This window comes from Rhinoderma darwinii, chromosome 8, assembly GCF_050947455.1.
Source record: "Rhinoderma darwinii isolate aRhiDar2 chromosome 8, aRhiDar2.hap1, whole genome shotgun sequence".
In the NCBI taxonomy this organism is placed as follows: Eukaryota; Metazoa; Chordata; class Amphibia; order Anura; family Rhinodermatidae; genus Rhinoderma; species Rhinoderma darwinii.
Window position 1 is genome coordinate 19,053,515 of NC_134694.1, and position 108,564 is coordinate 19,162,078.

At 42.7% G+C, this 108,564-nt stretch overlaps 2 protein-coding genes and 2 long non-coding RNA genes across 4 annotated transcripts; 2 read left to right on the top strand and 2 right to left on the bottom strand.

Annotated features, from left to right (window-relative positions):
• Window positions 1-6,665: 6,665 nt before the first annotated feature.
• Window positions 6,666-17,696, bottom strand: LOC142659361 (uncharacterized). The gene is made up of 2 exons (XR_012850315.1): window positions 17,126-17,696; window positions 6,666-15,102 (listed from the first exon to the last, which is right to left on the bottom strand). It is a non-coding gene; the product is annotated as an uncharacterized LOC142659361 (long non-coding RNA).
• A 1,482-nt stretch (window positions 17,697-19,178) lies between these two features.
• MECP2 (methyl-CpG binding protein 2) lies at window positions 19,179-63,317 on the bottom strand. Its single transcript, XM_075835432.1, has 3 exons — window positions 63,087-63,317; window positions 25,313-25,633; window positions 19,179-20,350 (listed from the first exon to the last, which is right to left on the bottom strand). The coding sequence occupies exons 1-3, from the start codon at window positions 63,116-63,118 to the stop codon at window positions 19,309-19,311; spliced, it is 1,395 nt and encodes a 464-aa protein (XP_075691547.1). The 5' UTR covers window positions 63,119-63,317; the 3' UTR covers window positions 19,179-19,308.
• Window positions 63,304-79,646, top strand: LOC142659360 (uncharacterized). Its single transcript, XR_012850314.1, has 4 exons — window positions 63,304-63,398; window positions 64,537-64,748; window positions 67,313-67,394; window positions 79,058-79,646. It is a non-coding gene; the product is annotated as an uncharacterized LOC142659360 (long non-coding RNA).
• Window positions 79,647-85,123: 5,477 nt separating this feature from the next.
• On the top strand, window positions 85,124-99,460 carry LOC142659359 (blue-sensitive opsin-like). The gene is made up of 5 exons (XM_075835433.1): window positions 85,124-86,095; window positions 90,077-90,245; window positions 91,917-92,082; window positions 94,901-95,140; window positions 97,575-99,460. Exons 1-5 carry the CDS (start codon window positions 85,708-85,710, stop codon window positions 97,698-97,700), a joined length of 1,089 nt encoding a protein of 362 aa, XP_075691548.1. The 5' UTR covers window positions 85,124-85,707; the 3' UTR covers window positions 97,701-99,460.
• Window positions 99,461-108,564: the final 9,104 nt, after the last annotated feature.

A 108,564-nucleotide genomic window follows, 5' to 3' on the forward strand; every position in this document is an offset into this window, starting at 1 on the left:
ACCTCCTCCAGTCCCTCTCCCCAGCTGTCACTGGTCACCTGACTAAAATATTTAACCTCTCTCTTTCCTCTGGTATCTTTCCCTCCTCTTTTAAACATGCCATTATAAACCCATTACTGAAAAAAAACAACTCTTGACCCATCCAGCGCTGCTAAATACCGACCAGTCTCTAATCTGCCCTTCATCTCCAAAGTCCTGGAACGCTTGGTCTACTCTCGCCTTATCCACTCTCTCTCTGCTAACTCCATTCTAGACCCCTTACAATCTGGTTTCCGCACTCTACACTCCACAGAAACTGCCCTTACTAAAGTCTCAAATGATCTCTTGGCGGCTAAATCTAACGGCAAATACTCTCTACTGATTCTTCTGGATCTCTCTGCAGCCTTTGACACTGTAGACCACAAACTCCTACTTAACATGCTCCACTCTATTGGCCTCAAGGACGCTGCTCTCTCTTGGTTTTCCTCCTATCTCTCTGACCACTCGTTCAGTGTGCCATTTGCTGGTTCCACTTCTCCTCTTCCCCTTGCTATCGGGGTTCCTCAGTGATCAGTCCTAGGTCCGCTTCTCTTTTCTCTACACAGCTCCTATTGGACAAACCATCAGCAGATTTGGCTTCCAGTACCATCTCTACGCTGATGACACCCAATTATATGCCTCTTCCCGTGACATCACCCCTGCTCTAATACAAAACACCAGTGATTGTCTGTCCGCTGTCTCGAACATCATGTCCTCTCTCTATCTGAAACTGAATCTTTCTAAAACTGAACTCCTTGTGTTCCCACCATCTACTAACCTACCTAAACCTGATGTCTCCATCCGTGTGTGTGGCACTATCATAACTCCTAAGCAGCACGCCCGCTGTCTCGGGGTTATATTTGACTCAGATCTTTCCTTTACTCCTCACATACAATCACTTTCACGCTCCTGTCATTTTCACCTCAAAAACATCTCCAGAATCCGCTCTTTTCTTACGGAGGAAACCGCCAAAACTCTCATTGTTGCTCTGATTCACTCTCGTCTTGACTACTATAACTCATTACTAGTCGGTCTTCCCCTCACCAATCTATCCTCAATGCAGCAGCCAGGCTCATATTTATGACCAACCGCTACACCAACGCCTCTAATCTGTGCCAGTCACTGCACTGGTTGCCCATCCCCTGCAGAATAAAATTCAAACTTATTACTCTCACCCACAAAGCTCTCCACAGTGCTGCACCTCCTTACATCTCCTCCCTCACCTCTGTCTACCACCCTACTCGGGCTCTACGTTCTGCCAACGACCTTAGATTAAAATCCTCCATAATCCGAACCTCCCACTCCCGTCTCCAACATTTTTCTCGTGCTGCACCAGTCCTCTGGAAAGCGCTACCTCAGACAATCAGATTAATTCCCAATAGCCAGTTTTAAACGTGCCCTGAAAACACATCTATTTAGACAGGCCTATAACATTCCCTAATCTGACTCCTTTCCATTGCCCTCCTTTTAGATTAGTCATCAGAATAAGATTCCCTCACACTCCTTCTCTTCATGTCCTTCATACACGGATACTGGCTGGTGACCGGGTCATGCAATTTTATGTTACCACGCCATGTGTATAAAAATAGCTGGACTATTGTACAGAACAAACACTGTTACACTTTGTGTCTTCTTTATTTCCTCATAGATTGTAAGCTCTTGCGAGCAGGGTCCTCACTTCTCAGGTTTGAATTGCAAATTAACTTTGTCACTATGTAATGTCTGATATTGTTTGTTTCATGTTCTCTCTAAAATGTAAAGTGCTGCGTAATATGTTGGCGCTATATAAAGATTATTATTATTATTATTATTAAAAATCTAGTTTTGTCTATACAGCTCATATGCAGACCTATGTGTCCACATGGTTACAGACTACAAACAAACCCTGTTTAGTCTGATCCTGCAGTCATGCTCCCTTCCATCTAATAGTTCTTGCCATCTTACACTCAGTAGGTATTTGCTGTGACATCTTCCTATTTCACCAAAGACTTAGATGTTACCTATACCTCATTTGCTTTTATATTCACAATTGATACGTTTTTATGTTATTACTGTTTACGTCTGACTTTTATTTAAGTACATACCAAGATCCTATTCCTGGAAGGAACCAGTTTGTTACAAGTTGTAGAAAAGTTTGTGATGCCACTATTTATCTCATCAACATGGTCATTGGTGAGCTGTTCAAACCACAATATGGCAGCCAACGTTTGACAGTCCTACATGTCATGGGATCAAATGTGCATCATGCGAGATGATAGTCCTCCTGAAATCAAGTAGGCCACACAAAACATTCATATTAATTATTAGTGTTGTTATTCAAAATTTTGGCATGAACTAAATGAATTCATCTTGTTACTGGGTTCTGACTCGATGTAGTCAAGCATTGTGATTAAGATCCTTTATCATCAAAGATACAGGAGCTGATGTCTATAGTCTGCAATGTTCTGTGGTTTCAAACGGAATCGTTTTTCTGACTTGATAAAATATATAATTCTGGATGCATGCAGCCACCACTAGAGGGAGCTAATTGCATTCAGCTCAAAGGTTGCTATATAAATTTGCATCACGGTAAGGGAAAGTTGAGTGCAAACCTTCTCCCACCACATTGCAGTGGCATGTCTGCCTCTTTGGAAGGTATATCATGGTCCATTTTAAACACTTTTTTACTTTGTAGTTAGTGAGGATTCTTCCAATATATGTGTATATAAATTTTTTCATGCATTTTCCACAAATCCTACAATACTATTGAAGTGCAATGTCTTCTTTTAGACATGTCTATAAAATGTCTGGTGCAGAAGGAAGATCAAAACACATTCTTTAATGTTGCAGCTTCGACAAGGGAAGGAATTTCAATTTCTGTAGTTCTCGAGAAAGGAAGAATTTAAAACCTGTCACTCAGTACTGTCTGCCGAACTGGATATAATTTGTGGACTAAGGTTAAAAAAGGTTAGTTCCCCTTTAAAAAGAAAAATCATTAAAAAAAGTTATGTGCAAGATTAGTAAATAACAGGAGATATTAGTCATATGGTTTTGACAGATGTAGAAGTGGTAATTGATAAGCTTAAAAGGGCTTATCCAAACCCATAACTTTTTCCCAAATAGCTTATATGGGTACAAAATAACATAAAAAATGTAATAGTCTCTTTACCAATTCCCTACTGCTCACGTGCCAATGCTTCCCTGGTCCCATGCCGGTCTCTATTCTTTTGGCTTCAGCTATTACATATCGATACAACATGTGACCCTGGTTGCAGTAGTAATTTGTCAACATCACTGAGGTCATTGCTGTGGCCAGTGTTTGTCTGCAGCGGTTACGTGTTGTGTCAATACATCATCACTGAAAGAAATTAAGGACTGGCAGAGTACCGAGGAAGCATAGGCATGGGAGCGGAAGGGGATTGGTAAGGTGAGTATTACTTCTTTTGCCATTTTATATCCATATAAGCTATTTGAAACAAATTTTACTAATTCATCCCCTTCAATCAATGAATGACCTCTGAACTAGGTCTGTTGTACAGACTCTATTGGGTAGTCTGTACAGAGATCTTCTTGGCGGCGGGGAAAATACCTCCATGCATATGGATTTGTACAGAGATCGACAGAAGACAACTGCATGCTACCGGACACAAAGGTACAGTAGAGGCTTCATGTACTTTTATGGAAGCCCTATTAGGTCTCCGTACAAGAGGGACTGCAATACGGACGTGAGCATGAACCCTAAAGCTCATCTGGTTTGGCCCTCATGCACACTTCCATCACCGTTTTATCGGCCGTTTTTGACGGATCCGTGTGTCCGTTTTTGTTTCCGTGTGCACTCCGTTTCCGTTCTGTGTTTCCGTTTTACACTGACATTTTGCTTCCGTTTTTCCGTTAAAAACGGATATGAACTTCATTTGAACTTGTCACATGTCCCAGGAAACACCCATAGAAAGTTTACAAGAAGTTTTTGGTGCTGTTTTCTGAGCATAGAGAACAGTTTGAGATTACTCTGCTTGGCTTGCTTTGGTTTTTTGGAGTGAAAATATGAGCCTATCTTCAGGAATGAATGTTTACTGTAGTCTGTGAACTTTGGCCTACCCAGCCGTTGCTATGGCAACGGATCCGTCAAAAACGGAAAGCCTTCCGTGAGCCATCCGTGTTTTTGACGGACCCATTGACTTCTATGGGCCACACGGTCACTGAATCACTGAGCAAAGTAGGACATGCTCTACTTTGCACGGAACGGAACGGATCCATTTAAATAACCGAAGTGTTCATGGGGCCATTCAAATGAATGGGTTCAGGGTGCTATCAGTGACAAAAACGGATAGCACCCTGAAGGAAAAAACTGAAGTGGGCATGGGGCCTTAAGGCTATGTTCACACGGAGTATTTTGGGGGAGGAATATCTGCCTCAAAATTCCGTTTGGAACTTTGAGGCAGATATTCCTCTCCCTGCACGCAGATTTTCGCGGCAATTATCGCGCCGTTTTTCGCCCGCGGCCATTGAACGCCACGGGCATAAAACAGCGAGATATACGCTTTCTCCTGCCTCCCATTGAAGTCAATGGGAGGTCGGAGGCGGAAGCGCCCGAAGATAGGGCATGTCGCTTCTTTTTCCCGCGAGGCAGTTTTACTGCTCGCGGGAAAAAGACGCCGACGCCTCCCATTGAAATCAATGGGAGGCATTCTCGGGCCGTTTCTGCCGAGTTTTGCGACGCGGTTTCCGCGTCAAAAAACTCTGCAAAATACCCCGTGTGAACATAGCCTAATAATACAGGGAAAATACTATTATTATGACTTATAAGTAATTAAAAAACGAGTTAAAGGGGTTGTCCCATAAAACACAGGATAGGGGATACATGTGTGATCACTGGAGGTCCGACCGCTGGGAGCCCCAGCAATAAGAACGGGGAACCAAAAGTACCCCAAAATGCTCCATGAGAAGCATGCACACAAGTGCGACCGGTGCTCCATTCATTTCTATGGAGCTGCCAGACACACAAGCTAGACACAGACCCCGGAAGTCCCATGCTTCTCATGCAGCACTTCAGGGGACTTACGGTCCCCCGTTCTCCTCATCGCTGGGGGTCCCAGCGGTCGGAGCCCCCATCGATCACACATGTATCCCCTATCCTGTGGATAGGGGATACATGTGTTTTGTGGGACAACCCCTTTAACAGGATACTAAACCAAATATGCAAAGTGATACAATGCGATCAATCTCAAATGTACATGTACTAGTGTCACGATTCGGGGTGTGGACCCACTGGGCCGTACCGCGTAGCAGGAAGGCAGCTGGCCAACCAGGTATAATACAATGTCTATGGTCCAGAAAGGGTACCTGTGGCAATATAGACAGTAGCAGTGATTCAGGCTTACGATGAGGATCCGGCAGCAGGCACACACCTGGTGGGTGTAACGCAGTAGATGCAGCGGAAGACACAACTCGACTTCAACTGTAGACGGCACAGAGGTACGGTAGCCCAGGATACAGGCAGCAGGAACAGGTAACACTGGAAACTGGAAAACACTAGGAGACCATTTGCAAGACAAACTAAGGTAACACAACAACGCTCAGGCAACGATCAAGAGGACAGAGCCCTTTTTATAGTCCAGCAGCATTCTGGGCTGATTGCAGATTCACGGCAACTGGATGCGTACTGGCCCTTTGAGGCCGTGCACGCTCCCTGCGGGAGACAGTCACTGAACCAGGAAGTGAGTACCGGCGTCTCTCTGGAGGGAGATACCGCCGAGAACTCACACGAGGGTAAGTCAGAAAGACGGGTACGCGGCCATAGACGTTACAACTAGTAATGGTGCAGCAGAAACCACATCACTATGACATGCGAAAAACCAGGTTTTTTATTTTACGTGATAGTTCTCCTATGACAAAACTACAATGGCCTGAGCATGCTGCGGTTTTAAAATCTCATTCACACATCCAATTTTCTGCCACAGAACGGGACTTTAATGTAAAATTTATTTTCACAATTACTACTGGGTGTTATGGTGGAACCGGCACATGTAAATGTGCCTGAAAAGTTCAGCTTCTCCGCCAGCAGCCAAACTTTCCAATTACATTTGTCAGTGGTTTGAGCTTCTGTTCACACTCCTACTAAAACTAATGTTATTTTAATCTGCTAGAACATAACTTCTCAAACTTCTTTCTTGCAGGGCCTCACCAGTGTTAGCCATTCATGCCAATGGAAGGACATGCAAATATGGTGTGACTAATGTGCTGCAGCAAAGTCCCATAGTGCCACCATTACAGTGCCAACGTTGGCCACAGTCTCCTAATACCAACCATAGTGCACGTAACAGTCACTGTGCCTACACTGAGAACCACTTACCTTTTCACGCTCCTGCACATAAGAAGAGCGCCTTTCCTGTGACGGACGCATCATGTCCTAGTAAGCGAGAAATGTAAGTGGGACTGATTGCGATTTTACTGGTAGTGTACAGATATAATTGACGATAATTCGCTCTTTCATTGGCAGTGTGAACAGGGCCTTAGGCAGATTTAACCCTTGAACTAGTGTCCTGTTAGCAAACACTGCATTTTTGGCTTATTTTCTTTATAACAATAATTCAACAAAATAAAAAACCCACAAGAAGGCTGGTACAGAAGGGTAGGATTAGGTGTAACAATGGTGCCATGACTAGGAAGAGCGTTCAGCATATTTATTAATGTGTTACAAAGCAGTTGTGTTTGGAACAGTTACTTCAGTTTTGTTTAACAATACTAACTTCAGATAAAACATTTATCGACGTTGTCTTTACCCATCAAAATCTACACACAAATATAAAATTTTTAACACCACAGTTTTAACGGACTAGCAAGGAATTCAATGTCTTAAAATAAAATCAAAATAGGTTCTTGTTTTTTTTTTCTCATTTTTTTTTCTTTTAAGGGGAGTTATAACCTTGAGGGGAAATTAGGGAAAGAAAAAACAGGCACTAGTTTGATACACGTGGTGACAGAGCGGAACTGTACAGAGAAAGCACTCGGCATACATTTAATTAACAGTCCTTGTATATTTGGTCATATGATGTTCACTACGGATTCTTGAAGCAAAGTCTGTTTGTACGGCTGTTAACGGAAGCAGTGAAGAACGAATCCCTGTGTCAACGGGGTGGAAGCCACCGAAAGGAACAAATCCATTTTGCACTTCTCAGTTGGCTTTCTAACACTGTTAAATCGCCCATCACTTAGGTCAATGCCAATATATATCCACTTGAAAGATACAAAAATGAACAAGTAGCCCATGATAGGTCAAAATTATAATTAACCAGGTTACCTGATCCTTCAGGAAGACATAAAATAATCTAATAAAGACAAGGTCAAAACTTTTACCACAAAGTAGGTGGGTGAATAAACAATTGTATATTGGAAAATTGCCTGTCCAGCAGTTCCCTAATACACTGATAATGCATACTATATGTGCCATTCCCTCACATGAAAGAGTAGGTTACCCAAGACAACCCCTTTCAATAAGCTTGAATAGGGCATATGAACATCATAGAAGCAGGGTCCCCTGCTCGGGTGACCCCAACATGAGTCAGAGTGGAGAGCTGCTAACAAAAAACAGCTCTCACTCTGGCAGTCATGGCCCATCCATGTACTACATGGACAGCCATTCATCTGAAAGGCCACCATGTAGTATTACATTTACTCTGCAGTGAAATGTCTGGCTGACCACAGCTTCCCTGGCGAGAGCAGTTGATCGCCGGTGGTTTCTGCAGACGGATCTGCAGCGATCAGTTAATCTCCATCTTCACTTGGAGTTGCCGTGATGAGACAACTGAAACCAAGCCATCCACATTAGTAAGTGTAATACGTAAGAAATAACATGGACATTTTAGTCACGTAACAAATTATCATAATGTTACATTCAAGTCTTAAAATAGGAACGTTCCAGCAGTGGGCTTGGAAGCGCAACTCTATCCACAGTTGGTGGAAGCACAGATACATTTCCATTGTCATATAGTTAATAAGATAATTTTTTTCTGTATTCCCAATGTCATGTTATTTTCAACTGAGAAGTGTTAAATGTATATCGAAACGCGTGTTCCTTTCATGTTCTGCTTCTAATTAACACAGCAAAACGTTTTTCTAAATATATATATATAGCTATAGATTGATCATATTAAACCAGAAAGATTGTGAAGTTGATGGATTTGCTTTTACATACAGGCAGACTGGCGGGCAGTTGTAGTTATATTTCCCTTCATCTATCCTAGAGATATCAGACATATCACAAGCAGTTTGTATTATTTCAAGAAACTCAGAAAAAAGCTGAAGTGTCAAAAGTTTACAAAATGGAAAGAGGGAGAAAAAAACATACAAATGATGAAAAGCGCACAAAAGATTTTCAGGTTAATGGTGCAATTTCTAATAACAAAACACACAAATATATATATATATATATAAATTCATATACACAGGGGGAAGTTGTCAGAAGGCAGATTTTATGACCTGTACAATACCATAGGAGGGCATTGCCATGGATAGAAGATATGGTAGTTGTGCTCCAAAGTCAGTAGCTTTCATTCAGTATTACCAGTATTGATGGGATAACAATTCTTAAAGGAGTTGTCTGAGATTAAAAAAATGGGTGTGATTTTTTTTTTCTCCATGAAACAGCGCCACTCTTGTCCGTTGGTTGTGTTTGGTATTGCTGTATTTAAGTGAATAGGGCTGAGCAGCAGAACCAGCTAATGGACAGGAGTGGCATTCTCAGACAATCCCTTTCACCTCTCTGTTAACTTGTGAATTCTTATCAGAGGGTACGGACTTAAACTAATCTAAAGTGCATCTAAATAGTGAAAGCACATAAAGAGCCCACACTTTATAATGTTAGGGTATGTTCACACGCTTAACAAAAAATGTCCGAAAATACCGAGCTGTTTTCAAGGGAAAACAGCTCCTGATTTTCAGACGGTTTTTTGAGCAACTCGCGTTTTTCGCGGCCATTTTTGGAGCTGTTTTCAATAGAGTCTATGAAAAACGACTCCAAAAACGTCCCAAGAAGTGTCCTGCACTTCTTTTGACGAGCCGTCATTTTACAGCGACGTGTAAAATAAAGGCTCGTGGGAACAGAACACCGTAATTCCCACTGCAGGCAATGGGCAGATGTTTGTAGGCGTATTAGGGGCGTTTTTTCAGGCGTAAAACACCCGAATTACGTCTGAAAATAGGCCGTGTGAACATACCCTAACATTACAGTATTGTTGCTAAGAACAAAGGAGGCAGTGATGAAGGATCTGAGGCTCCATGCATACGTCCGTAGATTTCATCCATCCGTAAATACGGATCTGTAGTCATTCATATTCATCCGCATATACGGGACAGTGTCAGAAAATACGGTACGTAGTGCATCCGTAATGCATCCATATTTACAGATCCACAAAAAAAGCAGGGAGGAATATTGGGTAATCCCCTGGCATCGCATAGCAACGCTTTAGTAATTAAGGACGGTTATGGATGCAAATGGGACACCGTGCTTATGGGGAGTCTGTGCAGTAATTACGGACAAAAAAAAGGACATGTTCTATAATTTCTACTGCACTGACTGGCAATGAATTTTACCTGGTGAATTTGTTCCCATCAGGGCAAAGTGCATTTGTATGTAAAATACCGGATCAGCTGATCTTCTCCTAATTGAATAGTCCCTTTGGGGCACATGGCAGTCAGAGTGTTAAGGCTTCATTCACATTGGTGTCATGCGTCCTGTTTTGTAACAGATTATTACATATTGCAGTGATTTGTAGTTGGTCAGTTAGGGTTAAAAAATATTTGTCTGTGCCGAATAATGCATCACATTATGCTATTCTCCCTGTTAGGGGCAACGGAAACCTGATGGAACCGAACCATGACGCCAGTGTGAACACAGGCTTACCCTTTCTTTACAACTCAACAGGCAGTTCGGGAGAATGCATATATATATATACACACACATATATATATATATATATATATATATATATATATATATATATATATATATATAGTTAGTAACAGTTTATGAGTTATGTCCATCCAGTTCAGCCTATTTTCCTGCAACGTTGATCCAAAAAGTAATCTTCTTATGTTTAATAATCAGCCCCTGCAGTAAGGGCTCCAATTGTGGGCAGATGTCATACTGATGGCCAGCTTCAGTTTGGGTTCTTAACTTTAAATGTGGCAACTGATTTATTCAGTAAGAGTCTCAGAGCGATCAAATGTATGGTTAATATGCTTCCAAGCCTCCATTAATTCGGCTCCAGAGGGCTCGCCTAATGAATTCGCCTAAGGACATAATATTTGGTGGAAATAATGCATAAGGCTGTATTACGGCTCTGTATACTCCCGAGTCGTAATACAACGGTAATGTTACCCTATGGATGTTTCTGTACCGTATGCATGCTGCCGTATGTTTGCAGGTTTTTTTGTGATACTGCATTGCCTCATCATTTGTCATATAGCTGCCGATTTTACCTATAGAAGTCAATGGATACTGAAAATCTGCATCTGTGTATACAGAGCCATTTTAAAACCGCCACAAACTATACGAGTAACAGATTTCCTTACCTAAACTACTGGCTAGGATGATGGTTTTGAAGCAGAAAATACATCAGAACTTGCAAGGGACTGTTACAAGTACCATGCTGTCAGAAATCTGGTACTATTCGGAAATTCTCAAGTGCAGTTTTCCATCCGTACGGCGAGTGCTGTATGGTGCTGACTTTTCATACAGTCAGGTGTATGAGGCCTAAACCTGAAGGGAAAACCATCTACTTTGCAGCTCCCCAAAGAATACTACATTTTTTCTTTATGGAGAATTTCACATTTATCTTGTGATAGTCTAAGAACCTATTCTCAAAATGTAGAGGTCATGCCAGTCTGCTGGACACTCATCCCTTATTACGCTGCTCAGAGATTTTCCACAGATAGAAATAAGTTGTGCTAAACCCACAACCCTTTCAGTTGGGGGAATTGGTGGACATGCCAGAAGAAAAGGCAATGAAAATTCTCTGTGGATACTGGCTGTGTTGTTATAGCTATGAGGAGTTTATCTCCTGCAAAAAAAAAAACAACCGGAAATCTTTTAGCTAGGATGGATACATTCGAAGAATAAGGGCTTGTCCACACGTAGCGGAATTGCTGCGTATTTTCCATCCGGAATTGCGGACGGAAAATACGCAGCAGAATATAGTAATATAGTAGCAGCAAAGTGGGTGAAATTTAACAAATCTCATCCACACGCTGCGTAAAATTTCCGACCAGAAGTTCACCTGCGGTGCGTATTATTCGTATCGCAGAATGTCAATTTCTGCTGCGGAAGGTGGACTGAATTGCTGCGTTTTTCAGAGGAAATGTCACCATCTCCCAGCATTGAAAAAAACACATCAAAATCCACACCATTTTTTTGCAGTAAAAGACGTAGGAAATGGTGCATTTTCCCCGCAGCGGAAATCCTGCTAGTTTCTGCAGAAATTCTGCGACGTGTGGACAAGCCCATAGTATACTGGTGGAAAAATCATGCCAGTGTATATAGTGTCCGTTTAGACTTTTGTAAAGCTGACCATACATAACGTGTCGGCCATATGAGTGTTCAGCCAACAGCTATCTCCCCCGACCGCTCTATAAACATGCATGCTCGGATCGGCCAAGTATACACATTTATTCTATATGGAAAAAGGAATAGAGAACAGGGCATGCTGAAATACAACAAATCCAATCCTGGTTTCCCCCGACAACTGTCGTCATCGGGAAGCCCCCAAACACATAAGATTATCAGTGTTATCTGAACATTAATCTAATGTATTTGTGAAGTTTAAAGTGAATGTTCACCATTGATTACTATTTAGTAAATTCTAGTCTGATTAATTTCCTAGTATATTTTTATATCTGTCAGAGCTCTATTTTTCTTGTACAGAGGTCCACTACCCCAGTGTTAAGATAGATTTAAAAAATAACATTCAGCCTGCCTGCAGCTGCCACTAGAGGGAGCGAACTGCATATTGTCTTATACTGTCTTCAATGTATATACAGTAAGCTCCCTCTAGTGGTGACTGCAGGCTGCCAACATGTTCCAACCAGTAGGGTAAGTTCATACATAGCATAAATACTTATTTTGTAGCATAAAATCCGCACCATAATACAGTAGCAGCAGAGGGGATCAGATTTGAACAAATCTTATTCACACACTGCTAAAACGATGAGCGGAAAAAACACAAAGAAATTAACCTGCGGTGCCATTTTTTTTAATCCGCAGCATGTCAATTGTATTAGCGTAATTGCTGCTATTGTGTTGCAGGTTTTCCCCATTGAATTCAATAAGGGAGGTAAAACCTGCAACAAATATCAGATGTTGAGTTTTTTTGCGGTGGAAAAGCTGCCATTCTGCGGCAAAAAACGAAATTCAGAAAAACAAAATAATCTTATACTTACCCAGAATTCTGTGCTTCTGCATCCAGGCTGGCCTCCTGGGATGACGTTTCATTCCATGTGACTAAAGCAGCCAATCACAGACAAATGACGGATAAAATGTCATCCCAGGAGGCCGGTCTGCAGGGTATGTGTGTGTTTTTTTGGCGGGTTTTTATGTACTTTTTTCTGCAGCGGACATTCCCGACAAAAAACTGCACCACAATTTGGTGCGTTTTTTTTCGTCCAGAAATCCCTTCGGCAACCAGGGCAGATACTCTGTGTATTTTTATGCAGCGTATCCGCCCTGTGTGAACGTAGCCTTGTAAAGATCGATTAAAAAATTAATCAGCACAGAATTTTGGACCTAAAACGGTCATGATGGAAGTGGAGATTCCCTTTAAGGCAAACTTTGCAAGATGTGTTTAGATATCATGATCGTAGAATCAGAAATGACAAACTCTTTCTGCGACTATTCAAATGTTTCAGGGCCTCCTTTAACTGTGAAGTGGCAACAAAGGCAAATTTCTAGTACAATCTAGCCTTATCCATGATCAAAAGAATAATAAACATTGCAAAATATTCTAGATTTTGGAAAGTAGACGGCAAAACTGAAACTACAAGGTCCTATATGTGCGGTTTAGGCAGGTGTGCAAACCACAAACCACATCACTGTAAATCCAAGCTGTGTTACCTGCTTCTTCCTGTTATACAGATTTCAGATTAAGTCTTTATCTCGCTTTTCTTAGAAATTAATTTGTATTATTTTGTAAAAACAAAAACAGAAAAACAACGGAAATATCTATAAATTTTTTTTAGAATAATAATAGTAACGGCTACAACATGATGAAACACATTTTAAAATTAAAAATGTGACCAGCATCGTAAAATGGCTGATTTCTTAATACCAGCCATGAACTAAGTAACGCGTTAAGATCCCGCTGTGTGGAGATTTCAGGGATTGTAACTGCCCGTTCCCTCTGTAAAATGACACCCTCAGTGCCTGTATGCAGAGGGGTCATGTCATCTCTAGTCATGGATCCAGTACTATCTAGAAGAGGGTGATATCACACACAGATCTCCAGATTTTTATGCTTTGCATACTTTCTGAGATTTTATAGGGATGAGCAGACAATGCAATAATCTATGTATTAAATTGTGCGTAATATTTTGTATGCTAATGGTGCACTGCTACCAATGCATAGGCAGGTCCTGCCACATGGCGGCAAGGTAAAAGACCCCCAACACAGCACACAGAGGATACATGCTGTCCACAATCGCATGCAGTCATTGTATGGGGCCGCACTGGATCAGGTCACCCGGGGGTATGTAAATATATACAGTATATTACAGGGGCTGACAAATCGGGTTATAATTAAACATTAAATAAGGAAGGAAAGGACTAGGGAAAACTCATTGGGCACATTAAGGTATAGTGGTCTAGCAATGGACCTTAGTGGCCAGCATATATAATGCAGCCCTATATGACAATCTGCAAGATGCATGATACTGGAGAGAAATAATTGTTCCTAGATGCACTATAAATGGCACAGTCACTTTCTGACCTCATGGAAAATTTCTACGAAGGATGGTGTGTCCACATACCATAAATGCGGAGACGCTCTGCTCATCTATAGTACATCTGGTAGAAGAAATGTAGGATATAATCTATATATATATATATACACACACACACACTCTCACACACACACACACACACACACACACACACACACACACACACACACACACACTATAATGATGTTACACATGGAAGTTATTAGACTTTTATATTCACGGAACAAGCCGCTTATAAAACAGAATAACTAAAACAACTTTAAGACAACAACCCTTGTTACTGTGGTACTATAAACAGTTACAAAAGTCAGGAATTATGATAGATGTATCACAAATGTAATATTTTCTAGCCAAACCAAAATACTGAAGTGGATAAAGATAATAATAAAGAAATATTGCCTCCCTTCTGCTCTGTATGAATGTGTTTAGAGCCTTAGGACTTACTGCGGCTCCGTACTAGAAACTTGTAGGCACTCCGTGTACCGCAGTATGATGCCTCTGTATTACAGAGCCGTAATATGGCATCCATTCTGAGGGATTCCTATGAACGACAGAAAAAACATCCGCATGTCTCTATAAGTCAGAGACAAACAGAGGTAGAGTAGGGCCTCATAGACTCCTATGGGTGCTGTCTTAATGCTCCGTAGAGCTCAGAGCCGTAATACAGTAAAGTTCACAAGCCCTTAAGCTGGCCATATACATGAGGTAGCTGTCAGCCGACAGTTATTCCTCCCGATTCCACCATAACTATGCACTGAGAGGAATAGGCCGCTACCAGACACCTCTGGCCGCAGCTTATCTTCCGCCTTTGCAGAGGATGGAACATGTCAAAATCCAGCACACCCGAAACTTTCATTCCCCTGACATCTGCCATTGAGAGAGACTCGGAGGACCCCATACACATTAGATAGTGAACCAATTACAGCAAAATCAGCGGGTTCAGTCAACTTTTGTCTCATCTAATAATATGTATGGCTTTACCTGCAGCAGAGATCCATAGAGTTGTTGAGGAATCCAACTCCTTCGCGTTGGTGTGCTCTTTTGTCCCCCAAGGTTATGCCAGACTCTTGATCCAGATAAGATTACATACACTCTCCTGCAGAAAACTGGGATACTCTGAAGGGACCAATATTAGTTCTATATAAAATGCTCGGTTACGTGGAGCTTTCTGAGACATTAAATTGCTGTATGTTTTCACTATGTTTTACGAGTTGTAAAATTCTAACAAAATACGACAAGCATGATAAAACAAAATAGAGCGCCGAGTTCAATGTAAAAAGAGATGCTATGGGACAATGTAAAATGACGTTTATTGAAGAGAGCGCAAGGTGTCACGTCATTTACTATAAGCAATGAATTATGGTTCAGCAGTCATTGTCTAAGCTGTACTGGAAAAATAATATCTGCATTGCTGCACATTACAAAATGTGCATCAGTTTTGTGCTCTCTTCAATAAGATATACTTCATCTGCACCGTCCTGGAGGACTCCTTTAGGTGGTCTCTGCAAAATAATTCCGCAAAAATTATCTGTGGAATTATAAAAGGGGAAAGACCACCAGTACAATTGTGTTGTCTTTGCTCCAAATTAAATGGCTTCTCTGGTTTCAATAAAATACTCTCATTTAGCTCATGAACAAAGGCGGTGGCACTTTGTAACAAATGTGAAAAAATATAAAAAAAAGGCCAGACAAACCCCCCCCCCCCTCCCCCTTCCCCAAACCTTCCTTGGTACTGGTATACTTCAGCTATATGGGTATTGTGGATATTTTCACACACCTACATCCATACAGCAACCCCTACAGATGAGCAGACCACATAGATTCCAATGGGCGCTTGACAACAATTTAACCTTCCCGCAGTAAAGCACTGATTTTACTGTACCATGACTAACAATGTAATGGCTCAGCCCTAAAGAGTAAAAAAGTATCAGGTTTCCTGTTCCTTAGAACCACTAGGCATACAGTTGCGGTATATGCATGTTCAACTTTATGCAGAAACACGTATGCAACTGTATACTAATACACTTGCCAACATCTGCCATTGACTATATAAAAAAAACATATAACTTAATGTTTTTTGCGATATTGAAAAGCGTGGTAGACTTCACTTCAATACCGTCAAGACACAGTAACCAGCTGTAAACCTGCTAAACATATGCCAAAAGGACACTATTATCATATGTTTGGTCCATAGAAACCTATGTGTACATCACAGGATACATCTGGATACCTTTTTTTTACACCTAACAAACGCAGTGTGTATAGAGCCTTAGAGGGAGCTGAGAATTTGGGATAAATTCAGATGTAGTGAAAACGGCATTCAGCAAATCCACTGTAAAATGTGCATGGTTACATACGGATTTGCCTTATAAGTATCAGCACCTTTGATAACTAGTTGAATGAGAGTAATTTACACGGTAGAGTTCCCCTTTAAGGAAAAAAGGAGTAAAACAAACCTTCAACTGCATTTCTTTTGACAACCATTCATTCAAGTCATGTGGCCATAATTCACAAAATGCTTTGTATTTACAAGGTGGGCTAAACATTAATTCTGGGCGCTATGTGACTTTTACCAGGCTGAAACCAGAGCTGCAAATAAACAGGTCACCAAGGCCTAAAAGTGATATGACCTCTAACATCAAACCACCTCCAATGTGAATTTGGTAGCAGAAGCATGAAAGAATGGTCACAGCTAGAGTTGGTTTGTGTATTTCAGTAAGCAGACGCACATGATATCCAAGAGTATAGATGCAAAGTCTTTCCTATGATGACAGTATTCTCAAACACTTGATTAACACAAAACGAAAGCGCTCTCTATCAAAAGGCATCTGAGAGGGGCACTTGATTTTTTACAACAAAAAAAAAAGTGCACATCTCCCGTTACAAAAACAAGTAAGAACGTCCTGAAACAGGGCAGTCGTCTGTGTTGTTTCAAACCAGGCAGCCTATGGAAGCAAAAAACATGACGCTGCCGGAACTCATTCCAGAGCTAGAAAAATAGTCTGTGACTGTCGCTCTGAACCGTCAGATACGTGGTGTTAACCAGAAAATACAGAAGCGGCTTTTCCAGTTCACGGATTTCCCGCATGTCGAAAATACATTTTGATGAAATGAAAGAAGACAACGTGAAAAGTCTCACCTGACAACAATCCTATGTAAATTCATTCCTAAGGTTTGTACAAGGTGGAGCGTGAGCCATGATTCCTTATAGTAACTGCAGAAGAGAAGATTGTGGGCACAACTGACAATCACACTGCCTCCCTATAACACATTTCATGCTGAGAGTCTGTAACAATCCTCAAACAATTGGAGTATACAACAAAGGTGCTTATCATGTAACACATGTATACAATGGATTTCTCTGTAAACAATGGTATTCTTCATTTCTGAACAGACGTAAGGTGCAGGTTTATAAGGACTTCCAAAGTTTGCCATGCCATCGTCATGATTATGTAATGAAATGACCGCATTATCCGATTTTCAATTATATTATATACATACTTTTTTTTTTTCTTTATATAGTATCCTGAAAAATGCTTTGGAATGAGCATGAAGAAAGACATGATCAACACGGTCTGCCCATTGACACATAGTTGTTTGCCTATACATAAAATTCCTGTAAATGAAAATGCTGATACAATTATATGCAATATATATATATATATATATATATATATATATATATATATATATATATATATATATATAAAAATAAAAGTGTCTGCATATAATTATATGTATACATAGAAATGTAGCGGTTCCTAGGAGTTATGTACGTTTCTAATTGTAAAATCCATGCAAACTCACAGAGTCCTTACAAATATATATCCAATAAAAATCCTGACAAAGGCCTTCACGTTACATTTTCAAAAACAAGAAAATAAATCTAGCACAAAAAAGTCACATTCGCTCAGTTAACAGGGTCTGAGGCTCTTCCATATATTGCTGAAGAACGTCATCCACAAACTTCTAGGTGTCACTTAAGCCAGAGCTACTGTTTGGAGTTTTTTTTCAATTTTTCTCATGGTGGAGTGGGGGATATGGAGCTGCAGTTCAGAATCCTATACTAGACAAACAAAAATAAATTTCTAACAGGAAGTCCTCTTGAAACTGCAAAATAAAAAATTTAAAAAAAACACCCGAAAAGTCACAAAACTAGAACACTTAGAGTTTCGCAGCTTCATGTGACTGACTGGATAAAAAAAATAAAAAAAATAAAACAAAATGTATTTGTATCTACATACAAAATGAAAAAAAAAATGAAATACGGTAAATAAAAATCCCTAGCTTCATGCCTTCATCCTTGTCTACTCTGGTTTTGATTGTGTGGGTGAGAAGAGCAGTGAAATATTGATTATTACTAGAGAAAAGAAGCTACTTCTGTTACATTAACTGGAAGAACATTTCATATAGTTTTCCCATCGTATCTGAACATACAGATGTATGTATGTCTACAGATAAAGCTGCACGGTCAGTAAAGGTTGTAGACTCAGCGTATACCGTATACCAAGCTCCCTTCAAATTTGCATCGCCAATAGAACAACTTATTGCAGAGCTGCATCTGTAGTACAGATTATTCAGAGATTTCCTATGTGAAAAATTAGAGTTTTCAGGAAATAAACATTTAAAGTAATTATCGGAGAATTCACACCAGTCCCCCAATTAGTTCAACATGACTAGTTATGTAACAACATATATACAAACACCTTTATAGGATAAAACCAGATGTCACAGTGAACTAAAAAAGGGAAGTGATTACTTCATAAATTACTAGGTAAAATAACTTTTTTAAAAGGCATGGGAAATGATCATTTGGCAATACTGTGGTCTGGATTAAATCACCTGCCTATATGTTGATCACAGATAGAGTAACCATGTAAGATATTGAGACGCTGATCTGCAACAAAGTGAGCCCCACTAGAGATGGCACAGGAGTTTAAATGTGCTAAACAGGAGCAAAGCTTAAGTTGGCATACCTAAAAATTAAGGAGACAGCCCACCTTGGTCAGTAGTATGATGCAGAGTAAGCCATGATCAAAAGGAGCCTATTTAGTATAAAAAAGTGCAAAGCTGCTTCTGGCTCTGTTAAAAGTCTTCACCCCTGACTGACTGTGCTCGTCGATATTAAAAAGATCCACATTCGACATTTACTCCCACCCCGAAGCTACGAAACTCCAAGCTACAGGAGGAAAAAAATAGAGACTTTTCTTTACTTCATATATAGGGAAGCTTTGTCAGAGCCCTACCCACAAGGAGAAAAGACAACAGCTGCCTTTATATATATATATATTTTTTGAACTGTTTTTGTTAATTTTTGTAAAGTCAGCTAACTCTCTCCGTCACTGGTGTTCTTGTATCCACTGGTTCCTCCCTGGTCGGCCTTTGTACAGATGAAGAAACAATGTCTTTTCGTTCACTTTCCCCTCGGTTTCTGCACTTATCTGCAGGCTGAGTCTTAGGTGGCTCCTGAGCACATCCGTCATTTTCTGGTATTTTCTCATCTTTGAAAATTTTGACACTTAAGTCCTGCGGCTCCTGGGCACATATGCTGTCCTGTGAAGTCTCTGGCTCTGGGTTGGTAGTGGATGCTTTTGATTCGGAGTGGTGGTGGTGATGGTGGTGATGATGGTGATGGTGCGGTTGTTCCTTTTTCGGTAAGATGCTTCTGCCTTTAGGACTACTTTCTTTGCTTTTACTTTCTGGGCTTTTTGCAGGCTTCGGTACTTTAACACTTTTATCTATTATGGTGGAAGGATACTCCTTGGTCTCTGTGTCCATAACATCTACACTTACAGTTTCCCGTGCCTTGCGTTTCTTTATCGGTAGTACGGTCTCTAAGAGCGGCTTGATGGAAGACTCTTTGATTGCTTTTTTCTTCGCAGCCTCTGCAGCAGCAGCTGCAGCAGCAATAGCAGCAGCAGCAGCAGCATTGCCGATGCCTGGCTTACGCCCCCTTTTTTTGGGGGCTACCGGTAAATCAATTTCTAATTTTCTTTTACGGCCTGGACGTTTGATAATAAGGACCTGCTCTGATGTTGTTGCATCCGATTCTTCCTTATTTCCTGAAAAAGGCATTTTTACCAAAAGCTTTCCCGGCGTCTTTTCTACGACTCGTTTAACCTGCACGCCCTCTAACTTCACAGCTGGCTTTGCTTTCACACTTCCTTTAGGTCTTCCTCTCCCTCTGCCTGTACCAACAAGTTTAGGAATTTTGGGTTTTTTCGGCGGTTTTTGCTCTCTCCGAGATGGACTTCCTCTCCCAGTTACCGTGAAGTCAAAATCATTTGGATCAAGGGTTGTGTCTCCTACTTTTTGGAAGTATGCTACAAGCTCAACTTTGGACCGAAAAGCTTTACCAGTTGGGCTATTAAACGGAAAGAAAAAGGAAAAAACAACATAAATTTATATGCTTTATATAATTGTTTAAACTAGCCTTGCATTGAGAACAATGAAAATTAAAACATGGCCCTTTAACCTGTGCGGAAGAGTTTTGAAAGAATCTGTTTCATTGAACAAAAGTTGTTCCTAAGAAGCTGCATATGTTTGTTCCCTGGCTTGTATGAAATATTTTGGATTGTGGCCACCTTATGTCGTCAGTCTGAAAACGGAGACCACCTCAGCTGGACAGTAGTGCTTATTGTAGTCTTTACTATGCGTACTGCTTTGGATACAGCTTTCATGAGACCAGATATATATAAGGGGGATATAGAGATATACAGAAAGTAGTACATTTGGATAGAATGGGTCATGGATCGGAGCTCAACCAGAGAAACCTTTTCATGGTATTTGTCCATTGTTAAGAAAATTAGATTTAAAAGGGGTTGTCCAGGACTTTAACATTTAACATTGATTGCCTATCCTAAGGCAAGGCCATCAATGTTTGATCAGTGTGGGGGGGGGGTCCAACCTCTCAGCGAGTGCTGTGCTCCCTTTATTTTTTACACAGAGTGGCTTGTCCGTACGAGCAGCTCTGCCTTGTACTGCAGCTTGTACAGACAATTGGATGTGCCTATGTAAACAATGAGGAGGATGCGGCACTCAGAGAGTTCGGACCCCCACGGATTAAACATTGATGGTTTTTCCCCCAGTGCTGTGGAGCCAAACTTCCGACTCCAGCTTCAACTCCTCCTTAAATGAGCCATGTACAATAATTTGTAATAACAAATTTACTATTTATAAAATAAAATGTAATGACATCAGCACCATGTAAATAATCAAGCTACTTAGATCGAACATAAAATATATTTATTGGAATAGAATTCCTAAACAAAAAAACCTTTCTAAATTCCTGTGGGTAAATATGCCATACACTCCAAATTTCAGAAATGAATACAATACTAATAATATATTTATTTTGAAGCCGGGTTTGTAGTCAGTACATTTCTACAGACGCTGACTCCACCCAAAACTGACTCCAAAACACTACTATACCCAGTCACGGAGAACCCTTTTGAGATTTACCGTAGCACAATAATTAATTTTGAAAGCTTTTTATGTTAAACCAGAAGTTTATCTTTTAATGCTAAGGCCATTTAACCTGGTAATGTTGGTAAAAGTAATGGTAAGACCTCTGAATGTGGCAGTGTTTAAAGCTCTGTTTGTTATTAACGGAAGTGTGACAGCTATGACGGATCTGTTATTAAGCGGATCCTTACAGATCTCACTAGCTAACATAAGGGCCTCCTAGTTTCCATCTTTTCAACTACTGCTTATGGCAAAGCAGGCTGTGCTATTCTTGGCGTCAAAAAACATCAGAAACCCAAAAGGATCGGAAACAAGTGGTACTGAGAGAACAGAGTCTTACTTATTTAACCAAGTTTGTTTATGCAGCTCTCAGAATGAATATACACACACTTTAGTATAGGCAAATGTCAAACTTTCATTCAATTGTTGCAATATCTGAAACTTTTTTTTTTTTACGATCAAGCCATATGTAAGATAGGCAGACGCTTTTTTCACAGAAATTATAAATGCCCATATAGAATTTTGATATATGAATTTGATGATTTTATGAGGGTATGTACACCTATCTGATTCATATATCTCCTATACAATGTATTTAGTGAAGTACATGTCCCAAATTTTGCCAGCAAACTGACAAGTCAGACGGATTCCATCTCTAGGTCGGCTAAGGCTGGGTTCACACGACCTATTTTCAGACGTAATGGAGGCGTTTTACGCCTCTAATTACGTCTGAAAAAACGCCTCCAATACGTCGGCAAACATCTGCCCATTACTTTTAATGGGCTTTATGATGTACTGTGCCGACGACCTGTCATTTTACGCGTCGCTGCCAAAAGACGGTGCGTAAAATAACAGCCTCGTCAAAGAAGTGCAGGACACTTCTTGGGACGTAATTGGAGCCGTTTTTCATTGACTTCAATGAAGAACAGCTCCAAATTACGTTCGTTAAAGACGCGGCGAAAAACGCCAGTACATGCATTTACGTCTGAAATTCAGGAGCTGTTTTCTCCTGAAAACAGCTCTGTAATTTCAGATGTAAATGCAGTTATCGTGTGCACATACCCTAAGGCTCGCCTCTTCTATCACAGTGTTAGGTCCCATGCACACGACCGTAAAAATTCACCGTAATTGCGGTCCGTAATACCGTCCGCAATTGCGGACCAATTAGCTTCTATTGGCCACGGACATCGCTACAGATAGGTGTCCGTGCTGTAGAAGTGTACGCAAAAGATAGGACTTGTTCTATCTTTTGCTTTTTACGGGCCGTGCTGCCATACTTTGTATGGGAGAACAGCCCGAAAATGCGGGCTATGGTCGTGTCCGCAATCGCGGGCCTTGATTACGGGCACGGCCGTGTGCATGAGGCCTTACTGTGTAGGCAAATGTATAGAAGCGTAGTAAAACTGGAAGGGAAATAGAAAGTCCCTTAAAGAAGTTGTCCCCTTTGGAAAACCTCTTTCAGTTAGAAGGATCCTCAATCAATAAGCTGATAACAGTGTCCCACTGATGAGACCCCCCCAGAAATCAGCTCTATTTTGTGAGGAACTGTGCAGCACCACTGCAGCAGAAGGCATTCTGGCACATTTTTTTTTCTTCTAGCCCCCATCGTTTTTTAGATATCGCTGACGCTGTCTGATCTGATTGGACGGCGTCAGAGCAGCAAGGTTCACACCCCGTTGCCAAGTGGGCGGTATAGACTGTCCACTGAACAGTCAAAGGCGTCATTTGCATATCGGATGCCAAAATTAACCGCATTCATTTCTCAGGAACGGTGGGGGCTAGAAGAAAAAAGAAAAAGTGACAGAATCTGTGAGGCATCGGCAATCAAACTGAGATGTCACGTGCAAATTTTTGGGCAGAAGACATGCCATTTTTCAAGGAACTTGTCACTAGGTTTAAAGCTACTAAACCACCAGCGTGTAGTTATGCAGCTGGGATTTAGTGTTCCAAACTTGCCCAAGTCAATAACGGACGTTTACGGGAGATGAGTTCAGCAGCTTCGGGAGCACGCGCATTGCATAGGTGAAGCCGAGGACAGTACACTATACATGCTGTGACTTATCTCCCAGACTCATCTCGGTAAGTTGTAAGTTCTTTAACTATTGAGGAAGCGTCCGTAAAATATTTATCTCGTTGTATTCATTGGGGGACACAACACCATGGGTATAGGCCCTTGCCACTAGGTGGCTAACACTAGGTAGGAAAAGTCTTGGCCTAGCAGGCTGTTCTCTTCGCACAGAGGCTTGCTTAATTCAGCTTGTACAGAAGCAGTAGAAGACAAAAAACAAACATGTCCACAGTCCCGGAAGAAAAACCAAACAAACCGTAGGAACAACAAGTCCTGGGCCTTGAATAAACCAAACAAGTAGGGCGGGACCTGTCCCCGACACTGAATACAATGAGAAAAAAGATTTTACGCTAAGTACAAATCTCTTATTTTCACATTTATATCTTTGGGGGATATAGAACCATGGTTCGTCCCTAAATCAGTTCCAGAGTGTGGGAAGAAAATAAAAACGGAAAAAGCACCGCCATGCGCACAGCTGCCTGCAAGCACCTTGTGACCCATGCTAGCATCAGAGGAGGCATAAATAAGAAATCTGGTTAAATTTGGTGACGATGTGCACCAAAGCCCAGGTAGCAGCCTTACAGACCTGAACAACTAAAGCTTGATGATAACCGCCTAGGAGGCACCAACAGCCCTAGAAGAATGGGCAACAACCCGAAGGCGATGTACTTTACTCTTGGATCGATAGGCTTCCAAAATCAGAGACCGGATCCAACATGCAATGGTGGACTTGGACGCTGCCAATCCCTTGCGTGGGTCTTCAGGAACAGCAAAAATAGAATAGGAGAACCAAAATGACTCAGTTGCAACCAGCTAGATGTGGACTGCTCTCACCACGTCAAGGAAATGCAAAGCCCGTTCCCTCGGATGACATGGGAGGAGCAGAAGGAAGAGAGAACAATCACTTTTCTGCTTGAGGGTATGCGCGGTGTACCATCTTTGGTATTTATAAATAACGTCTTCCTGCCCATTTGCAACAATTTCCTTTATGTGTCAGGGAGAAGCGGGAGCGGGATTTAGGTCCAATCACTACTGAGCAACGGACGGACGTTCAGGAATTAACCCATACATTATCCATTTGTGAGACCCAGTGACTATCACAACCTTACTTTATTCATAGGGTATATGGGAGGAAATTTGAGGTGAAGTGTAAAGAGGGCCATTGGAGATATGATCCATACTCACCCGCAAAAGTCTTCAGGTGTACGCAGTGTCACCTCTTCAGTAACCTTGCACATATAGTGGGGTTACTGGCACTCAAACAGCGGATGCAAAAAATAAGATAGGTGACCGGCAGTAAGAGAAATTCAGCGCAGAGAACTGCCTAGTTTTTTGGCACCAGCAAGGGGTTGACGAGGTTGGTGACCACTGACAACCCACTTACAGCTAAGGAGAAAAAATGAAGAAATAAAACTAAAATAAAAATCTGGCGCAGACCTGAGTATCAGATCATATTTGCATCCTATGGAGAGCAGGTCAAGACTGATTAAGTCAGTGGGAGAGGTATGGCCTGCCTGGACGTAACCTAGACTTTTCCTATCTAGTGTCAGCCTATTAATAGCAAGGGGCTATATCCATAATGCTGTGTCCCCCAATGATTTAAACGAGAAAATAGGTTTTCTAAACCAGACAATCCCTTTTAAGTTTCATTCAAAATATATTATTGCTGTTAGAAAGTATATTTTCCCCCTATGCTTACAATCCATTTTACATATGGTTTCAGTGGACTAACATACTACGTACATACAAACATTCACATTTCTAGTATTCTTAGAAATATTTTTGACTACTTACTTTATCAAATAGACATCAAATTTTCCAGCAGAACGTCCAGACTTTCTTTGTTTCAGTTTTCTTGTCCAGCCTTCAGGAAGAGTAGGGTCTTCGTACATAGGCCCCCTATCTCTAATAACAGAGCGCCTTTGCTTTGGGGAGGCAGAGGCTTCAGGCCCCACAGGTGCATCCTCTGTGCTTTCTGGTACCTCGGCATTGCCCGCTTCAGCGGACTCTTCTGCCTTCTGTGCTGATGGATGGGCTTCTTCAGGTGTGTCTTCATCATTCTTTTTATCCTTCTTAACTTTCCTGAGTTTTGGTGGTTCTTCCGTTTTATCCTCCCTTAAAAATAAAATAAGATTAGGATTGATACAAAAACACGAAACTTGCAGTAGGACAATCACAAACAACATTTTATAGCCCCATCAGCTATCTAAAGAGTAAATGGTGTGAAAATGGTTTCATTTCATTGGCTCCGTGCCCTTATCCATTGAGTGTATTGTTACAGGAAAAGCGACAACCCCTTTTCTGATGCAGAATTACGTACAGAGAAGTTGTCATTCCCCTTTCCCCCCGGTCCTCATGCAAGTTTGCAGAAAGACTCAATAAATTGGCAGGTGGGGCCAATAAGAACAGAAAAAAAAAATCACCAAACACAATGGGCAAAAGTTAGTTAATGAGAATTACATTTCAGACATTTTCTTTTGCAAAGGGACTTAAAAAAAACCAAAAAAAATAAACAGAAACAGCGACTGTCTGTTGGCAGGTACTTAATAATCACTATTAACATTGGTAGTGCATGTAGAATTTTTTGTAGTATCTTCTGAGGAAGACGCTAGTACAGCGTTGAAACGCGTAGCCATTTAAGTGTTCAATAAATATCTATTTATACTTTTCCTATCATCATTGACTATCTACTACAGCCACGCAGCAGCGCCCTATAGGATCCGTCCTTTTTTCACTATCTTCATGTGTTTCAATTAGCGGTGACCATTCGGTTCACCGGTTTGGATTCTGGCAGCAGCACTAGTGGATTTACCTATTGCCTTTATCAAACCTCTACGTGGTGAGCATAACCAACTACGTTCTCTACTCCTTTTTAGTCCTGTTGACCTGCACTATGTGGCGCCGTGCTTTTTGCTTCTTTATTGACATGTTACTGTGGCATGTCAAAAGTTTTATGAAAGTACAGGTACACAAGTTGGTTATACACATTCGTTAAGGCGGTTATACACACTAGTTAAGGCGGTTATACACATTCGTTAAGGCGGTTATACACACTAGTTAAGGCGGTTATACACATTCGTTAAGGCGGTTATACACATTCGTTAAGGCGGTTATACACATTCGTTAAGGCGGTTATACAAATTCGTTAAGGCGGTTATACACACTAGTTAAGGCGGTTATACACACTAGTTAAGGCGGTTATACACATTCGTTAAGGCGGTTATACACATTCGTTAAGGCGGTTATACACACTAGTTAAGGCGGTTATACACATTAGTTAAAAGTTGGTTGACGTTTGCACAAAAGCAGACATACACATTTTAGATGATATTGGACGTTAAAGGTGTTCAAAGTGCCAATACATGTTCGATTACACCAGAGGAGTCACGGCCGATGTATTACCGGAAATTATATCATGATAATAAAGTGGAGGTCCACTCACACCCATGCGTTAATAAACGAACATGGCATCTACAGACGCTTACTCGCCCCCCCCTGTGGGCTGCTCTTTCACGGACGATTGTGTGTGTATTGCCCGAGTGTCCCATGTACAGCCAACTCCTTTTCAGAAGAGGACGGTCTGTCATCGTTAGCTGTTAAATTATCATTTGTTGTGGTTGAAATAGTCTTTTTTCATCAACTTTGGCCTTTGGTAAACTGCTCCTTGCATACTCCTATCATTATAGATTATAGGTAGTCCTGTAGAGCAATATATAATAATAGTGTCCCAAATGCCATGTCAATGAAAATTTCCACAATAGGGTATTAATTGCACATGCCGATCTTGTGGGGGGTTTTTTTGCATTGATTTTGGAAAAATAGTCAGAGAAAAAAAAAAAAAAAAACACACCACAAAATCGGCCCTGTTTAATACACCCATAGGAAGTCAAGCCTGCGAGAATAAAAGCCAGAAAGAATGGATAAATTGTTTCTATGAAGTATATCATTGAAGGTTGTTGAATTTAGATTTATGAATAAAGAGTTTCTAATAATCATCTGCTTTAATGATATTGGCAGAAGAACGGAGTGTTACTGGCAGAAGCTTTAAGTAGTTGGCATGACAGATTTATATTTGGATATTTACAATTCTGAACTACTATTTGTTGTGAAACACTAGGTAAGAATGCTAAAATATAAAGCCATATGTAATGTCCGAGTTCACAGAATTTTTTGCAGGCAGAAAAAAAATCTGGCTGAGAATTCCTGCAGGAATTTTAAAGGTAGATTTTGAACAGCCTGAACTTTTTTCCGCGTTATTTTGCGGCATTTTTCGCCCGCGGCCATTGAAGCAAATGCAAGGACCGCAGGCAGGGCAGAAAACACAAAGAAATACTCTCAGAAATTATCGCTCTAGGGTTTTTTCTGCCTCCGATTGATTCAATAAATCCATGGCAATAAAGGACCTGCCACTTTCTTTTCCTGCAAGATGCCAAAAGCCGCCCGGGAGAAAAAACACCACTGCCTCCCATTGAAATCAATGGGGACGAATTTGGCTGGTTTTTGACACTTAGGCTGGATTCACACGAGCGTTGCGTTTTTGCGCGCGCAAACAACACGGCGTTTTGTGCGCGCAAAAACCATTTGACAGCTGCGTGTGTCATCCGTGTCTGATGCGCGGCTGCGTGATTTTCGCGCAGCCGGCATCATAGAGATGAGGCTTGTCGACGCCCGTCACTGTCCAAGGTGCTGAAAGAGCTAAATCTTTCAGCACCCTCGACAGTGAATGCCGAACACAACAGCGAAAAACCTGTAAAAAAAAAGATAAAGTTCCTACTTACCGAGAACTTCCCGGCCGTTGCCTTGGTGACGCGCCTCTCTTGACATCGGGCCCCACCTCCCTGGATGACGCGGCAGTCCAAGTGACCGCTGCAGCCTGTGATTGGCTGCAGCCTGTGCTTGGCCTGTGATTGGCTGGAGCTGTCACTTGAACTGAAGTGTCATCCCGGGAGGTCGGACTGCAGGAAGGAGACAGGAGTAATCGGTAAGTTAGAACTTCGTTCTTTTTTACAGGTTCATGTATTTTGGGATCGCAAGTCACTGTCCATTGTGCTGAAACAGTTTAACTCTTTCAGCACCATGCACAGTGAATGTCTCCCGACGTCGCGGACCGGAAATTTTTTTGCCGGGTTCGGCCAAAACGAGTTTGGCCGAACCCGGTGAAGTTAGCTTCGGTTGTCGGGGTTCGCTAATCGCAAAGACACTCCTTTTGGATGTTCGGAAACAGAAAAGCACGCGGTGCTTTTCTGTTTACATTCATCCTTTTGACAGCTGTTGCGCAAACACGCAGATCGCACGGAAGTGCTTCCGTGCGACATGCGTGGTTTTCACGCACCCATTGACTTCAATGGGTGCATGATGCGTTGAAAACGCTGAATCAACGGACATGTCGTGAGTTTTTTGCAACGGAGCAACGCTGCGCAAAAAACGCTGCCATGTCTGCACGGCCCCATTGACTAATATAGCTACGGGCAACGCACGTGAAAATCACGCGCGTTGCACGCGCGTAGTTTACGTTCGTCTGAATAAGCCCTTATTCAGATGCGGTTTCCGCATAAAAATCAGTGCCAAAAAACTCAGTCAATGTGTACTGACCCTAACAGAGCCACATGCTCAGGGTAATTGACGACTGTAAGGCTATGTTCACACGGGGTATTTTGCAGAGTTTTTTGACGCGGAAACCACGTCGCAAAACTCGGCAGAAACGGCCCGAGCAGTAAAACTGCCTCGCGGGAAAAAGAAGCGACATGCCCTATCTTCGGGCGCTTCCGCCTCTGACCTCCCATTGACTTCAATGGGAGGCAGGAGAAAGCGTACTTCTCGCTGTTTTATGCCCGCGGCGCTCAATGGCCGCGGGCGAAAAACGGCGCGATAATCGGCGTGCAGGGAGAGGAATATCTGCCTCAAAGTTCCAAACGGAATTTTGAGGCAGATATTCCTCCCCCAAAATACTCCGTGTGAACATAGCCTTAGGCCCTGTTAACATGTAGTATTTTGCAGGCAGAAAAAATCTGCCTCAAAATTCATTCAGGAATTTTGAGGCAGATTTTGACTTGCACTTTCTTGCCGCGGCCAATAAGCGCTACGGGCAAAGAACGCTTTCTCTGCCTCCCATTGATTTTACTGGGAGGTCAGAGATGGAACCGCGGGAAGAAAGAGCATCTTGCTTATTCTTCCCCCGAGCGGTTAAAACCGCGTGCGGTGAAAAACGCCTCTGCCTCCCATTGAAATCAATGGTAGGTGGTTTCGGGTGTTTTTTGTTGTGGATTCCGACGCTGTGTGTGAACAGGGCCTTACAGGTGTCATTCATTTGTTTTGAGGGAATCAAAAAGTCTCGATAATGTTTTCTGCAGAAAGGACCCAATATCGGAGGCAGGATATTCTATCCCTGTTTTCCGGCAGCGGAGCACGGCCTTAGTTCTTTCTTTCATGCAATGAATAGTTACACATTTGTCTATTCAGCATTTCCGAATATTCTGCCTACACTTATAAAGAAAAGAAACCCGCTGATCCCCCCCCCGCCCATCGCTTCCTAATAATGACCTGCAAAACTGAACGTCACACTGCTGAAGTAGGACATCAAAGCTGTACTGCCCAATAAACGTAATCTTCTGAGGCAATAATGGCCCCCATTCAGTTTAGGTTAAAAGCATAGCAAAGAAAGGCTGCAATTAGATATCCTTCGGAATCGCTATTTAAAAATAGTAAAATACGCTTTTAACTACGAATAAAAAAACGTCTTTTATATTTTGCACTTTCATTATTGAATTGTCAAGGGAAAAACCAACAGGATGTATGATTTACCTTGCAGCGATTTTATACTTCAAGAGCTTGGAGAGATTTGCTTTGTAATAACTGTGCTAGATGTTCCTGTGTGACTTTTTACACATCATTAGACCACAGTGTTCAGTTTAGAGAGTATAGCCGCCATTAGTAGTACAGCCACTCATTACTCTTCAGCAGAAATTGTCATTAGTGCGGCATTGGCATGCAGGCTTAATGCTAGTACAGTATTTGTAGGCATCCGCAACATCGACAAGGTGTTCGCTATTTACCATCTTTCCGTCAGTTTTAATTCTGCAGGTTAAACAGAAGCGGAATAGCAGAGAATTAGGCCCCATTCAGAGACCCGCATCTGAAAGCAGCAGCAAATAAAACAGTTTTTCCTGTAATGGGGGAAGGGAATACAGAACAGTAACTATGTGAACTGTTTCTATTAGAAAGTGCATTGTGCTAGTGTATGTATAAACCTGCTGTGTCTCACCCAAAGAAACCTGGAGTAAAAGAATGACATAAAACACATATTGAAAAGTCCTTTTAACACTATGCACTCAGAAGCCGCATGGTTTACAGGGCATGTATGCTCGAATGCCTCTCTGGTTTTCTTGCAGCTTTGACAAGGAATACTCCTAAGGATTTTGCGTGACGGGTCCCGCCGTCGGCAGGAATATTTTTCCTGCCATTGAATTCAATGGGAGGTTTCGGACAGAATCCGCCCGAAGATCGAGCAGGACGCTTTTTTCCGCTAGCTGAAAAAAAAATCAGCTAGCAGGAAAAAGAAGCGTCCGAATCCCATTAGAATGAATGGCAGGTGGAATTTTGCGGCGGAATGAGCCGCAAAAATTCCGTCGTGTGAACAGGGTCTAAGGTATAGGGCAGTGGTGGTCAACGTGACAAATTGTGAGCGTCTCAAAGTCAGCCCCCTACTTGAATAAAAGTCTGCATATTAAATTCATCATGGCCAGGTCTAGAAATAGACCAGCCTAGCCCAGAACGATCTCACGAGACTATGAAGGGAGAAGACTTCTCATCAGGCAAATAAGCTGCATTGTGCTGATTGGACAGCGTCAGAGGCAGTGAAGATGGCTCCACCAGAGGATATTCACTGTAGTTCACACCCCATTGGCTAACTACAGTGAATTTACATTTCGGGTGTCAAAAGAACAGGGGACAATAACTCCGGAGCCAAGGGGAGTAGGAAGAAAAGAAAAATGGCGTTGGATTCAGGGAAGAATCAGACTAAGGGCGGATTTACACGAACGTGCTATACTTCCGTGCAACCCGAGTGGTTTTCACGCGGGTTGCACGGACCTATGCAAGTCTTTGGGGCAGTGCAGACTGTCTGTGAGTTTTGCGCAGCGTGAGTCCGCTGAGTAAAATTCACGACATGTTCTATATTTCTATTTTTTGCGCATCACGCACCCATTGAAGTCAATGGGTGCGTGAAAATCACGCGCACCACACGGAAGCACGCAGCCACACATCCATATGAACATGACACACAAAGCTGTCACGCACCTGCCACGCGCGCAAAACACAGCGTTTTTTGCGCGCGCAAAACTCACACGTTTGTGTAAATCTGAGTCAAAAATGTGTGAACCGACCCTAAAGGAGTTTTCAGAAAATAAACTAATCACCTTCACAATCTGTAAAAATCCAACTGCTGGGACCTCCACTGATCATTACAATGCTATGGCAGCACTAGGGGAGAATAATATAACTTACATATGGTCCCAACAGAGCACAAAGACAGGACAAGTCCTGGGCTCTGCTGCTGCGGCATGAGGCCTTCTTGTAACTCTAGCCCTATTAGAGGATCCCTATCTCCCTCCTCCCTGTGTTACGGTTGACCAATTGCTTTTGTAAGAGGATTGTGAACATTTAGCCTTAAGGGTATGATCACACGGCTTATTTTCGTCCGTTTTTCGGGCCGTAAACGGCTCCAAACATCTGCCCATTGATTTCAATGGGAAAAACGGCGTTCTGTTCCGACGGGGTGTTTTTACGTGGCCGTTTTTCAAAACGGCCGTGTAAAAAAACGCCTGTGAAAAGGAAGTGCATGTCACTTCTTGAGCTGTTTTTGGAGCCGTTTTTCATTGACTCTAGAAAAACGGCTCCAAAACGGCCGTAAAAAACGCAGCGAAAAACGCGAGTTGCTTAAAAACCGTCTGAAAATCAGGAGCTGTTTTCCCTTTTTCCCTTGAAAAAAGCTCCGTATTTTGAAAAGTTTTTTGCTAAGCGTGTGAACATACCCTTATTCAAGTGAACATTGGAAAACTCGTCTGTGTTTCATCATGAAAAAACTGACAATTTTCATATATTGTGTCCGAGTGAATTCGGCTTGTACAGTTTTTATTTTTAAAGTCCGTATGTCATCAGTTTTCATCCCCATTTCACATCTGACACCGAGGAATGCCCACTTTGTCACAAGCTACTCTGGCAGTACTTCCTGCGTTCTTTTCAGCGTTGCCTAGCAACATATTAGTGGAAAACAGAACACACTTGGATGGCATCCGAGTGCGGATTACTTGAATGAGCGAGTATAGTGTGATATTCGGACGAAAGTAGCGCATGCTGCAATTTACTGTGCACTGAACAATGGATAACTTAATAACCCCTTACAAGGATCCTGGGGATAAGGAAAATGTCCCTTTCCTCTAATAAGATATATTCCAAAGTTTCTTGCCTTCACATATGAAATAGGTACACTTTAAAAATCAAACAAAAAAAATAAATAAATAAATCGCTGTAACTGAAATACCCCAACGTAAAATTGAAGAGCTACCAAAATAGTGTAAGTCCTAGAGTACACTATATCCAATATAATCTAGAGTTGAGAGGGAAGGGAACCAGCTAATTTGCTTTCAATTTCTTAAGTACTTCATAATTCTTCCTTCATAATGTGGCCATAGTTTATTTAAAAAATATGCGTATATATGAAAGTACAATATTCATTCAGTACAGTACTACAGATCACAAGTTGCAATTTTATTTCACGATGACATGTCAAAAGTTTTCTTTTAAATGAATAAATTACAACTTAGACTAAATATTTTCCTACAAAACTCAAGCTGACCAACTCCTCCAGTTCTAGGTTGCCTTTAAGAATAAAATATTATGGTAATGACTTTGATGCCCTCAGGCACTTTAGGCTTCGTTCACATCTGTGTTTCCGTTTCCATCACCATTGAATACGTATACGGTATGGATTCCATCAAAAGACAGAACCCTTGCACAACGGAGACAAACAGAAACCATTGTCACCGGATCCGTCACCTTTGAAATCAATGGTGATGGAAACGGAAACCTATGGTTTCCGTTTGTGTCTTTCAGGGCTCCGTTCCGACAGAAAGCTCAGACGGAACGGGGCTCTAGCGCAGATGTGAACGAAGCCTTAGTTGGAAGCTTTCATCAGGGATGCATACTTCCCAAAATAACGAAAAGCAAAAATGGTAATGTAAAACCCCCATTAGTAAAATCTACAAACAGTACTACATAGGATTGCATAAAAGAAATCCAAACACAACAGAGAAAGCGTTGTACGATCAATACCTATACAGGGCAAATCTAACCACTTAATGGCAGAGATAAGAGTTCATCATCAGCAAAAAAATAATCCCAAATGCAAGTACAAGTGTTGACATTACTGCTCCTTTCTCTTATACTAGCCTATGCACACATTTGGCTTTCCTGGCGTACCTGCTAAACATAGGGCAAAAACGTGATGTGAATTCAACTTCTATATAGTAAATCTAATTAAATAAAATAAATATTTATTTTAAAACAGACTTTTTTGTTCTCCGCCTTCTCCAAGGCCTTGTTCACATGGAGTAATTTGAAGGCAAAAAAAATCTGTCTCAAAATTTCCTCAGGAATTTTGACCTGCCTGCAACTTCTTCCTGCGGTTTTCTCAGCGTTTTTCGCCCACAGCCATTGAACGCTTTTTTCTGCCTCCCATTGATTTCAAATGGGAGGTCAGAGGCGGAACCTCGGAAAAATAGGACATGCCGCCTTTTTTCCCAAGTAGCTATAAGCTACTTGGGCAAAAAAATGCCTCAGTCTCCCATTGAAATCAATGAAAGGCGGTTTCGGATGTTTATTAGAGCTAATTCTTACGCGGTTTCCGTGTCAAAAAACCCTGTGTGAACTGGGCCTAACCCCCAACTGTAATCACTGAAAGCTCCATGGAGCCACTTATTTCTTAGGACCCATGCACACGACCGTAAAATTTGTCCGTAATTGCGGACCGTAATTGCGGAACAATTCACTTCTATTGACCACTGACACATTCCCATATATTTGCGGGAAGGTGTCTGGGCCTTAAAAAGCCTCCGCAAAAGATTTAACATGCCCTATCTCTTGCTTTTTATGGACCCGTGCTCTTATACTTTGTATGGGAGCACAGGCCAAAAATGCAGATGGCAATCCGCGGCCGCCAGCTGCGCCCGTAATTGTGGAACGTGATTACGGGCATGACCGTGTGCATGAGGCCGTAGTATGCAGTATTACATGGTGCCCATTTAAAAGAATGAGCGACCAGTGAATACAGATACATTAAAGTGGTTGACCAGTCATAAGAAATGGCCTGTCCTCTGGAGAGGCCATCGGCATCTGATCGGTGGAGGTCCGACTACAGGCACCCTCGCTAATCAGCTGTTTTAAAGGGGTCGCGGCGCTCGTACGAGCGTTGCTTCTCCTTCCTTACTGTTACTGCTCGTACTGTGAATCGCCGACACACTTGTAGCACTGTGGCCCTTTCAAAACAGCTGATCGGCAGGGATGTCGGTGGTCAGGCCCCCAACAATCAGATATTGATGACCTATCCTGAGGATAGGCCATCAATTTCTTATGACTAGAAAACCGCTTTAAGTTCACCAGAGCAGAAGCGGCTCATAGAGGGGTCCGGAGTGGGGCATAAGGAGAGGGCTTGCCAAAAATAGGTTTACACGTTTGGGAAATACCAGACGTATTGTGGTATAGGTTTTTATATATTGAGGTATAAAATTTGTACTATCAAAAGAGATGCAACGCACAAGCCAAAGTTAAAGCTTTGATGAGGAGGTATACGGTGCCTTCCAGATTTCATAGATTATACCCTCATGTGTCTGCCACTTGCTTCTAAGGATGTATCACAGAGGGCACCCTGTTACACATCAGGTGTATTTGTCCTAGGGTCAAAAGATTCTGGATCCTTATATAGAACTTCATATTTTCTCAGTCACCTCCTGAAGAAAGATCCTACTCAGGCGCTCCGTAACCCCTTCATGACCAGGCCTATTTTGGCCATAATGACAAAGCATTATTTTTCATCTCTTCACGGTCGCATTCCAAGAGTCATAATCTTTTTATTTTTCCGTCAACATAATCATATGAGGGCTTGTTTTTTCGTGGACAATGTGTATTTTTCAATGGCATGATTTTTGAGAATAGATTTTTTTATTAACTTTTATTAACTTTAAGAACTGAAAGAAACAGCTATGGTGGCATTGTTTTTTGGTCTTAAATTTACGTTGTTCAGTGCAGTGTAAAGAACGTGTTCCTTTTATTCTATGGGCCGATACAATTACCGCAATACCAAATATGTGTACGGTTTATTTCTGTTTTATTACTTTTGCACAAAAAAGAAAAAACATTTTTTGGTTTTTTATGTCACCGCAGTACAAGAACTATAACTTTTTATTTTCATGTACATCGAACTTACTTATAAATTTAACTGGTTTTTTTTGGGGGGGGGGGGGGGGGGGCGGGGAATGGAAAATAAAAACTATCCCACTGTACTTTTTTTGCATTTTTTGTGTGCGGCGTATGCAGTTTATAAAACATGGCAACGTTTAATGTTTGGGTCAATTGTGGCGATATTATATATTTGTTTTTTAGCCGGATAAAAATACACCACTTAGAAATTTTAAAGAGCATATTTAGGCGGGATTCACACGACAGGGTTTCCCGGCCGGGTGCCGGCCGTTCATAAATCGGCCGGCACCCCGCTGCATTAGGAATAATAGACCCCTAATGGGGCTATTCACACGACCGATTTTCTGACGGCCGGGAAAACTGGCCGTCGAAAAATAGGACATGCTCTATTTTCGGCCGGGTGCCCGGCCCCCATAGAAGTCTATGGGGCCGGGTAATACACAGCCATCACCGGAATATGTCCCGAGTGATGGCCGGGTCTACCGTCACTCGCGCACTCTCTCTCCTCCTCCTCACAGTGCAGAGTGCATGTGAGGAGGGTCTTTTATTGCTCGCTGTAGGAGTCGGAATCCCCAATCCCCGGCCGGGGATTGGGGATTCCGCTACAGGAGAAGTGCGTGACTACACTGTCCATATATGGACACAGCGAAGTCACGCACTTCTGCAGCGGAATCCACGACTCTATGGCCGGGGATGCCGCTACAGGAGAAGTGAGTGACTACACTGTCCATATATGGACACAGCGAAGTCACGCACTTCTGCAGCGGAATCCCCGACTCTATGGCCGGGGATTCCACTACAGGAGAAGTGAGTGACTACACTGTCCATATATGGACACAGCAAAGTCACTCACTTCTGCAGCGGAATCCCCGACTCTATGGCCGGGGATTCCGCTACAGGAGAAGTGAGTGACTACACTGTCCATATATGGACACAGCGACGTCACTCACTTCTGAAGCGGAATTCCCGACCTGTGGCAGGGAATTCCTCTCCAGGAGAAGTCAGTGACTACACTGTCCATATATGGACATTGAAGTCAGTGACTTCTCCTGGAAGGGGGGGGATGGGTGCAACCTACAGGGGGCTGTGTGGCATCACCTAAAGGGGACTTGGTGGCATCACCTACAGGGGGCAGGGTGGGTGGCATCACCTACAGGGGGCATGGTGGCATCGCCTACAGGGGGCTGTGTGGCATCGCCTACAGGGGGCTGTGTGGCATCGCCTACAGGGGGCATGGTGGCATCGCCTACAGGGGGCATGGTGGCATCGCCTACAGGGGGCATGGTGGCATCGCCTACAGGGGGAAGGGTGGCATCGCCTACAGGGGGCAGGGTGGCATCACCTACAGGGGGCAGGGTGGCATAACCTACAGGGGGCAGGGTGGCATCACCTACAGGGGGCAGGGTGGCATCGCCTACAGGGGGCAGGGTGGCAGGCATCGCCTACAGGGGGCAGGGTGGGTGGCATCGCCTACAGGGGGCTGGGTGGCATCGCCTGCAGGGGGCTGGGTGGCATCGCCTGCAGGGGGCTGTGTGGCATCGCCTGCAGGGGGCTGTGTGGCATCGCCTGCAGGGGGCTGTGTGGCATCGCCTGCAGGGGGCTGTGTGGCATCGCCTGCAGGGGGCTGTGTGGCATCGCCTGCAGGGGGCTGTGTGGCATCGCCTACAGGGGGCTGGGTGGGATCACCTACACGGGGCTGGGTCGCATCGCCTACAGGGGGCTGGGTGGCATCGCCTACAGGGGGCTGGGTGGCATCGCCTACAGGGGGCTGGGTGGCATCGCCTACAGGGGCAGGGTGGCATCACCTACAGGGGGCAGGGTGGCATCACCTACAGGGGGCAGGGTGGCATCACCTACAGGGGGGCAGGGTGGGTGGCATCACCTACAGGGGGCAGGGTGGCATCGCCTACATGGGGCAGGGTGGCATCACCCACAGGGGGCTGGGTGGCATCGCCTGCAGGGGGCTGGGTGGCATCACCTGCAGGGGGCTGTGTGGCATCGCCTGCAGGGGGCTGTGTGGCATCGCCTGCAGGGGGCTGGGTGGCATCACCTGCAGGGGGCTGGGTGGCATCACCTACAGGGGGCTGGGTGGCATTACCTACCAGGGGGGCTGTGGCGTTATCTACAAAGGGCTGTGTGTGGCAACAAATTTAAATGAAATTCATCCGATTTTAAAACGGACAGGGAAAAAAACGGATGCAAATCGGGTCCAAATCGGCCGGTAAAAACGGTAACTCGGCCCGGAACGGATGCAAACCGGATGCACCCGATTTTCCCGGCCGACACTCGGACCCTGTCGTGTGAATGAGGCCTTAGCCAGGGAAAAGTATATATTAAGGCCTCATTCACACGACAGGATCCGAGTGTCGGCCGGGAAAATCGGCCGTTTTTACCGGCCGATTTGCATCTGTTTTTTTCCCTGTCCGTTTTAAAATTGGATGAATTTCATTTAAATTTGTTGCCACACACAGCCCTTTGTAGATAATGTCACCCAGCCCCCTGCAGGTAATGCCACCCAGCTCCCTGCAGGTAATGCCACCCAGCCCCCTGCAGGTAATGCCACCCAGCCCCCTGCAGGTAATGCCACCCAGCACCCTGCAGGTAATGCCACCCAGCACCCTGCAGGTAATGCCACCAAGTCCCCTGTGGGTAATGCCACCAAGTCCCCTGTAGGTAATGCCACACAGCCTCCTGTAAGTGATGCCACCCTGCCCCCTGTAGGTGATGCCACCCAGCCCCCTGTAGGTGATGCCACCCAGCCCCCTGTAGGTGATGCCACCCAGCCCCCTGTAGGTTGCACCCATCCCCCCCCCCTTCCAGGAGAAGTCACTGACTTCAATGTCCATATATGGACAGTGTAGTCACTGACTTCTCCTGGAGAGGAATTCCCTGCCACAGGTCGGGAATTCCACTTCAGAAGTGAGTGACGTCACTGTGTCCATATATGGACAGTGTAGTCACTCACTTCTCCTGTAGCGGCATCCCTGGCCATAGAGTCGGGGATTCCGCTGCAGAAGTGAGTGACTTCGCTGTGTCCATATATGGACAGTGTAGTCACTCACTTCTCCTGTAGCGGAATCTTCTTGCTCCCTGTAGGAGTCGGAATCCCCAATCCGGGGATTGGGGATTCCGACTCATACAGGGAGCAAAAAAAGACCCTCCTCCCCCTCACATGCACTCTGCACTTTGAGGAGGAGGAGGAGAGAGAGCGCGAGCGACGGTAGACTCGGCCATCACTCGGGACACATTCCGGTGATGGCCGTGTATTACCCAGCCCCATAGACTTCTATGGGAGCCGGGCGGCCGGGCACCCGGCCGAAAACAGAGCATGTCCCATTTTTTGACGGCCGGTTTTCCCGGCCCGTCAAAAAATCGGTCGTGTCAATAGCCCCATTAGGGGTCTATTGTTCCTAATGCAGCCGGGTGCCGGCCGATTTATGAACGGCCGGCACCCGGCCGGGAAACCCTGTCGTGTGAATTCTGCCTAACTCAGAGTTTGCTGTAAACGCTACTGTCGGTCCACAGTGTAGTGGAAATGCAGGGTGTGGAGGGGTGTTTTGTTTTTTTTTCATTTATGCGCTTATACTGAACTACCAGTGGGGCTCTATATGAGTGTAACAATAAGTACAGAAGAATACCTCTAAAAACATCTTTTGTACTTATTTTATCTGGTACGGAGTCGCCAGCTCTGACGGAAACGAATACAGTTTCATGCAAGAAATACATAAGCACAAAAAAGGCCATACTTACTAGGTAGGTGGGTGGGTGAAAACCCACCCACCTACCTAGTAAGTATGGCCTTTTTTGTGGTTTTGATGATATCTATGTCCCATTTTTTCTGTTTGTGTTAAGAAATACATAAGACTGAATTCAAAGCGTTCAGGCCCTTTACAGACTTTAATGATGCCTATAGAGGCGTTATTGTGTTCTTAGGGTATGTTCACACGGCCAAATTTCAGACGTAAACGAGGCGTATTATGCCTCGTTTTACGTCTGAAAATAGGGCTACAATACGTCGGCAAACATCTGGCCATTCATTTGAATGGGTTTGCCGACGTACTGTGCAGACGACCTGTTATTTACGCATCGTCGTTTGACAGCTGTCAAACGACGACGCGTAAAAATACAGCCTCGGCAAAAGAAGTGCAGGACACTTCTTTGGACGTTTTTGGAGCTGTTTTCTCATAGACTCCAATGAAAACAGCTCCAAAAACGGACGTAAAAAACGCAGCGAAAACGGCGGGAAAACGCAGCGAAAAATGCGAGTTGGTAAAAAAACGTCTGAAAAGCAGGGTCTGTTTTCCCTTGAAAACAGCTCTGGATTTTCAGACGTTTTTGTTGACTACGTGTGAACATACCCTTAGTTTACACCATCGTCTTTGTGTCTATTCGTTGTCTTTTTTAGCGTTGTTCTGTTGTCTTTACTTATCCATTTTATTCTCCCTCATTTCTCTTACTTTTTTGTTCTTCTGTAAAAATTCCAAGGCTTATTTATTTAGGGAAGTCACTTAAACCTTTTTGTCATCATGATTGCTTTGAGGTTTTCCTCGATATCTACCAATTACATTTTAGGCTACAATATATAATTTTTTCTGTAGCCTCTATTATACAAATGTGACAATATTTAGCATTATCATTCTATCATATTGAAAAACTTGTTGTTGCCTATTTTATGACTATGTAGCGCTTGACTTGGTTCTATATTCTACTATTTGTATAGAATAACAGCCTTCCGCATGGTTTATGTTTATTTGTATTAAACTTTCAATAAGAAAATATTTAAAACAAAAAAGAGCCCTGCAAAATATGCTTTAGGTCTCATGCACCCGACCGTATTTTTGCAGTCGTAATTTATACCCATTCTTTTCTATGGCCCCATGCACATGATCGTGATTTACACAGATCGATGCGGGGGCCGCAATTGCAAACTGCAAAAACTTATTTTACTGTCTGCAATTGCAGCTTCACCAATACTGGTGAATTGTTATGGACCTGTGAGTCGGGGTGGCATGGATACACAGCAAGGGTTTTTTGCAGTCCAATTGACCGTTACAGACCTGTGAATTTGCGGACCGCAAAACCAATGCGGTCGTGTGTATGAGGCCTTAGCCTGTGCACAGAGATAAAAAGGGAAACTGAATTTTCTCTAATTCACAGATGTTTTGTCAAAACACTCCGCTGGTAAAGGGCGAAATGAAAGGACTTTACTAGGGAATTGATACACTTTAGGTAATCTATAATCCCATCTACAACCTATCACTCATGGGCTGTATTCGCTACTCCAGCAATTTACATGTAAATTATAAGGCAAATGTGGGAAATATTCTGACCAAATGAAAGCGGACCTGTCATCATACTATACGGCCCTGTTTAAGTGGAGTAGTTTTCTAATGGAAGTACCTAATTCAATTCACTTCAGCCTCACATGCAACATGTCACCGCAATTTAAGAAACATCTTGCTATTGGTTTAGAACAACATTGTCAAACATGAAAAAATTATCATCTCAAAAACAACCATATCCCGTACGTCAACAACATAAAAAAAGATTTAGGAGACTAGTGATAGACAAGACATCTCCCCCTGCACACAAATGATCGAGACAACATGACAAAATCTCCACAATATTATTGTTCTTCCATGTAGGTGTTAGGGTATGTTCACACATTAAACACCTCGAAAAACGGCTGAAAAATTTGGAAGCTGAACACCACCAAACATCTGCCCATTGATTTAAATGGGAAAAATGAAGTTTCGTTCTGACGGGGCGTTTTTTTACAAGGCCGTTTGAAAAAAAAGGCGCGTAAAAAAATGCCCCGTAAAAAGAAGTGCACGTCACTTCTTCAGACGTTTTTTAAGCCGTTTTTCATTGTGTCAATAGAAAAAACAGCTCCAAATACGGCCGCAAAAAACACATCAAAAAACGCTTGAGGCTTAAAAAAACAGCTGAAAATCAGAGGCTGTTTTCCCTTGGAAACAGCTCTGTATTTTACAGACATTTTTACTTTTGCATGTGAATATACCCTTACCATTCTGTAGCTTGGAAACCTGATGATTTTTTGGGGGATCGGGGAAGTATGGTAAGCAATATATACTAGTGTAAACCCAAACTATTAAATAGCAATGACCAAACACGCGTATTTAGTTATTTATTTGTGCAGCAATTTTTTTAAATCACTCCACTTATTTCTGCAGCTGGAGCGCTCTCTCCTGTATGAGATGACAGTGCATGATAAATAAGATTATAAACTTTAGTCCTGGGAATTATAAATGTGAGGTGAGCAGATTTTTATAGTCATAATATTTTATCACTATTTTATAAAAGTCCACAAGAGAGCAACATTGTAGATAGAAAAGGTATCAAAACCCGCCATCACATAACGGTGGAAAGAGAGAAAAATACGTGCCAACATATTCCCCAACCTGTTTGTGAACCCTTCTCTGCCCAGTATATAATGCAGCGGAGACTGTATTATACCTGAACTGCACAGACCCAGCATGCTTTGAATTAAACCCTTGTCAGGTTTTTTTTGGAGGGCAGCACCATCTTCTTCTGCCCTGCAGCTTTATAAGACACCATGAAGGTTCTTTCCCATCTCTAAAGTCAAAGTACTTGAAACATAAAAATGTTTCCCCACCAAAAGCTACTCTAAGGCTGGATTTACACGAGCGCGTTCGTTTTGCGCGCGCAAAAATCGCGGCGTTTTGCGGGGGCAAAAGGAACCCCTAAGGCTGGGTTCACACGAGCACATTAACGTCCGTAATGGACGGACGTATTTCGGGCGGAAGTCCCGGACCGAACTCAGTGCAGGGAGCCGGGCTCCTAGCATCATAGATAGGTACGATGCTAGGAGTCCCTGCCTCTCCGTGGAACTACTGTCCCGTACTGAAAACATGATTACAGTACGGGACAGTTGTCCTGCAGAGAGGCAGGGACTCCTAGCATCGTACATAACTATGATGCTAGGAGCCCGGCTCCCTGCACTGAGTTCGGTCCGGGACTTCCGGCCGAAATACGTCCGTCCTTTACGGACGTTAATGTGCTCGTGTGAACCCAGCCTTAGTGACCACAAATATGCCTTTTTACGTCGGTCACTAATGGGCTTTAGGCTAGGCTGACGCTTTTTCACGTCAGCCTAGTCTAAGTCCTGCACGGGTCTCCCGGAGGCACGTCCTAACAGATTGCCTGTCAGATTTGCACTGACAGGCAATAATGCTCTGGTATACGAAGTATACCAAAGCATTATAGCAGCGATCGGGAGATCGCACAGTAAAGTCCCCTAGTGGGACTAATAAAATAAGTCATCAAAGTGAAATAAAGATTATTAATAAAAAGTACAGTAAAAAAATAAATAAAACCATTTTTTTCCATAAAAAGTGGTTTTATTTAGTAAAAGTACACATATGTGGTATCGCCGCGACCGTAATGACTCCATTAATAAAGTTAATATGTAATTTAAACCGCAAAGTGAACACTGTAAAAAAAAACGCATTGCCCCCCAAAAAAGTCATAATAAAAATGAATCAATAAGTCCCATGCACCCCAAAACAGTACCAATCAAAACTACGTCTTGTCCCGGAGAAAACAAGCCCAAAAAATCACTACATTGATGGAAAAATAAAAAAATTACAGCTCTTGGAAAGCGACGATGCAAAAACAAATAATTTTAGTTCAAAAGTGTTTTTATTGTGCAAAAGTCGTAAAACATAAAAAAAAACTCTACATATGTGGTATCGCCGTAATCGTACGACCCATAGAATAAAGGTAACATGTTATTTACGTCGCACAGTGAACGGCGTTAATTTAAAAACGCATAGAACAATGGTGGAATTTCAGGTTTTTTTTATAATCCCCCCCCAAAAAGGTTAATAAAAGTTAATATAAAAATTATATGTACCCAAAAATGGTGCCATTAAAAAGAACAACTAAACCCGCAAAAAACAAGTCCTCATACAGCTATATAGACGAAAAAATAAAAAAAGTTATAGCTCTTTGAATGCGACTATAGAAAAACGAATAAAATAGCTTGGTCATTAGGTCCTAAAATTGGCTGGTCACTAAGGGGTTAACAGCTCTGTGTGTCATTACCATATGACACTGTTTGTATGTTTGTAAACAGAAAAGAACGTGGTGCTTTTCTGTTTTCATTCATAATTTTTACTGCTCTTGCACGAATCACGCGCGTCACACGGAAGTGCTTCTGTGTGCTGCGCGTGATTTTCACGCACCCATTGACTTCAATGGGTGCGTGATGCGCGAGAAACGCAGAAATATAGGACATGTCGTGAGTTTTACGCAGCGGACACCCACTGCGTAAAAATCACTGACTATCTGCACGGCCCCATAGACTAACATAGGTCCGTGCGAGGCGCGTGAAAACCACGCGCGTTGCACGGGCGTATATCACGTTCGGCTAAATAAGCCCTAATGCTGTGAGTATCTCCTTCATTACAAACATAGGGTAGCAGCTCGGAAAGAAAAAAAAAGATCAGATCATCCATGTATATGTAGTCCTGCTCTCTACTCCATCATCATGTAAGCAAAAGAGCACTCCTAAGCATCAGGAGTAGAACCGGCTGTGCAAATAGTTCAAGACCCTATTCCCAGCTAAATGTCATAATAGCACCAAGCCTCAAGTGTTTGTTTTTTTTGGGGTGGGGTTGCATTTTATTAATTGTAATCATTTTATTACTGTGCTATTGGTTCCTTCAAGAACAACGGAACCCTGTCACAACGGTGACAAACGGAAAACATTAGCAACGTTTCCGTCACCATTGAGATCAATGGCGAAGGAAACAGAAGCTAAAGGTTTCAGTTTGCCTTTCCGTTGAGGGGTTAACCCGACGGAAACCTCTGACGGAACCCCACAACAGAAGGGCAACGCTGATGTGAACAGGCCCCTAGCCGGGCAAATCAGGGATCTGGACCCCACATCTTTCAGACATTTATGACACATCCTGTAGATAAGCCATAAATGTGTAAGTTAGGAATAACCCTTTAAGTCTTTCCTGATATGTTTTGTTTTGCACTATTTTAGTTGCCCTCTCCAGAATGTTTTCTATTTTATTGATGTCTTTCTTGAGAGAGGGTTTCTAGAACTGTACACATTATTCAAAGGGAGGTCTTACTAGTGACCTATAAAGTGGCCATATAACCTACTTCTTCCTGCTACTAATACATCTATACAACCACGTAATCTACTGGCTTTTCCCACAGCTTGACTTCAGTCCTTTCTTACCTTCCTTTGATATGAAAACCACACTTTAGTCCATTCCTCTAAATCACTATGGATTCGACACCTTGCAAATCTTTGTGTTATCTGCAAAATGACAAACCTTTTCCTATAGGCCATAAGCAATATCACAACACCAGGGGCGTAGCCAGGGGGGGCAGGCGGGGCATGTGCCTTGGGCGCAACTAAGAGGGAAGGTGGGGGGCGCCAGGAGCGCACAGTCCATAACGTCAGCCTGCTGCCTCTCTGCACTGTAGGCGATGAACGGCCGGGTACGTTCCGTGCTCGGCCATTCAACGACTCAAGCAGCGAGATTACCTCTTTGTGCCACTTGCATCGTTGAAAGGCGCTGATTGACAGGGCAAGTCACAGTGTCCTGCCAATCAGCGCCTTTCATAGACGAAAGCGGCTCGATGACGGCAGCGTGCCACTTGCGTCTATGAAAGGCGCTGATTGGCAGAGCAGAATGACTTGCCCTGTAAGTCAGCGCCTTTCAACAACGCAAGCGGCGCGAGGATGTCAGAAGAGAGTAGGTCTGCATTGACACCGGATGGCGCGGGAACGGGATTAAGGTGAGTATGTAAAGTTTTTGTTTTTTATCCTAATAAAAATGTAAGTGACATTATCTACAGGGGGGCTCTATCTACAGAGGGCAGGCTCTATCTTCAGGGGGAGGGCTATATACAGAGGTAGGCTTTATCTACAGGGGGGCTATATGTGGAGCACTATAGGGGGAGGTACATGTGAGGCACTATATACAGGGGTGGGCTATATGTGCAGCACTATTTATAGGGTGAGATATATATATATAGAGCACTATCTACAGGGGTGGGCTATATGTTGAAGACTATATACAGGGGTGCGCTATATCTACAGGGGGGATATATATGGAGCACTATAGGGGGAGCTATCTGTGAGGCACTATATACAGGGGTGGGCTACATGTAGAGCACTATTTATAGGGGGAAATATATGTAGGGCACTATCTACAGGGGTGGGCTATATGTGGGGTACTATCTACTTTGGGGGCTACATGTGGGGCACTATCTACAGGGGTGGCTATATGTGTTTACTATCTACAGGGGTGGCTATATGTGGGCACTATCTACAGGGGTGGCTATATGTGGAGCACTATCTACAGGGGCTCTATGGGGGTCACTATCTACAGGGGGCACGGTGTGTGTGTGTGTGTGTGTGTGTGTGTGTGTGTGTGTGTGTGTGTGTGTGTGGTGCTATTATAATTAGAGGTGGAGTGTATGATGCGATTATAAATCAGGGACAGTGTATAGTGCTATTAGAATTAGAGGTACAGTGTATGGTACGATTATATTTAAGTATATTTAAGTGTCTGGCACCATGATATCTTTATATTTGTTTATAGGTGCAAAAATGTTTGAACAGTAAGAAGCTAAAGACATCTGAGTTGCAAACTGCAGAAATGGGCTGTGGCCGGGAGAAATCATAGAGGTCTTGACCGGATGGAGAAAAAAGAGAAAAAGAACAACTAGAATCTGAGATAGTCACTGGTGAGTCACTTAAAGAGGCTTTTTCACCACATTATAAGTGCTCTATCTTCTACATAATGTGATTGGCGCTGTAATGTAGATAAAGTGTTTTATATTTAGAAAAACGATCAATTTTGACGTTAATGTGTGAGTAAGTGACAGCACATCATGATCTAGCAAGATCACTATGTGCTGAATACATGAATGGAGAGAAGTGTATGACGCTGATTGGTCACTGATTGGTCAGCATCATACACTTCACTTTACAACGCCCACTTGGTCAAAAGCTAAAAAACGCCCAGTTGTCGATTAAGAAACTCATTAGCATAAATCTAAAATAGGTCATAACTCCGTCAAAATTGATTGTTTTTCTAAATAAAAACCACTGCTGTAATCTACATTACAGCGCTGATCACATTATGTAGAAGATAGGGCACTTATAATGTGGTGACAGAGCCTCTTTAATGTAAATATTTATTCTGCCTCTAATCAGTACTGTAGTCACTGTATGATCTGCAGCGAGATGATGGGTGGTAGGATTTTTTTTTGTGAAACAGCAACTCCCAGCATATCCTTATCATTGTTTGGGCCATGCTGGGAGCTGTATACAATTTAGTGCAAACCTATACTGCAGGGGTTGAACTAAATTGAGCTGTATTCGTGCTGGTGTTGTATTTATGTGATGAGCTTGGTTCAGGGGCTGTATTTGTGTCCTGAGCTTGGTTCTGGTGTTGTATATATGTACTGATCTTGTTTCTGGAGCTATATATATGTACTGAGCTAGGTTCTGGTGTTGTATATATGTACTGAGCTTGGTTCTGGTGTTGTATATATGTAATGAGGATGGTTCTGGTGCTGTATATAGAGATCTATATTGCTTGTAAAATGTACAAATTGCTTTATGCTCGAGTTACATAAAAAAATGTGGAAAAAAAATGACACCTCATTGATTGTTAGGGAAAACAAACATGGCGAGGGGGAAGGAGATGTCGGGAAAGAGGATGGGGGAGGGCGCCAAACTGAATCGTTGCCCCAGGTGCTGGAGAACCTAGTTACGCCTCTGACAACACATACATTAAACAAAACAGGACCCAGTACGTTTTCTGTATGAGTTAGCGGATTTTGGCTGCAGATTTTCATCATAGACTTCGGTGCTGTGAAATTCCACACTATAATCTGCAACACAAATTCACCACAAAATCTGCAACAGCAATTCCGCTGCGGAGTTTGCTGCAGTATTACTGTTGTGGCATATTTTTACGCCACGTTACTGAAACCTAATTGCATCTGTTTAAAGGAATACGTCTTGAACTCTCATGACGCATCCGATAAACAAATACCATTAAAGTCTATGGGTGACAGATGCCACCATCCGTCACAGCCTATGTTTAAAGTATACGTCGGCAGCCTTTCCCGGTATTTAAAACGTAGGACAAAAAACGTGATGTGAACAGGGCCTGAACTATAGTCACAGAACCACCTTAATCTATCTCTCATCTACGAAGTCGGAAAAGTCCACTAGATTAGTTTGACAATTCGTTTTTTCTACGAATTTGCCCATCTCTGTTTCTCGTCTTTCCATTAAACGGACAGTAGGGTCAGATATGGTTCACCTTTCATTGATGCTGTTATAGCTTTTATTCAGCATTACTGTTTACATTCATATGTAGATTTTCATCTCTCTATGGCTGTACTCGTAGTTATGAACATATGTTGAAGTGTGCGAATAGGAATTTATAAATTGAATTGCACATCCCACCAGGGTGAAAATTACCCTCAATAAATAAAAACTGCACTAAGAGTAAACATTTGCCCATTGTGTATTTGTCTAACATCTAATGCCCTCCCCACAAAAAAAAGCAACACAAAATAAAACTAAAGCTTTGTGTGAATCAAGTCTTAGGCTCTATTCACACGACAGGATCAGTGTCGGCCAATAGAAACGGCTGTTTTGCATCCGTTTTTTGCCCTGTCCGTTTTAAAAACGGATGAATTTAATTTGTACATTTTTTGCCACACACTTCCCTCTGTAGATACTGTCACAGCACACTGTAGGTAGTGCCACACATCTCCCTGTAGGTAATGCCACTCCGACCCTGTAAGTAATGCCACACAGCCCCCGTGTAGGTAGTGCCACACAGCCCCCCTTGTAGATAGTGCCACACAACCCCCCTGTAAGTAGTGCCACACAACCCCCCTGTAAGTAGTGCCACACAGCCTCCGTGTAGGTAGTGCCACACAGCCCCCGTGTAGGTAGTGCCACACAGCCCCCCGTAGGTAGTGCCACACAGCCCCCCGTAGGTAATGCCACACAGCCCCCCGTAGGTAATGCCACACAGCCCCCCGTAGGTAATGCCACACAGCCCCCCGTAGGTAATGCCACACAGCCCCCCGTAGGTAATGCCACACAGCCCCCTGTAGGTAGTTCTACACAGCACCCCTCCCCATAGATGGCACCCCCCTTACCTTTCTGTAGATAGCGCCACCGTTCCAGGAGAAGTCCCTGACTTCATATATGGACAGAAGTCAGGGACTTCTCCTGGAGCGGAAACACCGACCACAGCTTGGGGGATTCCACTTCAGAAGTCCCTGACGTCACTGTGTCCATATATGGACAGTGAAGTCAGGGACTTCTCCTGGAGTGGAATCGCCAATCCCCAGCAACAGAGTTGCCAAAGCTGTGGCTAGGGATTTGGGATTCTGCTCCTACAGGGAGCAAAAAAATACCCTCCTCCTCACATGCACTTCGTACTGTGATGAGGAGAGAGCGAGCAACAAAAGACACGACCGTCACTTGGAAAACATTGCTTTTCCTATTTTTTTTCAGAAAGTTTCTACGGCATGGGCACCTTCCCGTAAATATACGGGAAGGTGCCCGTCGACCATAGAAATTAATGGGTTTGTAATTACGGACTGTAATTACAGCCGATTTTACGGTCGTGTGCATGGGGCCCATTGCACACGACCTTATATTTCATCTGTAATTACGGTCCGTAATTACGGACCTATTCATTTCTATTGGCCACGGACACCTCTCAGTATTTTTACTGATGGGTGTCCGTGCTGAAAAAATTATAGAACCTGTCCTACTCTTGTCCGTAATTACGGAACGTACTCTCCCATAGAAGCCTGTGGGCACTTGCGTAAATATGGACGTATTTACGAAAGCGTTGCTTTGCAACATGTTGGTGACATCATTTACAGCCTCTCTCTATACGGAACCGTAAAAAAAAGAGGGAGGGCTACAAATTATGTCACCAACATGTTACATAGCAACCATCTCCTAGCATTGAAAAAAAATGCAGCAAAATACGCACCATTTCCTGAAGTAAAAAAACGCAGGAAATGGTGGTGCGGTTTTTCTCGCAGCAGAATTACTGCTAGTTTCTGTGGAATTGCTGCAGACATTTTCTGCAGCAATTCCGTTATGTGTGGACAAGCCCAAAACCGGTTACGTGTGCAGGAGATAATGATAAAACTGATATGTTTCCTCTTTTATGTCCTCTCCTGTGTTTGGGTAAAAAAATATCTGCCACAAAAACTTCATGTGTAAATTCAGCCTAAGGCTGGATTCAGACGGGCGTTGCGCATCTCGGACGTGAAAAACTGCCGTTATTCATGTCCGAGGTGCATCCATGCGATATCAGGCATCCCCCATAGACTAGAGTCAATGGAGGGATGCGTGAAAAAATAGGACATGTCTTATTTTCTCACGGACCCTTGAAACAACGGCCGTGTGAACCGCCACATTGAATTATATAGGTAAATGTGACGGCCGTTGTTTCGTGTGAATAAGGCCTTAGGGTATGTTCACAATACAGATTTGGCCAAGATAATATGCAACAAAAATCCACAGCGAAAACTCTGATTTCTGCCACAGATTGGCATGTTAATCCGCTGCTTTTCTGTCCAGAATCCACGGCAATTCCACACATATTTTTTCTAAACCATGTGAATTGGGCATTAAATACCCTAATTCACATGCTCTGCCGACTAAATTGCATCAAATTCTATCAGGATTTAGTGAGGAATCCACACACCCTGGCAGAATCCTCGATGTGTGAACACAGCCTAAAGGGGTAAAAAAAAAAGGCAACATCCTGAGAATAAGTGAAAGCTTCTGAGCAATGCTAAAATAAAAAAGCAGGAATCTCTGTATATGTAGGTTCATTAAACAGTAATATTTTCTAGTATATCAGGAGGAATAATTTTTTAGAAGGTTTGCACTGAATAAACTTACTCTGAAGCCTGCTGTAATTATAAAATAAAGGCTTTTGATTTTGCAGAATTTTTTTCTCCTTTCCTTCAGATTTTTGAATCTTACAGGCAGGGTCCGCACTTCTTTTGTTTGATTTTCAGATTTATTTTTTTTATAAAAATATTTGTTTTAAATCATTTCTAATACTTGGTTTTTATATTGCTTCTCCTCAGTTCTTATGCGCTGCAGAATATGTTTGGTACATAGAATTATCCTGTTAACACATATCTTTCCAGGTAATCTGAGGAAATGCATTTTTTATATGCTTTATTGCAAAAAATAAAACTTATATAACTGAACTCGCTCAGATGTAAAATTATTTCTGCATAACTATACATTTATTTTTGTGGTTCAAAACACCGTTTGTAACCAAAGTTGTATTCCATGTGAAATCAGATTCTAGGTATAATAAAAAGGGTGCATCACAGATTTACACATACTCTCAAATATCCCATTGTAAAAATAGTTTGTGGCCAGATTCACACATTGCAGTTTTTGACTAAAGGTTCGGTTTTAGCTCCGTGTGTACATTACGCAACATGTGTATTTATCCTTGGGTTCCATCCAAATGTGGACAATTAAAAATGCATCAAAAACTGCCCGCAGTGTGTTTGTCCAGCATCTTTTCATTCAGTACTCTGTTTTATTTAGAAGCGCTTCCATACCTGATAGGGGTCATCTTAGTAAGGCCGGGTTCCTATATATTCAACGATCCGACTTAGGGAATCTGATGCTAGAACCGATCCCATGCTTTGCTAGGCGATGCAGTTCTGGCATCAGTGGCATCCGTTTTAACACCAAATGTCTACCTTCGCCGGACATGCAGTTCCTGTCAGACTATAGTCTGGCTATGGATGCCGGACGGGTGCACAAAGTGAACAAAATTTAATCAGATGCTTCTGGCTCAGGCTAAAACAACTGTCTGGACCCAACTGATATATGTGAACCCAGCTTAAGAGAAAAATCTCCCAGTTCATAAATATTAATTTAAGGAGTTGTCCGGTTTAAAAAAAATATTTTAAAATAACAAAATAAACTCTACTAAGGCTACGTTCACACTACCGTTCATATACGTTTACCTCTCTTCCATCAGAGGAAGAGAGGATCAAAAGATTAGACGGAAAGAAACGGTTCCATTAAAATTACTATTGATTCCAATGGTAATTATTATGTTTCAGTTGCTTTCCGTTTAGTCTTTCGATCCTCTCTTCCTGACGGAAGAGAGGTAAACGTATATTAAAGAGACAATACTATACCTAAATGGAGGACACCAAAGGGCTCCCTAGAAGATACGTGGAGTATAACCTTTAAATAATGAATGTGTGGACTCTCCAGGGAGCCGGGCCACAGGCCCGTGGAAGGACATGGTAATAACGTGCACCCGCTGAATGAACAATACAACCTATAAATTGGAGTCTAGCACAAGAACATTGAGTAAAACAATGAAAGTTTAATGGATCAATTAAAATGAACAGACATAAATGACAACATAGAGATGATTACCACATGAAAAAAAGGGACAACCAGAAATAAATAACTAAGTAGAAAGCGGCACGGTGTACATAGGCTAAGGCACAGCTATGATACTATGTATTGATAATGATCAATGTACAAACAGCCAAATATCGAACACTAAAAAACCGCTGGGTAATGTATACAGTAGTGAGGAGTATGCTGAGAAATGTCTCAATGTAAGTAGCTGGGACAAAAACCCAGAAGTAATGCAATTACGAGACTACAGCTCCATACAGTGTCATAATACAACAATAGATGCATATCTCTTACCCATAATAGCGTGACTGGTGTCCTCCCCGACGCGCGTTTCGGCCCGGAAGCCTTCGTCTTCAGGTATGACACTGTATGACACTGTATGGAGCTGTAGTCTCGTAATTGCATTACTTCTGGGTTTTTGTCCCAGCTACTTACATTGAGACATTTCTCAGCATACTCCTCACTACTGTATACATTACCCAGCGGTTTTTTAGTGTTCGATATTTGGCTGTTTGTACATTGATCATTATCAATACATAGTATCATAGCTGTGCCTTAGCCTATGTACACCGTGCCGCTTTCTACTTACTTATTTATTTCTGGTTGTCCCTTTTTTTCATGTGGTAATCATCTCTATGTTGTCATTTATGTCTGTTCATTTTAATTGATCCATTAAACTTTCATTGTTTTACTCAATGTTCTTGTGCTAGACTCCAATTTATAGGTTGTATTGTATATTAAAGAGAACCTTTCACCTCCACATACATGTGCAGCTGAGTGCAGCATGTAATGGGGAGGGCTGCACAAGCCCTGGGGCACTTTACACTTTTTTTCTACCTCCCATATCGGTGCCGATATATTTGGCGCCCAATATTTAAATAACCCCCTGAACAGTCAACAGGGCGTGTACTGTCAAGGGGGCGTGTTACTATGGCTGTGAAACTGTCCAATCAGATGTGGACAGTGTCACAGCATGAGAGAGTGTGCGATTGCAGTCCTTTCATCCCAACAGGCAAGGGGGTGTGTCAGTCATACGGACAGTGTAAGAGCTCAGTAGAACATTAAAATCAGGTCAAAAACACTTAGGGTATGTTCACACGGCGGGGGTCCGTAACGGCTGAAATTACGGGGATGTTTCAGCCTGAAAACATCCCCGTAATTTCAGCCGTACCGGCATGTGCAGGCGCTTGAACGCCGCGTCAATTACGGCCGTAATTAGCGCTGCTATTCATTGGAGTCAATGAATAGCGGCTCCAATTACGGCCAAAGAAGTGACAGGTCACTTCTTCTACGCGGGCGTCTATTTACGCGCCGTCATTTGACAGCGGCGCGTAAATATACGCCTCGTGTGAACAGACAAACGTCTGCCCATTGCTTTCAATGGGCAGATGTTTGTCAGCGCTATTGAGGCGCTATTTTCAGACGTAATTCGGGGCAAAAACGCCCGAATTACGTCCGTAAATAGGCCGTGTGCACATACCCTCCAGGGTATGTGAACACACACTAATTACGTCCGTAATTGACGGACGTATTTCGGCCACAAGTACCGGACCGAACACCGTGCAGGGAGCCGGGCTCCTAGCATCATACTTATGTACGATGCTAGGAGTCCCTGCCTCGCTGCAGGACAACTGTCCCGTACTGAAAACATGATTACAGTACGGGACAGTTGTCCTGCAGCGAGGCAGGGACTCCTAGCATCGTACATAACTATGATGCTAGGAGCCCGGCTCCCTGCACTGTGTTCGGTCCGGTACTTGCGGCCGAAATACGTCCGTCAATTACGGACGTAATTACTGTGTTTGTGCACATACCCTAATTATGTTTTTTAACCAGAGATTGGTAAAGCCAGAGAAAGTTATACGGTTTGGGTAGCACGGATTTAGGTTTCGTTCAAAACTACGGAACCCTTGCAGAACGGAGACAAACAGAAACCATAGGCACCGGATCTGTCACCATTGAAATCAATGGTGATAGAAATGGAAACCTACGGTTTCTGTTTGTGTCAGTCAGGGTCCCGTTCTGATGGAAAACTCAGACGGAACATCGGATCGAGACCCTGGCGCAGATGTGAACGAAGCCTAAGGCCTTATTCACACGACAGGGTCCGAATGTCGGCTGATAAAATCGTCCGTTTTGGGCTATTTTTCCCGGCCGGTTTGCATCCATTTTGCATCCGTTCCGGGCATATCTGGACAGTGACATCAGGGGCAAATCCTGAAGTGGAATCCCCATGTGGCCGGTGATTCCACTTCAGGAAAAGCCCGTCGTCTGTGTCCATTTATGGACACTGAACGTTTTACTGGCTTCTCCTCATGTGGAATCCCCGGTCACAGAGTTGTCGGAGATTCCGCTTCAGGAGTTGCCCCTGATGTCACTGTCCATATATGGACAGAGACATCAAGCGCTTTGTACAGGAGCGGAATCCCCGAACACACGGAGATTCCGCACCTTCAGGGAGCTAAAGTGGGGCTAGCACATAGAGCAGAGAGATACCTCCCTGCTCTGCTATAGTGGCGTCGCTACAGCAGTAGCAGCCGCTGCTAGCGGCGCCATCGGCTATGGGAGGGGTCGCGGCTAGCAGCCGCTATGGCTGCTATAGCGGTAGCGTTGCCTGAAGAAGTGCCCGGGCGGAAAGGCGGCTGCTGATTCGCCGAGCCAGGTCGCTTTTAAAACAAGCAGGGGAAGGGAGCCAGCGCAGCGCCCCCTTCCACCTGCTGTACACCCTGGCCCTGCCACACAGTACCCCTGTATACAGCACCCCCACATTGTAGAAACTTACCTGCAGCATACAGCGCTTCACTCTGCGCTGTGAGGAGGAGAGAGCGAGCGACGGTAGACACGGCCGTCACTCGGGACACATTCCAGTGATGGCTGTGTATTACCCGGCCCAATAGACTTCTATGGGAGCCTGGCGAACGGCCGAAAATAGCGCATGTCCCAATTTTTGACGGCCGGGTTTCCCGGCCCATCAAAAAATCGGTCGTGTGAATAGCCCCATTAGGGGTCTATTGTTCCTACTGCGGCCGTGCGACGGCCGTTTTATGAACGGCCGTCACACGGCCGCTTAACTCTGTCCTGCGAATTAGGGCTAAGATGGCCTTAGGTTCAGCAATGAGTGAAATTATTTAATATGAATGGACATATACAGGGCACACGGCTTTTGTTGAGAATTTTTAATTTTAACTTTAATACGTTGTACATAAACATGGGACTCTTATAAAAGGGTAATAAAAAAAAGCTTAAAGTAGTGTTCAAATATTGTAACATAAACGCTGTCAAATTTGTATCCATAAAAGCTGATCTGAGGGCCTGCAGCTTAGGAGGAAGTGCTCACATGGTCATTTAGGCAAGAACGTGCATAGGGATCAATGTAATAGTAAACGTTAGACGACAAAGGCTTTTCGTGTTTTTGTCTTGTTTGTGTTTTGCTGCAGGTTTTGCTTTCCTTTAGGGCTTATTAACGCGCGTCGCACGGACCTATGTTAGTCAATGGGGCCGTTCAGACTGTCCGTGATTTTCACGCAGCGTTTGTCCGCTGCGTAAAACTCACGACGTCCTATATTTGCCCGTTTTTCGCGCATCACGCACCCATTGAGGTCAATGGGTGCGTGAAAACCAGGAAGTGCACACGGACGCACTTCCGTGTGCCGCGCGTGATGCGCGCTATTTTAGTCAAAACTATAAATGAAAACAGAAAAGCACCACGTGCTTTTCAGTTTACAAACATAAAAACAGAGTGTCATAATGATGTGCGAAAATCAGGCAGCCACGCATCATATGCTGCTGACACACGGAGCTATTATGGACCTTTTGCGCGCGCAATACGCCGCATTTTTGCGCGCGCAAAACGCACACGCTCGTGTGAATCCGGCCTTAGATTGTAACATCCACTCAACTTTTGGCCTCTTTGATATGACAGACTTAAAAAACGGTTGCGTAAAAAAAGGCAATGAAAAGGTGCATGTCACTTCTTGACAAAAACAGCTCCAAAAATGTCCGCAAAAAACGCAGTGAAAAACACGAGTTGCTAAAAAAAAAAAAAACGGCTGAAAATCAGGCCCTGTTTTAAACAGCTCCTGATTTTCAGACTTTTTTAAGCAAACTCGTGTTTTTCCCGGCCGTTTTTTGGAGCTGTTTTTCTATAGAGTCAATGAAAAACGGCTCCTAAAACCGCTCAAGAAGTGACATGAACTTTCTTTTTTATGGGTGCTTTTTACACAGCCGTTTTTAATAACGGCCACGTAAAAAAAAAAACGGCCCGTCGGAACAGAACGACGTTTTTCCCATTGAAATCAACTAAGTCTAAGCACTACATTTGCTCTATCTATTGCAGAGTACAGTAGCAGCCAAGTTGGTGAGACTTAACAAATCTCATCCACATGCTGCGTAAATATTCAGAGCAGAAATTAACCTGCGGTGCGTATTTTTCGTACCGCAGCATGTCCATTCCTGCTGCGGAAAGTGGACCGAATTGCTGCGTTTTCCAAAGGTCGATGTCACCATCTCCCAACATTGAAAAAAATTCAGCAAAATCTGCACCATATTCTGAAGTCAAAAACGCAGGAAATGGTGCGTTTTTGCAACAGCGGTAAGTCTGCTATTGTCAACGGAATTGCTGCAGAAATCTGCAGCAGTACCGTTACGTGTGGACAAGCCCTTGGGAGCGGATTTTACCTGTAGAACTACCTGCGTTTTCTTGCACCAAATTCCGCAACGTGTGCATTTAGCCTAAGGCCGGGTTCCCACGTAGCATAAACGCTGCGGAATTTCCACAACGGAATTGTGTGCGGAACATCCGCAGTGTTTACAGTAGCCGCAAAGTGGTTGAGATTTAGTAAATCGCATGCCCATACTGCGGGGAAAAACGCAGCGTAAACACTAAGGGTATGTGCACACGATGAGAGGCTTTTACGGCTGAAATGACACTGTTTTCAGGAGAAAACAGCTGCCTCGTTTCAGACGTAATTGCTCCTCCTCGTATTATGCGAGGCGTCTGTGACGCTCGTAAATCTTGAGCTGCTCTTCATTGAGTTCAATGAAGAACGGCTCAAATTACGTTGTAAAGAAGTGCCCTGCACTTCTTTGCCGAGGCAGTCAATTTACGCGTTGTCGTTTGACAGCTGTCAAACAACGACGCGTAAATGACAGGTCGTCTGCACAGTACGTCGGCAAACTCATTCAAATGAATGGGCAGATGTTTGCCGACGTATTGTAGCCCTAATTTCAGGCGTAAATCGAGGCATAATACGCCTTGTTTACGCCTGAAAATAGGTCGTGTGAACCCAGCCTAATAACTTGACCTGCAGTGCGGAATTTAATTCCACAGCATGTCAATTTATGCTGCGATTTTATTGCTTTTCTGTTGCGGGTTTCCCCCCCCATTGAATTCTGTTTTAAGTGGCAGACATGCTGATATAGAAAAAACAAACCATTTCCTGCATCTTTTTACGCAGCAATGCAGTCCACTTTCCGCAGCAGGCATTGACATGCTGCGGTACGAAATATACGCACCGCAGGTCAATTTCTGGTCGGAATTTTTACGCATGTGGATGATATTTGTTAATGAGGGTCTGTCACCAGTTCTTCGCTCCCCAATTTACCTAATCTAATAGGCCCTTTAATGCTGATAACTCCTGGTTTAAAAAAAAAAAAACTTTTATTATTTCCTACGTTATGTTCTTTTTTTTATAGTTATGCTAATGTTCTCTTAATAACCAACTGGGCGTTTTTTATCTTTTCACCAAGTGGGCGTTGTATAGAAAGCTTCTCTTCAATCCATCCCAGCAGGATTCACAGCCCAACGTGATCTCCGCTAGAATCGCGAGATCACGGTGTGACGTCACTTACTCCCGCAGGTCCTTCACCGGAGTGACGGAAGACGGACCAGACATCGCCTCCAGCCGTTCCAGGACAATTATTCTCCTCAGCAGCAGCACCACCACAGCTTGCTGAAGACTTAAATTCCACACCGCAGGTCAATTTATTAACTTTTACGCTGCGTTGTTTTGTTTCGCAGCGTGGGAATGAGATTTTCTACGTCTCATCTGTTTTACTGCTACTGTAAATGCTGCGGAATTTCCGCACACAATTTAGTTGCGGAAATTCCGCAGCGTTTACGCCATAGGCTCCATGCACACTGCTAATCCGCAGCGTGATACATTACCAGCATAATCAATGACATTCCAGGAAATCTCATGTACACGCTGCGGTATTTTTCAGGACGGAAATTGACCTGCGGTGCGTATTTTAAAATCTGCAGCATATCAATTTATCCTGCGTTTCCGCTTGCGAATTGTATCTGCCTAGTGCTGCGGAATCGCAATGTGGTGGTTTTTATCGGACAGACTGTACTGCGGGTTCCAGGACGGTCACGCTGTGTAATTTTTACGCAGCGTGCCCGACCCGTGGGAACCCGGCCTTAGGGTATGTTCACACAACTTATTTTGAGAGGTTTTTCGTGGCGTAAACGCCTCCAAACATCAGCCAATTGATTTTAATGGGAAAAACGTCATCATGTTCCCACGGGGCGTCTCTTTACGTGGCAGTTTGTAAACACAGCGCATAAAAAGACGCATTGTAAAAAAGAAGTGCATGTCACGTCTTGAGCCGTTTTTCATTGTCTCAATAGAAAAACAGCTCCAAAAACGGCCATAAAAAAACGCATTAAAAAAACGCTTGATGCATAAAAAACGGGTGAAAACAGCTCCGTATTTTACAGTCGTTTTTCGTCTTGCGTGTGAACATAGCCTAAGGGTATGTGCACACGGTAGCAGGCTTTTACGTCTGAAATGACAGACTGTTTTCAGGAGAAAACAGCTGCCTCGTTTCAGACGTAAAAGCTCCTCCTCGCATTATGCGAGGCGTCTGTGACGCTCGTAAATCTTGAGCTGCTCTTCATTGACTTCAATGAAGAACGGCTCAAATTACGTAGCAAAGAAGTGTCCTGCACTTCTTTGCCGAGGCAGTCAATTTACGCGTCGTCGTTTGACAGCTGTCAAACGACGACGCGTAAATGAAAGGTCGTCTGCACAGTACGTCGGCAAAAAATGGGCAGAAGTTTGCCGACGTATTGTAGCCCTATTTTCAGACGTAAAACGAGGCATAATACGCCTCGTTTACGTCTGAAAATAGGTAGTGTGAACCCAGCCTTACCGTGCGCATGTGGCCTTACCTTAGGGATGTTCACAGCGGATTTGACACTTTTCATTTTAAAATGGGTAAAATCCACATGTATTACAAGCAGATTTTGCTGTGGAATCGCTGCCGAAAATCCACAACAAATCCGCTACGTGTGTGTGGTTACCCTAAGGTTATGTTCACGCGTTGTATAAACACTCAAAATTTTCTGTATGGAAATTCTGCAACGTATCACAGTAGCAGTAGAGGGGATGAGATAACAACAAATCACACACTGCATACAAAACGCAAAGAAAAAGCGGTCGAAAATTGAAATTAAAAAAAAAAACAAAAAAAAACATTCATTCCACAGCATGTCAATTATTGTTGCAAAAAAAATTCAATTTTCCGCCATGGTCAGAAGTTCTGCAGTGTTTACGCAACGTGCGAACATGCGTAAAAATTATGCAGCGTATCCGACCTAGAAGCCGCAGTACATTCCGTCTGGTTTTTCGTATGGAATTTCCGCTGTGGAAAGCAGCGCTGTGGAAAAAAACAAACGTCCATACTTAACCCCTCCCTCTCTTCTGTGTGTAGTCAGGCCTCCTAAGATGACGTTGCAGGCCATGTGACGCTGCAGCCTGTGATTGGCCACAGCGGTCACAAGGAATATAAATATGATTATTTTTTTTTCTGAGCTGCTATTTTTGCGGCGGAAACGCTGCGATTCCACCGCAAAAGTTGCAACACATGGCTTTCTGATGCGGGTTTTGCAACAGAAAAGCAACAAAAACGCAGCATAAATTGACATACTGCGGATTTAAATTCCGCATTGCAGGTCAAATTATTAACGTTTCCACAGCGTGGGTGTGAGATTTTCTAAATTGCTGCTTCTGTAAATGCTGCGGAATTTCCGCACAGAATTCCGTTGCGGAAATTCCACGTTTACGCTACGTGGGAATCCGGCCTTAGGGCAGATTTTGTGGCAGAAACTATATTCAGATGAATAGAATTCATTTTAATTTGCAGAAATTTTCGCAACAAATCTGCTGCATGTGACCACACCTTCATTGGTCCGAATTCTTTCCAGAAACAATGCCACTCGTGTCCATGGTTTGTGTCTGGTATTGCAGCACAACCCTATTCAAGTGGTTGTGTTCATGAGAACAACCCGTCCATATGCCTTATTTACATCATAGAGTGAGGCCCTCCACCCGGGACTCCCCTTGGGGGTTCTGTGATGGTCGAAGTACGAACCATGGAGGAGTCCAGGGCTCGCGCCCATAACAAAGACTCGTGTCAAACTGCCCTTTCTATATTTTTATTGTATGAGGCAAACACGTTGTGTGTGAACAGCGCTTAAAGGGGCTTTCTCTGATGAAACTGTTCCTTTCAGATTGCAGATACCATAGCACCCCTGGTAAACAGCTGGGGGAAATGTAATATTACATGGACGTGTCGAGTTTGCCAGAGCAGCTTTCCATTTTGAACAATGCAGCGGACCCCCCCCCCCACTCTATGACTTTTGCCAGACGAACCCATGTCATGCCCTGCAGTGAACAGGCTGCATCGGGTGCCCAAGCGCAGAGATATTTTCCCTAAGGCTGGGTTCACACTACCTATTTTCAGGCGTAAACGAGGCGTATTATGCCTCGTTTTACGCCTGAAAATAGGGCTACAATACGTCGGCAAAGGGTATGTTCACACGCTGAGCCAAAAACGTCTTAAAATACGGAGCTGTTTTCAAGGGAAAACAGCACCTGATTTTCAGACGTTTTTTGAGCGACTCACGTTTTTCGCGCCGTTTTTGGAGCTGTTTTCAATAGTCTATGAGAAAACGGCTCCAAAAAAGTCCCAAGAAGTGTCCTGCACTTCTTTTGACGAGGCTGTAATTTTACGCGTCGTCTTTTGATAGCTGTCAAACAACGACGCGTAAATTACAGGTCGTCGGCACAGTACGTCGGCAAACCCATTCAAATGAATGGGCAGATGTTTGCCGACGTATTGGAGCCGTATTTTCAGGCGTAAATCGAGGCATAATACGCCTCGTTTACGCCTGAAAATAGGTCGTGTGAACCCAGCCTACGAAGCAATGCAATACGGCCACCAAAAACGTTCTAAATCATACAGAACGAAAAGAAATGATAGCAGCAAGTACACAGTAAAGTAACAGCACGTTAATAAGGGTACGTTCACACAAAGAGTTTTCAGGCAAACTTTTGGGCGCAAACGCCTCAAAAAACACTAGCTAAACATCTGCCCATTGAATTCAATGGTAAAAACGATGTTCAGTTCAGACAGGGCATTTTTTTACACCAGTTTAAAAAAAACAAAACAGAATGTAAAAAGACGCACCGTAAAAAGAAGGAGCGCGTCACTTCTTGAGACGTTTTTGGAGCGGTTTTTCGTTGTGTCAATGGGAAAACAGCTCCAAAAACCGCTCTAAAGAACGCCTTAAACAAACGTTTTCGGCTACAAAAACGTCTGTTTTCCCTTGAAAACAACTCCGTCATTTTCGCCCGTTTTTGATTTTGCGTGTGAACATAGTTTCAAGGTGAACAAAAAAAAAGTCCTAAAATCCGCAAACGTCTTTAACAGACTGAATCCAACAAAAGCAAGTATAGACAATGGCGAGGAAATGGAGTCGTGAAAATGTATGGCATCTCTTAAAATGGCGCAAAGTTTGATAGGGTACGCGTTTTGCGTTTTCGTGGACCTTTCTCATAGGGTTGACAAAAAAAACACGGAAATTGGCGCATATAATCTTTTGCAAATTTGTAAACGACCAGCTCCAAAATATATACATATTTTTTCAAGTAGAAAGGGGTGTGGTCAGGAAATCGCTTTACAATTTGTACCATTGATGCGTTATTTATTTACGCCAATGCGTACTAGAACTAGAGTAGGAAATAGACACCGCGATATGCTCACGCGACATTTTTAAACAAGGCTCTAGTTTTTCTTAAAGTACAAGTAACGGTATCGGAGCGCCGCCGTCTCTGCGCAGACTACGTGTGTTTATTGGACATTACATAGACATATACATAGAGCCATGCAGAACACGCTAGTATCAGCACCACATCCATCAGCCAACATCTTTGAGGAGAGGGGTGTGTCATGCAGTGGATCCCCTGCCCAGGCCCCTCAATATTCGGCTTTTTCTGGAGGGTCCAGGGCCGCTTTGCTATGAGGGGCTTCAATGACGCACTGTGCAAATAAATGCCAACCCGGCCAGACGTAAAGCGCCTTCCACCGCTACCACCGTAAAATGCCCCACACCATTACGAGGGGAAAAGCAACAGCAACTGACAGTGACATTTTATTCTCCCACTGCCCCGCCCCCCAGGCTGAGGGATTCAACAAAAAACATACACCCTGCGGGGCCCGCCCCCCTCACACACAGGGAGATAATGGCGGGCATTTGGCAAGCGAAAGGGCGGGAAGCGGAAGGGAAAAAGAGGGGACCCAGACCGGCTGAGACCCAGCACTCACAGTCTCTCCTCTCCGCTCGGCGCGGCGGCCATTTTCTAACGGCTCTTCCACAGGCTGAGGAGAGAAGGGCGGGAGAGAAGCGGCGAGGTGACGTCACCGCGCCGAGCCCACCTGCCTCTTCTATTGCCTCTTACTAGCAGTGATGTCAGGGATGGTTCATTGTACAGAGCAAATGGGCGGGGTCAGCAGTGTTCCGCCCGCTGATTTGCGAGAGCCCGCCTCTGTTGAATGGAAACATATGAAAGGGGTGTGGCCTCGATCAAACTTGTGCGTCATAAATGTTGTAGGCTGTGTTGACGCAGTTACTTTGAGGTGGGAACTTGGAGGATGTTCTTGTGTGGTTTGGGTTTCTGTTTGAAAGTATAGCACTATATTTTTCTTGGGGGATGTAAATATAGGAGAGAAGTGTTCTTGTTTTTTACTGTAGAGAAATTCCTTTAAATGTGTATGTCTGGGCATCATAACTTATTGCTTAGGAGCTGTTACTTGCTAGTCAAGGACCCAGGGGGTTATTGGTACTGCCACTAGGTTGTATTTGTGACAACATGTATAAGGGATTTTTCACAATCGACGTTTTCGCCCACATGGCTAGAAGTCAAGTTACTACAATTTGTAGACTACCAGGGTTATGGTATCTGTGGGACCATTGTGGTTGAATATAGTGTTTCTATGTACTTGCAGGTGCCAAAAGTAGCAATGCACAAGTAAAACATTGTAAAACCGTAAAAAATGTAACCTATCCGGCCCAAAGAATCGTACATTGATGGCTTGAATTTTTTTTTAGGCCAAATCCTTGTGATGTAACCTATTGATTCATATGTAGCAAACAGCGGGTTCTGCTACTTGAGAACCCCCGTCTAGGAGCTGAATATGAGGGCCGTGCTACCTTTTTTATTTTATATATATCCACTTAATTGTGGTTGATTTTTGAGATTAGGATTTCTAGGAATAGGCCTAAAAAGGGTTAACCGTGCCCATGATTGTGCCACTAGTTACACATCACAGATTAGGCTTCGTTCACATCTGCGTCGGGACTCCGTTCATGGGTTCAATCTGAGCTTTCCGCCAGGGGAACCTATGAACAGAATCCAAACGGCATCACCATTGATGTCAATGGCGACGAATCAGGTGTAAATGTTTTCCATTTGTCACTGTTGTTTAAAGGGGCTCTCCAATATTTATTTTTTAATCTCTGCAACGCTTCTATATAATAATGTCCCTGCGTATCGTTCTCTCATTTATTTATTTTTATTCTTATTTCCGATTACGCTCCAATGTTTAAATATTGAGGTTTGTTTACCTCTGTTTTTCGTTCAGTTGCTCTTTTCCCGTCATTGTGTTCCCTGGGTGCACCGCTCGTGTCCCAGCATGCAATGCGCTGGCAGCAGAGACTTAAGTTTGATTTTAGTGCGCATGCGTGATTGTAATAAAAATATGTCGGAACGCGTAGGTGCTAGTGTATGAAGACGTCGTACGGAAGAGCCCACGACGGGGACATCACAGATAACGCACTTGTTCAAGCTGAAGACCAGAAGAGGAGCTCGTCCGGAAGTACAGAATGAAGAAGACCAGACGGGCGGTCAGCGGAACAGAAAATTACCGATGCTGGCAGAGTCACGTGACACTACTCGGTAGTAAAAAGACATCTACAGCTTTGAAACGGTAAGTATATTACAAAGATACTCTATTACATACGCATAATGTATTTCATAATTGTTTTTCAAAGGTGGACAACCCCTTTAGGGGTTCCGTCGTTATGACAGAATGGATAGTGCAGTCGACTACGGTATAGATTCCGTCAAAATGACGAAACCTTTACACAACGGTGACAAACGGAAACCATTTGCACCGGATTCGTCACCATTGAAGTCAATGGTGATGGAAAACTGGTTCCCCTGGTGGAAAGATCCGACGGAACCCATGAACGGAGTCCCAACGCAGATGTGAACGAAGCCTAAGGGTATGTTCACACTGCAGCCTCCGTTACGGCTGAAATTACGGAGCTGTTTTCAGGAGAAAACCGCTCCGGAATTTCAGACGTAATGGCATGTGCAGGCATTTTTCGCTGTGTCCATTACGGACGTAATTGGAGCTGCTTTTCTATGGAGTCAATGGAAAATGGCTGCAATTACGTCTCAAGAAGTGACAGGCACTTCTTTGACGTGGGCGTCCTTTTGACAGCGGCGCGTAAAAAAAAATGACCGTCGACACAGAACATCGTAAAGCCCATTCAAATGAATGGGCAGATGTTTGCCGACGCTTTGGAGCCGTATTTTCGGACGTAATTCGAGGTTAAAACGCCCGAATTACGTCCGTAAATAGGGTGTGTGAACCCAGCCTTAGAGGCATCCAACATCTGGCCATAAAGAAATTCAGATAAAAATGCAATAACTAAGTATTTATCATTTCAACAATATGGGGTATATTAACCCCTTAAAGTTCAGGGTCTTTTTTTTTTTTTTTTCATTACCTTACTGATAAGTCACTTAAGTGATTTTACTCATGTTTTAAAAGGTTTTTTTTCCACACTTTTCCACATTATAATATTTTTATTTATTAGTCTGACTTCTTGTTCTTGCTACATTTCTTGAATTTTATTCTGTGATTGGATATTAATATTTTTATTAGCTGTCGTTTTAGATGTTTGAATATTTATTTCTGTACAGATGATATAATGTGATCTGCTTCCTTATAAAAATAATGAGAACCCACTTGCTGATAGTGAAGGACTCCATATGAAGTGGGCATGCCCATGCTTATTTTAATTTCGGATTTGGTGAAGTGTTTTGACGGATACTTCCTTACGGATTGTTATAGTACGTGACTGCCAATGTTCAGTAATTCAATATGGTGGCAGTGAAGTCTTATATGGTCTTACAGGCTATGAATATTTTTAGGCCTCTTTCACACAGGGTTTGCGTGCTTGAAACTGCATGTAAAAATGCGGGCGTTTTTTAAATGTAACATTTGTATAGAGAAGCTAATGAGAGAAAAAGTTAGAAAAAACGCCATACCCAGAGCATGCTGCCTTTCTAAGTGATATCTGGCCGCTGCTTTTTTGAACTAGAAAAACTCCGCAAATGCTGTGTGTGAATCCAGCCTTTAGACCCCGTGCACACGATCGTAGTTTTTATCCGTAAATACAGATCCGTAATTACGGATAATCTCCGGACCCATTCATTTCTATAGGCCACGGACACCTTTCCGTATATTTACGAATGTGTACGGGCCGTAGAAATGATCTGAAAAATATAGAACATGTCCTATTCTTGTCCACAATTTCGTCACAGACTCCAAGGAAATGGCGCCTGAGCGATCGTGTGACCTTTTCAAGGGTTTGGGTCATGTTAGTGACATAATTTGTAGCCCCTTTTTCTTTGCGGATCCGTAAATACAGATTCACTGCGGACCGTATTTGCAGACAGCGTGCCAGATATGCAGATGACTACAGATCCGTATTTGCCATCAGTAAAAAAAACACTACAGTCGTGTAAGCAGATAGCAGGTTAATATGTCAGATTAATATATTGTCTATCTGAAGGTTTTGGCCGTAGAGAGTTGTAATTACATTACCAATAATCCATGCTGTATGACTTGGGCCTCGTATCACTGTAAAACACTGGATGATTGGATTTTTATGTGCTTGCAGTACTGGTGGGGTGATGGATTATAACTGTTTATTGGATAAACTTGAAGGACAAAGGATTTTGCACAGCATTTATTTATTTTTTGTTAAAGGGTATGTACATCATTGAAACAATTTAAAAAAAAAAAAATGTTGCCTTTTTTTTTATTTTTATTGCTCCAACTGAAGCAACTTTGCAAATCGCTTTATTAAAAATATCCTACCGTTTTCGGTTTATATCTCCTGTGCAGACCGATGTGTCTCTATGGTTACAGACTACAAACAACGCCTGTGTAGTCTGACCCTCTGTTACTCTCTCTTCTTTCTGACCCAACTTCTTGCTAAACTTTTTAATTTGTATAAGCAGGTAGGGGACAGATGGCTGCAGGATCAGACTACACATAGGGTTTATTTCTTGTCTGTAACACAGAAGTCTGCATAGGAACTTTAGACACAAAACGATGTGATACTATTAATCATAATTGCATATTTGCAAAATTTCTTCAGTTTTTCTTAATTTTAGAAGCATTTGGAGCAATGGAAAAAAAATGATGCAAAGGTGGACATTTCCTTTAATTAAAGTGACATTTCTTCTTTTCAGCCACTGGAATGATTATATTAAGGAATTGCATAACTAGCAATTCCCCAGTGTAATGTTAGTATTGGAATCTATCCTTTTGCAGGTAAGAGCAATTCATATTCATTTTTAAAATCTCTGCTGTTGCTTTGCAGGGGACATCATTGCGATAAGGTTTCAAATCTTACAATTGGCATCTATCAGGGCAGGGCTAACACGGCCTGTCGTGATGGGCATCCCGTGTCATTGTCCGCACCTGTATAGTGGGCAGCAGTGAGGTATTGGAAATTCTCGGCAGCCCAGGGATCGGGTTATAATAACTTTTCAGTATTTAATGTCAATTGGACTATGCTGTAGTAACCAATCATTATTTTGCTTAAAAGAAAAATACAATAAAACAAATTAGAAGAAAGCCCTGTTGTTTCTAGTACTTTTATTTCCAGTACATCCCTCATGACAGCACTACAGGAGGTTGCCCTCTTGACCTCTGTAGGGACAGGAAGACAGAGAGGTTAAAAGGCCCCTCCCACCACCCACTTGCCAGTGTTCTTCCTGTCCCCACAAGGGTCAGGAGCAGAGAGCGTCGCTCCTGTATTAGTGCAGGAAAAAACTCGGGCAGGGGGCAAGATCGGGGGGTCCGTGCACTCCCCCTTCTCTTCCCCCTAAAGCCCAGGCTAACACCCCTCATACGACGGGTCCCTTAGCTCCCTCCCTAAGACACCTACCGGAGGAATCCTAGGCAGGGTTCTGGTAGTGTGTGGGGGCTGGGGTTTCCCAAGCAGGCTTCGGCCGGACCGCGGACCAGGCGGGGACCGGCAGCTCCATAGGCATGGACGCACCGGCAGGGATCCTCGCTGCACCGCATAGCAAGCCTTAGCGCCGGCTATGGCGGCTGCACTCCAGGTACACGCTGGACGAATAGCCGACCGGATATGACGTCGGGCTACTTCCGGTCCGCGGCCATCTTGGAAGGCGGGAAATTCAAAACGCCCGCATTTAAAGGGACACGCACAGGTATGTAGTTAGAGCTGATAACTCTAACTTGGATTTATTTTTTGTGGTTTGCATATTGCATTGCCTGTTACCTGTCGCGATATGGAACTTCCTCGTCCTGATGGAACACCAGATATGTCCCAGGGTCACGTGAGTCTCACCCTTGGGGAAGGGTATGACCCCTTATGTATGTACACCATACTTTACCTACCTTCTGTTTTCTCTAGGAAAAAGATTTCTCTCAGAGACAAACTGATAAAAAGAAGGTTAAAAAATGTGCGACTTGTGCAAAAAAATTGCCAGAGTCCCATAAAAAACAATTGTGTCAGGATTGTATTGCCAAAATACTAAAGGAGGAACAACCAACGTTCATGTCCGAACTTAGGACTATGATTCGTGAGGAAGTGGGTCAGTCAGTAGCCTCCCTCGCCCCTCCGCAAGAAACTCCCTCACACTCCCGGGCAAAAAGACCACGGATTGAAGTGGATCAAAAATATTGGCCTCCTTCTCAGGGGTCGGACTCTGAACAGGAGTGCTATTACCTATCGGAAGATGAGTTAGAAGAAAGAGACGAACTCTTACCTTCAACTTCTTCCACTCAAGAGAAAAAAAAAAATTTTCTTCTCTTCCGAGATGTCTGATACCCTAATTCAAGCAATACGGGAAACTATGGATATTCCCGAAGTGGACCAACCACATACCATCCAGGATGAGATGTTTGGAGGTCTAACGGGAAAGAAAACAAGGGTTTTTCCGGTAAACGAAAATCTTAAAAGAATGGTGACAACTGAATGGGAAGATTCAGAAAAAAGGCTCTTCATTTCAAGAGATTTTAAGAACAGACTTCTCTTTGATCCAGAGGACACTAAGCCTTGGGATGAAATCCCAAAAGTAGATGTCCCAGTCGCCAGGGTTGCTAAAAAAACCGCAATCCCCTTTGAAGATTCCTCTCAGTTGAGGGACGCCATGGACCGAAAGGCAGACGGACTACTAAAAAGAGCGTGGGAATCTTCCTCTGCCTTGATCTCAACTAATATCGCGGCCACATCAGTAGCAAGAGCAATGTTCATATGGCTAAACCAGCTAGAGACCCATCTGATGATGAAGACATCACGACAAGAGCTACTAGAATCTCTACCGTTACTAAAAATGGCAACCGGATTCTTGGTAGACGCTTCAGCAGAATCTATTAGATTTGCTGCCAGGAATGGGGCTCTCTCAAATGCTGCTAGAAGAGCATTATGGCTCAAAATGTGGTCAGGAGATACTAAGTCCAAAAACAAGTTGTGTTCTATCCCATTTACAGGGTCTCTGATGTTCGGTCCTCTCCTTGATAACATACTGGAGAGTGCAACAGATAGAAAAAAGGGGTTTCCTGAAGAGAAACCAAAAAAACCCCCTCAATTTGGAAGATTTCGCCAACAGAGGGATCCTACTTCACAGAACTACAGCGGGAAAGGGAAGTCCGGTCGCTGGAGTTACCCCAAAGGGAAAAGGGGTCGAGGATATCTCCTTAACCCAAATAATTCATTCCAGCCCTCAAAGCAATGACGCCAAGAGTGTGGGGGGAAGACTCCTACAATTTTATCCCGAATGGTCGAGAATAACCCAGAACCCCTGGGTTCTAAAGATAATAGAAGAAGGATACAAAATAGAATTTTCCTCCATTCCTCCAGAGAAATTCCTAATAACCCAGTACCAAGCAAAAGATCTTCATCAGGTACTTATCCAGGACGTCCAGAAATTACTCAGATTGAGAGCCATTTCCCCAGTTCCCCACAACGAGATATGCAAGGGCCACTATTCGAAAATCTTCTTGGTCAAAAAACCAGATGGTTCCTACAGGACAATAATCAACCTGAAGTTCCTAAACAAATGGGTGAATTATCGGAAATTCAAGATGGAGTCTATCAGATCGACTATTCCTCTAATAAGGGAAGAGGCATCAATGTGTACGATCGATTTAAAGGATGCGTATTATCACGTTCCTATCCACCCCGCGTACCAGAGATTCCTCAGATTCGCAATTCAGGACGGTCCTTCCATTCTCCACTTCCAGTTTGTCTGCCTCCCCTTCGGCCTTTCCTCCGCCCCCAGAATTTTTACAAAAATTATGGCAGAGATCATGGCATTCATAAGAAGTCAAGGTATAGTAATTATCCCATATCTAGACGACTTCTTGTTGACGGCAGATACTCCGGCTATCTTAGTCAGTCATCGGTCACAGGTTCTTTCCCTACTACAAGAATTGGGATGGATAATCAACTTTCAGAAGTCGAGTCTTCCTCCCCAGAAACAGAAGGTCTTCTTAGGAGTACTGCTAGACTCCTCCCTTCAACATTCCTTCCTCCCAAGAGAGAAACAAATACTCCTACTGGCAGAAGTAAGAAAATTTTGGGGGAAAGACGCCTGTTCCATAAGGGAATGTATGCGGATGTTGGGAATGATGACATCTTGCATCCAATCTATTCCATGGAGCCAATTTCACTCCAGACCCTTACAGAATCTGATCTTGTCCCGGTGGGATCGAAAACAAAACTCCCTGAATTTAAAAATGCAAATTTCCGAGACTGTGAAATCATCTCTCCTGTGGTGGCTCTGCACAAGCAACATAGACAAGGGAGTCCCCTGGAGAACTTCTCCTTATGTAGTGATTACCACAGATGCCAGCAAACACGGCTGGGGGTCAGTAATCCAAGACCAACACTTTCAGGGCACATGGACTGGTCAAATGAAGATGATGTCTTCAAACTTCAAAGAACTAAGAGCTGTATGGGAGACACTTATAAGAGCTTCACCCACCATAAAAGGGAAGCATATAAGAATTTTATCGGACAACACGACAGCAGTGTCCTTTCTTCGCCATCAAGGGGGAACAAGACACACTCTTCTTCAGGGCCTCTCTGCACAAATTTTCAGTTGGGCAGAAGAAAACGTTCTATCAGTCACGGCAGTCCACCTAAAAGGCTCAGAGAACCTATCAGCAGATTTCCTGAGTCGGGAAAAAGTAGACCCAGGAGAATGGTCCCTAAACAAGGAAGTCTTTCGTTGCCTAACCCGAAATTGGGGTTATCCACAAATAGACCTGTTTGCCACGAGGAAAAACACTCAAGTAGAGACATTCTTCTCCCTAAATCTCAGAGACAACCCATTGGGAGTAGATGCATTGTCCCAACACTGGGACATGGATCTGGCCTATGCCTTTCCTCCGTTTCCTCTAATACCAATGGTATTAAGAAAAATCCAGGAAGATTTGACAAAGCTCATCATTATTCTTCCCTATTGGCCGAAAAGAAGTTGGTTTCCAATCGTACAATACCTAGCGTTGGAAGATCCTATCATGCTCCCAGTCAAGGAGAATCTTCTCTCCCAGGGTCCCTTATTCTTCCAGGGAATAGAGACTCTGAAATTGTCAGCCTGGATCCTGAAAGGCAGATCTTGAGGAACCACGGTCTGTCAGACGAGGTAATTTCAACTATCTTATCAAGTCATAAAGAAGTTACCTCAAAAATCTATCAAAAGATTTGGAAGAAATTCTGTTCCTGGCATGGAATCCCAGGACCAGATCCCTTTTCTCCCAACATTGCAAAAATTCTAGATTTTTTACAATCGGGATTCAAAAAAGGACTTAGCCCTAGTACCTTAAAGGTACAGATTTCAGCCTTAGGTAATTTTTTTAACACTCCTCTGGCTGAACATCGGTGGATCAGAAGATTCACCCAAGCGGTCTCTAAACTGAAACCTTCCCTAAAGAAATCAGTTCCTACCTGGGATTTGAATGTGGTGTTAACGACTCTTTGTGAGCCCCCCTTTGAGCCGCTCGACAAAATTAGTATGCATTTTTTAACTCTAAAAGCTGCATTCTTAGTCGCTATTACTTCAGCAAGAAGGATTGGAGAAATCCAATCTCTATCAATCATAGAACCGTACCTAAAAGTACAAGAGGATAAGATCATCCTAAAGCTGGATCCCTCATTTATTCCAAAGGTATCTACCGCTTTCCATAGAGAACAAGAAATAATTCTACCTTCCTTTTATCCAGATCCAAAAGACCAACAAGAAGAAAAATTCCATTGCCTGGATGTCAGGCGAACAATTCTTCAGTATCTGGATAGAACCTCCTCCTGGAGACGAGATAAAAATCTATTTGTCCTATTCGGGGGAAAGAATAGAGGAAAGAAAGCCTCAAAAGGCTCTCTAGCGAGATGGGTAAAAACCACCATACAAGAAGCCTACAAGTCCCAAGGACTATGTGCCCCACAAGGCATCAGAGCCCATTCAACAAGGGCAGTCTCAGCATCCTGGGCAGAAAGAAGAGAAGCCTCTATTGACCAAATCTGCAAAGCTGCCACTTGGTCAAGCCATCATACGTTTTACAAACATTATAGACTCGATGTGCTGTCCGATACGGATTTAAGTTTTGGACGGAAAGTCCTCCAATCCATAGTCCCGCCCTGAGCATTATAATCTGGTATTGCTCCTGTAGTGCTGTCATGAGGGATGTACTGGAAAATAGCAATTAGACCTACCGGTAATTGTATTTCCAGGAATCCATCATGACAGCACCATTATATTCCCTCCCTTATTGAATTCTGATTTGTGCATTTAACATGTCAGTTATTATCCCTAGAAATAAAATAGGGTTGCATCCATCCTGGTGTAGTAATTGAAAAACACTGGCAAGTGGGTGGTGGGAGGGGCCTTTTAACCTCTCTGTCTTCCTGTCCCTACAGAGGTCAAGAGGGCAACCTCCTGTAGTGCTGTCATGATGGATTCCTGGAAATACAATTACCGGTAGGTCTAATTGCTATTTTCATGAATGCATATGACGGCTAACATGTAACAACTTGATTTCTTAAATAAAAATAAATTGTATCTTAGGCCAGGTTCATACAGGACAATCTTGATGCATTTTTTATAGTACATGCCGGGAGACTGGAGTGATCCATTCTAAGGGGGAAGAGTATAGAGGAAAGACTTGTGCATTTACGTTTTTTGTATCAATTTCTTGTCTAGGTTACAAAACTGTGCCATGTAAACCGGGCTTTATGTACCAAAACCAGTGATGTTCATAGGTGAAAATGCACTATGAATATTGAAGTATAATTACGCATTTTACAAAAAAGATATCTAATAAAAATACAACCAATCCTTTTTCTTTACAAATGTGGTCAAACTGGAGGGGGCATCCTCCCTGTGTGGCATGTTCAATTCCAGAGAGAGTAGCATTGCAGAAGGGTGAAAGTTTGCACCATGTCATGGTAAAATATGGCATTTCTCCACAGCGGCATACACAGAATAGAGGGGGCACCATGGCAAAGATGTAGTGCTGGGTTTTGCCACCCAGGACAGAAGAGTCTGGTGTTTGTTCTACCTCCACATCCAGTCCTATGACCCTTTGGGCAATTCCCTATCCCTTTGTTTGCCTTCATGAGAGGGCAGTACTGCAAAGGTTCTTTCCAATAATAGAAAAGAAGATGAGGAAAACCAAGACTAGGACCCCTCTTGCCAAGGGCCCAAAGCAGCAGCTACAAATAAGCTAAGCAGCAGTACTCAATGCCAAGTAGCAGCAGCAGCAAAGAAAATAGGATTTTATGGTGTATAAAAGAATAGATAACCTGTGATTCTAATGTAATTTTACTCCTCTATAGCTCCCTTGTACGGCTACATCTTGATTATGGATTCTCTTTTGGGCTCCACAATGTATAAAGGACTTTACAAAAGACCAGGGAACATTGATTGCGTGTGGAAGAAAGATGTTTCAGCCATAAATATGGGAAAGGGTTCTTTGCAGTTAGAGTAATCAAACTATGGAATGCCTTACCTCAAGAGCTAGTAATGGCAGATACTATGTCAGGCTACCTGTTTATCTACTGACGAATGGCACTGAGCGTTATAACTAATCTAGCAATGAATGACGTGTATTTGAGAAAGGTTGTACTGAATGGACCTGTGCATTTTTTCAACCTATGTAACCATGTAAACAATGTGTGTGTGTGTATATTATATTACAATATATTGTCATTTTTAACGAGAATTTTGCTCTTTATTGCAGATCGGGTTCACAGGGTATTTTGCACTTTGTTTTACATTTAACTTACGTAGTGTTAGGGATCTGCCAGGTACTACGTCTAGGTATACTCCTGGGATTAATCAATCCACACCTGAGGCCAGACCTGTTAGACTGACACCGTCTCCCACCAACCAGGGTGGCAGGCTCAGGAGTGGGAGAGCCTATCGCGGCCTGGTCAGTCGGAGTTAGCTCCGCCCCCTGTCCTTTATTACCTGCCGTGTTCTCTTCCTCAGTGCTTGTAATTCTTCTGGATTTCTGGCCCCACTGCTGCTTGCTCCAGCCTGCTTCTGCCGTGCTTCTGCCTTGCTGCAGTTCCGCTTAACCTGCTTCGCTTTGCCCCTGGCTTGCTTCCTTCTCCGTGCTCACGTTGGTATACTCCACTTCATCCTGGTCCTGACTATTCATTCACCGCTCCGTTTCCTCGCGGCGTTCCGTGGGCTACAGCCCCTTCCCTTGCGTGTTCCCTGTTTGTTCTCCCGTGCACTTAGACAGCGTAGGGACCGCCGCCCAGTTGTACCCCGTCGCCTAGGGCGGGTCGTTGCAAGTAGGCAGGGACAGGGCGGTGGGTAGATTAGGGCTCACTTTCCCTTCACCTCCTTCCTGCCATTACACGTAGAACGACATTTCAGATATACTGAATATTCATATCTCCTTATATTATTTTTTTTTACATGTTTTTGGGTGTCTTTTTTGTGTAATCAGAATAGAAGGCATATTTAAATTCAGCACTTTTTATGAGATTTTAAATTTGCAAACTATTGTCTGTCGGGTTCTTAATTTTTTGTTTCGTATAGGACCCAGCTAACTTATTATTTAAAGCCACAAGTCATTCTAATTTACTTGTTTCATTTAGGGCTTATTCACTTCTACGTATTAGGGCTCCTTGCGGGAGACGTATATTTAGTGCCAAAATTAGATGAGATCTCATTATGGGAATATAGTTAAAACCTTTACCAAGTGTCACGGTGATATTGCATCGTGGTGCCATTGACTTCTATTGTAAAATTAACAGGATCCATTTGGATCCTGTTCTTCAACAGGGCAGAAATAAGGAGCCTACATTGTTTTTGTGTCCTGTTGCATCCTGTTTTAAGGGTAAATCCCCCCCCCCCCCAAAAAAAAAAACAAAAAAACAACCCAGTACCTTTTAACAGTATCCGAAAATGTAGTGTGAACCTAGCCTAGGCCCTTCTACTTTAATGCCCAGCTCTGGTAGATTCCTTGGCCTGAGACAGTCAATGGGGCAGATCTACGATTGGTATTGCGCCAGAAATCTGGCCTAAGTTGCACCTTCTATTTGGTGCAAATCATTGTAGACAAATTCATCAATGAAATGAGACAAAAAGAACAGATGTTTGCGCTCGTCTGACAAGGGAGCAAGGCTTAGTGGAAAAGGGGGCATATCTTAAAATGCGCTAATCTGTGTCAAAATTTTGATGCATAAAAATGGTTTAAAGTTAGCCAAATAAGAGGTGGTATAAAGTTAGACAAGTGTCTGAAGTTGCGCCAAATTTATAATCCAGCATGAGCCACTGTGATAAATTTGGCGCAGTCTACGTTTAAGATGTATGAATTTAGGACCGTATTAGTAAATATGACCCATTGTGTGTAGTGTGCTATACAGTGACATTTAGGCTATGTTCACACGGGGTATTTTGCCGAGTTTTTTGACGCGGAAACCGCGTCGCAAAACTCGGCAAAAACGGCCCGAGAACGCCTCCCATTGATTTCAATGGGAGGCGTCGGTGTCTTTTTCCCGCGAGCAGTAAAACTGCTTCGCGGGAAAAAGAAGCGACATGCCCTATCTTCGGGCGCTTCCGCCTGTGACCTCCCATTGACTTCAATGGGAGGCAGGAGAAAGCGTATTTCTCGCTGTCTTATGCCCGCGGCGCTCAATGGCCGCGGGCGAAAAACGGCGTGCAGGGAGAGGAATATCTGCCTCAAAGTTCCAAACGGAATTTTGAGGCAGATATTCCTCCCCCAAAATACTCCGTGTGAACATAGCCTTAAAGCAACAGCAATTTCTTAACATATAGTTAGGATCAGAATTGCACCCTAAAGCGATGGGAAAATTACAGTAATACAACAGGGAATTAGGGGGAATTTAAATGCCAACAGATTAAGGCTTCGTTTACATCTGCATAAGGGCTCCATTTAGGGGTTCCATTGGAGCTTTCCATCATGAGAACCCATGAATGGATGTCACGGCGCGGGGTGTGGACCCACTGGGCCGTATCGCGTAGCGGGATAGCAGCTGGCCAACTAGGTACAAAACAATGTCTATAGTCCAGAACGGGTACCTGAGGCAATGTAGACAGTAGCGGAGACACAACTTGACTCTCACTGTAGATAGCTAGTAGATGCAGTGGAAGACACGACTTCACTCTCACTGTAGATGGCTAGTAGATGAAGTGGAAGACACGACTTCACTCTCACTGTAGATACGAAAGCACGGAACACAGAGTACAGGCAGCAGGAACGGGTAACACTGGGAACTGGAAAACACTGGGAGACCATCTACAAGACAAACTTTAGGTATACAACAAAGCTCAGGCAAGGATCAAGTGGGCAGAGCCCTTTTTATAGTCCAGCAGCATTCTGGGCTAATACTGATGATAGACAGCTGGACGTGTACTAGCCCTTTAAGGCCGCGCGCGCCTTGCGGGAACAAGTCACAGAACCCGGAAGTGAGTGCCGGTATCTCCCTGGAGGGAGATACCGCCGGGAACACAGACGTCACTGTGGAACCCTGACGGAACACTTGATTTCAATGGTGACGGATCCGGTGCAAATAGTTTCCGTTTGTCTCCGTTGTGCAAGGGTTCCATCGTTTTGACTAAGGCGATACCGTAGTCTACTGTGATATTGCTTTCGTCAAAACAACGGAACCCTTGCACAACAGTGACAAATGGAATCCATTTGCATTGGATCCGTCACCATTGAAGTGAATTGTGATGCTATGGTTTCTATTTGTTTGTCAGGGTTCTGTTCATGGGTTCCCCTGACGGAAAGCTCAGACCCCTGAACGGAGCCCTGACGCAGATGTGAACGAAGCCTAACAGACCACAAGTGGCAAATTTACTATTTTCTTTAGAAATTTAACTTGTTTTCTAAATACTACAAAAAACAAATCTGATATTAACATAATGTGATTTGCAATTTACTAATACATTTGCTTAGGCTAAGTTCACACTACCGTTAAGGGGGTTTTACACAGGACGATTATTGGGCAGACGAGCGTTTATATAACGCTCGTTGCCGATAATTGCCCTGTGTAAACTGGGGAACAATCAGCAGATGAATGAGCAAACACTCGATCATCTGCTGGTCGTATAGTTTTAATAAAGTGAAATATTTTCATTGTTGGCAGCACATCTCGCTGTGTAGACAGGGAGACGCTGCCGACATGATAATAATGTATGGGGACGAGCGATCGGAGTAACGACTGCTCGTTCTCATCCATAGGTCCGTGTGACAGGAGCAAGCGAGCGCTGATCATCGATGTCTCGTTGATCGGCGCTCGCTGCACTGGCCGCTTATCGGCCGATGTAAAAGGGCCTGTACTTTCCGTTTAGCTCTCTGCCGTCAGAGGAAGAGATTATCAAAAGCTTAAACGGAAAGCAACGCTCCCATTAGAATTACAATTGCTTTCAATGGTAATTCTTTTGTTTCAGTTGCATTCGGTTCGCTTGTTTTTCACAGTAGCAAAAGTTCTGCAGACTGCACTTTTGCTTCCATGAAAAAAAATAGAAACCTAGCGAGCGGAAAGCAACTGAAACAAAAGAATTACCATTGAAATCAATTGTAATTCTAATGTGAGCGTTGCTTTCCGTTTAAGCTTTTGATCATCTCTTGACTGAAGAGAGCTAAACGGAAAGTACGGTAGTGTGAACTTAGCCTTAGATTTCTGAAAATTGGAGCTGCATTTAAAGACGATGTACACCGTTGAAATCGTTGTTTTGTTCTTTTAATAAAAATGTCTATCAGTGTGATTGGTACAACTTTCAAAATACTTTTTATTAAAAACTTGTGACTTTTTGAGATCCAGTAATACACAGCAGACACCCGTGGCGTATGGAGAGGGATCAGCCCGTGAGCCCTCTCCATACCCCCCCCCCCTACAGACTATGATGTATAGTTACATGTTGTTAAGGGCTTAATGGGAGTCCCCAGCAGGAACCCATTCTTTGGATCGGCCGGGTTCTCAGTGGTTGGTGCTGACCATCAAATGGAAAATAGACACTCAGCGCCAACCCCGTTCACAGGTTGTGTGGTTTTGCAGTTCAGCCCCATTCTCCTCAATTCTGCAGATGTGCTGTTTCTGGAAGAAAGCAGCCATGTTTTTCTAATCCTGGATAATCCCTTTAAGGAAACCTTGCACATGAAGCCATTTTCAATAAAAGGTCAGCACCACCCCATTCCTGGGATTGGTGAGAGCTGCAGAGGCCAAATCTCAACAGGTCTAACTTCTATGATGTTTTAACTCCTATTTTACTGGGCAGATGATACATAAGTATGGCTAGGTATAGTTATTATCAGATCACTTCAAAATACCCTGTGATACAGTACATAACCGACAAGGGGGTATTTGTACCATCTGCTTTAGCATTTATCACCGGTAAGTGATTTAGAGAGTGGCACTTTTTAACTATGTCTATGATATGATATATGAACGGTGATTCTCATTTGCTTGCAAATCGCAGAAACAGAAAAAAGCGGAGGCAAGGAAAGTGCATCTGGATCTGGCAGTGACGTAGATTCACCTTGGGATCTGAGACGAGCTTTTAAATCGGAGGCAGGAGCTTAGGGTGATTATGTATTCCATTGCCAACTAAAAGCAGGACACCAGAGCGCTGAGAAAACAGTTTTGAAGACCTCATGCAAATAGACCAGACAAAGTAGTGGAATACTACGATAACCAGGGTGTCATCTGGGGTCTCTAACTTCAGCCTCTGAATAATAGCTTAATTTACAAAAGGGTAACACAGACCTTTTTTTTTTTATTTTTATTTTTTTTTTTTAAAGCGGGATCCAGGGATACAAAGACCCTTGTAAATTTAAGTTCAAAATAAGAGGCATAACTTGAAGCTCCTGGGTCCTAATGCAAAATATGTAACAGGCCCCCCACGTACCATGTGCCCTTTATAATGCTGGTGTCTTTCTGAGTGGCAAAGTAGCCCGGGTGCGACTTCTACCCCTGCAACCCCTATAGCTATGCTCCTGATTATATTTACTTTTTCAATCTCTCACCATTACCCCACCGCTGCTGCTCGGGGTCCCCCATTGAATCTCTGTTTATAGGCCTGCCTAATGAAGTCAGGGGCCTGTCAATCATGGCCTGCTTTGGGGACCATGTCGTCCTGGTGATTGACTTTTATTGCAAAAAAACATATACTGTAGCATTTATGTTTATTTGCAGTATTGAATTGTAGTATAGCAACCTACATTACTCTTAAAAGTTATCCTGATGTAAACCTCTCAAACCTATGTCTAAAGGAAAGGACACTATGGCAGAGGTTTGGCCCATTAGAAGCTTTTGAGTCCATGTATTGTATATGTTTATATGGTTGTAGAAGCCTTAGAATGTTGAGGCCATAATATTACATTTATGTTAAAGCTTTTAATTTAGTGAAATTTTATGCTTACAGAATTAGTTTTGTTATACAAAATGTATCGTTATTTAATTGGCCCTGTTCACACGGAGTATTTTGCAGGCAGATTTTGACCTGCCTGCAGAACGCTTGCCGCATTTTTCGTGGCGTTTCTTGCCTGCGGTCATGAATAATGCTCTCTAGGCCACTGGAGACCATACATGAATAATGCCCTCTAGGCCAGTGGAGACCATACCTGTATAATACTCTATAGGCCAGTGGAGAGCATACCTGTATAACACTCTCTAGGCCAGCGAAGGCCATACCTGTATAACACTCTCTAGGTCAGTGGAGACCATACCTGTATAATACTCTCTAGGCCAGTGGAGAGCATACCTGTATAACACTCTCTAGGCCAGCGGAGACCATACCTGTATAACACTCTCTAGGTCAGTAGAGACCATACATGAATAATGCTCTCTATGCCAGTGGAGACCATACATGAATAATACTCTCTAGGCCAGTGGAGACCATACCTGTATAATACGCTCTAGGCCAGTGGAGACCATACCTGTATAATACGCTCTAGGCCAGTGGAGACCATACCTGTATAATACGCTCTAGGCCAGTGGAGACCATACCTGTATAATACTCTCTAGGCCAGTGGAGACCATACCTGTATAATACGCTCTAGGCCAGTGGAGACCATACCTGTATAACACTCTCTAGGCCAGCAGAGACCATACCTGTATAATACTCTCTAGGCCCGTGGAGACCATACCTGTATAACACTCTCTAGGTCAGTGGAGACCATACCTGTATAATACTCTCTAGGCCAGTGGAGAGCATACCTGTATAACACTCTCTAGGCCAGCGGAGACCATACCTGTATAACACTCTAGGCCAGCGGAGACCATACCTGTATAACACTCTCTAGGTCAGTAGAGACCATACCTGTATAATACTCTCTAGGCCCGTGGAGACCATACCTGTATAATACTCTCTAGGCCAGTGGAGACCATACCGGTATAATACTCTCTAGGCCAGCGGAGACCATACCTGAATAATGCTCTCTGGACCAGTGGAGACCATACCTGTATAATACTCTCTAGGCCAGTGGAGACCATACCTGTATAATACGCTCTAGGCCAGTGGAGACCATACCTGTATAATACGCTCTAGGCCAGTGGAGACTATACCTGTATAATACTCTCTAGGCCAGTGGAGACCATACCTGTATAATACGCTCTAGGCCAGTGGAGACCATACCTGTATAACACTCTCTAGGCCAGCAGAGACCATACCTGTATAATACTCTCTAGGCCAGTGGAGACCATACCTGTATAATACTCTAGGCCAGTGGAGACCATACCTGTATAATACGCTCTAGGCCAGTGGAGACCATACCTGTATAATACGCTCTAGGCCAGTGGAGACCATACCTGTATAACACTCTCTAGGCCAGCAGAGACAATACCTGTATAATACGCTCTAGGCCAGCAGAGACCATACCTGTATAATACGCTCTAGGCCAGTGGAGACCATACCTGTATAATACGCTCTAGGCCAGTGGAGACCATACCTGTATAACACTCTCTAGGCCAGCGGAGACCATACCTGTATAACACTCTAGGCCAGCGGAGACCATACCTGTATAACACTCTCTAGGTCAGTAGAGACCATACCTGTATAATACTCTCTAGGCCCGTGGAGACCATACCTGTATAATACTCTCTAGGCCAGTGGAGACCATACCGGTATAATACTCTCTAGGCCAGCGGAGACCATACCTGAATAATGCTCTCTGGACCAGTGGAGACCATACCTGTATAATACTCTCTAGGCCAGTGGAGACCATACCTGTATAATACGCTCTAGGCCAGTGGAGACCATACCTGTATAATACGCTCTAGGCCAGTGGAGACTATACCTGTATAATACTCTCTAGGCCAGTGGAGACCATACCTGTATAATACGCTCTAGGCCAGTGGAGACCATACCTGTATAACACTCTCTAGGCCAGCAGAGACCATACCTGTATAATACTCTCTAGGCCAGTGGAGACCATACCTGTATAATACTCTAGGCCAGTGGAGACCATACCTGTATAATACGCTCTAGGCCAGTGGAGACCATACCTGTATAATACGCTCTAGGCCAGTGGAGACCATACCTGTATAACACTCTCTAGGCCAGCAGAGACCATACCTGTATAATACGCTCTAGGCCAGCAGAGACCATACCTGTATAATACGCTCTAGGCCAGTGGAGACCATACCTGTATAATACGCTCTAGGCCAGTGGAGACCATACCTGTATAACACTCTCTAGGCCAGCAGAGACCATACCTGTATAATACGCTCTAGGCCAGTGGAGACCATACATGAATAATGCTCTCTAGGCCTGTGAAGACGCATGCTTTGGGCAAATCGGCCAAAGTGGAATAAATAATGAAGTGATACTTAGTGATCGTAGTGGTGAAGGTTTTTCATTTTAACCTGGAAGTGCCGGTAAACATCATTTTTTTTTCCGCTTTCACGTTAGAAGCGATTCGTATAGCCGCTCTAACCCCTTTCACACAGAAATATTCAAGCTGACCAGGGAAACATTCAGTTGGAAGCTGCGGTAATCTATAAATCATGCTTTTATTACATTGTAACATACTCCATTCCACACTGAACACATTCTTAGCAATATACAGCACATTACATGTGAATGAGGTTTTAAAAATCCACCAGAACATTGAGGGCATGCCGCAAATTTTCTAATTCCACATCATGTCAATTCTGACGCAGATTTCAACCTTTTGCAATGCAGTCCAAATCCACAACTGAAAAAGCTAGCAGCATGAAAACTCAGCTGAAGGCCTTATTCACACCAACGTGTGCGTTTTGCGTGCGCAAAAAACGAAATGCGTTTTGCGTGCGCAAAAAACGCCGTGTTTTTTGCGCGTTGCAGTTCCGTGTGTCATCAGTGTTTGCTGCGTGGCTGCGTGATTTTCACGCATATGCCATGCTTATGACACTCGGTTTTGATGTTTAGCAAAAGTAATGAAGGAAGTGCTTTTATTTTTTCCTTCATTTATTGATCTACTGTTGTGCGAATCACGCGCAACACACGGAAGTGCTTCCGTGTGCCGTGTGCGATTTTTCACGCACCAATTGACTTCAATGGATGCGTGATGCACGAAAAACGGCCAAGTATAGGACATGTCGTGAGTTTTACGCAGCGGACACGCTGCGTGAAAATCACGGACTGTCTGAACGGCCCCATTCACTAACATAGGTCAGTGCGACGCGCATGATTTTCACGCGCGTATCACGGACGTTAAACACGTTTGTGTGAATAAGGCCTAAGTATTTAATTTTACTGCAGCACCATCACAGGGGAAATTAAGCATTGCACAATGCCCATTCATATCAATGGGTTATGTGTAATGCTGGACAGGTCCTCCAGAGTGACAGACGCTCCTTGTAGCAACTCTCCACTGTGACAAGGAGATAGGTTCCTAAACATAGGACCCCCCTCAGAATTTCCTAATAGGGTATATTAAAATTGATTTTTTAAACTGGACAATCCCTTTAACAATACTATGGAACTGCTTGCAATCATGTTTCCTTCCTTACTAACCCATTACCAGTCTTTGCATGCTTACAATGCATCACAGCTCAAGAAAGAAGAAAATATAGGTATATGACAATTTTTCTGACTGCTGCGTATACAGCTTTTACTATAAAAAAAACAACCTATAGGTTGTTGCATCATAATAGCAATACATTCTGACCCAACAGACTGCTTAGTAATGTAAGCCTATAGTGCCACCTAGTGTACATGCAAGCAAACCCGCTGTAGAGAAAATGGTAGCGGTTTCATTACAATCTAAGTTCAGCTTTGGTTATCCAGAATATATTGGGGCAATAGCTAAAATACCAATTCCATAATTTTGTGTCATCGTCCGAAACATATCCTTTAATCACAGATCCTATGTAAGCAATTCCCTAATATAATAAGGCAGAGATGAACCTACACTTTCAGTGCGGCAGGTTAGGCTGTGTTCACATATGCGTTGGAGCATGCAAAATAAAGCTTAATCAATGTATAAATAAAAAGTTCTAAAACTTTCTAATTTACTTTGGGGCAGATTTATTAAGACTGACGTCTTACACGCCAGTCTAAAAAAAAACAAAAACGGGCATTAGAGTACCAAATTTATAAAAATGCGCTCTCCTCTTAATAAATTTGGTGCATTTTGGACTGTCCTACACTCAGAAAAATAAACTCTACACCTGCTATGACCAAGTCCTGGTAAAACCACCCACTTTTGGCTGCACTTTTACTGAGAAAAGTAAAAAATGTTTGCTCAAATATAGCGTCTATCATGATTTGCGACCTTTTTAAGCCACAAAACATTTAATTCCTCCCTTTGCGTTTCAAATCCTCAGTTTTTCAAGATCTTTGTTTACTTTCAGTGAATGAGAACACTTGTTCACATTCAGAGGCGGCAAACCCATACATACCTAGTACTGCTCCCAGCCGAGAACTGGATACAATTGTATCAGTTTAGACAATGGAATGTGAGCTAAACAGCCTGGACTCCAGACTGATACATTGTAGCAAAATACCAGAGATATTTGTGAAGCCGCTGATGTATTCAGCTCACATAGGATAGACTAGACTTGATACAATTGTATCCACTTCTCAGCTGAGAGCAGGGCTAAATAGCCATGGAATTGCAGCTTTTGGATGGAGTGTTTTCATTCACTGATGGCAAACACATATCTTGAAAATGGTATGGAATTGAAACATGAAGTATATTATAAAGTTGTAAAATGTTTCATTTATACAAATTACATAAAACCAGAAAACCCTTTTAAGAGCTGCATTTAAGGCCAGATTCACACAAAGGAGTGCAGACTCGTTCACGTCCGAGTTGCACCCGTGCGGGTCCCGCTTTCACGGATCCCTCATACACTTGAGGGATCCGTGAATACGGAAGAATCTAGGACATGCTCCATTTTTCATGGACCCTTCAATGGGGTCGTTCGAAATACATGCGTCTGTGTGACCGTAGTATACGTCCGTGTGGCGGCCGTTAAAACAATGTCCGCCACACGGACGTATACTACGGTCATATGAATTCGGCCTAAGAACAACATTACCTGCTTCAAGAGATCTGGATAATTTGATCCTGGCCTGTTTGGTTTTTTTCGTTGTTTTTTTTAAATCAATTTATTATGAGCAGCGTATTGTTTTATAGCTGTTTAGTTTTATGCTGTTTAGGCTTGTTTTTACCCTTGCTGTCCCTTAAAACCAGGTTACTTACCATTTTAGTGCTGTTTGTGATGGCAGGTTTACTTGACATTCTGTTTAGGTATGGAAAGGTGTGCCAGCATATGTGGTAAGTATCTTAAAACACTAGATTAAAGCCATCCTTCTGCATTAGGTGACAGTAAAGGAGATTGCCTTGAAGATTATCCCTTACCACCTTCCCAAGCAAGTCCGCCATGATGGCTGGATAAAATGACTAAGCCCAGCTTTTTGTTCTTAAGTAAGATTATGAAGAAACTAAAAATTTGGGTCCATGCCAGACCTTTTCTCACTTCCCTGACTATAAAAGACACTCATCTATCTCAACTGCATTGTACTGTAGGGGATAAGCTCTGTACCGGGGGCCAATGACAGTTGCAGATAGCAGGGTTTCTCCTGTATGAGCGTGTAGTCATCTCCTCTTCATTGTCCTTGACAATCCCCTAAATTACAAAATGAGAAAAGGCTGTCCAGATTTGAGGATGGAGATGCCAGATGAATTCTACATCCCCATTCCTCTGGAAACCACTAACATTTCTTCTGTTAGCCCATTCCTCGTACCCCAGACGCATCTGGGGACCCCGGGTATCTTCATGAGCTTGTCGGCCTTCATGTTATTCACCATCATCTTTGGCTTTCCCCTTAATGTCCTGACCGTTTTCTGCACTGCCAAGTACAAGAAGCTGCGTTCCCACCTCAACTACATCTTGGTAAATCTGGCTATTGCCAACCTCATAGTTATCTGTTTTGGCTCCACCACTGCCTTTTACAGCTTCTCTCAAATGTACTTCTCCCTGGGAACTTTGGCTTGCAAAATGGAAGGTTTCACCGCCACACTGGGAGGTAAGTGTTTTTATCTAGAACTTTTTATATTGCTGTTAAACATAGATATAGTGGAGAACGTACACTAATAGATTAGGGAATTGCATAAATAGAAATTAACACTTAATTAAATTATTTACTGGCCGTAATGAATACTAATTATTGAAATCACTTATTTTGCAAGTAGGAATGATCCGATTCTACAGCTGGGATTTCAGCTTTTTTACGGGCTCTTTTATAAAAATCTACAGCTCCATAGACGGAGTAAAGCAGGCCACACACGAGATAGCTTTTGGGCAAATGCACTAGCCAGTTCTCCCGACTCCACAAAATCAGACCTATAAAAAACACATGGCGGTTGTAGACAGTAGGGCTCTTAGTACAGTTTTCATTTGGGTCCAGAAGCTTCAGGCTAGAACATGTTTATACAAGTATTGCACAGCGACTCTTGCTCAGCCCTCTCAACCAGACATAAGCGCTAAAGGCCTTTAACACGGGCCAATGATCGGGCAAACGAGCGTTCATATAAACGATCGTTCCCGATCATTGCCCTATGTAAACAGGGCAACGATCAGCCGATGAATGAGCAAACGCTCATTCATTGGCTGATGATCATATAGTTTATGCAGCCGAAAATATTATCGTTCTCGGCAGCACATCTCCCTGTGTAAACTGCTATAGGTGCTGTCGACACGATAGAAATGTATGAGGACGAGCGATCGTTACTACCCCAAACATAGCGCCTTGTGAAAGGCGTAAACGAGCGCCGATCAATGAGCTGTCTCATTGATCGCCACTTGTTTGTACTGCCCATGTAGGGCTGTGTAGGAGGACCTTAAAGAGGCTCTGTCACCACATTATAAGTGCCCTATCTCCTATATAAGGAGATCGGCGCTGTAATGTAGGTGACAGTAATGCTTTTTATTTAGAAAAACGATCTATTTTAAACCACTTTATGAGCGATTTTTAGCTTTATGCTAATAAGTTTCTTATTGCCCAAGTGGGCGTGTTTTACTTTAGACCAAGTGGGCGTTGTACAGAGGAGTGTATGACGCTGACCAATCAGTGACCAATCAGCGTCATGCACTTCTCCCCATTCATTTACACTGCACTAGCGATATAGTTATATCGCTATGTGCAGCTACATACACAAACACTAACATTACTGCAGTGTCCTGACAATGAATATACATCACTACCAGCCTGGACGTGATGTTTATTCAGAATCCTGACACTTCTGAATATTTTCTGTGAGATTCCAGCAAGGCAAGCGTAATCTCGTTTGAAATGACAGGTCACATCGTAATCTCGCAAGATTACGCTTGCCTTGCTGGAATCTCACAGAAAAGATTCAGACGTGTCAGGATTCTGAATAAACATCACGTCCAGGCTGGTAGTGATGTTTATTCATTATCAGGACACTGCAGTAATGTTAGTGTTTGTGTATGTGGCTGTACATAGCGATATAACTATATCGCTAGTGCAGTGTAAATGAATGGAGAAAAGTGCATGACGCTGAGGCTGGGTTCACACGAGCACATTAACGTCCGTAATGGACGGACGTATTTCGGCCAGAAGTCCCGGACCGAACTCAGTGCAGGGAGCCGGGCTCCTAGCATCATAGTTATGTACGATGCTAGGAGTCCCTGCCTCTCCGTGGAACTACTGTCCCATACTGAAAACATGATTACAGTACGGGACAGTTGTCCTGCAGTGAGGCAGGGACTCCTAGCATCGTACATAACTATGATGCTAGGAGCCCGGCTCCCTGCACTGAGTTCGGTCCGGGATTTCCGGCCGAAATACGTCCGTCCATTACGGACGTTAATGTGCTCGTGTGAACCCAGCCTGATTGGTCACGGTCATACACTCCTCTGTACAACGCCCACTTGGTCTAAAGTAAAACAAGCCCACTTGGGCATTAAGAAACTCATTAGCATAAAGATAAAAATCGCTCATAAAGTGGTTTAAAATAGATCATTTTTCTAAATAAAAAGCATCACTGTCACCTACATTATAGCGCCGATCTCCTTATATAGGAGATAGGGCACTTATAATGTGGTGACAGAGCCTCTTTAAGAGCGATCATCTTCTTCCCAGACTTCCCAGCCTGCAGAGAAGATTTCTTCTAAGCTCTTTATGCAGGGAAGCGCCTACATGTGAGACTTTTTCACACTTTTAGGGTATGTTCACACGAGGTCATTACGTCCGTAATTGACGGACGTATTTCGGCCGCAAGTACCGGACCGAACACAGTGCAGGGAGCCGGGCTCCTAGCATCATACTTATGTACGACGCTAGGAGTCCCTGCCTCGCTGCAGGGCAACTGTCCCGTACTGTAATCATGTTTTCAGTATGGGACAGTTGTCCTGCAGCGAGGCAGGGACCCCTAGCATCGTACATAACTATGATGCTAGGAGCCCGGCTCCCTCCACTGTGTTCGGTCCGGTACTTGCGGCCGAAATACGTCCGTCAATTACGGACGTAATGACCTCGTGTGAACATACCCTTAGGCTGGGTTCACACAGTTTTTTGCAGGAGGAAAATCTGCCTCAAAACTCAGTTTGGAATTTTGAGGCAGATTTTCGCAGCGTTTTTCGCCCACGGCCATTGAGCGCCGCGGGCATAAAACATAGCGAAATACGCTGTCTCTGCCTCCCATTGATATCAATGGGAGGTCAGAAGCGTAAACGCCCAGAGATAGGGCATGTCCCTTATTTTTCCTGTGAGACGGGAAAAAAAACGCCTCCGCCTCCCATTGAAATCAATAAGTGGCATTTTCGGCCGTTTTGCGGCGCGGTTTCCGCGTAAAAAAACATAAAAAAACTCTGTGTGAACTCCCCTACTTATTCAAAAGGGCTCAGTGAAGTGGCATGGACTATTTGCATATAGTTTATATTAGATTTCACCCTTTCCCCATTGGCATGTGTGTTTATGCACCTCTAGCCATCGTCATAGTAAAGGATGCCCTGTCTAGCTACACATAAACAAGTTTTTTTTACCACTGTGTAATTCATGACGACATCCCACTTTTTGGGAAGGGTTGCATTTCATTACTGTGTAGTCTTTAGGCATCTGTTTCTTTGTGAATAGTAAATTGGACTTGTTTTTTTTTTTGTCTGATTCTATTGATTTCCAACAAAATTAGCAGCATCAGAGGAGTTGGCAGCTACCCGTCCCATCAACTCGAATGGCCAAACATGCACATTATTGAGTGAAATGCTTATCTAAACCCTGCCATACACCACAGCATGTGTATAGCAACCTTAAAGAGGACCTGTCAGCTCTCCTGACATGTTTGCTTTAGTAAATAATTGTATTCCGTATAAAAATAACAATTCTGGATAACCTTTTCTTAGAATTCTACATTGTGCCGTTCCTCTGTTATTCCTCCTTGAAATGTATGAATAAATGAACAACTGGGTGTTATCCGTTAGGGGTGTCTAACTACACAGTCTGATAATGTCCAATCAGTGCTGACAGTGAGACTGTGTAGGGACACACCTCTTTTACAAGGGAAATGGTAACACCCATTTGTCAATTTATTTATACATTTCCAGGAGGAATAACAAAGAAATGGCACAGCACAGAGTTATAAGAAAAGATGTTCCAGAATTGTTATTATATGGGAAATACAAGTATCTACTAAAATAGACATGTCGGGAGAGCGGACAGGTCCTCTAACTCACCACTTATTATTAGACGGGTCAGTGTCAAGCATTTGCATGTCATATATGGATTAATGTATTTTGCATCTTAATCTCTTAATAACATTTTAGTGTAATCTCTTAACAACATTGCATCCCCTGACAGCTCAGCATGGATTAATTACACAAATATATATGTAGGCATAATTCATAATTATGGTTTTCTATGATGTTATTAGCAGTTCCTCTGAAGACTGACATTTTTTTTAATCTGCTTGATTAACGGAATACAAGTTATTTTATTTCACTCGACTACGGTTTTCTTTAGATTTATACATGTTTCTTCATTATTCAGGAATGGTCAGTCTATGGTCTCTGGCTGTTGTGGCCTTTGAAAGGTTCCTAGTGATCTGTAAGCCCATGGGGAGCTTCACATTCAGAGAGAGCCATGCAGTTATCGGCTGCCTCTTTACCTGGGTGATCGGCCTAGCGGCCGCTACTCCATCATTGCTGGGCTGGAGCAGGTATGATATTTAGTATACAATAAAAAAAATGATCACCAATGTTCTGTATATTGTTTCCTCTATGAGCTCAAGCACTACTTACTTCATTTTTGCATCATTAGTACAATTTTGAATGGAAACGGAAGACTTTTTTTTTAGGAGTAGATCACAGGTCGCCTATATTGACCGACCATACAGAAAAACTCATGGATACCAATGCATGTATTATGATAGTGGCCCATATAGATATGAATGTCTTAATGAACATTCAAAGTACAAAATAGAGACATAATAGGAATAACTTAATCTGTCAACAGCAGTTATCCTGCTTGTTGATAGTTTCCAGGTAGAAATTTTATTCATGCATTGCACAACGTTAATCATCGGTGGAGATTCATTTTCAATAAATTACTACTAGTACAACTATGATGAAGGCTTTAGACAAGGGGTGCACAACCTGTGGTGCAGGGGCCTCATTTGGTCTGCAATGCCTTACTGTGTGACCCGCAACCATCGGAACAAAGACATGCTTGTCTGTGTCCTTATAGTTCAGAAAGATATAGCTGGTAAAAGAAACCTGCATCCTTTTGAGTTGGGGGCACTGTGTGGCTAGCACGGTTATGGAGGGATCGGTGTGGCTGGCATTGTAATCTTTCAGCCCTACATCACTCCGTCATGTCCCGCACTAGTCATAACACAACGCATCAGTTTTACCCAGAGGGCTATACCCATATGACATTTCTGACGTATCCACAGGACGTGATATGAATGTGTGAAGGGTGGGGGTTCCATCTCTGGGACCCCTATAGATCAGTAGAATGGGGAACCCATAACTCCCTGTTTTGCACCCCAGAGATAGAGTGAGTTGTAAAACGCTTATGGTGGCCAAACACGATAGTTGCATGCTGGCCGACAATCTAATGTGTATGGCAGCATCCTGAGTCTCCCTCTACAGCAGATGCCAGGGGAGAGAGGGATCGGGCTGTTGAATTTCAGCATGCCCGATCCTTTTGTTCGGAAGGAGATAAGCCACAGCCAGAGGAGTCTGGCAGCGGCTCTCTCCCTTCCCCCTATCGAAAACACATACACGTTCAGCCAAGCCGAAAGTGCATGTATATGGGGGAATTATTAGGGACGGCGGTCTTGATAGACAGCTATCTAAAGTATATGGCCAGCCTTAGCTGTTTCTGCAACTCCCATAAACTACAATGAGGAAAGCCCCAAACACCTGAACGGGGAGTATGGGAAGAGAGTGAAACCCACACTATGTACTGTCGATATGCCATACATGAGTGGTGTAATCTGGGATTGTTGCCCCTCAGATCAGAAAAGGTTGTATATCCATACTTTAGACCCTAGCTACCATTTCTGCAGGATATGACTGTTACATTGACTGGCACCACTTATCACATTCCCACGAGATATATTGTTGTACACCAGTAGTGATCTACTTTTGAGTTTAATCATCTGCTCCAGATTTTACTGAGTTATCTTGGTCTCCTACAGAGGTAATACTAACCACTTATGGCCACCATACATTATCGATAGAAGTGGTCACGCAGCTTTCCATATAAAATTGCATTTCAAGCCATACAGATTCTAACCATGTTTTATATAAGAACAGACGGTGTTGCTCTTCAACTTTTCTTTAAACATATATAACCTCTGACTCCTTTTTTTCTGTGTCCGCAGATACATCCCAGAAGGTCTGCAGTGTTCCTGTGGACCAGATTGGTATACTGTCAACAACAAATGGAACAATGAGTCTTATGTACTTTTTATGTTCTGCTTCTGCTTTGGATTTCCTCTGACAGTCATTGTGTTCTCCTACGGACGCCTGCTTCTTGCCCTGCATGCTGTAAGTGGTGTTTTCCGGGAGCCTAACAGTAGGGAGAGCAAAGATTGTAGTCACACCCTGGCATATGGTATGGTATGAGATTTTGCCCAGGAGCTTCAAATTACACCACCAGTGCTTTCAGATACTAAGAATGACCTGAAACACAAAGATATTTAAAGGGTTATCTTCTGTTGGCAATGTTTTTTTATTAGAAAGTCCCCCCCCCCCCCCAAAAAAAATTTAAGCTGGTCACAGTATTTCCCGCCAGGACCACCAGGGATCAGCTGTATTCTGTGGAGGTACCTTTCGGCAAGTCTTCAATTGTCCAGCAGCGCCATCACAGGTTAAATTAGTTATTACATGGTATACATTGAAATTAATGGACTGTATAATACATGGACAAGCTGAGAACTTTCGGAGAGGACACTCTTTGAAGCCGCTCTTCGTTACAGCTTATTAATGGAGGTTTTGAATGAGGGATATCCCTATATTAAAGGGAGACTCCATCCCAAACTAAAGTATTCCATGTGTTCCATTAATGAATTCCATGTGTCATTCTCTTACCTGTTCTTTTTCTTGCTGCCTCTATCCTTATATATCACATTGAGGCTGTTGCATAGCAACAGTCTGAATCAACCTTCGGTGACACCTTTTTATCTACTAGAGTCAATGGGGTAATCCTATGTCACTCATACAGGCACCAGAACTTCCTGTATAATGAAATTGCATGGAATGTTCCAAACAGGCTCTCCACAGGGGGGACACAACCTCCTATCTCAGTTACTGCTGATAGACAGGCCCCTTTCACAGTTATAATAAAGAAGATCAAAGATCAGGCTCCCTGACTCTAAATGTATAATCTCATAGTTATTGAGGAGAATATTGGAGGAGGGATAATAACACGGCCCTCCCAGCATGCAGAGATGGTACTGGTTCTAGCGGCTCATGTTATACGGTACTGAGGCATCATGGGATTGATGGCGTAGCCCAGAGGAAGAGAAGGAAGGGTGAAATCTAAAATCCAAGATCATGTCTGATCAGAAGCAGAAAGGGGTCTGGACTGCGGGGTAACAATATACATAAAAGCATTGCAGAGCTGGATAGAAAATCAGGTGGGGGTGCAGAGGTGGAACGTTGTGTTTCTGCTAGAGGTTTTTTTTAAACTTGTATTGCCCTAATAGGGTATTTGATAAGTAATTTCAATATGATTTTTTATATCGTTTACAGAAAACTCCCATAGATTGTTGTAGTCTGCATGATGTAGTTTGTCAATTTTAGGTAGCCCTGCATGTAAGCATTGTAACAATCTTGTAATATACTAACTGTAGCAGTTTGGGGAATGTACAGGGTGGGCCATTTATATGGATAGACCTAAATAAAATGGGAATGGTGATATTAACTTCCTGTTTGTGGCACATTAGTATATGGGAGGGGGGAAACTTTTCAAACTGGGTGTTGACCATGGTGGCCATTTTGAAGTCGGACATTTTGTATCTAACTTTAGTTTTTTCAATGGGAAGAGGGTCATGTGACACATCAAACTTATCGAGAATTTCACAAGAAAAACAATGGTGTGCTTGGTTTTAACGTTACTTTATTCTTTATTCATGAGTTATTTACAAGTTTCTGACCACCTATAAAATGTGTTCAAAGTGCTGCCCATTGTGTTGGATTGTCAATGCAACCCTCTTCTCCCACTCTTCACACACTGATAGCAACACCGCAGAAGCAATGCTAGCACAGGCTTCCAGTATCCGTAGTTTCAGTTGCTGCACATCTCGTATCTTCACAGCATAGACAATTGCCTTCAGATGACCCCAAAGATAAAAGTCTAAGGGGGTCAGATCGGGAGACCTAGGGTGCCATTCAACTGGCCCACGACGACTAATCCACTTTCCAGGAAACTGTTCATCTAGGAATGCTCGGACCTGACACCCATAATGACATAAATAACTCATGAAAGAATAAAGTAATGTTAAAACCAAGCACACCATTGTTTTTCTTGTGAAATTCTCGATAAGTTTGATGTGTCACATGACCCTCTTCCCATTGAAAAAACTAAAGTTGGATACAAAATGGCTGACTTCAAAATGGCCGCCATGGTCAACACCCAGCTTGAAAAGTTTCCCCCCTCCCATATACTAATGTGCCACAAACAGGAAGTTAATATCACCAACCATTCCCATTTTATTTAGGTGTATCCATATAAATGGCCCACCCTGTAGATAGGTAAAGAGACAGTCTCAGCGCAGTATTCTTGTTAACCAGGACTTTAGAAGCTTTATTTCTCTTTCAATCAGGGAAATCCAATAAACACAATGGTAGCGTGTCTCATCAGCATACACAAAGGTTTCACATAACAAAAGTCCAGGTATAGCTCACACAGTCCAGCCCTTTGCAGGGGTTAGCTCTCACCCCTCCATAAATGTCAGATCCGCTCAGCAGCAAACCAGTCCTCACCTTCCTGCTTCCCCTCTCTGACACACTCCCCCAGCAGTAATTTTCTCTTAGTTAATTACCCCCCACCTTTGTGGAGGGAAGACCCTATGTTAACCCCTTAATAGGCGTCTAGGGATATATCTCTCTTGGCAGATTAACCCCCTCAACCTGTTACATAACACAATATTTAGAAATCGACTTGGTGAACCTTTATTTAAGGGTCTGGGGTCTGTATATATTTAGAAGGTCTGGTCTGGGGTCTGTATTTAGGAGGTTTGATCTTGGGGGTCTGTATTTATTTAAGCATCTGGGGGTCTGTATTTATTTAGGGGGTCTGGGATCTGTATTCATTTAGGAGGTCTGGTCTGGGGTCTGTATTTACATATCTCATCTTGAACAGGTTGCCAAGCAACAGGAACAGTCGGCCACTACACAGAAAGCTGAGCGAGAAGTGACCAGAATGGTGATTATGATGGTTGCGGGATTCTTAGTGTGCTGGCTCCACTATGCTTCCTTTGCTCTGTGGGCTGTAACACATCGTGGAGAAGTATTTGACTTGCGTATGGCTTCCATTCCCTCTGTATTTTCAAAGGCCTCCACGGTTTACAACCCATTTATTTACATTTTCATGAATAGACAGGTGAGTAGATCTGCATAGCTGTATGTCTGGCCAAGTTGTTATGGGAAGGCACATATGTCATAAAGAGCATATCCAGTCACAATTTATACTCCGTCACATCATTGATACAAAAAACACTAAGGATATGTTCACACGCCCCATTTACGGACGTAATTCAGGCGTTTTACGCCTCGAATTACGGCCGAAAAAACGGCTCCAAACATCTGCCCATTGAATTCAATGGGTCTTACGGTAAAAAGACGCCCGCCTCAAAGAAGTGCATGTCACTTCTTGGGACGTAATTGGAGCCATTTTTAATTGACTCCAATGAAAACCAGCTCCAATTACGTCCATAAAAGACGGCGCGAAAAACGCGTGCACTTGTCATAACGTCTGAAATTCAGGAGCTGGTTTCGCCTGAAAACAGCTCCGTAATTTCAGACGTAATTGGCGTTGCCATGTGAACATACCATAAAAGTTAAGTGGAAAATACATTTTAGATAATAGATCAAACTTTTTATTTTATTTTGATTATTAATCTTAACCTCTTAACGACGAAGGATGGATAATATCCGTCCTGTGCAGGTGTTCGTTCCCGCAAAAGGACGGATATATCTATCCTCTGATCGCGCGGGTACTGCCAGAATACCCACGCGATCAGCGGCAGGAGCACAGCTGTTATACACATCCTGCCTCCTGCCGGAATCGAAGCGCTCCGATTCCGGCAGTTTAACTTATTAGATGCTGCTATCCATAGCAACAGCGGCAACTAATGTGTTTGACAGAGGGAGGGAGCTCCCTCTGTCACCCCATCAGCGCCCCCGCAAAGAAATCGCAGGGCGCCGTTTGGTTTCCATGGCAGCCGGGGGCCTAACAAAGCGTTATATCAGCGATCAGCAGATCGCATAGTGAAGTTCCCTGGTGGGACTAAAAAAAAAAAAAAAAAGTTACGTTTATAAAAAAAAAATGTATATTAGTCAAAATAAGATAAAAACACTTTTTTTTCACAAAAAAGTGGTTTTATTTCGTAAAAGTGTCAAAACAAATAAAACATACACATATATGGTATCCCCGCAATCGTAACGACTCAAAGAATAAAATTAACACATTAATTAAAGAGCTGGATTAACTGCGTCCAAAAAACCCACCAAAAACGGCGTCAAAATTATTTTTCTCCCATTCCCCCCATAAAAAATAAAATAAAAATTCATCTATAAGTCCTATGTACCCCAAAATACTACTAATGAAAACTACACCTTGGCCTGCAAAAATCAAGCCCACATGCGGCCACATTTACGGAAAAAGAAAAAAATTACGCCTCTTGGAACGCGGCGATGCAAAAACAAGTAATTTTTTTCTAAAAGGGTTTTTATTGTGCAAACGTAGGAAAACATATAAAACCTATACATATTTGGTATCCCCGTACTCGTCCTGACCCATAGAATAAAGTTAACATGTTATTTACGCTGCATAGTAAACAGCGTAAATGTATAACGTGAAAATCAATGCTGGAATAGCTGCTTATTTTCAATTTTCTCCGAAAATAAAGTTAATAAACGTTAATCGATATATTATATGAATCCAAAAATGGTGCAATTGCAAAATACAACTCGTCCCGCAAAAAACAAGCCCACATATGGCTATGTCGACGGAATAACGCGCAAAATGGCCTGGTCATTAAGGGGTTAATATACCTCATATCAGAGAACATATTTCAAAGTCTCTTTTACACTGGGAAGTGCTTTATAATGCACTCATTATCACCCCGTTAATAAATGTTGTCATGTTGCTAATTTAAGGAGTTTTCCAGGACATTACATTGATAGCCTATCCTTAGGCTAGGTCATCAATGTATGATCGGTAGGAGTCCTCCACCCGGGATCCCCACCAATCAGCAGAACGAACGGGCAATGGGGCCCCTTGACTGCAGTACCTGCTACAGTGACACCTATAATAATGTGGCTGGGCCTGGTACTGAATCTGGGCATAAATTTAAAAAAAACTTTTCGATCCCATTGGTATAGTTCAAGTGTTGGACTGGGCTTTGTTGGACGCAACAAAGGAAATAATTATTCGGGTCTACTCGCCATCAGATCAGAACATATGCTCATTCACCCTCAATTGCATGGTAACCTTTAGTGTTAATGTACTCACAGGACATATCATCAAAAAGGTCAAATAGGTTATTTGTGAATCAACCCATTAAAAAATTAACCCTAATGGCAAGTGATGGGCTCCAAAATTACACCTTTGTGGCTCCTTACTCCTCTGGCATTATGGGGGCCAGTCTGACCCTGCACAGTCCATAAGTCAATAGCTGCATGTCATGTTTTAAATAGATACTGTTATTGTGCTAAGTCAGCTGCCCATAAGTATGCACTACAGGTGACTTAATATTTACTGACAGACATGTGATCATACCTGAGACTCTTTTTTTTTAATTTTTTTTTTGCAGTTCCGATCTCACATGATGAAGCTGATCTTCTGTGGAAAGAATCCATTTGGTGATGATGAGGATACTTCTGCCTCTGGGTCTACCCAGGTGTCTTCAGTGTCCAGCAGTCAGGTGGCTCCGGCATAACATCAACTGCATCTGGCCTCTGTTCTGCCACGTCTGCTGCCACGACTGTGTGCCCTAAAATGCTTCCAGGTGACACCACAATCCTTCAAAAATCCTCACCCAATTATCCCACAGCCTCTATGAAAATAAGTTATTCAACTTGGCTAAGTAGATGCTACATCTTCAGGAGTCACCTCATCCCTTCCTCAACCCATAGCAAACTTGAGACTCTTTATTTAACACACAGTATGCGGTAAAAGGCCGCCAGAGTGTATACCAGTGGCACTAAGTATGATTTAGATGCTACATTCAATTGTTAATGCTTATTGCTTTGTCGAGATCCTGAAAAAGTCCAGTCCGCCTCTTGTAGAGACAAGAGGAAGGGGTTCCACATTTATTAAAGTTATACCGACAGCAAATTTAGCTTATAGCATTTTCTTAAATCACATCCAAAGTCGTTGACCAAACTAAATACCGGCTTAATTCCATAGCTTGAGAACGTTAAGGGAAGAGGTTTTATGAGTCTGAGAAGTACTATTATTAGCTACAGGTTTGTTCATATATTATGTATGTTCCCATCATATACAAAGATACATTTTTACTTTGATTCTTTGAGAAATTAATTAAAGTAATTGGAGATTTTGTAATTGAACCCACTCCTAGACGTAAAAAAAAAAATCAGGTCCAAATAATGTAGTGTTAAACTATAGCTAATGACCAGATGGAGCTTGAGATATGTGCATGATCTACAGCTCTGAATGGTCCCACTTTAGGTTGTAATGACTGGAGTCCTATATAAAACGCGTCCACACGTCTAACCAGTATTACACATCATTTACATATTGTGCGCTATATTTACTGCTTGTTTTATAATGAAACATATAAGATAACATTTCCTCCTTGTCAACCGGACAATGCCATGGATTCATGAATATGGAGCTAAAATATCTGACCTTCAAAAGTAATGATAATAATACTAAGCATAAAAAGCTTTGATTGACAGACAAAATAAACAGAAGTGTCATAACGGCACTCTGCAGCCTATATTCTTCCCAAAGATAGGACTATTTTGTATGGAAAAAATTATATGACCTAGGACGACCTTGTAAGAGGCAAAATTTGTTTCAAAACTGAAATATTCATCTGCTTTGACCCAGTAATATATAAAATATATATATATTTATACTTACAATGCCACTTATTGTACTTGTAAAAGAAACCTATCTAGTTCTGTATATGTAAAGACTCGCTCCGATGGGCTGAATTTTTGTACATTATTTGAAGTATTAAAAGCCTTAGCTTATTCTGCATTTTATACAGATTTAAGTCTTTTTTTCCCCCCTATAATATGGAGCAAAGGATAATGGAGATGTGTGGACCTTCATTTTCAAAGGCTACAAGAGTCACGATGGTGGAAATGGTCGAGAAGAATGAAATGTCTTAGCTCCCATCATCATACAATGGCAAAAGGCTGGATGTGTTGCTCTTGATGTATTAGAAACTTGTACCTTTGTTATCTGGGGAGGGCGGGGGGGGGGGGGGGTGTCTTTTTTTAACAATGTCCAGAAGATATACTCATGACTGCCCCATGATCAGTAACCCTTCTCATACTGTAGCACTGTCACCGTCCTGCATGTCCTCAAAGCAGAAATACATGTTCAATATTGTAAATATTTTTCGGCAAGCCTAGCAGGCTTATATCTGTATTTGTTTCTTTGTAGAGAGTAGTTTAGTTTTAGGCACCTGTCATTTCATTAAATAAACATATCAGATGCATCGCTGATGCTGCTCCTTGATGTTTGCATTTCTTTCTAATTGGTTGGTCGAAGACAGAAAACTATTCCCATCTTTACTTACTACCACTTATATGTATTTTTTTGACAATCTTGTCTCAATTTGTAATTTTATTTTTTTACTAGAAACAGCGCTACTTTGTCCATGGGCTGTGTCTAGTATTGCAACTCACGACTATTCACTCCAATGGATATGAGCTGCGATACCAGAAACAGCCCCTGTGCAAGAGTGATGCTATTTCTAGAAAAAAAAGCAGACCCTCTCTTCAAATCCAGGAGAACCCCTTTAAAGGCTATTAAAACAAATTGTATACTCCTAAAAACACATAGATTCACAGCTCTTAGAAGAATGGTGTGGGAGAAGATGTCCCAATCCAATCATGGAAAAAATTAGGGACTTAAAGGGAACCTGTCATGTTAAAAAGGCAGTCCAATCTGCGACGAGTATTTTTTAGAGCAGGAGTAGTTGAGCAGATTGATATAAAGTTTTGTGGGAAAATATTTAGTATAAAATGTAATTTATTCATTTTAACTTTTGCTCATCCTGGGCTTGGGAGTCCAGTGGGTGGTTTTACTCAGTGATTGACAGCCTTCCCTGTATGAAGACAGATAGCTGTCAATCAGTGATTAGGACCGCCCACTGAACAGGGATATAAATGAATAAATTACAAGTTATAATGATACAATTTTTCTACAAAACTATATATCAATCTGCTCAGCTCCCCCTGCTCTATAGCATGCTCTTTGCAGATTGGACTACATTTTCATTGTGACAGGTTCCCCTTAAGAACGTCCTATTAGATGGTTGAATTGCTTGCTATATAGTGGCAGGACAACCCAGCCTGCACTGCTCTAGAGGTATGAAACTATCACAGCAAAACCTACTGCCAACGTGTAAAAGGTAGTGAAAGCCGATATTTGTTCAGTAAAAACAGACACATCATGCATGTACACATTGAAGGGCAGCTTCTAGCGATTGTAATTTTTTTTACGTTTCCCTCTTCCGGGATATGAAATGTTGGAAGGTGTCACTAGGAGAACTTTCATGTCACATCTATGGAGTTTGGAGGGGTGAGCGACTGCCAGGTACCTCCAGTGCAACTCATCTCTGGGGATAAAAAAAAAAGAGGATCAGTCAAAAAATAATCCATTTTGATTCAACAATGGATAGATAGTCTACTGATGCCAACTCACACCAAAAATTATGGAATCTGTCCATGTATAGGCAGGTTAAGCCAAAGATACAGATATATTGTTAAGGATCTGCCAGGCACAGCTTCTGTATCTACACCCATAGGTAATCAGTCTGCACCTGCTTCTATGTCTGTGAGACTGACTCCATCTTCCACCACTCAGGATGGCAGGCTTAGGAGTGGGAGAGCCTATCACAGCCTGGCCAGACGGAGCTAGCTCCCGCCCTCTGTCTATTTATATCTGCCTTTCCTGTTCCTCCTTGCTTGTGATTCTTCTCGTTTGGTTTCCTGGCGCTGCTGCAGCTTCTTGATCTATTTGACCCTGCTTCATATTGACCCAGGCTTACTGACTACTCTCCTGCTCTGCGTTTGGTACCTCGTACACTCCTGGTTTGACTCGGCTCGTTCACCACTCTTGTTGCTCACGGTGTTGCCGTCGGCAACTGCCCCTTTTCCCATGCTTCTGTGTACCCTTGTCTGTTTGTCGTGCACTTATTGAGCGTATGGACCGTCGCCCAGTTGTACCCCGTCGCCTAGGGCGGGTCGTTGCAAGTAGGCAGGGACTGAGTGGCGGGTAGATTAGGGCTCACTTGTCAGTTTCCTTACCCCTAGCATTACATATATGGTATAAAATATAGTATACGGAAATTTACTATATTTTGGTTGGCTCAGTACTTCTTGAAAAAACTTGAGAAATGGCCAAGAGTCAAGCGTTATTTTATATACAACGTAATAAATGTACAACTAGTTGTGCGAACTTTTGCTAATTGTTTACAGGCCAGTGTATTATGTTATGGTGTATTTATTAATATTTGCAGAACCCCAATTATTTTTCATTGAAATAAAAGAAGTTGATATAATTTTGTGAGCCGTGAGGTCAGCTCCGCAATAGTTAGTTTAGAGCATTGATGGTGTCATTTGGTAGCTTGTATTCCAGGTATTAATCTACTGTACTATTTTTGCAGAACCCCAAATGACATAGTTGTGTATATACCGAGCTCTAAAGTTCACATGACCCCATTGTTATCTTCTAGGTACATGGTAGTTAAATGGTCTCCCATCACATATACAATTTGATCTGTTTGGTGCCACCACTTCTCCTCTCCATTGGTGTCATGTGTTTGGTAAAATAGTCTGGTTACTATATTATTAAATGTAATAAATTACCAGCAAATAAGTCTTGGAGTCACATTGTTAAACATTCTGTTTAGCCGTCTCTTAGTTATATCTGTTTTTTAAAAATATGACCAATAAGGTTGACCATCCCCGGGATTTCTTAGAAAGCTAGATGGCAGGTCTACCCAGAGGTTTAACTTGAACCTCTTGACCCAAATACAAAATCTGTACTAGGGCCTCCCTCCTACCCTGTGCCATTTATAATACTGGTGCATTCTTATGTAGCAGAGGGGCTTTTGGGCCCACGCAGGAACCAGGGCAGAGATCCAACTGCTACCTCTGCCCCCTTATAGCTCCACCCCTGGGTCTGACAACGTCTCCGTCCCCATTTTCATGCTTAAATAGTTGAATTTGCCATTAAGGAGTGTAAACCCCAGGCAGAGTTGTGAGTTGTAATGACAGACATTAGTGGTCACCTTTGGAAATCAGCAAAGGAAGAAAACAATATAATTAGAAAAAGCGAAACAGAATTTTAACGTGACCGAAGCAAAAAACTTAAGGACTGGCGTCTCATACGCCAGTCTTAATATAAAGTTACCTGGAGTAAGACGCGTATAATTTATTAAGAAGTGCATGCCTGAAAGGTAAATCTACGCCAGCTTGTAATTATAATTATGATAAATTTTGTCGAGCCATGACAGGCCACGTCCTCCCAAAAAGTGGTGTGAGGGGCGTATATGCACCAAAAGGAATTTTTTCATTTGTGACTTTCCTAAACCAGAAAACGGTCTTAAAAAAATAATAAATGCCCCCCATGGATTCTATTTCTTGGTATTTTTTTAATTTTAACGGAAAATAAGTTTTTATTGTCTTATTTATTACCTCACAGATAATGGTGACAGGATCATAACCCATGTTGTTAATTATACGAACCGTAACTAATTTCAGAAGTCATTATTTTCCTTTGCTAAGGTAACAAAACACAACTAAAGATACTAATATGTTTCTGTAAAGACACCAAGAGTTAAGCCGATGATGGAGTTACATAGTAGCAGCCAGTTCAGCCAGGGCCTTGGATTAAAGACACAAGGACCTGGCACTTGAACCTCCTGCTAAAGTCAGAAGAAGGTCCAGATATTGTTAACTATTTGTCTTACCTCACGCTGCCCCCTGGCTGCCAGTGTGGTACGTGACTGAGTTCTGCTAGTAGTGAACTTTTGTTTAGTAATATGGAATAGTTCAGAACTAGCGGAATTCCTATCAAGGACCCACAGAGAGAGGGCAGGAGGTGATTGTTTTCAGGTCCAGTCCATGGTGAGGCAAAACAGAGTATGAAAGGATGAAAAATCGCATTATTTAGTTTGTTATATTTTTCATATAAGCATAGTGATACATGACAACCATGGCCACGTTATATCACTCAGTTGCACTGGTTTGCCCCAAGTAAAAGTGTGAGTGGCCATGACAGTCACTTGATGGTTGCACATCTCCATGCAACCCTCTTGTGCTACGAATTGTATTTCAGATTTTGTTGCATAACAAGGGCTTAAATATACAGTGAGCAGATTTTGTTTTCCCAGAAAAAAGGGTGGATTTATATTCTGCATTTTTTTTTGCACAATCCAATTAATTCTGGTCCTATCAAGCGACCACTGATGTTTATCCAACTATAGGGAAATGTTTCCATTGATATTGAACTTAAAAGTATTGTTTCACAAGGTTATTCTCTGTGTAATAAAAGTTATACATTTTCCAGTATACATTCTGTATCAATTCATGGTTTTCAATATCTCTGCTTGCTGTAATTCAATAGGAGCTTTGATTGTCTACTCCGAGTGTATACAAATCTGTCCTGGTTTCTAGCTACAAGACACATCTCTGATACGCATACTGTAACCTGTGTGAACATCACATAACCAGAACAGACTTTTATCCACTGGAAGTAAACAATGAAGGTTCCAATTGGTTGACAGCAAGCAGAGATCTTGAAAACCATGAGGCATTGACACAGAAAGTGTATTGGAAAATGTTTAACTTTTCATTATACAAATAACCTTTATTTGCTGAAATGTCTTTAATCTGATTTCAAAGTTTATGTAGTTGGATAAGTAGGTATGGTTTTCATCTTTTAGCATAGGAATGACTGACCTGATGTCACGATAGGATCAAGGTTATAAAGATATCACTGAAAAATCTCTACATTTAAATGCTCAACAACAATCTTAGACAATGATCATAAGCAAATGCTACATTCTAACAGTAACTCAATTTCCAGGGGCAATGTCCAAAGACCCATGGCCCGAAGTGGCTCAATGCCCCTTAGTAATTTGCAAAAGTACTTAAAAAGTGCAGGGCCTGCCAAAAAACAAGTGTATCATGGATATAATGGTTGGTAAGGAGCCCATGACCTTTAGTACCTCGGGGCTAAGTTAACTCTAAGCTTGCCCATGATTGCTAACCCACCTGCCCCCCGTTTTGACACCGATTTTTGCCCCCTATTAGACCAATATCAATATCAGTTGTTGTATATAAAAAGGATCAGATTCCCATAGTAAATCTGTCTCAACTGCCAAAAAAAATTTATCTTCCCAGTTCAATGCACTTGCAAAATCCCAGAAAAACAATAATCACAAAATGTATTTTTGTAAAACTTTTTTTCAGCATACATCATTTCATTATGGCGAGCCTACCCCTGGCTCCACATTTCTCACCGCCTACCTCAGTTACCAAGGACCAGTTTTGACTACCTGCCACTTTCAGTCCCCTAGGTTGCCAGCTGTCTGGGCCGAAACCCAGACTGGGGGTCTGTGGTCCAGCTTGTTTCCCCCTCCCCATCTGCTTCAACTGCTAGAAAATGTATCTTAGCCACTTCAAATAATACTCCGGCTAAATGTTCTAAATTAGTAAAAAGTTACTAAGTTTATGTAACACACCAGGGCTGTTTTTTCTTTCACTCTTGTCCTAGAAATGCAATCTTTCAAGGTGCATACATCCTTCGCACCACAGGTGATAACTACTACACCATGTTACTGGACTGTGTAGATTTTTGCTTCCTTTCAGATATTTCTCTCTGTTTTCTGGTCCAAATGCAGAAGGAAGCAACTAAAATGGAGCAAAGAACTCAGTATTATGTGCAGAGCGCATGTAGGGGGCGGGAACAGCAGGAAGTCAGTGTGGTACAGTTTTAGCCAATAGCTGCAGAGCAGGAAGTGATGTTATAGAGGGGGGTGGGGCATCATGTTGTTTTTTTTCATATGTACAGCTCCCTGGAATTAATGGTGCATATAAATAAATAATAATAATAATCATTTTGTTGTTGCCTGTGGTTTTAAGGTGCTATAGTGTACATAGGCACCTTGGAATCTTGCATTTCGGGGATCAGAGTGAAAGAATTAATGTCCCTGGCGTGTTACATAACCCTAGTAGCTACATTAAACTCATTATGAAATTTTGTCTGGAGTTTTACCTTTAAATAATTTTGTCTGGCACTAACCATTATCACATCAATTGCAATGATGGGAATTAGTGGCCACGATAGGAGGGTTTTGTTTTGCTAAGATATTCAAAGAATTAAAAAATGTGTTTTTAATCTACGGGTTTAATAATTGCTAATAAGCAAATAATAATTATTAATATCATTCTGCTTAGACCTCCCTGTGAGATCATTCAAATTATCAATGATCATTGAGAAACAATTTATATGAAATTATAAGTGGCATCTTTGGCATATATAATATTGTATTAATTATTACTATAAAAATCTCTTAAAGTTGTCGACCAGTCTTATGTAAACAAAGCTTTTCACCTTCTGATATACTTTGTATATCATTTTACTATTTTCAAAATCTCTGCTTGCTGCCTATGAATATATTTTTTCCCCCCTTTGAAAGGTCAAAAAACCACCCTGCTAATTCTCGAGTCTGTTACATTGTTTCAGGGTACGTAACAGTTATTATCTTGGAATTAGGAAAAATTTGTCCTGCTGGCATGTTTAATTCAAAGAGGATTGACTAGACTCATACATTGTAAAAACAGTTAGCAATGTCTTTTGGAGGTTTGCTCGATTTATTTATTTATTTCAGTTACTTATATAGCGCCAACATATTACGCAGCGCTGTACAGAGGTCCTCTTGTTTACTGTCCCCATTGGGGCTCACAATCTAAATTCCCTATTGGTATGTGGGAGGAAACCGGAGTACCCGGAGGAAACCCACGCAAACACGGAGAGAATATACAAACTCCATGCAGATGTTGTCCTTGGTTAGATTTGAATCCAGGACCCCAGCGCTCAATTTGAAACGATTTATACATTACTGTACATCCTGATTACTTCCTTGGTCTGGTACTTGTAATATGTGTTTCATTTTTACAGGTCATGCATTGTTGTAATGGAATGCTAACTATACAAAAATTTTCACTTACATCTCAGGCTGTTATGTTTCCTTCAGCCTTTGTACATTGTACGACTATTTTGTCTTATTTTGATTGATGTTAATTTGGAAAATCTCAATAAAAATTTACTGATTTAAAAAAAACAACAGTTAGCAATGCGAGCAGAACCATGTCAGAAAGGGATTTCAGCCTAGGAACCTAAACAAGAATGTTTCCATTTGCTAACCGCAAGCATGTATCTTGAAAATAGTGAGCAATTGAAACAAACTTTTAATTATACATCAGCTAAGCTTTGTTTAAAGAGACTCTGTCACCACATTATAAGTGTCCTATCTCTTACATAATGAGATCGGCGCTGTAATGTAGGTAACAGCAGTGTTTTTTATTTCGAAAAACTGTCTATTTTCACCAAGTTATGAGTGATTTTAGCTTTATACTAATGACTTTCTTAATGCCCAACTGGGCGTGTTTTTACTTTTGACCAAGTGGGCATTGTACAGAGGAGTGTATTACGCTGACCAATCAGTGACCAATCAGTGACCAATCAGCGTCATACACTTCTCTCCATTCATGTACTCAGCACATAGTGATCTTGCGAGATCACGATGTGCTGTCACCCATCACACATTAACATTACTGAAGCGTCTTGAAAGTGAATAGACATCACCTCCAGCCAGGACGCGATGTCTATTTACAATCCCAACACTTCGGTAACGTTTGTGTGTGACTTACAGCACAGCAAGCGTAATCTCGCGAGATCACGCTGTAAATGACAGCACAACGTGATCTCGATGTGCTGCGCTGTGAGTCACACTCAAACGTTACCAAAGTGTCGGGATTGTGAATAGACATCACGTCATGGTTGGACGCGGTGTCTATTTACTGTCAGGATGCTTCAGTAACATTAATGTGGGTATATGTGACAGCACATAGTGATTCTGCATTGTTCACTAAGTGCAGAGTAAATGAATGGAGAGAAGTGTATGACGCTGATTGGTCACTGATTGGTCAGCGTCATACACTTCTCTCCACAACGCCCACTTGGTCAAAAGTTTAAATACGCCCAATTGGCCATTAAGAAAATCTTTAGCATAAAGCTAAAATTGCTCATAACTTGGTGAAAATAGATCGTTTTTCTAAATAAAAAAAACACTGCTGTTACCTACATTACAGCGCCGATCTCATTATGTAGGAGATAGGGCACTTATAATGTGGTGACAGAGCCTCTTTAAATAAATGTAGACAAACCCTTTAACAAAGGGGCTCCTATGTAAAATAGCACAAGGAGTGGAGGTGTTGCTCATATTAACCAATCAGCTCACTGCTTTGATTACGTAATCTGCACTCAGAAAGAAAGCTGAAATCTGATTTGTTGCTATGGGCAACACTTCCACTTTCAGACTGCACTAGTTTTTCTTCATGAGACCAAATATATCTTAAAGGCAACTTCTCATGTTGATCATGCTGTCCATCCTGTTGGCCTCATGGTATAGAGCAGGAGAAAAATTCAGTGTAACCTACCATTTATTTATTTAAATCCCTACTCAATGTGGGCTAAGAAATTCAATGGGCGGTCTCAACCATTGATTGACAACCTTTCCTGTATAAAGGTGCAGAAAGAAGCCGCCAATCACTGAGTAGGACCTCCCACTGGACTCATAAGGCCTCAAGATTTTCTTACAAAACTATACATCAATCTTCTCAACTCCTCCTGCTATGCTGCTCGCAGATTGGACAGCATGTTTGACATGACAAGTTCCCTTTAAAGAATGACTCTAAGAATATAAAACTAGGGCAGTCTGAATGGCACGCCAAACTCCATTACCAAAACGTTGTGAAAAATGAAGGCCTGATTGGCTTAGAGGCGCCACAACCTTGTGGACCAATCGGGCCAAAATGAGCCTTCATTTAGATAAAGCATATATATGCTACATTCAGTATATTTCCCCAAAGCTGTATCAAAATATGGGAACGTTTTTAGGACCCAAGGTCTATGGTGATCCTATGTAGGGTCCAATTAGGGTTTGCTCGATTGTCTCCCTCTCTTGGTTCCTAAGCAATACTTTATTCTAGTTTAATGGCTGGGGCTATGAAGACCTTTAAGTATTTCTAGCATTAATAGAGTAATTTTCTCTATGGCATTGCTATTGAAGGGGTTGTCTCATCACCCTTTTAACATGAGAGACGTTCCGGAGACCCCGGGCAAACTACTGATTTTGCAGGGAGAAGTTGCAGTTGGCTGATAATTTTTCATGCAGTGCCTAGAATGGCCGTCTATTTAATACATGAACAGACCGGGTCCACCAATGCAAGAGGCGCTGCCTCATATGGAGGGTCCTGAGCGAAGGACCCCCTTCTATGATGTCTATATGCCCTAATAGGGCATATGGT

Excerpts from the sequence above, each read along its gene's own strand:
- LOC142659359 (XM_075835433.1), top strand. The coding sequence starts at position 85,708 with ATGAGAAAAGGCTGTCCAGATTTGAGGATGGAGATGCCAGATGAATTC. Across the intron at positions 86,096-90,076 it reads TTTCACCGCCACACTGGGAG|GAATGGTCAGTCTATGGTCT; the intron begins GTAAGTGTTTTT and ends TTCATTATTCAG. Across the intron at positions 95,141-97,574 it reads ACATTTTCATGAATAGACAG|TTCCGATCTCACATGATGAA; the intron begins GTGAGTAGATCT and ends TTTTTTTTGCAG.
- MECP2 (XM_075835432.1), bottom strand. The coding sequence starts at position 63,118 with ATGGCCGCCGCGCCGAGCGGAGAGGAGAGACT. Across the intron at positions 25,634-63,086 it reads CCGAGCGGAGAGGAGAGACT|GGAGGATAAAACGGAAGAAC; the intron begins GTGAGTGCTGGG and ends TTTATTTTTAAG. Across the intron at positions 20,351-25,312 it reads TTTGATGTCTATTTGATAAA|CCCAACTGGTAAAGCTTTTC; the intron begins GTAAGTAGTCAA and ends TCCGTTTAATAG.